The 142,327-nt window shown below is 38.4% G+C and overlaps 10 protein-coding genes and 1 pseudogene across 26 annotated transcripts in view; 4 read left to right on the forward strand and 7 right to left on the reverse strand.

Moving 5' to 3' along the window:
• Positions 1–7,416: 7,416 nt before the first annotated feature.
• On the reverse strand, positions 7,417–34,080 carry LOC114473189 (metal transporter CNNM4-like). 3 transcript variants are annotated; one of them, XM_028462627.1, is made up of 9 exons: positions 33,542–34,080; positions 27,859–28,705; positions 19,831–19,974; positions 19,623–19,757; positions 19,239–19,408; positions 15,797–15,893; positions 14,250–14,339; positions 10,715–10,890; positions 7,417–8,544 (listed from the first exon to the last, which is right to left on the reverse strand). In XM_028462627.1, the coding sequence occupies exons 1-9, from the start codon at positions 34,073–34,075 to the stop codon at positions 8,092–8,094; spliced, it is 2,646 nt and encodes an 881-aa protein (XP_028318428.1). In that variant the 5' UTR covers positions 34,076–34,080; the 3' UTR covers positions 7,417–8,091. The 3 variants fall into 3 exon arrangements, with proteins under 3 accessions (XP_028318428.1, XP_028318430.1, XP_028318429.1); XM_028462628.1 differs by lacking the exon at positions 7,417–8,544 and adding an exon at positions 9,500–9,826; XM_028462629.1 differs by lacking the exons at positions 10,715–10,890; positions 14,250–14,339 and having other exon boundaries at positions 8,403–8,544.
• Positions 26,274–26,391, reverse strand: LOC114473877 (uncharacterized; annotated as a pseudogene).
• A 443-nt stretch (positions 34,081–34,523) lies between the features above and the next one.
• Positions 34,524–43,296, reverse strand: LOC114473192 (SEC14-like protein 2). 2 transcript variants are annotated; one of them, XM_028462633.1, is made up of 13 exons: positions 43,206–43,296; positions 42,517–42,592; positions 41,623–41,666; positions 40,446–40,508; positions 39,612–39,800; positions 38,834–38,929; positions 38,649–38,709; positions 37,178–37,261; positions 36,921–37,027; positions 35,863–36,002; positions 35,620–35,789; positions 35,384–35,526; positions 34,524–35,295 (listed from the first exon to the last, which is right to left on the reverse strand). In XM_028462633.1, exons 1-12 carry the CDS (start codon positions 43,257–43,259, stop codon positions 35,423–35,425), a joined length of 1,188 nt encoding a protein of 395 aa, XP_028318434.1. In that variant the 5' UTR covers positions 43,260–43,296; the 3' UTR covers positions 34,524–35,295; positions 35,384–35,422. The 2 variants fall into 2 exon arrangements, with proteins under 2 accessions (XP_028318434.1, XP_028318433.1); XM_028462632.1 differs by having other exon boundaries at positions 34,524–35,526.
• A 2,790-nt stretch (positions 43,297–46,086) lies between these two features.
• On the reverse strand, positions 46,087–49,996 carry ved (ventrally expressed dharma/bozozok antagonist). Its single transcript, XM_028463423.1, has 3 exons — positions 49,807–49,996; positions 48,373–48,617; positions 46,087–46,356 (listed from the first exon to the last, which is right to left on the reverse strand). The coding sequence occupies exons 1-3, from the start codon at positions 49,994–49,996 to the stop codon at positions 46,087–46,089; spliced, it is 705 nt and encodes a 234-aa protein (XP_028319224.1).
• Positions 49,997–50,583: 587 nt separating this feature from the next.
• On the reverse strand, positions 50,584–66,871 carry polm (polymerase (DNA directed), mu). Of its 4 annotated transcripts, XR_003675257.1 has the most exons (14): positions 66,485–66,869; positions 65,482–65,653; positions 64,447–64,554; positions 64,207–64,377; positions 63,209–63,280; positions 63,008–63,128; positions 62,766–62,898; positions 59,413–59,515; positions 58,397–58,630; positions 57,300–57,383; positions 57,134–57,229; positions 56,898–56,938; positions 50,959–51,022; positions 50,584–50,867 (listed from the first exon to the last, which is right to left on the reverse strand). XR_003675257.1 is itself a non-coding variant. In XM_028463200.1 (11 exons), exons 1-11 carry the CDS (start codon positions 66,679–66,681, stop codon positions 57,143–57,145), a joined length of 1,482 nt encoding a protein of 493 aa, XP_028319001.1. In that variant the 5' UTR covers positions 66,682–66,871; the 3' UTR covers positions 57,133–57,142. The 4 variants fall into 4 exon arrangements, 1 of the variants encoding a protein (XP_028319001.1); XR_003675256.1 differs by having other exon boundaries at positions 50,584–51,022; XR_003675258.1 differs by lacking the exons at positions 50,584–50,867; positions 50,959–51,022 and adding an exon at positions 51,761–52,027 and having other exon boundaries at positions 66,485–66,870.
• Positions 66,872–67,826: 955 nt separating this feature from the next.
• Positions 67,827–82,785, forward strand: gnsb (glucosamine (N-acetyl)-6-sulfatase (Sanfilippo disease IIID), b). Its single transcript, XM_028463555.1, has 13 exons — positions 67,827–68,153; positions 71,754–71,813; positions 73,201–73,404; positions 75,286–75,351; positions 75,432–75,530; positions 76,733–76,900; positions 77,945–78,027; positions 78,199–78,317; positions 79,245–79,348; positions 79,417–79,518; positions 79,598–79,708; positions 80,913–81,023; positions 82,037–82,785. The coding sequence occupies exons 1-13, from the start codon at positions 68,010–68,012 to the stop codon at positions 82,202–82,204; spliced, it is 1,539 nt and encodes a 512-aa protein (XP_028319356.1). The 5' UTR covers positions 67,827–68,009; the 3' UTR covers positions 82,205–82,785.
• A 926-nt stretch (positions 82,786–83,711) lies between these two features.
• mrps24 (mitochondrial ribosomal protein S24) lies at positions 83,712–86,010 on the reverse strand. The gene is made up of 4 exons (XM_028463080.1): positions 85,771–86,010; positions 85,612–85,686; positions 85,017–85,128; positions 83,712–84,055 (listed from the first exon to the last, which is right to left on the reverse strand). Exons 1-4 carry the CDS (start codon positions 85,804–85,806, stop codon positions 83,772–83,774), a joined length of 507 nt encoding a protein of 168 aa, XP_028318881.1. The 5' UTR covers positions 85,807–86,010; the 3' UTR covers positions 83,712–83,771.
• Positions 86,011–87,030: 1,020 nt separating this feature from the next.
• On the forward strand, positions 87,031–96,567 carry nudcd3 (NudC domain containing 3). The gene is made up of 6 exons (XM_028462891.1): positions 87,031–87,357; positions 88,444–88,688; positions 91,235–91,367; positions 93,304–93,447; positions 95,032–95,220; positions 96,254–96,567. The coding sequence occupies exons 1-6, from the start codon at positions 87,160–87,162 to the stop codon at positions 96,362–96,364; spliced, it is 1,020 nt and encodes a 339-aa protein (XP_028318692.1). The 5' UTR covers positions 87,031–87,159; the 3' UTR covers positions 96,365–96,567.
• A 2,463-nt stretch (positions 96,568–99,030) lies between these two features.
• camk2b2 (calcium/calmodulin-dependent protein kinase (CaM kinase) II beta 2) lies at positions 99,031–116,112 on the forward strand. 3 transcript variants are annotated; one of them, XM_028462232.1, is made up of 21 exons: positions 99,031–99,229; positions 100,406–100,500; positions 102,160–102,219; positions 102,376–102,430; positions 103,341–103,406; positions 105,123–105,195; positions 105,610–105,712; positions 106,020–106,103; positions 106,192–106,286; positions 106,352–106,474; positions 106,765–106,848; positions 106,932–106,974; positions 107,412–107,480; positions 108,852–108,889; positions 111,436–111,501; positions 111,705–111,749; positions 111,998–112,043; positions 113,490–113,565; positions 113,668–113,762; positions 115,211–115,447; positions 115,743–116,112. In XM_028462232.1, the coding sequence occupies exons 1-20, from the start codon at positions 99,168–99,170 to the stop codon at positions 115,444–115,446; spliced, it is 1,614 nt and encodes a 537-aa protein (XP_028318033.1). In that variant the 5' UTR covers positions 99,031–99,167; the 3' UTR covers position 115,447; positions 115,743–116,112. The 3 variants fall into 3 exon arrangements, with proteins under 3 accessions (XP_028318033.1, XP_028318034.1, XP_028318035.1); XM_028462233.1 differs by having other exon boundaries at positions 108,855–108,889; XM_028462234.1 differs by lacking the exons at positions 115,211–115,447; positions 115,743–116,112 and having other exon boundaries at positions 113,626–113,701.
• Positions 116,113–118,138: 2,026 nt separating this feature from the next.
• ogdhb (oxoglutarate dehydrogenase b) lies at positions 118,139–139,244 on the forward strand. 8 transcript variants are annotated; one of them, XM_028462216.1, is made up of 22 exons: positions 118,139–118,513; positions 118,640–118,672; positions 119,949–120,208; positions 124,835–125,017; positions 125,392–125,485; positions 128,318–128,433; positions 128,534–128,835; positions 128,909–128,999; positions 129,365–129,544; positions 129,629–129,757; positions 130,274–130,678; positions 130,778–130,880; positions 131,057–131,185; positions 131,270–131,420; positions 132,312–132,439; positions 132,524–132,702; positions 135,119–135,190; positions 135,271–135,396; positions 136,806–136,878; positions 136,957–137,120; positions 137,837–137,991; positions 138,599–139,244. In XM_028462216.1, the coding sequence occupies exons 3-22, from the start codon at positions 120,011–120,013 to the stop codon at positions 138,738–138,740; spliced, it is 3,120 nt and encodes a 1,039-aa protein (XP_028318017.1). In that variant the 5' UTR covers positions 118,139–118,513; positions 118,640–118,672; positions 119,949–120,010; the 3' UTR covers positions 138,741–139,244. The 8 variants fall into 8 exon arrangements, with proteins under 8 accessions (XP_028318017.1, XP_028318020.1, XP_028318015.1 ...); XM_028462219.1 differs by having other exon boundaries at positions 119,995–120,208; XM_028462220.1 differs by lacking the exon at positions 118,640–118,672 and having other exon boundaries at positions 118,140–118,513; positions 130,274–130,453; positions 130,526–130,678.
• pargl (poly (ADP-ribose) glycohydrolase, like) overlaps positions 139,151–142,327 on the reverse strand; it is a 23,637-nt gene continuing 20,460 nt past the window's right edge. For both annotated transcript variants that reach the window (XM_028462223.1, XM_028462222.1), the window contains exons 14-16: positions 141,237–141,336; positions 140,833–140,961; positions 139,151–139,584 (exon numbers count right to left, since the gene is read on the reverse strand). In XM_028462223.1, coding sequence (XP_028318024.1) covers positions 139,472–139,584; positions 140,833–140,961; positions 141,237–141,336 — 342 coding nt within the window. In that variant the 3' untranslated portion in view covers positions 139,151–139,471. The remainder of the gene's footprint in view (positions 139,585–140,832; positions 140,962–141,236; positions 141,337–142,327) is intronic.

A 142,327-nucleotide genomic window follows, 5' to 3' on the forward strand; every position in this document is an offset into this window, starting at 1 on the left:
CCATTTTACGAGTTCTGGAAATCTCAAAAACAATTACAACAAAAAACTTTCAATGTGGCCCTAAAATGTTGTCGTGGGAAGTTAGTTTCTGCTCAATATCCAAAGTCTCCTAAACCTCTACTGATTCGTCAAACTTGAGAAATTTGTAACATGATTATTTTCTAACTGGAAGTTTTTCAGCTGATGTTTCAACATTTCTGTCATTAGTAACACAAACAGAGAAGAGTCAGAGATTCAGACAGATGTTCAGTAGAGAAATAGATCTCAGGTTTATTAACCTCATAGATTTCTTTTTTTTTTATTCCTTACAGTCGTTATAAAACAGTATATATATGTATATATTTATATATATATACACCATAGCTTCAAGTGACATATTCCATTCTTTGCTTTGACCCTGTATTAGACAGAAAGCCTCCACACATCCTCTTTATGTTACAACTCTGCACCCACTGTACAAGGAAAACAGGAGCTTAGATCAGATTATTATGTGTTTAAGGTCCAAACGTACTCATATATTCACAGTATTTCTAAAAAACATGATGAATTTTCTGCACATGCAATGAAATCAAACCCTGAAGAACAAAACACACGAGTTCCATTTTCTTTATGGTTACACGTGCACAGCAGTCGTCCTGTGAATGATACACAGCGTGGAAAACTGGGGAATATTTAACAGGGCTGGAGTCTAATCATCACAGGACGTGAAAACAAACCTGCAGGAGCTGCGTTACGCTCCAGCGCTCCGACAACACATGGAAATGGGTTTATTTCCCTCTGAAGACAGGGAAAATACGGAGCCCCAGAAGGGACATTAATTCATCTTCTTTACTTAATGAGTTTCACCTTTGCATGAAGTTTCTGTACATATAATCAGTTATATGCGCATGCTTGAACATTTATCGTGAGCACAAAAACAAAAATAAAAACGTGGTTGTGTAAAAATATTTTAACATGTGCGTAAAACCTTTTAACGTTCACAGGCTAACAGTTTAATGCTAAAACAACGGTTTTACGTGCACAAAACTGCGCACCTGTAGGTTTCTGATGTGTGGAACTTTTTCTGCTAGAATGTAAAGTTTTATTCTGTGCGTATAAAAAGTAGAGGTGGGATTTGATTAAAAAAATTAATCTAATTAATTAAAGACTTTGTAAATTTCAAAATGGCAGAGAAAACGTGAGTTGTAGATATCTCAAATTCAGCAACTCCACAATATTTTTAGGGGCTTGCATTTTTTCTTTGTTTATATCACATGGATGTAGTCATTTTTAATTGCAAACAGTGGAAATAACTAAATTTTTCCACAAATCTTGCAATTTCTCACAAACAATTCCACTAAATTACACATAAATCTGTAACAAAAACAATATTTGTTTAAGTGAATTGAACTGATATTAAAAACTAGGGCACAATAATGTTTAAGGTGACCCACTTGAGGTCAAACTGATCCATATTTGGCCCCTGAACTAAAATGAGTTTGACACCTCTGAGTTAGAATATCTGTGGAATAAACAGAAAAACTGATGATGATTTTAGTCTGAAATAGTTTTTCTACATAACAGTTGATAAGTTGGGTCAGACAGTGCTATCTGTAGCAGCGCTTCTAGCCCCGCCCACATCCTCTACCACAGAGTGGTCGACTGTCACTACAATCATTTATCACTGACTTTGTTCATTTGTCACTCATTTATTTATTCATTTTGGCTCTGAACCCTGTCTGAGTGTCAGTGTGGTTTGGAGACACTGTCTGCTCCACTAGGACCGTTGTCCCTGCTAGCTGCTACATGTTAGCATTGAGGTGCCAGCTGCTACGTGTTAGTATTGAGCTATCTGCTACATGTTTAGCATTGGAGTGCTAGCTGCTACATGTTTAGCATTGAGGTGCTAGCTGAAGCTAGAAGTGCTCTGGTGATCGACAAACTCTTTCTTGCACAATTTGTGAGCAACCGGGCTGTTGTTTTCCATTAGTTTTTTGTTTTTTGTTTTTAATTAAAATTAACGCCCACGAAGCACAGCAACGACTTCTCTATTTCTCCTGTTTCTTGTATTGTGGTCTGTGCCTCAGTACTATGGCTACTGTACACCGGAAACTCGTGCAATGAGAAAAGTTCTGCGCTGTTTGGAATGCAGAAAAAAGTGATTAACTGCGTTATTTTTGTTCCTATATTTTTCCGTAAATAATTCATCCCAGTTAACGCGATAAAGTCTCAGCCCTAATAAAAGGTTTTACGCGCTCGCTAAAAACTCTTCGGTAGAACTCATTGAAAAAAAGAAACGATAATGTCTGTTCCAGGGCTCCGTAGAAAACACTGTTCAACAGAGAGAATACAAGCTTTGGTCATCGTGTCAGAATAAAATAAAAAAAATAGAAAAAGATCAAAGGAGCGAATGATCATCCAAGGTTTTCTCTGTGCAACTTTTATTGCTTTGTAACGCTTTGGAAAATAAAACCAGTTACTATTTACAGAAACACACACAGTGTTTGTGCTGCTGCTCACAGCTGGAAGCCCGTTTGGTTTGTTCTCACAGTAATCTCTGCTTTTCTTCACACAGGCACACTAACTAACTAACTAACTAACTAACTAACTAACTAACTGTTCCACACAAAACCAACCAGTGGCTTTACTGGAAACCAGTGCAACCCAATGCTACGTGAGGCCTGTAGAAACCAACAGGCAGCTCGAAATATTTCACAACACAAAGATAAGGCTGCGTTATTAATGCGGACGAGAGGATTTACAACGATGTTTCAGGGCCGTCCTCGGGTCAGTTTAAACAAACAAACAAACAAACAAACAAACAAACCCTTAAATGCACTGAATAAATAAATAAATAAATAAATAAATAAATACTTCAATAAATAAATTCTATTGGTCATAATTGCTGCTTTAAAGTGCTGCTCTATAAAACTCTCACATAAAAAAAACTAAATATCTAAAGTAAACTCGTTTGTTTGCTGATTTGAATCGTTTGCAACATTTAGGTAAAACTTCAAGTGATTCAAATGCAAAACAAATAAAAACAATCTTTCACTTAAACATGTTGTTTTTGTGGAATGTGGTGAATGTCTATGAAAGGCGCTATAGAAAATCCAATATTATTATTATTATTATTATTATTACTTTGTTCATGAGGAAAACAGAGAAGTCTGTTTTCACACAGTGTTTCACGTCCGTCCGTAATCGTCATCGTTGTTTATCCAACGCACAAACACTGCTTTGGATCGTTGACGCGACAAATTTAAAGTGAACTTCAGAGCTAAAAGTGTTTTCAGATCAGTGCTAACTCATAAAGCATATCTAGTAAATATGTCATCCATAAAATAACGTCCCTTTACACTCCTCCCTCTATAGGTAAGAAAAAGATAGCTAGCTTGTGGCTCCAGCATCGCGCTTCACTCGTCACCCACTAGGGGGCGAAAAGTGAGTCACATCGATCCGAGCGAATCTGAGTCACTCACTACAAATATTTGGTTCATTTCAGTCAATATATAATATTTTTATTGTTTTTTATATGATTGTGTATAATCCCTCAGCCCAGGTCCTGTTATCGAGTCCTTTTAGTCCTGAGTGTTCCTGGTTCTTAATCTTAACGTTGTTTCTAGGATTCTGACAGTGAATCCTTTAAAGCTGTGGTTCTCAACCTTTTCAGCCTATGACCCCCAAAATAAAGGTTCTAGAGAGCAGGGACCCCCACTGTAGCTGAAGGTGGTTGAACACAGACATGAACATTGAAGAACAGTCATGTGGAGACAGGACCATCTATAAGGGGGAATAAAGGGGAGAGATTTTTGGGGTCCATCCATAAAGTCAGTAAAATGATGGTCTATTGTTCTATGAATCTGTGATAACCACATTTATTTATTCATCTGAATAATATCCACTGTTATCCAGGAACGTTTATTATTATTATTATAGTCATCTTAAAGAAGGAAATCCTGGTTTTAATCACTAATAAAATAGTTCAAAGTGACCAAAAATGGTGAAAAAGGTGGTGAAATGTGATTTTAAAAACCACAAGAATTAGTTAAATTTGCCAATTTGAGTGGCCAAAAATGGAGAGACAAAGTGGCGAAAAGGGTTCAAAGTGTCAATATTGGAACAATTAGTTTAAACTGGAAACTAATGTGCATGACAAATTGTGAATGTGGTTAAATAAGCATGAAATATGATGAAAAGAGGTTAAAAGTGACAATAATGGGTCAACATATGTGACATTAGTGGAAAAGGTTTATAAGTGAACATGTCTCTGAAAAGTGGAAAAAATGTGCAAAAAAACATTGAAATTTAATGTAGAAGTGTCAGAAATGGGAGAAATGTAGCAAAAATCCATTAAAAGGAGCAAAAAGTGATGAAAATAAGTTAAAATATGGTGAGTTTGGTGTAGTTGCAGAAAAAATGGTAAAAAATAAGCAAAAATGGGCTCAAATTGTTCAAAAAATATCTTAGTTTCTTGAAGGCATCTGGCGATCACCCAGTGTCTCGCGACCCCAAATTTGGTCGTGACCCAAGGTTGAGAACCCCTGCTTTAAGCTACTTTAACGCTGACTATGCTGACTTGACGTCCTTTATGTAGGACGTCCAGGACTCAGAGGATCCATGAGTCCTGACTCGTATAAAGATTCGACTCTTTAACTAATGGTTCATTAACCCAGCAGCGTAACCAGTCCAATGGAAAACGACACAATCAAACTTAATATAGTTCACAGTCTTCTTGAGTGAAACAAACTGAGCGCGTGCAGTTAGAGTCCTCCTCCTCGTCAATCCTTAACCCAGGTTTTCACGTTCTCTCAAAGGTTAAACCAAGTCTTCTGAGCGCAGCAAACAAACACCAGAGTTTGGTTAAAAACGATCAAACCAAAGAGTCATTGATCAGCTCAGAAACCAAAAAACGTTCAACGCAGTAACTCATTAACGCACGTTTAAAGAATCATCCCCAAACGGTCGCCGTAGTAACAAAGGAATGAAAGCACAAAACGTAGGGAAATACATGGAGTAATGGAGTTTTATAATAACCATAGTATAAATGTAGTGATTTCATCACATCATGTAATTATAGATTTGATAATAATGAGGTAATATAATTAAACATAATTACGTAACATATAACATTACATAATTTGTGTTTAAGAGTTACAAAAATAAGGTGCTGTTTATGGTATTGTAATTTATTACTTTATGTAATTTAGAAGTAATATTAGAAGATAAATAATTAAAGTAGTAATGCAGTATTTTAATGTGTTGTAATACAGTATGTAATCCATTATGTAAAGTTTTGTAGTAGTAATGGTATTATTAGTGTAATGTAATGTAGTTTAAATAGTAATAACAGTGTAAGTAATGTAAGTAGCGATTATTGTAGCTAAGCTATTGCTATGCAACGTAGCATCGAGATCTCGTGATTCTAAAAAGTCACAAGATTATCAAGTAACATTTATTTTATTGTTTATTTAATTTCATATTTTAGATTTAGTTTGAAACTTGAAAAGCTCATACAGTTTAAATCCAAATAAATAAATAATAATAAATAAAATATTAAACACTTTTGAATAAATAATCTTAATTTTTAGGTTTTGTAAAATGTCGTCTTGTATCGCATCATGAAATCAGTGTATCGTCCCATCCCTAGTGATAATAATAATAATGTAACTAACCAGTAGTAATAAATTATTAGCTATGACAGGAATGTAATGATTTCATATGATGGAAGTGTAATGCAGCATTCGTAGTAATGTAATGAAAGTAGTACAGTAGTGATGTAATGGGTCATGTGATCCGTTATGTACGTACACGTTGGTTAATTATTAAACCATAGACATCGCAGACGTTCTAATGTGGGAAACGACGATGAATAATAGTGTGTTTAATAGCCATGTTTACACGTGTCACCGTCTAACATCTAAAAGCTTCTCAAAGAAGGCGGAGCTTCAACTTCAAAAGAAGGCGGAGCTTTGACTCCGAAAACAAAAAAAAAAAAAAAACTCAATGAAATAAAAAATAGGATGGAAGTTAAATACATATTGGATAAATATTAACTTCATGTTTTTTACTGTAATAAATATTGTTTATATTTAAACCACGTTAAATGTAATAAAGCATCTGTTTCTGCACGTTTTACACTCGGCTCACACCAAATAATGGCAATTATTTCCCTGTTTGTGCGTTTCAGATTTGTAAAATTGCTTAATGTAAATGTGAGTTAAAGTGCATGTTAGTTTTTCAATTAATCAAATTTATGTAAAATAACTTTTTAACAACAGAAAATATTTTTTAATACCAAAATATTGTACATTTAAAAAAAATCTACAGTAACTATTTTGCATTGATTCTGAATTAATGAATACACGGTTTAATAAAAATCTATTAAAATAATTTAAAGACATTTAAAATCAGAATTTAATTTGGGAAATGTGTTTGGGATTACAAATATTTTTTTATCCACTATATTAATTTCACAGTATTATTATTATTATAATATTGGACATCATTTTGTACATTAAATATGTAATAGGGGTGCGTTTGTATTTAGTGTAAATATGTTTATATAATAATACAGAAATGCAGAAATAGACGTGTCATTTCATTCGTGATTAAACAGTCAGTGGTCTGATCATCAACGCGTCAGATAAATAAATAAATAAATAAATAAATAAATAAATAAATAAAACCAAACTCTTAAAAACGACACACCTGCTGTGACGTGACATTAGACACTAAAGCCAAACTGTGAAAAAGTTTCACTCTTTGGAAAAATAATCCTCAAAAAGTCGAGAAAAAACAAAAAGGAAAAGTCTCAACATGTGGTACAGGACCCAAAAGTGGGACGCGCCATGTTTCCGCTGGGTCTCAAAGCAAGTGGATCTATTTATGCAACAACACGGCGTCTATAAAGCTTTAAAAATTATAACTGTTGGTGAGTTATTTCATTATTTATCTTCAAATAAGATCATCGGAAAGTAAAACCACCTCCACGTGTAACTCAGAACTAGTCCTGGGCAATATATCAAAATTTAAGATATATCGAGATTTCTTTTTTGGCGATATAGAAAATTACAATATCGGCAATAATGATATATTTTATTTTATAGCTTTTTTTGTCTTAAAATACTTGTTTTAGCAGTCGCTGCTTTCTCTACTTTTCAGAACAGCATGAAAATCACAGACGATCACTGAGTGCGTCTTAACCCAAACCTTCATCTAAACAAGCCACGCTACAGAACTCACTCACACGTGCTGTCCCTTACAGGAGAAAAAAGACTAAAGTGGCTCATATTGTGTATCTGTTTGTAATAAATGTGCTAGTGTGGAACAGCAAATTTAACCCAGAAGTGTTGTTATAATCAGACTTCACTAAGTAAAAAATATTGAAATTTATATCGTTTATCGCCATTTTAAGAAAAATATTGAGATATTCATCAATTTTTTTCTTCGTTTTCAAACGGGAAAAAATGGTTGATTCTGTCGTAGAAACAAAGACGATCATTTGTTGTTCCAAGTATTTAGAGTCAAATATATTAAAAGGATAATCTGAGTGTTTTTAAAGGTTGGAATGAATTAATGTGGAATGACGTGTTAATGGACTAGGCGGGAATGACACACGCACGCCGTGGACCAGCGTAGCTCTACTCACAGCGGGCACGTGCAGGAGCGCGTGCACGTGGGGTCAGATGGTGCTCTCGGTGTGTGCGTGGCTGATGGTGTGTGTGTGTGTGTGTGTGTGTGTGTGCGTGTGGTCAGATGGTGCTCTCGGTGTGTGTGTGTGTGTGTGTGTGTGCGCGTGTGGTCAGATGGTGCTCTCGGTGTGTGCGTGGCTGATGGTGTGCGTGTGTGTGTGCGTGGGGTCAGATGGTGCTCTCGGTGTGTGCGTGGCTGATGGTGTGTGTGTGTGTGTGTGTGTGTGTGCGCGTGTGGTCAGATGGTTCTCTCGGTGTGTGTGTGTGTGTGTGTGTGTGTGTGTGTGTGCGCGTGCGTGTGGTCAGATGGTGCTCTCGGTGTGTGCGTGGCTGATGGTGTGCGTGTGTGTGTGCGTGGGGTCAGATGGTGCTCTCGGTGTGTGCGTGGCTGATGGTGTGCGTGTGTGTGTGCGTGGGGTCAGATGGTGCTCTCGGTGTGTGCGTGGCTGATGGTGTGCGTGTGTGGCCGTGCTCCCACACAGTTGGGCTGCTCACTGAGCAAAGCGGCCGTCTCCCCAGGCCCGTTCTCAGGGCTGGAGGAGAGCAAGGAGGGTTTGGAGGTGCTGAGGGCGGCGCCCGGGGCGGTGCTGACCGTGGCCAGGGGGGCGTGGTTACCGGAGGGCGGGGTTGCCTGCGGGAGACACTGGCTGGGCCGGCGGCTGGAAGGCGTTTGACTGGGAGCGCTGCGGACGTTGGGGGGCAGCCGCTTCACGGGGGGTGTGGCCAAAGGCAGAGGGGTTCGAGTCCCCGGAGGTGTGATGGGCGGCAGCGGGGCGACGGTGTCGAGGCGGGCGTGGCTGCCGTCTGGAGACTGTGGCGAGGAGTCGAGTCTGGATGCCAGGAGACCGTTCTGGTACTGAGCTCTAGTGATCTGAAACACACGAACACAGCCAATCACAGCCAATCACAGCCAGTCACAGCCAATCACAGCCAATCACAGCCAATCACAGCCAATCACAGCCAGTCACAGCCAATCACAGCCAATCACAGCCAATCACAGCCTTTCACAGTGTCAGGGCAAAATTGTTAGTTATGTTTATTAACATATTTACTCATAGACCTTATTCTTTTTAAGGCTTTAAGTTGAGACTTTTCATTTCTGCTGTCTCATGTTTTCTGCTCTCTTCTCGAGGTCAGCTTCCCAAAACACATCTTATCCCTCAGACACAGAGGCATCACACACTCACATGCCTACACACACTCACATAGTCACATATACACACCCAATACACATCCATTCATACACACAAACACCATACACGCAGACACCTCCAACACTCACGACAATCAGGAGATACCAGAGAACTGGTTGTTTTGACCTAAAGAAGAAACTGTCTCTTTTCACTCTCTTCTTTCACCTCCTCTGTCATCTTTATCTCCTGGGGGGAGGAGGGAGGGGGACTGAGGGGGAATATACGTGATGAGTTAGAACTGTGGGCCACTCGATCATCGGACGTCCGCCCGGGCGGTCACTAATTTTGTCCATCTTTGTACTCTTTTTTATTTAGTTTTATAATAAACCATTTTTATAAAATCATCAATGCCTCGCCTGGACTCCATCACTCAACCAGAGCAATAAATCATGTCTCCAAATGAGGTCAACCGCAAATTTGCCGTGACAACAGCCTATCGCAGCCAATCACAGCCTATCACAGCAGGGCTGTGTATTTTTCTGTCATTTTGTGCATTTTTGGATAATTTGCATGTATTTTTGTTGGGGTTTTTTGTGTCTTTATTTCTGGTGTATTTATGTGTGGGTTTTTTAATTTTGTTTTATTTTCTTTTTGTGTATTTTTCTGTAATTTTGCATGTATTTTCACGTTAACTTAAAGACTTGTAATAAATGGTTAACATATAACATATTAGTGAACTCCTCATCCTGCCACAAACTGAAATAATTTATGAACAAATTTTCATTAAACTCTTTAGTTACAGTAAGTCCAGGTTGGCTTGGTTTTTGTGGTCGTTTTGTGTAGTTTTTTTAAAAATATTTTTGGAGCAATTGTTGCATATTTCTCAGTCATCTTTTTGTGTTAGTTAGTTAGTTAGTTAGTTAATTCATTTATTGTCCACAGTGTGGAGTTTTATCTTTGGTCTCATATAAAAACAACAAGCAGAACAGCATAACAACAACAACACTTACACACAGACATCTTCAGGGCAAAGAAGCAGGACAGCAGTGGCAGTATACAACACATCAACGGGACATGGTGTTCAGTACCCCAATTGCTTTAGGGATAAAGGAATTTTTTAAAATATTACGATTTGCCCTTGGCACTTTGTAACGTCTACCCGAGGGGAGAAGTTCAAACTCCCTATTGAGTGGATGGGACGGGTCGTTTTCTATTTTGACAGCTTTTTTCCTCAGCACTTCCTCGTACATACAACTTACTTGTTTCTGTTTTGTCCCTATGATTATTGAGGCAAGGTTTACTATTCTCTGCAGCTTGCTTCTTCCTTTTATGTTTAGGTTATGGAGTCACCTGTGTGTATTTTTGTTGTTTTTGGAGTCATGTCAGTGTGTTTTTATTGTCCTTTTTTGTATTTTTCTGACATTTTATATATTTTTGGATTCATATGCATGTTTTTTTGCTGTTTTTTAAAGGTTTTTTTGTGTGTTTTCTGTCCTTCTATGTGTATTTTTGTTTGGGTTGTTTGTGTGGTTGATTGGTTTTGTTTATTTTTCAATTCACTTTGCATTTTTGGCAAATTTGTGTTTGTTATTTTTTTTTGACAAATAATTGTCTTTTCTTTTTGTGTATTTTTCTGCAATTTTGTATGTATTCTGACATGTGATAAATGGTTAACATATTAACATATTAGTGTTAGTTTTCATTAAACTTGTTCATGAAAATATGGCAACTTTTTAGTTTACACCAGGTCGTCTTTGTGGTCCTTTTGTGTGTTTTAGTAGTCATTTGTTGTATTTGTTTTTGCAGGTCATATTCTACACGTTAGGATGAACATTAACCACTCACAGGTGATTTGTTTGTGACGTTCTGACTGTTGTCGTTTTGTTGTCACGTTTGTGTAAAAATCACCTTAACAAATTGTAGATCGGTCAGTGCGCGCACACAGAAGTCTGGGACGTACTGCAGCGGCGTTCCTGGGATCTGAGAGTTGCTCCCGCCCACTGAGCCGCTCTCCGGAGCGCGCTCAGTGCAGCTCAGCGACGCCGAGCGGTTCAGGTTGCCTCCGTGCGATGGAGATCTGAACTCTGGGGGGCGACACAGAGCGGCGTGAGGTCACAGAGGAAGAGGAGGTGGGGTCAAAGGTCAAAGGCACGCTCGGCAGAGGTGAAGGAGAAACAGGAACACAGTGAGATGGTGAGTGTCCAACTAGAAGAATGTAGTTAGAGAACAGAGGCGTTTCCATGGAGACAAACATGCCATGCGGTGAATAAAGAGCATCGTTTGATCATCCACTGGCTCTCATTGGTCCGTTATAGTGATGATTTAAAAACGGGAGGGGCTTTAGGTGATGATGGGAGGAGTCAATGAGGGAGAACATTCTGGGAACGGATGCTGCGTGAGTTCTCAGAGAATGAACAGAAAACCTCAGCCAATCACGGCGTCTCTCTGCTCGTTAGGTGTGTCCTCATTGGCTGTGGTCAAACACAGTGATGGACATTAAGTTTAAACCTCAGCACTAACCAGGGTTGGGGTCAATTATAATTTTGTAATTACGTAATTGATGATTAATTACAATGATGTATTTATATTTATAATTATAAAGACAATTTACTTTGTAATTGTAATTGGCATGGAAAATATATAAAACATCTACAATTTAATAAAATGCAAACCAGAGAAACTATGTTACAGTTCTACACATACGTAGTTAATAATTAATACAATGTGTTTCATATAACTACCTTTCACTTCTGTTGAGGATCATTTTATCATTAAAAACAATGTCGTATCAATATACTGACATTCTATCGTACGCAGCGCCCCTCATTGGCCAGTCTAGGTCATGTGACTAAGACTAAACGTCACCCTAAGACACTATATACGTGTAGTTCGGTAAACGTACCAATAGCACCAGGGGTCGTCTGTACGGCAACCGTACAAATAGACACTTTCTTTAATTTTCAACATGGAACACTTTATTTCTCCTAATTTATGTAGTTTCATTTTCATCTTCATATTTCACTAGCTACTAACACAACTTTTAACTAATCGCATAATGTAACGTTTGTAAAATATTATCATTTTATGAAAATCCATCATTGCGTTTTTAAAAACATATCATATTATACTGTATATAACATACCACAACCCATACACCATATCTGCAACACTTAAAAACATTTGTTTTAGTGAAAATAAACATTTAAAGATGGTAATTTAATACTAAACCATCATCATGTACAGCAGTATTTAACGCTGATAAGTACTAACTACATCTGTATTTATCTTTGTGATTTTGAATCCTGGAAAGTAAATCCAATTTTAGATGGAGCTCATTGGTGACTAGAGCTCCTTATGGCACCGCACATGGTCCATGCGGGCACCGTGTTGATGACGCCTGGTTTATACCATGTTATTGGTGATGTTTTTTCCTCGACTGGTTATTGTTTAGTTTTTAAAATTTAAATACTTTAGAAGTTTTTTTTGTACTCTTAACTTTTTGGTTTTCTTTCCTTTAAAAATTCTAATTTTTGGCAAAATCTGAAAGAATTTGTAGAATTTGAATTTATCTCCTGAGTTTTGACTTTGTTTTACTTTGAAACATGTTGAACATGTACAGGTCACTGGTTGTGAGTGAGTGTCAGACTCTCTGAGGACTCAGCAGATATCAGTGAAGAAAGAGTGAACCAGCCTGAACTCCAACTGTTTGTAAAGGAAAACATCTGGTTAAAAACAGGCTGCAGTGACAGGCTCAGACACTAGAGGGCACTGCTCCAGAGTCCCGTCCAGCAAGCGTTTCACACACACCGTAATGTAATGCTCGAAAAATTGATTCAGAAGTAGAAATTGTGAATTTAAAAAATAAAATGTGTGCAGGATTTAATTTTTTGTGCAGAAGAAAAATTGCTGCAAAAAAAGTGAGAAAAACTGAATTTGTAGGTAAGTTTAAGAATGTAAAACATTACGCAGCGGTAGAATTTCTAAATATAACATTAAATTAAAAGGATATTTTTAAAAAAACAGATATTTGTAAGTAGTAAAACATTTTTTTAAAAAGTGTAGAAAAATGGAATTTGTAAGCAAATTTAAAATTGGAAAAGGTTATGCAGAAATCTTGAATTTTAAAATATAACATTACATCAAAAAGGTATAAAAAAACCCAGATATTTGTAGGTAGTAAAATCTTTCAAAAAATTGTAGTAAAAGTAGAATTTTTAAAAAATTAAGCAGAAATTTAAAATTAAATCAAAAGGTTATTAACAAAAACAGATATTTGTAAGTAGTAAAGAAAAAAAAAGAATTAGAAAGGGTAAAAAAAAATGCGAAAAGTTATGTAACAGTAGAATTTCTAAATATAACATTAAATCAAAATTAGATTTAAAAAGCAGATTTTTGTAAGTAGTGAAAAAAACTAAAGTAAAACTTGTAAATACATGTTTTTAAGTTCATGAGTCGATTTGTTTTTATCACCAAATTGCAAAAAAAGTGCATGAGTAGAAATCTGTAAATTAAATTTTATTTTTTTTTAAATTCAAAAGTGTAAAATTTGACGATGTATTAAAGAATTGTATTTGCATGAATTTTAAAATAATAAAGTGTGTGTGTGTGTATAATAATAATAATAATGTGTGTGTATAATAATAATAATGCGTGTGTATAATAATAATAATAATAATAATGTGTGTGTGTGTAATAATAATAATAATAATGTGTGTGTGCATAATAATAATAATAATGTGTGTGTGTGTGTGTGTGTGTATAATAATAATAATGTGTGTGTCTGTATAATAACAATAATAATGTGTGTGTCTGTATAATAATAATAATAGTGTGTGTGTGTGTATTATAATAATAATAATGTGTGTGTGTGTGTGTATTATAATAATAATAATGTGTGTGTATAATAATAATAATAATAATATGTGTGTGTGTGTGTGTATAATAATAATAATAATGTGTGTGTGTGTGTATAATAATAATGATGTGTGTGTGTGTGTGTGTAATAATAATAATAATGTGTGTGTGTGTACAATAATAATAATGTGTGTGTGTGTATAATAATAATAATGTGTGTGTGTGTATAATAATAATAATAATGATGTGTGTGTGCATAATAATAATGATGTGTGTGTGTGTGTGTGTGTATAATAATAATTATGTGTGTGTGTGTGTGTGGGTATAATAATAATGACGTGTGTGTGTGTGTGTGTGTGTGTAATAATAATAGTGTGTGTGTGTGTGTGTGTGTGTGTGTGTGTGTGTGTGTGTGTGTGTGTGTGCTTGCTGGATCAGGAGACAGCAGAGGATGAAATAAAAGAAAATCAGTTCAAACAGAGGAAGAAGAGGAGGAAGAGGAAGAAGAGGAGGAAGAGGAAGAAGAGGAGGAAGAGGAAGGAGAGGAGGAAGAGGAAGGAGAGGCGGTGCCGGCCGTGCGAGTGTTTACCTGGGAAACGAGAGAACACAGAAAACCTCTTTAAGGAGAGGCGTCGAGGAGGGGGGGACTGCACTGAGGGGGACAGGGGGGGGGTGACGGCTGAGAGACAGAGAGACACAGCTTTATTCATTTAGCTTCACCTTCTATGCTTAGCTTAGCCACACGTTGGCGCCCTCTGGTGGTCGCTGTGTTAACGACAGCAGCAACGTAGAATGTGAAAATGAGGGGAAACTTCAAAGTAAAGCTCCTCCCGTCAGGGTTTTTTTTAGCTTATTACTACACGAGTCATTAACTAGTGCTGGAGCACTTTTTCTCATTGAACTATTGCAAAAACGTTGTTAGCAAAAACTAAAACATGTGACTCTTAAACAGCCTGTGATTGGTTAGTGATTGGTAAGTTTCTTATTAACTCATTAGTCGTTTATTAAATGCAACAAAAAGGCTTCAATACAGTATGCAGTAGGGCTGGGCAATATATCTAGATTTAAGATATATTGAGTTTTCTATTTTGGCGATATTGAAAATTACATATCACCTTTATCGATATATTTTATTTCATAGCAAATTTTGTATAAAAATGCTAATTTTAGGAGTCGCTGCTTTTGCTACTTCTCAGAACAGCATGACAAGCTCAGTTTTATTATGTATTATGAATTTTTTGACTTTGTTGTAAATTGCGCTATACAAATAAAGTTGAATTTAATTTAATTGAATTAGATGGATTTCTGAGTGCGTTCTAACACAAACCTTTCCCGAAACATCCACACTAAAGAACTCACTCACACGTGCTGTCTCTTAGAGGACCAGCCAAAAGAGTCACATGTTGCGCAGTTGTTTGTTAATAAATGTGTCTGTGTGGCATTTTGATTGAATTTAACCCAAATTGTCTTTCTGGACAGATTTTATTTTATTTAAAAATATCCAAAGAGTTTGGGTTCATATCACCCAGCCCTAGTTTAAAGTCAGAAAGCCCAGCATCTAAAAAACTATATTAAAGTGTCACAGTCATGCAGCTTCTGCTGTTAAAACTCAACCAACCCTGCAGAATACAACATAACATAAATAATAAAAAATATAAAATCAATTTGAATTTTTTTTTTCTAAAATCCAAAACAAAGTAGAAAATAAATAAATAAATGAAACCTGAATAAATGAAAGCTTAACATATTATTTAAAAAAAAAAAAGAAGACAATGAAGTTGTTGGAATGAAATAAAAATAAGACACATTTAAGTAAATAATAATAAACCCAGGATAAAACTTAAGAACATTATTGCCCCCTAGTGTTGGAGATAACAATAGATAAAGCTGGGCTGGAAAAATTAATTTCCTTCAAAATAAAAGCACAGGTTCTTCTTATTTACTGTCTCCAGTCAAAAACGACACTATTAGACTATAAAGTGCAACAAAAAAAGCATTTAAAAGTCAGTTAGAACTTACTTTTCTCAGCATTTAACAAAAACCAATAAGGTGATAAAGTCGTTGACCAGCAGCTGCTTAAATGTCCCATGTCCCCAGTGGGGGGGGGCGGTCCCTGTGCGGCACATGGTGACTCACCCAGTGACGGCACGCTCAGAGCCATGACACCGTAGAAGGAGAACGGCCCGGTTTCAAACCTCATGTTCTCATTTCCAGCCTCCACCTCCACCCGACCCTGAAACACAGACATCAGGAACCTTCAAAATAAAAGAGGAATCAAACATCAAGGAGACCGAGAGCCACAACCAAACAGAAGTGAGAAGAAACGTATTCATACACAGACAACACAGTGTAAAGGTTCCAGAGACCAAAACCATAGAAATAACAAATACTTGTTCTAATGGTCAGTGGTACTAAAAGCTTTCTGTTGCCCTCCTTTAAAGCAGGGGTTCTCAACACCGGGGTCAAGAGACACTGGGAGGGGGTCACCAGATGCCTTCAAGAAACTAAGAATATTAACAGAACAATTTGAGCCAATTTTTGCTTATTTTTACCCTTTTCTGCAACTACACCAAACTTGCCATATTTCAACCTTTTTTTCTTGCCGTATTTTTTCTCCTTTTAATGCGTTTTTGCTACATTATTCCCATTTCTGCCACTTCATCAAATTTCACTGTCTTTTCTGCACATTTCTTTCTACTTTCAAGACATGTTCAGCACTAATAAACCCTTTCCACCACTTTTCCATCTAATGTCACATATGTTGACCCATTAATGTTGCTTATTTTTGCCACTTTAATCACAATTTGTCATGCCCATTATGTACCAGTTGAAACTAATTGTTCCTACTTTTTTCTGCCACTTTCACGCCAATATTTTGACACTTTGAACCCTTTTTCACCACTTTTTCTCTCCGTTTTTAACCACTCTAATTTGCAACTTTTAACCAATTTCTGTGGTTTTTAAAATCCCATTTCACCAACTTTTACACCATTTTTGGTCACTTTTAACCCATTTTATTTCTGATTAAAACAATAATTTACATCTTAGTTTGAATATATACTATTGCCCAAATAATTATAAACTACCTGGCTAACAGTGTTTTAATGTATGCTTGATGATATTTTCGTAATTTAATAAAACTAGGTCAGTGCCCGTAGGAAGTATGTATAGCTATAGAAAAGTGGGAGGTTCAATAGCTTTTTCATGAATGGTTAATGAGGTTGTGTTTGAAGGTGGGACGTCAGGGACATTTAGGTTTGTTGTGAAACGTGTATTGTGATAACTATTGTGTTTTCATATATTTTAGCTTATAGCAAGGACACTGTAGGGAGTTGAACCCCATCTATTCTCATTCCAGTTTGTTGTTCTCACGGATCCGGATCCGGATCAGACTCGGTCTGGACTCGTTTAGTGTCATTAATCCACAACACTCAGTTTAGATGCACAACATCATGATGACATCATCACTGAGTCCATCAACTCTAGAGGTGGGGCATGGGGGTGGGGCTTCCAAACAAATCTGACATTGCACACCCTTGAACCAAGCAGCAGCCATGTTGAAAGTCTCAGATCAGTCTGATCCTGATCCACAGAGATATTTGAGGTACACACACACACACACACACACACACACACACACACACATACACACACACACACACACACACACACACACACACACACACACACACACACACACACACACACAGACAGAGATTTCTTGGTTGTATAGAGAGATGTGAGGAGCCGAAACAGCAGTAAAAAGTGCAGATCTCTACTTCTGAGAACAGCCGGCAAAAACAGACAGTCACCAGCTAACACGATCACCAGTTGGTCCAAAACATTTTTACAGTTTACTGCAGCATCACACGTGTGTGTGTGTGTGTGTGTGTGTGTGTGTGTGTGTGTCACTCGGCTCCTGTGACAGGTAAAGAAACACTTTGACCTTTTATAAATTTTACATCCTGCATTAAGTAATGCGCTCTGCTTCAGGAGACACCTGAGGGAGAACCTGCAACCCCTTCACCTCACCGTGAAGAACGACTGAATCACTCTCTGACCTTCAGAGATGTCCAATCAGAGTGAAGAAGAGAGCAGACATGGGCAGTGCTAGCCCTCAAAAACAAATGCACAAAATGACTCACAAAAAACAAAACTACAACAAAAACACATGAAGGACACAAAATAATTCAAAAAGACACTAAATGACAACCAAAACCACAAACATGACTCCAGACAAAGGAATACACAAAAATTACTGAAAACAAATGCACAAAAGGAAATGGTAAATACACAAATACTGAATAAGCAAAATGACCCAAAAAAATACCAAATATCAAGAAAAAAATGAAGGGAAAATTACTCAAAATGACTTCCAAAACATACAAAACTACAACAAAAATACATAAAATAATTCAAAAAGACACAAAAAGACAACCAAAATGTAAAAAAGGACAACCAAAACAACAAATATGACTCCAGACAAAAAAAACACAAAAATTACTGAAAATAAATGCACAAAAGGAAATGGAAAGTACACAAGAATACGCTAAATGGCCAAAAAATATGGCACAATATGATTCCAAAAACACACAAAATGACATGATGGGAGTGGTCATTATTCTAAATGCTGACCTACTACACACCTCTGTGATGTGAGAAGAGGAAAACTGAGAGCGGCGCTCCAGTTTCAGCCTGAGCTCAGTTCATCCACACCTCAGGTGTCGGACGCACACACACACACACAAACACACACACACACACGCACACACGCACGCACACGCACGCACAAGTCTTAAGCTCCGTGTGTCAGCACTTCCTGTAGATCAGGAAGCTGCCACAGCCACAGAAACTTCCAGCGTCTCCAACACTAACTCTGACTTTTTACACTCGTACAGTTTGTTTGAGTCTTTATCAGGTTATACATAGACTGCTTTGTCTCTTCAGTTTGTCTGTTTTTGTAGTAATTATCTGTGTTCTGTGGAGCGCGCAACTGCAGTTAAATATTTAAGCTTGAGTTCAAACAAGAGTTCAAGCTAGTTTGAGCTAGAGTTTAAATGACAAGAGTTAAGGCTAGTTTAAGCTAGAGTTCAAACTAGAACTGGAGTTCAGGCTAGTTTAAGACAGAGTTCAAAGTAGATTTTGAGCTAGTTTGAGCTAAAGTTATGGCTGGTTGTGTGTATGTTGTGTGTTTGTGTATGTGCGTGCTCGTGTGTGTGCGTACGTTGTGTGTGTGTGTGCATACTAAGTGTGTATGTGTGTGCATACATTGTGTGTGTGTGTGTGTGTGTGAATAATATGTGTGTGTGCGTTGTGTGCTCGTGTGTGAGCGTACGCTGTGTGTGCTTACATTGTGTGTGTGTGTGTGCTCGCGTGTGTGCGTACGTACATTGTGTGTGCGCTCGTGTGTGTGCATTGCATTGTTTGTGTGTGTGTGTGTGTGTGTGTGTGTGTGTGTGTGTGTGCGTACGCTGTGTGTGTGTGCGCGCGCGTGTGTGCATTGTGTATGCGCGCGTGTGTGCGTGCATTGTGTGTGAGCCCGTATGTTGTGCATGTGCATGCGTGCGTGTGTGTGTACCTGCAGGATGAGGATAAAGAAGTCCACTGGTTTCCCTCTCAGATACAGGAAGTGATGTGGTGAACGTTTGTCGTTGTCGTTAAACTTCAGCTCCTGGACCACATCTGGATGTCTGAGGATCCTCAGCAGGACTTTCTCTGTGATCTGGCATGGACTGAAGAGGTTGACCTCTGAAGGGGCGGAGACACGAGGGGTCAGGGGTCAGAGGTCAGCGCTTCTCAAGCTCACTCACACCAAAGACTACAAAGACTTAAAGGGTTTGGGAAAGTTTCAGGAAAGATCATCATCAGTGAAAGTAACTGTAATGATTTGTTCCTCTGCAGATTTTGTCGACTGAAGTAGTTTAAGTTTATAAAGTAGAATGAATGTAAGGATAATTCCCACCTGTGGCCAGGAAGCGATGAGCGGCGAGCATGAGCTGAGGAGAGATCTTTACTTTACTGTCACTGTCTTGTTTGAAGGCTGAGAAGTCCCTCTTATTCTTGTTGGGATCCACTTTCTTCCTGTTCCTGTTATCAGCTGTTAGAGAAAGACATAGTGCTCATATAATAACATAGATCTGTAAACACATAGATCATGTCCTCTGACTAACTGTAAAGATCCGACTCATCCAGGATCTCTGACTTGATGATCTCCTCAATGACGTCCTCTAAAGTGACCAATCCCAGCACCTCGTAAAACGGGTCACCCTCGCCCTCGTTGTTCACCTTCTGAACGATGGCCAGGTGGGATTTACCTGTACACAGAGGACACGCCCCTCAGTTAGCCACCTGAACACACACTTAGCTTGTTTCTTTTCATGGGCTCAGTTAAACCCGACTCACTCATCAATAACACCCCAATAATTCAGATTTATTCTTATATCATTAGGATGCAGGAGGCACAACTAAGATATCAAAATGTGTCAAAAATTCAGCCAAGGGGTGTTTGTACGTTTGTGATTTCTAACTTTTATCAAATTTTTTTTGTACAAAAATGTTCCATTCATTTTTATTGTGAATTTCAACATCAAAGATTTAACGACTTCAACTTTGAACTTCAGCTGTTCAACCATTCAACTTTTAAAATAATCAGCTGTCTGATGAATAAAGCTAGGCTAATGCTAATGCTAGGCTAATGCTAATGCTAGGCAAATGCTAATGCTAGGTTAATGCGAGCTAATGCTGGGTTAATGCTAGGCTAATGCTAAGTTAATGTTAATGCTATGCTATTTCTAATTTTAATGCTAGACAAATGCTAATGATAGGCTAATGCTAGTATTAAGCTAATGCTATTGCTAGGTAAATGCTAGGTTACTGCTAATGTTAAGTTAATGCTCGGCTCGTGCTATTGCCAGGTAAATGTTAGGTTTGCCAGGTAAATGTTAGGTTAATGCTAATGTCAGCTAGTGTGCATGCTAGGTTGCTGCTAATTCTAGGCAAATGCTAGGCTAATGCTAATGTCAGCTAGTGTGCATGCTAGGTTGCTGCTAATTCTAGGCAAATGCTAGGCTAATGCTAATGTCAGCTAGTGTGCATGCTAGGTTGCTGCTAATTCTAGGCTAATGCTAATAATAGGCTAATGCTAATAATAGGCTAATGCTAGATAATGCTAATATTATGCTAATGCTTGGCAAATGTTAACACTAGGCAATCGCTATTACTAGGTAAAGTTTATGGTTGCTGCTAATGCTAGTTTACTGCTAGGCTAATGCTAAAACTAGCAAATGCTAATGCTAACAAATGCTAATGCTAGAATAATTCCAAAGCTAGTTAATGCTAATGCTAGGCTAATGCTAATGCCGTGTTCAATGATGCGGGCAGGCACCTGCATCCATTTGTCTTCATTACTATAGATTATATTTATTATTTACATCTATTATCAAATCTCAGTTCGTTTAAAAATCACATGTTGTTGGTCGGTGATGAGTTGATCGTTTAATAACAGGCGGTTCACTGAGAAATAGTGCTCCAGGACTAATTAATGACTCATTTCTAATGGATGACGTATGTTTCAGTTGTCTGAAGCTAAACGGGAACATCTTCCTCCTGCTGCTGCTGCTTCCAGCTCGCCGTTTGATCAGTGGGAGGATTTAAACCGCCGCCGTCTTAAAATAGCTGAGAGCAGAATTAGAGCTTTGCACAGAGAGAAAGAGAGAGAGAAGAAGGCAGATGCACAGAGATCAGAGATCGACAGCAGGACGAGCATGCAAACGTAAATGTAACCCAGAAACTCACACTTTAATGACTAATAACATTAATAAATAATCAGCAAAGGTCTACTTTACTGTGATCATAGTTTTTTTTGTTTTAATCAAATCTCCTTCTGACACTGAATACAGCCTCACCCACATGTTTTAGGACAATATCACACATTAATACCATATTTTTTACTGTAAAACAAGTGAGCTAAATGTTAGCTTTAGCAAGTGTAGCAAACGGCTGGACGTCTACGCTGCTCTAACATTGTTGATAATAAAATATTTAAAAGTTAAACTTGGTCACACTGAGGTACAAATACAGATCTCTACCACAGAAAAAGATCACGTTCCATACAAAACACATTTAATGAGTCTTTAAAGTAGTGTATTTCAAACTTGGGGTTGTGAGCCCATGTTGGGTCGCCTGGAATTCAAATGGAGTCACCTAAAATTTCTAGTAATTGATAAAACAAAATTATACGTACATACAGTACATACATACATACATACATACATACATACATACATACATACATACATACATACATACATACATACATACATACATACATACATAAAATATCTGAGCTCCCAATCTTTTTTGAGTTGTGACCCCATTTTGATATCACAAATGTGTTTATTAAAGTGTGTTACAAATACAGAGTCGGCAGGATTAGTGCACAACAGTGACAAGATATTTTTATACTGCATTTTATTTAAACTAGATTTATATTTGAGAAAGTTTAAGTAGGGCCCAATAAAATCCATTTTATTTTTCCCCAAACTCCGTTTTTTCCACTTGAATTTTTTAAATTCCGTTTTTTTTAGAAATATTTATCATTTTTTAAAGAAAATATAACTCCTGTGAGGAAACAAAATAAATACTAATAAATAAAAAAAACAACTCATAATTAAACAAAAATGTATGTCAAAAATAAAGAAAGATACAATTAAAAGGTAGATATAAGTTGTAGTGACAGATTATTCTGACTGCTCCTTTTTAATTATTAAGTATGAGAACAGCATTAACATCACCTGATTTCCTCTCAGGGATCAATTGAAACTGATCAGGTTTATTGATTAAGTTTTGATCAACTTAATCTAATTTAAATGATCCTGTCTTCTGTAGCTCTGATGAGATGTTGTTAGAATGTAACGTTCTAATAACGTTGCTCCAACTGACTTTTATTTTGTAAACCAGAAGTTGCCACTGAAACAGTTGTACTTGAGGTAGCTAGCTGACTGTGAATGTGTAGCTACGAGGTACGGACAAAATGCTGGAATAAAAAGAACTAAAGGACGACACAGACTGCGTTATTCTTAGTCAGACATAACAGATCGAACACTGAGCAGGTGAAGATGATTAAAGCTGATCACGTTTTCACGGAGCACCGCTGCGCTACACGAAAAATGGGCGGAGCTTCACAGGCACAGCAAAGTTAAACAGGCACTTGTGGCTCTGTATTTAGGAGTCAGTCATGATTTACGTTGTTTTAGACGGTGTTTGTGGTGATGTAGGCGGAGTTTAATGCAGCCAGGACAGGAGGAGGGAGGGCGGTGCACCTAATAAGTGGTCCCCGGAAACATTTCCCCATTTAAAAAAAAACGTTCTTTGCCACACGATGACGGCGTTTCAAGCCGATTTTGTCCATTTCCGCATTTAACCGTTTTCATTGGTTGATTCCGTGATTCCGTTAATGCAGATTTTATAGGGCCCAATTTAAGTTTAGGATACAGTTATTTGATATTTATTGTGTGTGAAGTGTATTTGAAAAAAATAAATAAAATTCTAATTTAAAAAAAATATAAAATCTTCTAATCCATTTTTACCTACATTTGTTTTTTAACCCATCATTTTCCCTCTAGTGGTCAAAAGTTTTTATTACAGTTTTCCCATTTCGTCGAAAAAATACAATCCTCAATATAATGTACATAATATACAAATATTGTAAGTGCCATAAAACACAGTGATTGTACAAAATATATATGAATTCATTTTTTGTTCTTTTAAAAGCTGGAGTCATGTGACCATTGTCTTCCTTTCAAGGCTATGTTATTGAGATTTTTTTATTAAATAGTTTTCCGCTGCTTTGATTCTAACATATTACTGTTAGTTTCATGTCACAGGTGTTAGTTCTACCTCAGGTGTGTAGAATAAGTTTTCAGTGAAATGGTCCCAAACTTTTGAGACTTTAGGTTGGTTCTTCTTCTGTTGAGCAATTCTTCTTCACGATGTAAATGGTGAAGCGACACTGCACCCAGCAGTTCATGTTATGGTACTGCAGCAAGTATGAAGCAGAAAGCGGCCACCAGCCTGATTTCATCATGAATTTACAACATTAAACAACATGTCGACGCACATTTTTTTAATCAACATTAACAATTATGTCACTAATAATTAGCTGGGTTTCCATTACAGATTTTCGCAAAATAAAAGCGATATTTCTAAATGTCGACAAAGAATAATTGCGCTTTGAACGTGTTTTCATTGAACGCTGTTTTGGTCAGGAGCCTCGAAACTCCTGTGAAATCGCATCCCGCGAGACTTCGCCGCAGGAAGACGGACGCTCCAAACCTCCGTATAACACTCTGTATTACTTTGCTGTTTCACGCCTAATGTGGCAATAATCATTTTTAATTTTATTTAAGTATAACGCTAAGAAATGTCCCAGTCTCTTCATCTGTCCACATGAACCGCGTCATGTTTACTCGGAGAGAAGTGGTCATGTGACTAGATACGTCACGTCCTGTGACGTGTATTTATAGAACAAGTGTTTCCATATTGAAACATCTGAAATTCCTCCTCATGAAAGCGTAAAAACTTTTTAGCGTTATTTGAGTGTTTTTCCGAAATTCAGGTGTATCCATTACCAGTTTATATTGCGCTATTTAGATTTTGCACATTTCCGGGGTAATAGAAACACAGCTACTGTTGCATTATTGTATATTACACACATTGTGGTTAGCAAAAATCTCTAGAAGGTCTATATATTAAATTCTATTTTTTCTTTTGCCTCCCCTGGCAACAATCTCAAACTCTGACTATGGCTGTGTGTGTGTGTGTTGTAAATCAGATTCCTGCCGTTAATCCACGCCGTGAACATAACAGAGAACTTTCCATCCTATCATCCACCACACGGCGCCGAGTTAGAGCTGATTAGTCTGTAGGACAAAAGCCTCACACGGATTACAGCGGTCAGAGAGGAGGCCAATCATCGCACGCACGCACGCACGCACGCACGCACGCACGCACGCACGCACGCACGCACGCACGCACGCACGCACGCACGCACGCACGCACGCACGCACGCACGCACGCACGCACGCACGCACGCACGCACGCACGCACGCACGCACGCACGCACGCACGCACGCACGCACGCACGCACACACACACACACACACACACACACACACACACACACACACACACACACACACACACACACACACACACACACACACACACACACACACACACACACACACACACACACACACACACACACACACACACACACACACACACACACACACACACACACACACACACACACACACACACACACACACACACACACACACACACACACACACAAGCTGATTAGATAATTTGTTCAGGTCACACGAAGGTTTGTGCAAATGTTTGTTTATGCAATTTACAGATTAATGATTGGATTAATAATCAGATTAATAATCAAAATGATCAGATGGTGACATTAAGGGAAACCATTGAAAATACTGAGTGATTCACTTACACTGATGACCATCCATTCAACATGCATTCAACATGGATCCAACATGCATCCAACATCATGCATCCAACATGCATCCATCCAACATGCAGCCATCATTCATCCATCCAACAGACATCCATAGGACCATCATCCAACCATCATCCATCCATTCGTTCAAATGTTAAATAAGGTTTGTGTATTGATGCCAGTGAGATTGATTTGTTTGTTTTCATGGTAATTACTTATTGATGCAGACACGCACACACACACACACACACACAGTATGTTACTTTGAGTTTAACAAAGTATTATTTATTTATAGGTTTTTTTCTGCTTATATCTAATGCATTTTTATTTGTTGTCATTTTTGGGGTGTATTTATTTTTAGTTAGTTAGTTAATTAGTTTTCCGGCAGGTTAGTTGGTGTGACCTTGTGTGACCTTGTGCAGTTTTTGACACTTTGTCATTAACTAGAAACCCTGTATGACTGTAATAGTGTTGATAACTAGTTGGTAAATTATTGATAAACATTGTATTTATGGTTGGTTAGATTTAGCATTACCAGTTAACCACCATGTGTGTAGTTAGTTGGTTTGTTAACTATTGTTGTCAAACAGTTAGTGAATCGGGTATTGAGAGCGTATCTTTAGAGTTGATTAACAGTTAGTTATTGACCTCAGGTAGTCAGAAAGTTATTGAACATGTTTAGTTTCTAACTTCTGACTTCTCTTTGGTTAATGATCATAAATTAGTAACAGATGATTTAGATAGTTAGATACAAACCTGGAATAGATACTTGGTAAAAAGAAGCTTTGGGTTAGTTAATATTTATTAATAGTAATAATGCATCAGTTTTATATAGCGCTTTATCATAGACACTCAAAGTCGCTTTACAGAATTAAGGCATTATTCTTTCACTCCCCACTTAGTGGTGGTAAACTACTATTGTAGCCACAGCTGCCGTGGGGCAGACTGAAGGAAGCGAGGCTGCCATAGTGCGCCATCGGCCCCTCTGACCACCACCAACACTCACTCACACACTACAGTCATACCAGGCAATGTAGGTGAAGTGCCTTGCCCAAGGACACAATGACAGATACCACTGGGGTGACTGCCACCCCACTGTGGCACCTGGAATTCTCAGTGGTCTCCCATCCAACTACTAACCAGGCCCAGACGTGCTTAGCTTCCGAGATCTAACGGGATCGGGCAATGACAGGCTGGTATGGCCACATTATTGACCTCAGGTAGTCAGTCAGTTGGTTAGTATGGGTGTAAGAAAAAATTGATTCGGCAATATATTGCGATATTATCGCATCGATCCAAAAAAAAAAAAAAAAATCATATTTTTTATCGAAAAAGAAAAAAAAAAAACATTTAATTGCGCAAACATCTGCATAGCACGTAAACGTCCGGTCACTAGGTGTCAGTGAACGCACCATCAGACCTTGTTAAACTAAGTCACTCCTCAATGCATTTTAGCTTGGAAGTTGAATGCATATGCTAATGTTACGTTAATTCTAGTGCTAGCTAATGCTAGGCTAATACTAATCTTAGCGAATACTAACTAGCGCTAATGCTAACTAATGCAAATTATAGTTTTATGCTAGGTTAACGCTAGCTAATGCTAACATATGCTAATGCTAGTTAATGCTAGTTAGTACTAATGCTAATGTTAATGCTGGACTAATGCCAATGCAGTGCTCAATGACGCGGGCCAGCACCTGCTTCCACACTTGCGCTTTCTTCAGGAAATGCAAATATCATAGTTTTATTTGTCTCCATTACTATAAACACTACATTTTGATTGTAAATTTCCATAAAACATACTGGGCACTTTTATAGATGTTAGGTTGTATCTCGATACAATAGTGATATCGGTCCGATATCAGCCAGGAAACGAATATCGGATTTTATCGGACTGCATCTCAAATCTCCGATATCAGTTTTTGTCCTCGCCCTCAGTTGTTCCCACCATATACGGACAGTTAAAAATAACTGAAGTGAACTTGAATTGTTGACTATTGTTCTCTGTTTGAGTAACATCACTTGATCAAATCCTTTCCAACATCCCACACTACAAAATAAGTAATAAAAGTATTTATGATTCATGCTGATATCGCATCGGATTGATATCGGTATCGACCAATACTCAAGGCTGCTATAGCGGTATTATATCGGAAGTGGAAAAGTTGGGACATCCCTAATAGATATGTGGTCACTTAAAAAAAAAAAAAAAAAAAAGAACTTAAAAACTACAGAATAAGAATTTAGGGAAGTAAAAGTAAAACTTTTTTGAAATATGTAATTTGACAGTTTGATAAACATACCACTTGTTTTTGATATTTGTGCTTGAATTACATTTAGTTACCATTTACTTGATCTGCAGTTTTAAAAGAAAAAAAATGAATAAATTGTATTTCATACCATTTCGTACTTGTAAAGGTGAAGTTTGTAATTATTGATATTGTGATGTATCGTGATATATATCGTATCGTTTAGCATCAGGATGTATCGTATCGTGGCGTTCAAATCGTGAATCGTATCGTCAGATTCATGGCAATGCACAGGCCTACTAGTGAGGGAGTGTGTTTGGTTCCTGTTTAGTTATCAAAGGACTAGTGAAAGCTCTCGTAGTGAACTAGTGACATCATGTGTAGTAACTACAGTAACTAGCGGAGCTGAGCTGTGGGGCGTTGCTCACCTTTCTTGAACTCCTCCAACATGGCGTCCAGCTTGGTGTCATGGAACACAAAGTGCACCGGATGGTTGTAAAACTTGGTGATGGTCTTCAGGGTGGTGCAGTCGTCTGGGTCTACGAAGGCCAAGTCCTTGACGTACAGGATGTCCACGATGTTGGAGCGCTCATCATCGTAGACTGGGATGCGCGTGTAGCCGCTCTCCATGATCTCAGACATGGTGTTGAAGTCCAGGACGGCGTCGGCCTGGATCATGAAGCAGTTTCCCAGCTGAGTCATCACGTCCTCCACCGTCTTGGTGCGCAGCTCCAGCGCCCCCTGGATCATGTTCAGCTCCTCTTTGACCAGGTCGTTGTACGGCTCCGTCACCTTCAGCATCCCCACCAGCTTCTCCCGGTTGTAGACGGTTCCGATCTCCTGGCCCAGCAGCACGTCCAGCAGCTTGCTGACGGGGAACGACACGGGGAAGGTGAGGAACATGAAGAACTTGGTGACCACGATGGTGTTGGCGCCCACAGCCAGCCCGTGGCGGGAGCAGAGGGCCTGCGGGACGATCTCCCCGAAGATGACGATGCCGATGGTGGAGGCCACCACAGCACCCAGGCCTGATCCGATCAGGTCGTCCAGCAGGATGGTTAGGGTGGTGTTGACCAGCACGTTGCCCAGCAACAGGGAACACAGCAGGTAGTTTCCCTTGCTGCGGATGGGCTCAATCTTCCGGGCGTACTTCTTCTCCTTGTCGGTACCGCAGCTCTGCACGATGCGTAGCTCCATGGGGTCCAGCGCCATCAGGCCCAGGTTCAGACCGCTGAACATGCCCGACAGAACCAGCAGGCACGAGATCAGGATCACCTGCACACACAAACCCATCAGGCTAGTTTAAGCTAGAGTTTAAACTACAACTAGAGTTCAAGTTCAATTTCAAGCAAAATTGAGCGAGAGGCTAAATTTCAAGCTACCTGGTGACAAGAGTTTAAAACCTGATGGAAAAGCATACAATCAGCCACACGGTGAATGTAGTTCCAGGGAGAAAACTACCCTGAAGCACAAAGTTCTGTGAGGTTTTGGTGGAAAAGCAGCAAGAGTTTCAAAGTAAAACAGGATGAATAACAAAAGCAGCTTCAATGTTTCAAGGACTTTAAATTCTATAACAGAGGAGAGATATTTAAGGGGGTATGTTACGAATCTAGATGACCTCTTATCGCACTAACTTTCAGGATTAAATCAGTGTATGCTGGACTACAAACCTCGCTAACGTTTTACAGAGCAAAATCACCATAGAAACTTATGCTGAGCGACTAGCCTGCTCGCAAGCAGCTTTTTCTCTGGCTAGGATCTTAGCGAGTGCTAAAGTCCCGCCTCCTGACCAATCAGATCTTTTAGAAAGCAAGCTCTTCCAATAAAAGGAGGACCATTGTGAACACGTCAATGTGTGGATCTAATCTGATGCCGACAGGAGAGAGAATATTTAGACATTGATCAATCCTTTCATTTACTGATGATATCCTTTAGGAAACATAGAGATTTATATCTGATGGACTGATAAAGTAAAATCAAGAAAATAAATCAGCTGATAAAGCCTGCTTGCACCGGGCGCTTTCACACCGATAAATTATATAATTCATGCATTAATTCATGTATTCTGTGGTGATGCAAAGAGCCTGTAGATAATATAAAATATAAATATATTCCACCTTATGATGTAGGCTGTACATGATATATGAACGTAGCATCAGAGACAGACAAGTTAAAAAGGATAAAGTGAAACTGATTCTCCATTTATAATCTCGCTAATTTAAATATTATTAACACTAGGGATGTAACGATTCACTCAACTCCCGATACGATTCGATTCACGATACTGGGTTCACAAAATGATTCTCTCATGGTTTATTTTACAAAATGGGAATGTAAACAAATATTCCTTTATTTTTTAGGGGGAAAAAAACTAGAAAATACTGTACTATTTTCCTTTTATATTTAATTGTCAAAAGAATCCCTTGATAAACTATTCAAAATGCAATTTAACTAAAAATAAATCTTGAATGAAATAAATAAAGGAATAATACAAATGAAGAAGAAGCCTATTAATTTAAATTCTGGTTCTATAGTAAACAATGCAAAACTACATAATAGTTCTTTTTCTTTTTAAAAGTGCAACTGAAAGTGTATTTTGTGCCTTAACAATTGGTCTTTAAAAAAAAAAAAAAAAAACCAGTCTGCACTGTATTTACGTCAGATATTTGTTTGGACCAGCAGAGGGCACTGGTGACCCAGTGGTCGGTTGGCATGCAGCTAATCTAACAGTGAAGAAGAGATGCTATGCTAGCAGACAGAGCTAATAGAAAAACGTGACTTTTACAGATATTCACGTAATATTACAGATATTCTTCCTGTGCTAAAGGGGTAAGGAATCATTTATGAACATATTTAAGAGTAGAAGGCGGCCAGAAAGAAAGTAGTAACAGATTCCGCCCGCCGCCTACACTTTTTGACGAGAAGGATAAATATATTAAAAAAAAAAGTAAAAAAAGTTGTTTAAAAAAAGTACTGCGATTCAATTTTCACAGCATCGATGTGAATCGTGATACCTATGAATCGATTTTTAACTGTCTTTCGATTAATCGTTACATCCCTAATTAACACTCATCAATTCCTGCATGAATTACTTTCTGCAGCATCAGTGTTGTTTTTTAACTGAATTGTGTATTTTAATTCTTCATATTTTTAAAAAATTATTCCTCATTTGTGACGTTCTACAGTTCCTTCGTGTGATTGGTTTGACACTGTAATATCCGCCCATGTCACTACAGCGTGCCGGGTAACCAGACTGAAATTAACACGCTTACCTCAGCTTGTTGTGATCAACCTTCGTAGGACAGCTTCTGTGTGACAGGTATTGTTTGGTTGGGTGAATCCCGCTAACGGAGATTAATCCAGGATATAATTATCTAGATTTGTAACATAGGCCCTAAGTGTCCAGATGTAAAGGTTTCATGCAAACATGACCACAAACACACACTTCATGTTCCCGGTTTCTTTGTTTTCGTCTAAAACGGGTTCTCAACTGGTCTCACCCTGGGACCCACATTTTTCCACGGTCATTAAATCAGGACCCACTTTTTTTTTCTTTTTTCAGAATTCAAGCAATTAAATTTAGTTTTTCAAAAAAAGCTGTTGAAAACATACACATATAAATAAAATATTTTTGAAAACATAAATCTATATTTTTTCCTTGCTACATGCATTTTACAGCATGCTTGTCAAAAGAAAAGTTTCTTTTAAAATAAAAGACAAGTCCAACATGAGAGACATTAAGTATTTGTTCATTTTTGACCAGCTGTCCACGACCCATCCAGTACAGGTCTGCGACCCACTTTTGGGTCCCGACCCACCAGTTGAGAATCAATGGTCTAAAACAATCTGTATTATAAATATCTATATTGTATTCAAGTATATTACATTGTGTTATGGATCACCTGCAGTGACATGAGCAGAGCTCTCTATTATTTGTTTACATTTATTTTCATGCATTTATTTAACTGTGTTATGTATATACTGTAGGTATACTGATGATGTATTTATGTAAATGTAAATTTATGCAACCCATGAAACATTCATCATAGATCTATGGATATTTCCGTTGTGTCCGTAGATGTTGCGAATCACCTGCAGCCTACCTATCTATAATAGATCTTCGTTATGAATCACCTGCAGCCTACCTATCTATAATAGATCTACGTTATGAATCACCTGCAGCCTACCTATCTATAATAGATCTGTTATGAATCACCTGCATCCTACCTATCTATAATAGATCTGTTATGAATCACCTGCAGCCTACCTGTCTATAATAGATCTATGTTATGAATCACCTGCAGCCTACCTATCTATAATAGATCTACGTTATGAATCACCTGCAGCCTACCTATCTATAATAGATCTACGTTATGAATCACCTGCAGCCTACCTATCTATAATAGATCTGTTATGAATCACCTGCAGCCTACCTATCTATAATAGATCTACGTTATGAATCACCTGCAGCCTACCTATCTATAATAGATCTGTTATGAATCATCTGCAGCCTACCTGTCTATAATAGATCTATGTTATGAATCACCTGCAGCCTACCTATCTATAATAGATCTGTTATGAATCCCTTGCAGCCTATCTATCTATAATAGGTCAAAGTAGATGTTGTGAATCACCTGCAGCCCATCTATTTATAATAGATCTATGTTAAGAATGCAGCCTATCTATCTATAACAGATCTATGTTATGAATCACCTGCAGCGTATCTATCTATAATAGATCAAAGTAGGTGTTAGGAATGCAGCTTATCTATCTATAATAGATCTATGTTATGAATGCAGCCTATCTATCTATAACAGATCTATGTTATGAATCACCTGCAGCCTATTTATCTATAATAGATCAAAGTAGATGTTATGAATGCAGCTTATCTATCTATAATAGATCTACGTTATGAATCACCTGCAGCCTATCTATAATTGTTCTTAGTTATGAATGCAGCCTATCTATCTATAACAGATCTATGTTATGAATCACCTGCAGCCTATCTATCTATAACAGATATATGTTATGAATGCAGCCTATTTACTTATAATAGATCAATGTAGACGTTGGGAATGCAGCTTATCTATCTATAATAGATCTACGTTATGAATCACCTGCAGCCTATCTATCTATAACTGATCTTAGTTATGAATGCAGCCTATCTATCTATATTAGATCTATGTTGTGAATCACCTGCAGCCTATCGATAACAGAATGCAGCCTATTTATCTATAATAGATCTATGTTATGAATGCAGCCTATCTATTAATAATATATCTATGTAGATGTTAAGCATGCAACCTATTGATCTATAGTAGATCTATGTTATGAATCATGTGCAGCCAATCTATTTATAATAGATCTATGTAATGTTGTGAATGCAGCCTATCTATCTACAATAGATCTATGTTGTGAATCACCTGCAGCCTGTCTATCTATAAAGGATCTATGTTATGAATGCAGCCTACCAATCTATAATAGATCTATGTTATGAATGCAGCCTGCAGCCTACCTATCTATAATAGATCTATGTTATGAATGCAGCCTGCCTATCAATACTGGATTTATGTTATGAATCATGTGCAGCCTATCTATTTAAAATAGATCTATGTAATGTTATGAATGCAGCCTATCTATCTACAATAGATCTATGTTGTGAATCACCTGCAGCCTGTCTATCTATACAGGATCTATGTTATGAATGCAGCCTACCAATCTATAATAGATCTATGTTATGAATGCAGCCTGCCTATCTATAATAGATCTATGTTATGAATCATGTGCAGCCTATCTATTTATAATAGATCTATGTAATGTGATGAATGCAGCCTATCTATCTACAATAGATCTATGTTGTGAATCACCTGCAGCCTGTCTATCTATAAAGGATCTATGTTATGAATGCAGCCTACCAATCTATAATAGATCTATGTTATGAATGCAGCCTGCAGCCTACCTATCTATAATAGATCTATGTTATGAATGCAGCCTGCCTATCAATACTGGATTTATGTTATGAATCATGTGCAGCCTATCTATTTATAATAGATCTATGTAATGTGATGAATGCAGCCTATCTATCTACAATAGATCTATGTTGTGAATCACCTGCAGCCACATGGGCAGCAGTGAGCCCTTTTCCTCGAGCACGAGCAGCCGTCCGTCGTTCCCATCAAGGCGCGTCCACCGGCCGTTGCCGTCCCACGTGCACGCGACATACTCCTTCCGAGGCTCGCTCTTGCGCAGCGGTTTGACGTGCACGAGCAGCAGCCCCGAGGTGCCGCGCACGCTGACGTTCATGACGCCGTCCACGCCGATGTCCTTGGTGAAGTCCGCGCAGTCCTCCTTCACGTCCTCGGTCAGCTCCGTGAAGCGGACCTGCGCCCCGGTGCCCGCGTGCAGCTGCAGTCCGTAGAAGCGCAGCCGCACCGAGCTCTGCTCCATCACCGTGATCACCCCGTCCTCACTCAGCCCGGTCGGCTTGTCGCTGCCCTCCAGCCGCATCCCCAGCACGCGGCTCCCCTCGGAGCTCCCGGACCCGCCGGAGGCTCCGGTGCCCGCCGCAGCGTCCGCCGGGCGGCCGCTGACCGCACACAGACAGAAGAGCACCGCGAGCTGCTGGCCGCTCCATTCTGTCGCCATGTTTGTGTGACCTGTAGCGTGACGTCATTACTCATGTCCGAGAGGACATGCGCCGAAACCCCGCCCCTCTGATTGACAGGTGGGGATGTAAACAAACACAGCCCCGCCCACTTTTTTACTGTAAACAAAACCAATTATTTACTGTATGTCTAAATAAATGTATATCTCAAAAAATATATCATGATCTTTGACATTAAATATTTTATGTTAACTGTTGTATTTTGTTAAGCATTTTATTCACCATTAATATCATTTTTGTTATTATTACTGTTTATTCTTATTGGAGGAGGCAACAGCCATCGTTGATTGACAGGTGGGGAGGTAAACAAACACGCCCCCTACAGCCCCGCCCACCTTTTACTGTAAAAAAAGATATTTGTATTCACAGTCAATCTAAACAAATAAATGAATACTAATAAAGCAATTATTATTAAATTTAAACAAAATGTTGATATAATAAGTGTTTTATCGACATTAAACATACACTTACATAAGTATTTCATTATATATATATATTTGATCAAACATGTATTAAAAAAAAATAAACATTGCATGTTAATAAAAAAATTAAATCATGTTTTTTATTATCACCTTATTAAATGTTGTGTATGTTTAGTTTTTATGTTTTGATTGTATTTTCTTTCGTGGTCCGTTTGTCTATTGCCAACAGCTGTTTAGTGTCTGTAGTTGTTTCTCTCTGCGTCTGTAGTTGTTTCTCTCTGCGTCTGTAGTTGTTTCTCTCTCCGTCTGTAGTTGTTCTGTAGTTGTTTCTCTCTCCGTCTGTAGTTGTTTCTCTCTCCGTCAGAAGTTTTTTCTCTGTTTGCCTGTAGTTGTTTCTCTCTCCGTCTGTAGTTGTTTCTCTCTCCGTCTGTAGTTGTTTCTCTCTGCGTCTGTAGTTGTTTCTCTCTCCGTCTGTAGTTGTTTCTCTCTCCGTCTGTAGTTGTTTCTCTCTGCGTCTGTAGTTGTTTCTCTCTCCGTCTGTAGTTGTTCTGTAGTTGTTTCTCTCTCCGTCTGTAGTTGTTCTGTAGTTGTTTCTCTCTCCGTCAGAAGTTTTTTCTCTGTTTGCCTGTAGTTGTTTCTCTCTCCGTCTGTAGTTGTTTCTCTCTCCGTCTGTAGTTGTTTCTCTCTGCGTCTGTAGTTGTTTCTCTCTCCGTCTGTAGTTGTTTCTCTCTCCGTCTGTAGTTGTTTCTCTCTGCGTCTGTAGTTGTTTCTCTCTCCGTCTGTAGTTGTTCTGTAGTTGTTTCTCTCTCCGTCTGTAGTTGTTCTGTAGTTGTTTCTCTCTCCTTCAGAAGTTTTTTCTCTGTTTGCCTGTAGTTGTTTCTCTCTCCGTCTGTAGTTTTTCCTCTCTCACAGACTTAGTCCGTCCGTGTCTGAAGGAGGAAGAACTTCAGCATTGTAGCTCAACTTCTTCGAATGAAGAAAACTGTAGCTGTTATCAAAACACAACACGTCTGTACGCGCGCACACACACACACACACACACAGTTGTTGTTTATGTTATTGTTGTTTACGTTTTTGTTGTTGATGTTGTTGTTGACACTCACACACTCCTGGCTCGGTGCAGGTGATGCTTCCATCTTCAGGTACCAGGTGAGCGTTGTAGCGCTCGTTTGGGAGAACCTGCAACATCTCCTCCAACTTCTGATCACCGGCTGCTTTGGTTCGTCTGAACACGCCGAAGCCAATGTCTGCGCCTTCGCTGGCAAACTGCCACCTGACACACACACACACACACACTCGGTGAGAACCTGTAAACCGCGCTTAGAGCTGAGCTGCTGCATCTGAACCTGAGGATGGCTCCAGCCACAGGGACGTCAAACTGTAGCTGAACCTGTGAACCACGGCTAACGGTGACGCTGTGCTCGTACTCAACCTTTACCGAGTCCCGGACGTAGTAGGAAGGAGGAACCTGACCACCGCAGTTTATCTGTACACAACAACAACAACAAAAAACAATGTCATTCCAGTGTGTATAAGTATATCCTGATATCTCTCCGTTAGCTTCACCTAATCGAACATTCTGTCAGAGAGCAGCTGTACTATGAAGCAGGATATCAACATGTTCACTAAGGCTGCATTCACACTGCAGGAAAAAGTGGCTCATATTCAATTTTTGGGGGGTCAAGACAAGTGACCAGATCTGATTTTTTACACTCAAATCTGACCCAAATCTGAATTTTTCAAATAAAATTTAGAACAATTTCATATGTAGTCCTGAATCAGATACAGATCAGATTTTTTTCAATGCAACCGCAGAGTGAACTGTCAAAGCTGATTTAACGCGTGTTTGATACGTTGATGTCACTTTATAGCAGCAGCTGAAGCAGTGAGCGCAGCGCTGCAGCTACAGCAAATTAAGTTTTAACTGTCTGTTTTTGGTCGGGCATGGATATGAATACCTAATGCATGTCGGTTTCAGTTTTGCTCCGTTGGGGTTAGGTCAAAGCTTGAAGGTTCGTATCATAAATGGTTTGTGTTTAAGAGCAAATCAGCACCACAAAAAGCCAAAACAAAATGTTTGTCTCTCTTTGTGAACGTAGCCTTAGACAGGTGATTTTAGACCAATCACAAACACGGAGAAATACTGGTGTAGAGCAACTTACGTCTCAAATGAGGGATAATTCTTTAAAAATATGAAGAATTAAAATCCAAAATTCAGACCAAAAACAACACCATTGCTGCAGAAAACACAGGCAGATAATTGATGACCGTTGGGGCCTGTACTACAAAGCTGGATTTCCTCTTATCGCGCAAACTTCCGGGATTTATTCTGTGTGTGCTGTACAGGCCCCTAATAACAGATAAACAACTAACAACAACAGTGTTAAATGTGTGCCGCACTCACTGCAGTCCGACATCGAGGATCTCCGTCCGGGTCGGTTCTGGTTCCTCCGTAGTAAACAGGAAGTTGATCCACGTCTATGAATGTGCGCAGCACTTCCTGCCAGTCGCCTGCAGATGTCAGAAGACGACATGCATGTCATCAGGCCCAGGCAACGGGAAACAACACAAACATGGAATGTCCGACAACAATCAAAAGGAAAACAAAAATACACAAAACCACTGAAACACACAAAACGACACCAAGAAACTGGTTCTTACTTCCTAAGATCTGGATCTTCTGTCGTGTCTCCTCACACATGAAGTGTTTGATCAGGTTGTACGCCATTGGAAATATCTTAGGAGCTAAGGAATGGAATAAACACATAAATAAACAACAAAACAAGAAAAACAGGGCTTATACTACAAAGCTGGATTTCCTCATATTGTGCTAATTTCCTGGATTTAAACGGTTGTGTCCTGTACTACAATGCTGGCTAATGTCTTACCAGGCTAAATCACCATGGTAACTTAGGAAGTGAATACTTAAATGAACATGTTTATATCCTGCTTCATAGTACAGCTGAGGTGTATTCCATAAAGGAGGGTTAACAAACTCTGAGTCTATCCATAAACTCTGGGTCAACATACCCAGCGATGGGAAACTCTGGGTATCAGATTCCATTACAGCTGGTATGAAGTGGGTCAATCAACCCTGAGTATGTAAACCTTGGGTTATTGACGTGCACGCACGCGATAAAAAGCCATCAATCAATGGATCAGAGATGACTCGAGCTGCCATGACAACCAAATGGAAGAGAGTGATTTATTCACCCTAATGGTGAAATAAGCCAGTGTTTGAGGAATATGAGCCTGTTCTAAAGGTGTGTTCAGTCTTCAGTGACTATAGTGTCTTGAATCACCCGTAATTAGTCACACTTTTTGGTCACTCTATCACTTTATCTCTTCAGTGACGTGACGAGCAGTGAATAATATGAATAAAATGTGTCTGAGGAGGCGTGTCAGCAGCATAGGATGTCTGCAATAGAGAGTCCTCCTGTTACACTGGATATAAAGACAGAGACTGCTGCTTGATATCGAATCAATTACAGTATATTGATTTTTAATGTAACATTGTCACCAGAGTCATCTCAAAATACTGAAGCAGGATGCGAACCCGCGACCTATCGCTTCCAAAACCAACGTCACAATTCACTGCACCATCATACCTTCAAATATGTGCGATTTACAGATTTAACAATATAAAACAACAATGGAGCCTTAAAAGTGGATTTATTTAAATTATCATCTCCTCCTTTATATTATCCACAGGTTTGTATTCAGGGAACTTTACTACAGATGTCAGTAGATGTTTTAATGCAGATCAACAACATTAGTAATGATGTGAACACGTCTGTGGTGTGTGATGTCACTAATGTGTTTCAGAGAAAAGTGTTAAGGTTCATTAAAGTGTTCAGAAACGGTGTTCAGGTGGGCGGAGCCAGGTAGAAACCCAGGGTTTCTTCGATAAAACCTGCCAGCGACCAGGTTTAGTCCACGGACAACGATGCCATGGTAACATACTCAGAGAAGAACATACCTCGCTTAGGAATGAGATACTCAGAGTTTGAATATAAACCGCTTTATGGAATACCCCTCTGCTCTCTGACAGAGAATGTTTAGTTAGGTGAAGCTAACGGAGAGATATCAGGATATACTGATCCAGCTTTGTAGTACAGGACCACAAAGTCACCTTTGATCACAAACAGTCGCTTCAATCCTTCAGGATAGTTGTCTTCAAACATGGTGAGGATCTACAGGGACAGACGAGAGGACACGTGTGGGACAGACAATGGACTGATGTGGTGAGACCTTAGACATGTTGGACATACTGTGTGTTGGACAGATGTGAGACATGTGGGACAGATGTGGACACACCTCTCCGTAGGCCTCGATGGCCGGCTTCCAGATGTGTTTCAGTCCCAGTCCTTCACAGTCATAGATCAGAGTGATGGATTCAATGTTTTCACCCAACTGTCCAACACGGAGACAGAAGGACAGGGTCGATGAGGGGACACCCACACATTATACTGTACACCCACACATCATTATACTGTACACCCACACATCATTATACTGTACACCCACACATCATTATACTGTACACCCACACATCATTATACTGTACACCCACACATCATTATACTGTACACCCACAGTGTGGGTGGAGTCAATTACATTTTTCAATTATAATTACGTCTTCAGTTATCCATGTTAATGTACAACTTGATTATGATTATGATGACCAGCATTTTTTCACATTAAAATTATTATTTTTCCACTGAAAGTCAATTATAATTAAGTTCTCAATTACTAAAGTTCAATTACAATTAGTCACAATTACTGATCCTTTAATAAATAACTCCATAAAATGTTAGCTTTCTGTTAGCATGTCCTATATCAGCTGTAAAATACAGTAAAAATATTAACTATCATCTGATTAGTTTCCTTGGTTACCTTGTTAGGTTTCCTAATCAATGAAAATATTGATATTAATATTATTAAAGTTGGCGTCTGATACCAATATGTTAATTTTTTTTATGGTAAAATGATCCTCAATAGAAGTGACAGGTAATATGAAACATATTTTAATAATTATTAGATTCGTATGTGAGTAAACCATATCCCCCGCCCACACACACACACACACACACACCTTCTCAGACTGACGCTGACACTCCGTCCTCAGCGTCTCACAGTCTCTGACTTTGGTCCTGATGAAGTCTTGTTTAGACGCTGACAGCAGCAAACCTTTAGGGTCTAAGGGACCGACCACATCGTACCACACTGGACTGCCCTCACGGTCGTAACCAAACATCCCCCCAGAGAAATACCTCTGTATCACCTGAGGAACAACAATCGATATCTATACCATCCACACTAATAATTGATGCAAAGCTGAATATAAACAAACAGAATAAATATGTTAAAAACGTACAAGCATTAGCTCAAAGCTAACATTAGTTAAACCAGTTTGGGTCGTGACCCCATTTTGATATCACAAATTTCTGGCGACCCCAGAGATTTTTTTTTTTTTTTTGCAATTAGTTTTTGATCATGTTTGTGATATTATGTAGTGACAAAATGTGCCAGCTCAGATATCTTTATATTGTTTTTTTATATATATAGTTGAGTAAAGGTTTAGAATACAGTTAGAGATTGTGTGGTTTTTAATTTGAAAAAAAATATGATTATTTTAAAAATTACAAAAACATACTTCTCGTTTTTATTATTTAATCGTTCAGTTAACTATTGAATTATTAAATTTTTATACTGTAGTTTTTGTTGTTGTTTTTTTTAAACTCTATTTATATTAAAGTGAAAAGATAGAATACAGTTATTTCACATAGTGTGTTGTGTTTTAATTTGACAAAGAATTATGATTCGTTTTTTTTTTTTTAGAAATTTCAGGCAACCTCATTGAATTCCGGAAGACCCCACATGGGGTCACGACCCCAAGGTTGAAAAACTTGTGATTTTAAACTCTGACCTCAGGAGGTTTCCAGTGTGTTAAGATGGTTTCCACCTTCATGTTCTTTCTGAACTCCACGTGCTGCACAAAACACACACACACACACACACACACGCACGCACACACACAGGCACACACACACACAGTTGTTGTTTATGTTTTTGTTGTTGTTTATGTTGTTGTTGTTTATGTTGTTGTTGACACTCACACACTAAACAAGGTTTTGTATTTATTTAATGTTTTTGCTGAAATGTAGAGAAAACATTTATTATTAAAGCTTTAGAAGCACATGAAACAAAATAGCTGTGTTAGCCTGTTAGCATGTTAGCATGTTAGCATGGGATGTAACGTTGGGCCACATGTTGGTCATAAAAAAACCAGTTTAAGCTGCTCTGATTATCTAACGGTTCTACATTGTGTTTGTTTGAAGGGCGAAGGCTGTGTTGTATGTCATGTGGTCGAGGGGTCGTCCTTAGATCGAGAGGTTGGGGGTTCAATCCCGACTAGTGCCTTGCATGGCAGCTCTGTCTCATTGGTGTGTGAATGTGAGCTAATATGTAAAGCACTTTGTGACCTGTGTGTGAAAGGTGTAATATAAATAAAACATTACTTACTTACTAACACTACACACTCAATAAGTATATACTGTCTAGTATATACTATAAATATGATTAGGTTGATGAGCGTTCCCACTGAAGTATACTTACAAGTTTCCCAAGATGCATTTAGAAGCTACAACGACAAAAACTTGAATCACACTGAGGTTAAATATCTCTGTTGATTCTCTACCTTTACTTTGAAAGTTCTGAAAACATTTGAAGTGAGAAAGTGACCAAGTAGAATATCAACATGTGCTCATTTCATCCGTAAAACCCACGTAGACCACTTCCTGTTAACTTCAAAACTAAAACATTGCTCACAAAAGCGTTAAAAAAAACTAATGGAAGGCAAGAAGGGATGCTTTTATTTTGAAAAGGGGATTTTTAGCTTGAAGCTGGTCCCAGGACCATTTTTTACGTTCCACTCACAATGCATCATGGGACGGTTGAGTATGACTAGTGTGCTCACCGATATTGACTTTAGTTTGGGTTGAATTTAAATGTTGTACAACATTCCGTGATTGAAACGGATAAAAGTGATGAATTGTGTTAAATTTCAGTCTAAAGTGGATGAAATCATTTTAATGTGAACTCACCTTCCTGATCATAAGTTCAGCTTTGTTCACGTTGAAGCCTCGAGCTGCAAAAAAATTACAAAAAAGGTCAAACTTCAGACGCGAGATTTAAATCAGCAAAAACATACACAATAATATACAATAAATAAATAAATAAATGAATAACGAGGGGATGTCAATAAACCAAAGATTGGGTAAAAGACAACATAAATACACACAAACACGCAGGTTAATAATTATAGTAATATTATATTAATAATAACATTATATATATATGTATATCTGCTGATGTAACAGATGTACGTGTCGGTCTGTTGACAGACTTTATGTTTAAAGAACACACACTGAGGTCAAAGGTCAAAGCCTCGACCTTTGGACGTTCATCAGTCGATGAACTCAAACACAATCGATACAGTCAACCCTCCGCCTCCCCGAGCGTCACCTAGCAACAACAAGCTCCGCCTTCACACAACAATCCAGACAACTGTCTGTCTTGTTCCAGTCCTTCATCACAGACGTATAAAGAATAAATCTGTTCCAATCCTTTGTCACAGATGTATAAAAAATAGATCTTTTCCTGTTCTTTCTCATAGACGTATAGGAATAGATCTGTTCCTGTCCTTTGTTATATATGTATAAAGATTAGGTCTGTTTCTGTTGTTTGTTACAGACATTTAAAGGATAGATCTGTTCCTGCCCTTTGTCAGACATATACAGAATAGACATGTTCCTGTCCTTGGTCATAGATGTATGAATAATACTGTAGATGCTTTCTTGTTAAAGTCTGTGCAGCCCTCTAAGAAATTTGGAGGGAAAATAGTTTTCTATCTTTGAGGTGTATTTTCCGTGTGTGTGCGTGTGTGTGTGTGTGTGTTGTATTTTTGTTATAACACATATAACTTGAGTGACACTAACCTCTGAGCCAGCGGAGCAGGAAGTGGTCGTGCTGAGCAGGAAGTTCAGAGAGAAGGTCATCGATTCTCTGCCGAAACTAAAACACACCAAACATCAGCAGCACAGACATATAACGTGTGTAGTTTGAGCCTCTGAGAGCAGAAAACTGTTCATAAAACATCATAAATATAGACATTACACTGAATATCAGGTGAGCAACAACGATTTACATTTTAAAACCTTTCAAAGAAAACCTGACCTGAAGCTTTACAACTTTAAATGCACACATTTTCAGTCTCTTTGTTCTCACACACACACACACACACGCACACGCACACACACACAGTCACAGCTACATACACGTGTTATAGAGCCTCACAGAACAAATCCAAATATTGACTTTTATCAAATATTAACTGATGTTTTTAATATTTAAAGCTGTCACTGACGTCGCTTTACTTCTGAGGAAATAAAGGGTTTATTTTTATTTATTAAAGGATAAATTACAGACTTTTAGACTAAAACAAACCACATGTTGCACAAAAAAGTGTGAAACAAACACATTTCTCAGTCACTCCATGCATTTCACAGCCTCTGACACACTTTAGGAGGGAATTTGTGCAGCTGCTGGAACACACACACACACACACACACACACACACACACACACACTTACACACGCACAAGTTGTTTTCTTTATGTGTGTTTACCTCAGTCAGAGTTTGGGCCTGTTTGGTGCTCAGATCTCCAACACATCCGCTCATCTCTGCACCAACTGCAGCTCTGACACACACACACACACACACCAACACACCTACACACACGCACTTAAACACACACGCACACACCAACACACCTACACACACGCACTTAAACACACACGCACACACCAACACACGCACTCACACACACCTACACACACACACGCACACACAGAGCTGGACTCTCACCTCCAGGCTTGCTCTGAAACACACCTGGTAAAACCTGAAAGTTGTTCTTCAACAGCTGCATTTAAATATACGCAAATGAATCTATTTTATTTGTTTATTTTAACACCAAAAACATGTTGCGACATCCAACATTTCATCCAATACAAATACCTTCATAATCCAATATTAATCCAATGACAATCTAATCCATTTCCAATTTAAATCCAATAATAATACAAAGTTAATCCAACACAATTCCACTAACAGTCCAATAATAATCAAATACAAATACAATATTAATCCAATAATAATTAATCCAATAATCATTTAAATTAATCCAAAAACATTCAAAAAATTACTAATAACTGTAAATTTTCAAAACAAACTAAAATTTCATTTTATTTATTTCATTTTATGTATTTATTTATTTGTATTAGGACATTAGGACATACAATGTTTTTGGTGTGTTTTTGAATCAAGTTGTAAATTCTTGTTTTTGTAAATGTGCTTTTTCCTCTGAGGAACTCTAAACCAGAAAACAGTACACATGTTTGGGTTAGCTTAGCATGTAGCAACTAATCCCACATGTTTAGGGTAGCTTAGCATGTAGTGACCAGTCTCACATGTTTTGGTTAGCTTAGCACGTAGTGACCAGTCCCACATGTTTAGTTTGCTTAGCAAATATCAACCAATCTCACATGTTTGGGTTAGTTTAGCATGTAGCGACCAGTCCCACATATTTGGGTTAGCTTAGCAAATATCGACTAATCTCACATGTTTGGGTTAGTTTAGCATGTAGCGACCAGTCCCACATATTTGGGTTAGCTTAGCACGTAGCAACCAGGCCCACATGTTTAGGTTAGCTTAGCACGTAGCGACCAGTCCCACATATTTAGGTTAGCTTAGCACGTAGCAACCAGTCCCACATATTTGGGTTAGCTTAGCACGTAGCAACCAGTCCCACATGGTTGGTTAGTTTAGCAAGTAGCGACTAGTTCGACAGGATAGGTTACTTTAGGGTGTAGCGACCAGTCCAATATAATTGGTTAGTTTAGCATGTAGCGACCAGTCCGTTTAGTTTAGCACGTAGCGACCAGTCCCACATGTTTGGTTAGCTTAGCATGTAGCAACACTGACTGTGAAGGGTCCAGAGTCAAAGGTTAAAGGGGCGGGGCTACATAGGATTGATTAAATTTTTTATTATTTATTGACGTATTAATCGCTGAGGACTGAAAGAAAGTGGGAGGGGCTTAAGTATAAATCATACCGATTTGGCTGAAGAAATTGTTGCTGGTTTGAGGACAATGTATGGATATAATTGAATGTGTTTTATTTTGAAAAGTAAAGAAGCGACAAAGATGTAACTAAAAACAACTGAATTAATTTATTAGCAGCAAGAATGCAGGATGAAAACACACTGTTTACAAATCTGAGCGTGGGAAAAACACTTCACTGTCAACAATCATCAGATAAAAGTAAAAAACAACCAAAACCTGTCACACATGCACGGAAAAGTAAATAAATAAAAGGCAGAACAAAAAATTGGAACTGCAGTACCAAAACATGCCAGTTGGAGGCACTAGAACAAAAAAAAAAGATCAAACTCTCGTAGATATTACAAAGTCACATTCAGTCCAGCTGAAAAGATAAACACATAAATGACATATTTAAATCACAAATAGGCACTTTTTCAATGTTTTTCAGAACTTTTCTTGTTATTGTTTGTTAAAATGGAAACATTGTTAAACGTTTCCAAAAAGTGAAAACAAATCACAAAAAATTCCTCCAAAAATCACGTTTTTTTTGGCTTCACAGTAAACCGTGACTGTTGTGACACTAACAGCCACCAGAGGGCGCCCCATGTGTTTCCAATGTTAAATAAGCTTTTCTCAACTGTTATAACAAAACAAAAAATAAATCACTCATTACAATTCAATTTGAGACTAAAAATCAGTAAAAAAAAAACCCATTTGTATTCTCACACTTAAAAATAAAAATAAAAAATAAAGCAGAAATATTTTAGAAAACCAACACAGGGAAAGATTAAAAAAGTTCAAACAATTGTTTAACAGATGATGATGATGAAGAGGAAAACAGTTCCTAAAAACTGCACCATAGGAATGGAAAACAAGCAGAAATTACAACGATATGTATTATGAGAATTATCAGCAGGTTTAAGATGGAACATTTACTCAAATTAATGAATTTCCTTTCACATTTTTCCAGAATTTAAACAGTGAACAAAAAACAAAGCAGAAATTATACAAAAAAACACGGGGAAACCTTTTTTTTTTTTTTTTTAAATAGTTTAAGTTCAAACTAAATATTTAGCAGGTGATGATAATGATGAAAACATCTCCTAAAAACTGCACCACAGGACCAGAAAACAGGCAGAAATAATTCAAACAATGAAACAACAGGTTAAACAAATTAATTCATTTCCTTTCACAATAAAAGCTTGATGAAAATCCACATTATTGCACAGCACCCTGAAGGATTCAAGCTTGGAGGCACAAACGGTGACGCGATTATTTACAGATTTTCAAAATAAAAGGCTGCCTTTTCTGCACTCAAAGCGTGTTGGAACCAGTTTAACCAGCAGGTGGCAGTAATTCACCAGTAGCTGGTTCAACAATCCAACATATCGTTTCCCAGTGAACGTTCAGTAGTACTGAGGGTAATAATGTGCGGATGCTGGTGGCATCACTGCTCCGTACTGGTAATATTGGGAGTACTGGTCCGTGTGCAGAGAGGGGAGAGTGGGGGCGAGCTGCAGAGTGTGAGCGTGCACGTACGGAGGAGGATGAGGTAGAGGAGGGAACGTGGGAACGTCGGCGTAACGCAGGAACGGAGACGCCTGACACACGTGAGCCAGAGCGTCCTGGACCGAACGCTTCATCTTCATCCTACGGTTCTGGAACCAGTTCCTGACCTGAGCCAGGAAACAATAAACAAACAAATCATCAATAAACCACTAAATAATCATCAAACAGTAGGAAAAATACACAATAAACAAACATCAATAAACAAATAAAAAAATACATATTTACTAAAAAACAAACAATCAATAAACAACATCTGATCAACCACAGCAGATGCTCCTAAAGCAGTGGTTCTCAACCCGTGGCCTGGGTTTGCTTATAGAGACGGCTACTCAGAGACCATCTTCCACGTTAAGACGTGATCTGTATCTATTTTTAGGCCGTGGCTATGGATACGTTAATCGTATCTATAGAATGCCACTCTATTCATACGCAACGCCCCTCATTGGCCAGTTTAGGTCACGTGATAGGTGCACCATGTGACTTAAAGTTCTGTTAGTTGTATTTTAGCTCATATTTATTTTTAGCTACCAAGCTAACCCTTTTATTTTAACTCTAACCCAGGAAATACCCTAAAATGTTTATTTTTGTCGTACATGTATTCTTAAAGGTGGAATTTGTCGTGTTAAATATGTTAAAATGAAAAAATACGTGTCAAAAGCGGGATTCAAACCCACGACAGCGAAAGGAAGAATCCTTGAGTCAGGCGCCTTAGACCACTCGTCCATCCTGACACAGGCACATTACGCTTATTTAGGAAAGGTCCGGTTAACGTCATCAGTCGTAGCTATAGTCCCAGGGGCTACGGCTACATTTAACGTATCTCTAGATATTTTCTTATTTTTAATGTATATGTCATTGCTGAGAAAGTCTATTCACACAGATGTAGAACCAAACGGCCTCAGTGCGTCCAGCAGGGCCCGGATAGCGTTGGATAGTCACTCTCCACTGAAATCCAGAACTCAGAAAGCGTTTTTAAATGAGAAGCTGTGTTACGGTACGGTCACTAGTGGATCCAGTGCGTCCTGCATGTCGCTGACAGGTGATGGTGGTGTGGTCCTCTCCTCCACCTTCTCCCCCACACCTGAAGTTAAGGGCATCTCACTCGGAGGCATAGAGAGGAGGGAGGTACGAGTAGAGCGGGACCGGTGTGCCACTGCCTTACACGCCCTATCTCAGTTCTGACCCCAACATTCTCACTCTTTGGTCATATGTTTAGATCTGAGCTAATGGGAGCTCAACAGCGCCCCCCTACTCCTAATGGAAAACAATGATAATTTGTGGTGATGGGAGGAAGTGCAACCAAAAATACTCCAGACTACTGGAACTGGAAATTTAAACTATTAATTTATAATTTCATGTCAAATAAAAAAATAAATATTTAACAAACCGTACAAAAGGTAGTAATAAATACATAAATAAAGATTTGTAAACTAAAGAAATAAATACAAAATAGGCTGAGAAAATAAGGAACAAAAGTGTGTGTGTGTCTACATCTGTGCCTGTGTGTGTATATTGTGTGTGTGTGTGTACATCTCGGTTTGTGTGTGTGTGTATATATATATCTGTGTGTGTGTAAATCTGTGTGTGTGTATATATCTGTCCACATCTGTGCCCGTGCGTGTATATTGTGTGTGTATATGTGTATATCTGTGTGTGTATATCTGTGTGTGTGTGTGTATATATATCTATGTGTGTGTATGTGTGCGTCTATGTATGTATATCTGTGTGTGTATATATCTATGTGTGTGTATGTGTGTGTCTATCTTTGTATGTATATCTGTGTGTGTGTATCCGTGTGTGTGTATGTCTATGTGTGTGTGTGTATCCGTGTGTGTGTATATCTGTGTGTGTGTATATCTATGTGTGTGTATGTGTGTGTCTATGTACGTATATCTGTGTGTATATATCTATGTGTGTGTATGTGTGTGTCTATGTATGTATATCTGTGTGTGTCTATCTATGTATGTATATCTGTGTGTGTATATCTCTGTGTGTGTGTGTATATCTACGTGTGTGTATCTACGTGTGTGTATGTGTATGTGTGTGTGTGTGTCTATCTGTGTGTGTGTGTATATCTATGTGTGTGTGTGTATGTGTGTATCTATCTGTGTGCGTGTCTTCACCTGTTTGTCAGACAGGTTGAGTTTCCTGCACAGCTCAGCTTTATCCTGCGTTCCCAGGTACGCGTTCTTCTTAAACGTTTCCTCCAAACAGGAGATCTGCTCCGCCGTGAAGGCCGTCCGTGACCTCCGACCCCCGGCCACCTGAGGGGACAGACGGGGGGACGGAGAGGACGGGGAGGTGGAGGGTCTCTCCTCACTGTCGTAGTCTGACGTGTCCTCAGCTGGACTGAAGCTGCTCTCAGTGCCTGGAACACAGAGAAGGAAAGAACTGGGTTTGTGTGTGTGTGTGTGTGTGTGTGTGTGTGTACACGTGTGTGTGTGTGTGTACCAGAGATAAATGTTATTTTAACCCTCTGATTGTCAGAATGATTCATGCAGTAAATTCCACTAACGTCCTTCCCCATCCATTTATTTATCTATTATTTATTTATTATTTACCAATTGATTCATTATCTATTCATTTATTTATTTATCTATTCACTTATTTTATATTCATATTTTTATTTATTTAACTGTTAATTGATTTATCATTTTTTTATTTCTCTATTTATTTACCCATTGATTTATTTATCGATTCATTTTTTTACTTTAGGTATTTTTTTTAATTATCCATTGATTTATAAATTGATTTATTTATCCATTGATTGATTGATTGATTTATTATTTTACCTTTACAGTTAAACAGGTTATTATTGGCTGTCCACTTATTATGAGATAGAAATAAACAAAATAAATAAATAAAATGAAACAAAGTTAAATAAAATAAGGGAATAAATCATTCACACTTTCAGGGTCACACACAATAATATTTGATTATGAAATGTAAATAATATTTTTTTTCAAAATATTTGAAACCAAACAAACGTGTTGTCACATTTTCTGTAAATCTAAAGTGTGTACGTGTGTGTGTGTTATTTAAGTGTGTACCTTGGTGTGTGTGTGTACGTGTGTGTTATTTAAGTGTGTACCTTGGTGTGTGTGTGTATGTGTGCGTGTTATTTAAGTGTGTAACTTGGTGTGTGTGTGTGTTATTTAGGTGTGTACCTTGGTGTGTGCGTGTACGTGTGTGTGTTATTTAGGCGTGTACCTTGGTGTGTGTGTGTGCGTGTGTGTGTTATTTAGGTGTGTACCTTGGTGTGTGCGTGTACGTGTGTGTGTTATTTAGGCGTGTACCTTGGTGTGTGTGTGTGCGTGTGTGTGTTATTTAGGTGTGTACCTTGGTGTGTGTGTGTACGTGTGCGTGTTATTTAAGTGTGTAACTTGGTGTGTGTGTGTGTTATTTAGGTGTGTACCTTAGTGTGTGTATATTAAGGTGTGTACCTTGGTGTGTGTGTGTGCGTGTGTGTGTTATTTAGGTGTGTACCTTGGTGTGTGTGTGTACATGTGTGTGTTATTTAGGTGTGTACCTTGGTGTGTGTATATTAAGGTGTGTACCTTGGTTGGGGGGCTCCTGCTGGTAGCTCTGGTTCCTGGTCCCATCTCGGTCCTGGTCACATGGTTCCTGGGGCTTCTGGGCCCAGTATGAAGCAGGGGGGCTGTGGGAGCTCATACTGGGAGTAGTGGAGGTAGTGATGGAGGTCTGACTGCTCTGAGCCAACCACTCCACGGAGAACACACTCCTCATGTCTGGGAGGAAACCTGTGAGAACCAACTGCTCCTCAGAGGGTCTCAGAGGGTCTGGGTCCTCCTCAGGAGAAGCTCCACCTCCTCAATCCTCCTGTTTCAGATGTTAGGAGGAGGTTTTTTGCTCTTTGGAAGATGTTTCTCCTCTGCTTTAAAAGTAGTTCTTCCTCCTAAATCAAACGAGTCCTGAGAACTTCTCAAGTTCTTTAGAGGACGCGCGTCCACTGTTGAAGTTCTAACAGAAGGTTTTTCAGGATTTTCCTCCTCTGCGAACTCAGATGAAGTTTCTTCTCCTGTTTCAGTCGTTGAAGAAGTTCTTTGTCTTCCTGAAACAAGTTTCCTGTCCTTTAAAAGTTGTTTTTCCTCCTAAATCCTCTGGTTTGAGGTTCTTAACGGTAAAAAATGAGGTTTCCCAGTTCTTTAGAAGACGTGTGTCCACTGTTGGAGAAGGTTTTTCAGGTTTTTTTCTCCACTATGAACTCGGAGATGATGAAATGAGGATTTCTGTCATTCAGAGCAAGTTTTTCTCTGTTTCTTGTCCTTTAAAAGTTGTTTTTCCTCCTAAATCCTTCAGTTTGATGTTCTTAACAGTAGAACATGATGTTTTCCAGGTCTTTAGAGGACGCGTTTCCACATGAATCCAGCTGAAACCAGGTTTTCCAGTCCTGTTCCTCCTCCTGTGTGAGTCCTTAGAGAAGCTTCTGTCCCGTTTAAAGGTTTTGTTTCTCCTCCTGTTGAAGATGTTAGAGACGTTGTGGGTCCTTTATAGGGGGTCCGTCCTCCTGATGCTCACATCAAAGCTATGTGTGGTCACTGCAGCAGTAATTAGGGCTGAATGAGGCTCCAGTGAGTCTGACACACACACCTCCTTCCTGCAGCAGATAATAGACTGTCTGCGCTGCTCATCAACACCCTGAGCACCGTGTGAGCCCTGAGCTCCTTTCTTAGGATAATGTCACTCACATGCACGCCGATCCGCAGCACTTTCATCTGCTTCACCACTTTTTTTTGCCTCATTTTTGGTCTCCTGTTGAATCCAAACACATTAATCAGCAAAAAGGATCCAAATAAGGAAAATAAAATACATTTTGAATATATTTATTTAAATATAAAGCAGTTTTAAGTGTGTAGAAACAGGCAGGATATATGATTGTAGTGAAAATATTTAAAATAATAATGTTAAATTAGACTAAAATAAAATAAAAAATGTATGGGAGGGAGAAAAATATTCAATAAACCAAAATAAACTAAAATTTATCAAAACAAAAAATTCACTTTTGTAATTTCAATTAAAGATATAAATATTTATAAACTTCTTTATTTTTCTATCCTTGTAAATCAAACACAAAAATCCACTTTTCAAATATGCATTTATTCAGACAATTTTTTTTACAGGAAATTTACTTTGAAATTTTTGAAAAGTAAATTTCCTGAAAAAAGTCTGTTTGAATAAATGAAACCTTAACATATGATCTAAAAAAAAGAAGCCAAAATGAACTTGCTGGAATTAATATTCTGTTTAAACAATATTTGAATTAAAAGTAACAAAATAAATGAATCACTCGGTAAAAAAAAAAAAAACATGTTTATTTAATAAGTAATAAAATTAGAAATAAAAAAATTTAAATGGTCTGAAAATAAAAAAATAAACGTTTTATTTTTATTGCGTAAAAATAAAAAAATAAAAACGACTGCGCAAAACATTTGAAAACTAAATTAATTTACATTTTACGTCTAATTTTAGAAAATATCTGAATCTTTCCAAACTTTTTTCTGTATTTTCTGACCCTATGTATGGTTTATTTTCTCATATTTTCCATCTAAACATGGTTAACTGTTAACTGTGAAAAACAAACAATAAAATAAAACAGAAATTAAAGTGTGTGTGAATAAAAAAATAGAAAGAAACATGTAACGTGTGTGAAACGGAAATGGGAAATCAGTGACAAGAGAATCAGCAGCTTTTCAAAATAAAGCTAGATGAACAGAATGTGTGTTTGAACGTCTCCTGCAGCCGATGCGTCTCACGACTCTGATAAAAAAACACAGAAACACGACGTGAAGCATGACTCAGCGCTAAGTGAGCACTAAGGGGATTAAAGGGGATCATATCAGATTAAACAGTGATCACACACACAATAATAGATATTTAATCAGAAATAAACACCAGGTTGCTAAACAACGACTAGCCATGCTGAGTATTATATTCTCATTATATTCCACACTTACCGAGACATATTATTATTATTATTATTATAATTAATCTAAAGGAAGCTGTGATGGATTGGAAATGAGTTTGACAAAAGACGTTAAACAACTAATCAGATGCAGAGGTCACTTTAAATGCTGAGAAAAGTAAGGGGCGGAGCTACTTCACACAGTCATTTCAGTTCTTTGTCTGTTAGCAGGATTACGTCAAAGGTGATTCACTGATCTTCACAAAATTTTAAACAATGATTGATTTTAGGAGATGGAAGATCCCTTTAAATGTTGGATCAAGTATTGATTCTGGATCAGTTTGAAAAATGGAAAAAAAATTGGTTGGAATTGGAGAAATTTTTGAAATTGTGCATTTCAAGATGATTTTTTTAAAAAAATAGATACATGGGGGTGTCCATGCATTGTGACCTACTGTACTGTTATTAAAGTGTGATTGATTATGATAGCATGATCAGCTTAATTGATCCAGATAACTGACAATATCTGGAAAAGAGGAGATTAGGATCTTGGTTTGACTCTGACTGCTTTTATTAATAACTTTAATAATAAAAAGTCATGGGAAAAGCTTTGGATCAATGATGTATGAGTATTTCAGTGCATATTACCTAAAATGTTCATCATCAGGCAAGGTTGGCATGAATATTATGATGTAAATGAAAATAGAAATACTTTGAAATCTTACACAGGACTATAATAGAAGTAAATTAGGGCAGGAAATAAACTTAAATAGATTTAAAGTAATTTTAAAGATTGTTTTTAAACAGCAGTCAAAGCCATACAGTCACACCACATGATATTTAGACACTTTGAATAATAGAAAAAATTACAGAAGTAATTTAGTAAGTAAAATTTAAAAAAATATATAAATACTGAATCAAAGTGAGTGCATAAGTTACTACATATTCAGTATCTTTTTATGCATTTAAACCTATTTTAACTAAAAAATAAACAGAAAGTAATTCTATTTATCACCAACATGTGCTTTAAATAGCTCAGATTTGTAGTTTTTGATGGGATTTCAATAAAAAAAAGCCTGTGTAGATCTCACAGATATTGTGTTTGAAGTACTGTGATGTCGTGGATCAGTGTGTGTGTGTGTGTGTGTGTGTGTGTGTGTGTGTGTGTGTGTGTGTGTGTGTGTGAGCTGAGACTAAAGGAGGATCACAGGTCTGTTAGTGAGGCACTAACGGCCCCGTTCACACCTCACACACGCTTTGTGTTGGTCACCTCCTGTAGTTTCACTCACACTGATCCACATGAACGACGCTGATCCACAGGATTAACTCACTGTTTAGAACCAATCAAATCAACACTTTCTAGAAACTATAGCGTTGCTTTGATAAATCTGAACTTTCACATTGTTTCTGGACATTTGTTAGAGTTTCCTTCTCCTTAAACTGACAACGTTAATTAGAAGTACACACACACACACACACACACACACACACACACACACACACACACACACACACACACACACACACACACACACACACACACACACACACACACACACACACACACACACACACACACACACACACACACACACACACACACCTTGTTAAGAATAAAATAGAAATGTGTCTACACAGAAGAAAAAAAGAAAAAGGAAGGAAAGAAAGAAAAAAATAAGAAGAGAAAGAGAAAATATGAAGGAGAAAGAAAAGGAGAAAGAGGAAAAAAGTTATGAAAAGAAATAAAGAAAAGAGAGGAGAAAATGAGGAAATAAAAAAGGAAAAAGAAGAAAGCAAAAACAAAAGAACGAAAAAAGAAAAGACAGAAAAAAGAAAGAGAAGAGTAAAAAAATGAAAAGAGAAGAGAGACAAAAGAAAAATAAGAAAATTAAAAAAATATAAAGAAGAAGAAAGAGGGAAAGAATGAAAAAAGAGAGAAAAGAAAGAAAAAGAAGAGAAGTAGAAAAGAAAGAAAAGAAGGAAAAAGATATAGAAAAGAATGAAAATGAAGAGAAGAGGAAAATAAAGAAGAAAGAAGAAAAAAGCAAAAAAGGAAGAAAAAAAGAAAAGAAAAAAGGGGAAAAATCTATATAGACAAACACACACACATCAATACTTGGAAGTCTGCGTGTGTGTGTGTGTGTGTGTGTGTGTGTTGCTCTTTGTCTCCAACAGAGAAGCAAACAGCCTCATTAGAGATCAAACACACCAGAAACTGCCTTTAACCACAGAGAGAACCTGTAAACTCTGCCTGCATAAAAACACATTGACTATTTAAAGTCATTATTGGAAACAAAAAATCTGGGAAATTGCCCTTTTCAGAGAAATTGTGACATAAAAAACCAACTCGTTTGAAAGATTATTTTTGTCTTTTTGTGGAAACGTTGGTCATAAATTTAAGATCACGTCTGACAGAGAGAGGCAGAGATGGAAAACTGGTGGATCCCAAACATTTTTAATGGATTTTCTGAGGTTTATTTGCCAGAATTTGCAGTTTTTCTAGAAATTGTGATGCATATAAAGTCAAACTGGTGTAAAAAGTCTGATATTTTAGCTAGAATTAGCAAACAATGGTCCATATTATACATAATCCCTCTTTAATCTGCAATAAATTCATACTTTTCCATCCACGCTGTGATTCACTCTCTAATAAAACCATTTATCTTCTAGGATTCTTCAGTTACATGATGTTTTTTAATTTGGAATTAGGTATTCCAAATTAAATAATTCTATCACAGACGCTGGCTCCAAATGATGCCAAATTTGCAAGATGGAAGCGCCCCTAAGCGCCGTATATTGGCTTCAAGAACGTTGAGTGAGAACAGCTACAGTGGAAAAAACAACCTAACCCAAACCTTTTCTTTTACCCTACAACAGAAAAGACCACATGAGAACTGTTTTCACTTTTATTTTGATTGTGGTTTTGAAGCAGCAGCTGGACAATAACACACAGTTTCAATTTGGTCCGCAGAGTAGAATAGAGAGAAGTCCGTACTTTGGTCAATCAAAGCCAGCGGTTAATGCTACAGCTGCTCTACCTCCACTATACAAGAACTTTATAATGATCCGTGCTTCATTAAATCTAAATGTCCACATGTTTATGCTTCCGTCCATCCACTCTTTTCATTATTTCCACGTCTTTTAATGCTCTCATTAAATAAATAGTCTCGATCCAGTCCGGACGGCCATCCTGGCCTATGTCGTCACCAGCGCGTCATCGCCGCAAGTCGCGCAAGAGCAGAATGACCAGAATTAACTTAAAGAGGAATTAAGTGTTTACAAGAAAGAGGAATTATTTAATTCAGAATTAAAGTCAGAATAAACCAGTCACCTAATTCGGATTTTAGTTTAATTCAGCATTAATTTAGCATTAGGAATAAAGTGTTTACAAGGTCAGTTTAAAGAGGATTTTACTTTTATTCTGAATCAAAGAGGAATAAAAGCCCCCATGTAAACATGGCCAATGTTGACATTTATAAAATCCACTGATCTCTGCTTTGCTCTGCAGAGCGTTACAGGCGAGGGGGGGGGGGGTTACATGACGTCTCTGAGAGTTGAATGTAAATGTTGCTACGTCTCCTCATGTGACGACGGGAGTCGCCCAGGCTGCGTCTCCATCAAAGCGGCCTTTGATGGGCGCTGATAGGCATCATTACAGACGGGGGTGAAGGGGGGGGGGGCAGATCAATGATGGCCAGGTGTCGTCACCGCCTTGATCTGCTGCAGGAATCCACGAGTCGGCCCCGCCTCCACAGAGCTGCCAATCACAACGAGCAGCAGACGGGTAGAACACGCAAACTGCACAAAAACAGCTGATCTGTGACGTCTCACAGAAACGTAGCGTCCATCAGAGACACAAACGTCTGACGCAGAAAAGACAAACGTCCAGGACGAGTGAGAGTGTGTGTGTGTGTGTGTGTGTAAGTGTGAGCTGCAACACTGCCTTTGATGTTCAAATGCTGTTTAGAGGTTAATGAGGCTGTTAGGAAGCACACACACAGACACACACACACTCACACACACACACACACACACTCTTTGTATAAACAAGAGAAATAAAATTAAAAAAACTCAAACACTAAATCTAGTCCTTGTTGAAAAACAAATGTACTTTAAGCTGATTTTTTTTTCATGTCAGCATTTTTATTGTATTTTTCTTACTATTTATTATCTTGTATTGTTTATTGTATTTATCATTTTCAGATTATTTATGATTTATTGTATTATTTTTTATTAACCACATTAATTACCGACCGATTATTTACTGTATTATTCATTATTTTTTTATTGGTTACTATTTTGGTAGCATTTTATTATTTTTGTAGTATTTATTATGTTTGTATTATTTACATTTTTGTAGTATTTATTATGATTGTATTATTTATTATTTTTGTAGTATTTATTATTTTTGTATCACTTATGTTTGTATTTATTTTTGTAGTATTTATAATTTTTGTATTTTTTTAATATTCATTATTATTATAATTTTTTAGCATTTATTAGTTTTGTATTATTTATTATTTTTTGCAGTGCTTACTGTATAATTTACTGTATCTAAAAATATATATTTCTGTATTATTTCTGCTTTGTATTATTATTTATTTATTTTGACACCATACATCAACATATTTCACAAAACTCTACAGTGATTGGTGACAAAAAAGGGCTGCTCCCCAAAAAAACAAATATTCAATGAACGGCCGTCTTTCAAAACGCACAACTTACCAATCGTCAATATCGAGAAGGTTCAAAAACAGGATTGTTTCCTGAAAATGGAAGATTGTTCATACTTTAATCCTTCCAGTGTTTACCTCCAACAACAGAAACATCTTTTAATTCCTTTAACAGCTTCATGTACAGAAAATTAACAAATACAATATAAACTGCATTATTGACATTTGTATTTTTCCTTAAATATTGTATTTTACATTTACAAAATGTGTTTTTGTTGACGTGCTAACCTCTGCTGCTCAGGCGTTTCTTTGTGATGGAGGAATGAAGCTCAGACCGAGGTGAGTGAAGATCTCCTCCTCTGACGACGCTCTCAGGTATCGCTTCTGAAACAGGAGAACGTGTATGATTAGAACAGTTCCACATGTTTATCTCCCTGAATAAAGTGTTTATTACCTGTGTTTTATCAAAAAGGGCGTGGCTACTCAGAGACATGGCCTTCTCATGCCCCGCCCACCGCCGCAGCTCCCGCTCAAAAAGCTGTAAACAAAAAACAGGTTCAAGTATCTATACCAGGGTTTTTCCAACACTGGGGTTGTGATCCCATGTGGGGTCGCCTGGAAATAAAATGGGGTCACCTAAAATATCTAGTAATAATGAAAAAAAAAAAAAAAAAATATTCATTAAAATTATATTCAGGTAATTTTTTACATTATTATTCTCATTCAAATTAAAACACCATCACACAACTTCCAACAACTGTATATATAGTTTCACTTCCTTAAATATAAATCTAGTTAAAAAAAAATACAGTAGAAAAATGAAATAGTTAATTAAAAATTGTAATTTGGTATTTTTTTTTAAAAAAATTTGATTTCTTTTTTAATTGCAGCAGTGTCCTTGAAACAGGGTTTTTCAACCTCGGGGTCGTGACCCCATGTGGGGTAGCCTGGAAATAATATGCGGTCATTTAAAGTGTCTAGTAATAATAAAAGGAAAAAATTCTACTATTTCATTTACAATTAAAAAAAAAGTGATTTAAGTGTTTTCAACCTTGGAGTCGTGACCCTATGTGAGGTCACCTAAAATGTCTAATAATAATAAAATAAAATTATATATATTTTCTAATTTAAAACAAATATTGATCTATTCTTTATTTATCTATTTTGCACAATTAACAATACATAATATCACATAAATACATATACAGCGCAGGAAGAGGAAGAAAGCTTAAAGAGCTTTTCAAATTAAAACACCACACGCAATCATAAACAACTGTATTTCTCTACTTTTACTTTCTTAAATATAAACATATGTACAACAAAATGCAGTATTAAAATGTCTGAGCTGTGCACATTGTGACTAATACTGAATATTCTGTATTTGTAAAACATTATAACAAACATGATTAAATTTTAGAGAGAAAAAAAAGTATCTAGGGTCACCAGAAATGTGTGATATAAAAATGGGGTCTTGACAAGAAACAGTTTTGGAACCACTGATCTATAGAGTATCAGTCTACTGTAGTATCTGGTCTCCACCTCCTGTCCTACCTTGGATCCCGTCCATCCCAGCAGGGCAAAGGCAAACTGGCTGATAGGAGTAACCACCAGATCCACCCTCACCGCCCTCCACTGGTGCCCAGCAGGGGGCGACGTCTGCCCACGGCTCAGCTTAAAGATGGCGAAGCACCTCTCAAAGCGGTCCATGTTGGACGAGGGACGTCCGGGACCGTCTCTGGACTCCAGGTAAGAGTTTCTGCTGGTTTTCTGATAGAGGAGGAGACCCTGGAAGAACATCAATACGTTCAAGAACATTGGAAACATCGAGTCGGATTTTCATCACAAAAAATACATTAAAACCTCAGGAGTGTAAAACATTAAAGTGTGTGTATTTAAAACGTTAGTGTGTGTATTTAAAACATTAAAGTGTGTGTATTTAAAACGTTAAAGTGTGTGTAATTAAAACGTTAAAGTGTGTGTAATTAAAACGTTAAAATGTGTGTAATTAAAACATTAAAGTGTGTGTAATTAAAACGTTAAAATGTGTGTATTTAAAACGTTAGTGTGTGTATTTAAAACGTTAGTGTGTGTATTTAAAACGTTAGTGTGTATTTAAAACATTAAAGTGTGTGTATTTAAAACATTAAAGTGTGTGTAATTAAAACATTAAAGTGTGTGTAATTAAAACGTTAAAATGTGTGTATTTAAAACGTTAGTGTGTGTATTTAAAACGTTAGTGTGTGTATTTAAAACGTTAGTGTGTGTATTTAAAACGTTAGTGTGTGTATTTAAAACATTAAAGTGCGTGTATTTAAAACATTGAAGTGCGTGTATTTAAAACATTAAAGTGCGTGTATTTAAAACATTAAAGTGCGTGTATTTAAAACATTAAAGTGTGTGTATTTAAAACGCAAAAATGCACGTATTTAAAACATTAAAGTGCGTCTATTATAAACATACAGGCTGTTATGTACTGCCCCCCGCTGGCCAGGGTGGGTATTTAAATGATGATGAGAGAAAAACATTTACTAGATTTATCTGCTGTCTATTCAAAAGGAATAAATCACCTGAGAGTCTAACCAGGAGACCACCTTGTCCATCAGTCCCTCCTCTCTTCCTTCCTCTGGGTGAGTTAACAGGAAGTCCACATCATGTCCCGTCATTTTACCCCTGTAGGAGCCACGGTGGAGACGCTTCCATTAAAGTAAAGCAGGAGACGCTGGTGGATGTGAGCGCGCACAGGCATGACAACATTTTTAAGGGAAAATGCAAAAGTTTTGTAGCGTTTTCTCTGTCCGTTTACACAGCAAAGACGTTTTAGGGCCTGAAAACTGAACTTTTTAAAGAGGCTTCCGTATGGAATCAGAACAGTATCATAATGAATGAACTCTTGTACGTTTTTTTACAAATGCACATGCTTTGTTTTGCAGTTGTATTTCCGATTCACAAATGCACACAATCTGTTTCGCAAATATTTATTTTATGCAAAGTTGTAATATAAATTCTGAAATGCACCCGCTCTACTTCACAAATATTATTTTGCGGCACACGTAATGTGCATTTACAAACTGATTCTCTGCTGTGAGAGAATGTGTGCGGTGAATTTTCAGACTGCCCCGACGTCACGGGTCAACAAACGTCACCATTGGCTGATAAAACTGATTGACAGATTCATCAGCCAATCAGGTGTGTTTGCTTTCAGCCAATCATATGGCTTGTTACATTTTCTCCACACTTTTAAACCAATTGCAGAGCTACGGATATATACGCATGCGCAGTGTTCAAACAAGAGTTCATTCATTATGATACTGTTCTGATTCCATACTTCCGTCTTCATGTAAACGGAAAACAGATGACGCATAAATGTTTCCCGAGGAGGTGAATGGAGGCACGGATACATGTTGTGTGGGTCACATACTGTTTGTAGAGAGCAGGGGCCTCATGTACAATAGGTACTTACGCCCTAAAACGTGCGTACGTCAAAACCCACGGCAAAATCCTGATGTTCAGAAACTGGAGTGAACGTGGAAATGTGCGATCTCAGGACACACTACCAAAATAATACATTAATTCGCACATGAGCCTCTGAGATGCTGTTGAGATGTATCATTTACACATTTTTAGTGAGTTACAATTTTTTTATTTTTTTAATCTGTCAAACGTGAGTCAGACACATGTTGGTCGCTACCTGTGAGAGCTCTGTGAGCTGATCTACTACAGGTGGTCAGACGTCCTCTGAGTAACAGACACGCGTCTGAACACTTTAAAACGCTTTCAGTAGGGATTTAACGATTAATCGTTCATATAGATTCTCTGAAAATTGAATTGCAGTACTTTTTTTAAACAGCAGAGGGCGCTATATATATATTTAACTTTCTCTTGTCCAGAAGAGTAGGCGGCGGGCGGAATCTCCTACACTCTCTTTCTGGCCGCCTTCTACTCTTAAACATGTTCATAAATGATTCCTTACCCCTTTAGCACCGAAATAATATCTATAATATTACATGAATATCTGTAAAAGTCACGTTTTTCTATTAGCTCTGTCTGCTAGCGCATAACATCTCTTTTTCCCGGCTAGAAAAACTGCATGCCAACTGACCACTGGGTTACCAGCGCCATCTGCTGGTCCAAACAAATATCTGACGTAAATACAGTGCAATGATTGTTTTTAAAGTCCAATTGTTAAGACACAAAATACATTTTTAGTTGCACTTTTAAAAAGAAAAAGAACTATTATGCAGTTTTGCATTGTTTACTATAGAACCAGAATTTAAATTAATAGGCTTCTTCTTCATTTGTATTATTCCATTCAAGATTTATTTTTAGTTAAATTGCATTGTTTTGAATAGTTTATCAAGGGATTTTTTGACAGTTTTTTTCCCCCCAAAAAAATAAAGGAATATTTTTCAGTCATCATTTGTCTACAGTCCCAATTTGTAAAATAAATCATGAGAGAATCGTATCGTGAACCCAGTATCGGGAATCATATCGGGAGTTGAGTGAATCGTTACATCCCTAGCTTTCAGTCCAGCCATCATTAGCAGCCACACACACGCACGCACTACAACACACTGATCCCCGCGACCGACCGGTGCGGTGTGTGTGCACGTGTCGCGGGTCGTATTGGGCGAAGGAGGAAGGCGGTGGGGTTGGCGATTGACATATACAGTAGGTAAACAGACTTCACTTTCATAGATCGTTTTAGAACCAAAGCGTTTTCCACGAGTCATATTTATCAGTTACACATTCACAGCCTGTTTGATGATCATATGACAGAGACACACATTAAGCCCGATGCTCGCGATCAGAAAGTCATATTTCGGGATTATTATTATTTATATATTATTATTAGTAGTCGTAGTATAGCATTTTACTTATCTTCCTTAATCTCCTATCCACTTCTTAACATCCACAGCCAAGCATTCAGCGAACTGTGTGTGCCTATTAATGTTTATATTAAATCTACTATCTTCACTGTTAAATCATCTCCGTCTTACATGTTGCTGTCGGTCTAAAAGCTTTTTAAATCTCTTCTTTTCTGTGTTATTGGTGGTAAGAGCTCAGATTTTTCTGATCAGCTGAAGAAAATCCCCAGTGCTGACCTTATTTCAATATAAATGTGGGCATGAACAGGGAGGGGACAGATGTGTGCTCACATCCGCGTTGATTTAGATGTTCAAATGAAAGGTGTGTGGATCCAGTCCTACGCACAGATTTAAATATCTATATGTTCACGAGCATACGCCTGTCTCTGGATTGGGACGTACGCTTTTTTCACACCATTTTATACACAAATCTTTGTACATGAGGCCCCTGGTCTCTGAGCTGTGTGTTACATGTGCACGCTGCGCACAGATTGGAATAGTGTCGGGCAGCGACTAGTTCAGACTTAAAGAGAGATCGGCTTTATTCTGGTTTGGGCCTGGTCAGGTCTAGCTTTGTGGGTCCGATTGAAGTTCTACTCATACTTGTTTTTGGAGGAAGTGTCTCTGCTCATCTGCTCATGTGCTTCTTCTTGCTTCTCTCGACGAGGACAGTCGCACTCTCTGTTTCTCCCTCCCTTCCTTTCTTATCTCTCTCCCTGCTGCTGCTTTGTCTGATCCCTTTTTCACCTAAATATGTGGGCGCCGCAAATGGCTGCTCTGGTGTGTTGATGTGTCTTCTTTCACTGCAACTACCAAGTCAAATTCCTTGTATTGTTCTAAACTGTACCTGGTCAATAAAGCTCTTCTGATTCTGATTTTTCTGATTTTAGTTCATTGTAAAACCAAGCCTCCATCTATTGGCCTGGCATGTATACTACATCGTTTTTGATATTTACAGAGATCGTTTTGAAAGCGTTGCCGTGTGAATGAGGAACTCTTTGGAAACAAAAACAAAAGCAAAACATTGTCATGTAAACCGTGGGCCTAAGACTGACCTCCTGAAGCCTCCAGTCAGCGTCACCTGAGCTCCAGGAAACAATGAGCTGACAGCTTCCTGTACGATCTCAGTGATGGAGTCAGCATCAGCCCTGGTGACAGGTTGGTTCAGATCCTCATAGTGATCCAGACCTGATGATACACAGACATCAGAGGAGCTGCTGTCAGTGAAGCTCAGAATAATGTCAATGATGGGGTTAAAATCATAAATAAATCATGTGATCACATGACGACCGCACACCTGCCTGCTGAGCTCTATTAAGCGTGGTCTGTGACTCTCTGAGCTGCTGCAGGTTGAAGATCCCGTCACGGATCCATCGGTCGGCCGTTTTCACTCCGACACCAAAGATTCCTGTTAAAACCTGAAACACAACAACACAAGCTGTGAAACAACAGTCCACAACATTAGACACACTCTGTGCATCAGCTGAATGACACAGACCTTCAGAGCGTTGAACCTCTGGCTGTGTTTGGTGGTCTCCACCTCAGAACACGATCCGTCCTTAAGAACGTCCTGCAGAGCAGAGACAAGGGTTAGGACAGTGTTTCTCAACCTTGGGTCGTGATCCCATGTGGGGTCACCTGAAATGTCTAGTATTTACTGGATAAAAACATATTGCTCATTTTATCAGACATAGGCAACAGGAGACTCGGTGGTCACATGTGGCCCATGGTCTAATTTTGTGTGTCCCCCAAAGTAAAAGAACAAAATTATTAAAAGAAACACAAACATAAATTACAAAAATAAAAGAAACATTTCCAAAATGACAACAAAAATACACTTAAATGACTCAAAAAACATAAACTTACATAAAAATACACAAAAGGACAAAAAACATACACAAAAATAACACATAAGAAATTTAAAATGTGAACAGAAACACAAAAAGTTGCACAAGACGACTAAATACAATAATAACAGAGAAATGTATGAATTGACAACAAAAACACAAAAAATATCTCAAAGAAACAAAAAAATCAATTACTGATTAAAGAAAAAAAACATTTAAATGTTTCTAAATTATTAAATTGATATTATGAAATTATATTATGTTATAAAACACGATACAATCTTAAACAACTGTATTCTATACTTTCACATTCTGAAATATAAATCTAGTTAAAATCAAATACAGGATAAAAATAATTGTAGAAAAAAATAAATGTCTTTGGGTGTAGCTATAAAGCCAAAAAGGGGTTAGGGTTGGACTGGTTATCATGTTATTTTATGCCTAGTTTCTGTTGGAAGACAATGGGAATGAAATGCAGAGCTGGAGACAACTTTTTACATCTTGGATTTATAGTATGTGCTCACTGAGCACAAACATGGCCTCCAGCAGCTTTAAAAGAATCTGTTTCTGACCAATCAGGATGAGCCCACATTAAACAAGTTCTCGTCTGTTCCTCCTGAAGCAGAAGCTCCGTCCCTCCATCACTGACCTTAATGACTCGTAATGAATGCTCTCCCAGACAGGGAAGCCCCTTCAGCTGAGACACACTGGTCACCTCCGCCGGCAGAGCCTTCAGGACGGCGGCGGCCCTCCTGAACGCCACGGCCCGGCCGTCGTCCTCGTTCAGCTCTGCGTTCTCAGCCAATAGAGTCAGAGCATCCTGTAGGAGATCAAATAGATCAGAGATCAGTGACGGCAGTGAGGAGGAGAGCGCTAGTGTGGGACGTACGGAGAGGGAGGGGTTGTGGTGATGGAGCTGAGTCCGTCTCTGACACGCGTAGTTGGGCACGGTGAAGGAACAAGTCTCCTCCTCCTTCTCCTCCTCCTCCATCTGACCCTGAGAGAAAAGAAGGTAATCAATCATCTCCTCCAAAGCAAAGAACACACAAGTTAGCAATGGTGTAAAAAACAAGAAGGTAGTCGTTTAGTGAATGACTTCCTGTTAACTACTTCCTGTTGTTGGTCAGCTGACACTCACTGAGCTTTATTTACAACATGCTTTATTAGTAGAGAGAAAAAGCACTTCACCTGTTGGTGTATAACTTCAACTGGTGACCGTTATAACTGGTGTCACTCAATGTTTACATTACAGTTTATTAAAAACAACAAACACCTCAGATAAAGCTTTTACAGTTTTTACTACATCTGAATCAGTCATGGGATAACATGATTACCAGTTGAACTATAACACCTACTGGTACAGTCTCAACATGTTAGAAACTAGTCACTGGATAATATGATTACCAATTGAACCATAACACCTACTGGTACAGTCGTGTCAGAAACTAGTCACTGGATAACATGATTACCAGTTGAACCATAACACCCACTGATAGTCTATCGACATGCCATTAACTAGTCACCGGATAACATGATTACCAGCTGAACCATAACACCCACTGATAGTCTATCGACATGCTATTAACTAGTCACCGGATAACATGATTACCAGTTGAACCATAACACCTACTGGCACGTCCTCTCGACATCAGAAACTAGTCACTGAATAATATGATTACCAGTTGAACCACAGAACCTTGATGTACAATCTCTTGATGTGCCAGAAACTAATCACTGGATAACATGATTACCAGTTGAACTACAACACCTACTCACTGGATAACATGATTACCAGTCCAACCGACAACAGCAGCTGGTTTGATTTGAGATGTTTTAGTTCTTTGATGACGGTGTGGATAGATCACGTCGTTCACTCAGCACACACACAAACTGGCCCGTGTGTGTGTGCGTGTGTGAGAGTCACCTGCAGTGTGTGTCTGTCCAGTATCTCCACTGGTCGTCCAGCTCTGAGACTCTCTGTGAACCAGTGAACGTGGAGCAGGTGCAGCGACGTGGGGACGGTGAGCTGAGTGTTGAGCCACGCTCTGACCTCGTCTGCTGAATTATTCTCACACAGCACGTGTGTGACGCTGGAGCTGTGGGCACGCGCGCGCGCGCACACACACACACACACACACACACACACACACACACACACACACACACACACACACACACACACACACACACACACACACACACACACACACACACACACACACACACACCTGTGTGACACTGCAGAGGGAGTGAACTCTGTGTGTGTGTGTGTGTGTGTTGTAAAGTGATTTTGAGCGTTGTGTATTTTTATGTGTTGATTTTTTAATTTGCGTTTCTGTGTGTGTTGATGTCTGTGCCTGTATTTGTGTGTGTCAATGTTTCTGTGTGTGCGTTTATGTTTGAGTTTGCTTTGGACCTATAGGTGTGTTCTCAATATGCATGTGTGTTTCTTTTTGTGTTTTATTTATCTATTTGATCTGAGGGTCACATGATGAATGTTCAATATTAAATCTAGATGTTAAATCAAATATCTTTTGAATTAGCATATTAGTTAAATATTTAGTTTCATCTGTGACATTTAGATTTACATTTACCATTTAGATGCAGATTTAACATTGCACATGTTTGCACAGGATCTGAACATTTTTGAAACGCTGTTCTTTTATTTTTTATATTCTGTAGATATTTTAAAATCTTTATACTGTTAGTTTACACTGTGGCTCAGAGAAGCGTTTTTTTCTCTCCATTTTTCTGTATGTCCAGCACATGTTGAAAAATTAACAATTAAAGATAACTGACTAGATATGACATTTAGATTTAAAATTTACATTTAACATTTAGATTTAACGTGTGTTAGTGTTGTTCTGTGTTTTTGAGCAGTATGTGTCCTTTTTTAAATTTGTGCTGCTGCTGCTGCGTGTGTGTACCTGAGCTGCGACTCCACTTTGAATCCGTTTTTCTTTCCCAGTTCAGACAGAAAAGTTCTTCTGCTGGATCCCATCTTCCTCTCCAGGAAAAACAAAACTATTTCAGGGAAACGACACGGAACTTCCGGTCCATCATTAGTCCCAGCAGTACTTCCAGTACTCGGGCTTGGGAGCTTCCTACGCTTTAAAGGCAGCATTTTTTTCAGTTCGAGCTTCTTCTACTGTTACAGGACGAAACTTTACAGTAAAATTGAGTCAAACTGAGCGGAAACGCATCATCTGCAGCTGCACCGACAACAGGAAACAGCAGCTGCTTCTTTTCTTCTTCGTGTTTCTGATGCGTTTGTAGTTCTTAAAAAGACTTCCGGTTGAATTAGCGCCTCCTCGTGCACAAAGGACTAAACACACAGTCAGAAAAAAAGGGAGAAGTTTAAAAAAAAAAAAAAAGTTATAAAAGACGACAAAAACAAAATAAAATGTAGGCATATTGTGTTTATATATTTCAAATTATTAAGCATAAATATTTAAACGGCCTTTCCCTATGTAAATTATTAAAAAAATAAATAACTGATTACTTCCTAATAATTGTAATAGGTAAGTGTCACATATCTTTTTTTTTTTTTTTTTTTTTCAAAATGTATAGTTGTGCAGTGATTATTTGGCTCAGTGCATTTTATTAGTACTACCAAGACTGATAAAATGCAGTAATAAATGTTTTAATTCCAAATGATAAATTACTTTATAATACAAACATTGTGATTAAAAGTGGATCAAAGCAAGAATAAACAAAATAACAACAATAATCATACCACTACTACTACTAATAATCATTATTATAATCATTATTATGATTTAGTTCTTTGAATTTGTGTGTGAACATTTAGATTTAACATTCAGGATTCAAGACTGACATTTAGATTTAACATTTAGAGTTAGATTTACCATTTAGATTAAATATCTAACATTTAGATTCAGCTATAATATCTAACATTTAGATTTAGATTTCATATCTAACATTTAGATTTCATTTTTACGAGAAAAAAAATCACAAATTTCATAAATATTGCTGTAAATCTGGTCAAAAGTAACATAAAAAAATGTACATACATTTTTTAACCGTGGTTTGTTGCTAAAAGTTGCAAAAAGTTGCTGTTTATTTTAGCATGCGCAACTTTACAGTTATAATAATAATAATAATTAATGATAATAATTTACCATTATTATTATTTAGTTCTTTGAATTAGTGTGTGTGTGTGTGTGTGTGTGTGTGTGTGTGTGTGTGTGTGTGTGTGTGTGTGTGTGTGTGTGAGTTGTGTAACTGCTGTTCTGTTCTCGCCCCTCCTCTGAACCTCTGATCATATGACCGCTAAAGCTCACACACACTCACGCGCACACACGTTACTTCCTCTACTCTGCACGCCCTCCTTGTCCAGTTCGGTTCCTCCGGCCCGGCCTCAAACACGCGTCCTTCCCCCGTGGAGCAGCGCCCGCAGCCGGCTACAGCTGAGCCTGAGCGGCATCCCCGATGGCGGTCCCGGTCCCGGGGCTCATTTCGGTCCTACTTCCGGTCTTTCTCCCGGCGCTGCTCACCTGCTGCGTCAGGTGTGACACACGGAGCAACGTCATCGTGGTGCTGACCGACGACCAGGACGTTCACCTGGGAGGAATGGTCAGTGGAACAGCCTGAGATCATCACCTGTGGCTTTAACACACCTGTGGGTTCACAGCAGCACAGTTTATGGTGCTTTTAGCTCCGAGCGGGGTCAGAGGTCACAATGAAAACACACACACACACTTAAATTAAACCGCTTTAACATTAGAGTTTAACTCAAACTGTGCACAACATACTCACATTTTTATATAAAAATATAATTAATCACAGAAGGGCCACAAACATGTGATTGTATCTGATCTGACGGTCACATGATAAATGTTAATTATTAAATCCAAACGTTACATTTAAATAAAAATGTAAAATCAAAATGCTAAATGTAAATGTTAAATCAAAATGTAAATGTTAAATCTAAATGTAAATGTTAAATCTAAATGTTAAATCCAAATGTAAATATTAAATCTAAATGCTAAATGTTAAATCTACATATTAATGTTAAATCTAGTTAAATGTTAAGCCAATGAGCTTTTATTTTGGTACTTCCGGTGAGTTTGCATATAAGCTAAATATTTAGTTTCACCTGTAACATCTAGATTTAACATTTAGATTTAGACATGACATTTAATATTTAGATTTAGATTTAACGATTAAATTTAACACTTATATTTAAATGTAACTTTTAGATTTAAAATCTAACATTTAGATTTAAAATCTAACAATGTTTAGATTTAACATTTAGATTCAATATCTAACATTGACATTATATTTTAATACGAAAAATATCAAATTACACAAATATTGCTGTAAATCTGGTCAAAAGTAACTCACATAAATTTCTTAAACTTAGTTTGTTGCTAAATGTTGGCAAAAGTTGCTGTTTATTTTAGCATGCACAACTTGACAATTGGCACAATAACATTCATGTCAGCATTAGAATAATGACCAATCTGAGCAATAACATAAAACAACAAACGGTGTGTGTGTATGTGCTTTTTTGTGTGTTATGAGCCATTTGTAGATTTTCTGTCATTTTGTTTTGTTTTTCACTTTATTCATGGTCATCTGTATGTCTTTTTTATTGTCCTTTTATGCATTTTGTGATCATTCTTTGAGATTTTTTTTTTTTGTCATTTTGTTGTGTATTTTGTTGTTTCATGTATTGTCAGTGTTGTTGTGTTTTTTCCTGTTTTTTTTTTTTATCTGTATCTAACATTTAGGTGACATTGTAATATGGGGAAGTGCTATTGTGTGGCTGAGGAGTGCTTTTCAGTGTCATATATTTTTCACTGTATTTTTGTGTATATTTGTATCTTGTTTTTTAGAGTAAATGTGTGTATTTGTGCATTTTTCTGTAATTTTGTATTATGTTTTTTTCGTCCTTTTGTGTATTTTTGCTGTTGTTTTATTTAGTTTTCCATCATTTTGTGTGTTTTTAAAGTGTTTTCCTCTTATTTTTTTTCGTGCATTTGGCCTATCAGTGGCACGTCTGTTATTGATCCCTGTTTTTCTCCCGTTCATGTGTTTGGATGTTCAGCTCCTTTAGCTGTTAGCACTAGCAGCATGAAATTGCTTTCCTCATCTGTCCCAAAGTGCATCTTCTGCTTCACGCCCATCATCAGTCTCCTTCCTGGTGCATGGACAGAACACACGTCTGATCACCATCGAGCTAATACATCTACATTTTGGTGAAATGTGACTTGTTTCCATTTTCTAGTTGCACAGTGTCTCATGGGACGATTCATGTGTGAAACGTAACCGCTCGTGTGTCACACGCTTGCACTTTATGGTGATGTTTCCACCTCGTGAAGCTGAAAGCACAGGAACTGAGTCAGACGTTGGACTTTGTGAGTCTGGTTCCTTCTCTAGGCACAAAGAGAGATTAAAAACTTTTAAACTGTACTCACCACTCAGTCTGTGGATTTAATTCAACACTTTTATTCAAACACAATATTCAAAGCAGAACAAAAATTAATGAAGAATTAAGTAAAATCAATTCTTAAAGGTCACGTCATGCTATTTTTCTCCATTTGTTCTAAGAACTCTAAAAACATCATATTTGAGGTTTATTTTCCCAAACTGGCCTGTTTTCCAGAGTTTTAGCCTCTGAAAAGTCACTTTCTGATCAACTCTACACAAACAGGCTGATTTGCATCCTACTTATGCATATTCATGAGTGGGCGTGTCTATAGACGGGACACTGACTTCCTCCTCCATACGGTGACGTAGGGCCAGAGGACAGCCCATCCTCCCCCCACCCATTCCGTAGCCGAGATCATGCTGCTTTATAAACACGAGTGTGGGGGCGGGGCCTTCGCCGGTACATACATATACTGTAGAAATTACATACATAGCACTGCGCGAAGGACGCTGACATGCTCACCTTCGTGGGCGTGTCTGTTTACATGTCAATCACAGCAGAGAGCTTCCTGGAGGCGTGGCTTCTCCAGCTCAGTGCTCTGTCAAATTCATCATCAAAGTGGGAACGCGTCATCAAATTGTAGCGAGGTGTTTGGGCTCACCCTGTAGTAAGAAAGGAGCAAATCACCCTCTAACTAATGATTGATGGAATCAATGAAAAACACTTTAATCATGTGTATGAATAATAGACCTTTATGATGTTTAAAGCACAGAAAAGTGAATTTAGCGTAACATGGGCCCTTTAAAGAAACTTCTTGCTAGCAGGGGCTGAAAAGGTGCAATTGTATTGGATCTGAGGATCACATGATCAACATTCATGTCAGCATTAGAATAACGACCCATCAGAGCATTAACACAGGCAACAAAAAAGCAATGTATTGTAAATGTCCCACTAACGTAGTATACACTACAAACTCAGTGAGTATATACTGTCTACTATATACTAATAGGATGATTAGGTTGATGAGCGTTCTCACTGAAGTATACTTCTAAGTTTCCCAAGATGCATTTGGAAGCTACAACGACAAAAACCTGAATCACACAAATACCTCTGTTGATTCTCCACCTTTACTTTGAAAGTTCTGAAAACATTTGAAGTGAGAAAGTGACCAAGTAGAATATCAACATGTGCTCATTTCATCCATAAAACTCACGGAAACACATTTCTGAGATTTTCAGAGACCCTCTATTGTGCTACGGACAAAACTTCCGGTTATCTTCAAAATAAGAGCCCTATTTACTAAAGCGTTAAAAACTAATAGAAGACAAGAAAAGATGCTTTTATTTTGAAAAGGGGATGTTTGATTTTTAGCTTGAAGTCTGTCCCAGCCCAGGACCATTTTACATTCCGTTTGCAATGCATCATGGGACGATTGAGTATGACTAGTAGTGTGCCCATTGTGCATACTTAAAAAATGTCCCCATATAGTATACATCCTGGTATTTTTCACACACTCAATATTTTCATACTATCTAATGTGAACGCACGACATACTCATTTCGGCATCACACTTAGTATGTGTAGTACCGTACGTTAGTATGACATTTACAACACGGCCTTTGTGTGTTTTTGTAGTTATTTGGTGGACTTTAGTCTATTGTGTATTTTTCTCTGGTTTTGAGTGTTTGTGTTTTTTGTCATTTTTAAAAAATTTCTGTCACTCTTTACGGCATATGAAGATTGTCATTGTGCAGGTAATGCTACTCTCACGTAACATTAAAACTGTTGCTTTTCTGCAGACGCCCATGAAGAAGACCAGGGCTCTGATTGGAGAGGGCGGAGCCACCTTTGTCAACTCTGTGAGTTCATTGGACGCTTTATTTTTTCCCTCCATTTGTGCTTCTGTTCGCCTGTACCCTCTGATTCACAGGGTTTAATGCTAATGCTAACGTTAATATCAAGTAAGTTGTTTATCCACCAATGGCAGCTTTCTATTGAAGACTAATGCTAATGCTTACTGTCCTTTTATCTGCAACAGGAATATAACTCTTCCTTTACTGTAGATTAATGCTAATGCTAATGCTGACTGCATGTAACCAGTCTATCTCGTGACCTGTTTAGAAACTAACGCTAACTGACAATGATCCGGCTTTTCATACCAATGCTTGTACAATAAAAACACACCAACAGGTCCACTTTTCCTAAATATTAATGCTAATGCTGACTGCATGTAACCAGTCTAACCAGTGATCTGTTTAGAAACTAACGCTAACTGACAATGATCCAGCTCTTCACAACAGTGTTTGTACATTAAAAACACACCAACAGGTCCACTTTTCCTAAATATTAATGCTAATGCTAACTCTTGATCAAAATGTTTACAGTCTCATTAAAATGTAATGCTGCTGCTAAGGGTCTATTCAGGAATCCACAAAGGAAGTCACTTTAAAAAAAAAAACAAAAAAAACATGTTTTCGTACATTATGAACTTTGATGTTTCCCAATGCTAAAGCTGAAGTGTGTGTTTCTAACTTCCTGCTCCGTGGAGTGGGGCCCCTCTCTCTGTCACCATCTCATTCTTCTTCCTGTTTTAGTTTCACCCCTTCCCCTTAAAGTCAGGAGTTAGAAATGCTTCCTTGTAATTTTACACACATTGGTACGTTATGGTTGTTGATGAACCTCTGTTTACCATGTAACCTATCCCAGCTTTTATTTAATTTAAATAATATTTAATTTTTTCAATTGTTTAATTTTAATTTTGTTTACTTATTTTAATTCTAAATATCTGTATGCTGTGTTAAATTTTTATTTTGTGTATTTTATTTATTTACTATGTTTTGTAAATGTTGTTTACGTACATATATCTATGGGTATATATTGTCAACATATATATGTGTACATGTATATGTTTCAAATCAATACTCAAAACCCATCTCTACCAATCTGCATATTGTTTATTGTATTATTCTATTTTTATTGTAAAGTGTCCTTGGATAGCCTGAAATTTGCTTTTCAATAAAATGAATTATTATTATTATTATTATTATATACACTTCTTTTTAATTTTATTGCTACCGTTATTGACTTTTTTGGTTTATCCTTCTTCATGTGTTTTTTAATGCACGTAATTAATTTACCAAACGTGTGTAATAAAAAGAGTTTTGAAAATAAAAAGAAATGCTCTTTTCTTACTGTGTAATAAATACAGTTTCCAGGTGTGAATTCTTCTTCTGTCCCTGCGTGCAGTTCACGGTGACGCCACTGTGCTGTCCGAGCCGCAGCAGCATCCTGAGCGGCCGCTACCCGCACAACCACGGGGTGAGAAACAACTCAGTGTCCGGGAACTGCTCCAGCGCTGGATGGCAGAAAGGACCGGAATCAGAGGCTCTGCCCGTTTACCTCAGCAAGCAGAAGTACCAGACATTCTTCGCTGGGAAATACCTCAACCAGGTCTCTCACACACACACACACACACACACACACACAACAGCACTTTAATTCTAACTGATCTTTGTCAATAGAACTGCTGGTTTTGGAGATTAATGCTAACAGTGAGCTGTGTTGTAAATGTCACACTAACGTACGACTCATACTAAGTCTGATGACAAAGTTAGTATATAGTGCGTTTACATTAGATAGTATGAAAAGATTTAGTACGCAAGAAATACCCAGATGTAGGGATGTAACGATTCACTCAACTCCCGATACGATTCGATTCACAATACTGGATTCACGATACGATTCTTTCACCTTTTTTTTTAACAAAATGACTGATGACTGAAAAATTAACTAAAAATAAATCTTGAATGAAATAAATAAAGGAATCATACAAATGAAGAAGAAGCCTATTAATTTAAATTCTTGTTCTATAGTAAACAATGCAAAACTGCATAATAGTTCTTTTTCTTTTTAAAAGTGCAACTGAAAATGTATTTTGTGCCTTAACAATTGGACTTTTAAAAAAAAGTAATTTCACTGTATTTACGTCAGATATTAGTTTGGACCAGCAGAGGGCGCTGGTAACCCAGTGGTCGGTTGGCATGCAGATATCTTGCAGTGAAGAAGAGATGCTATGCTAGCAGACAGAGCTAATAGAAAAAGTGACTTTTACAGATATTCACGTAATATTACAGATATTTTTGGTGGTAAAGGGGTAAAGAATCATTTATGAACATGTTTAAAAGTAGAAGGCGGCCAGAAAGAAAGTATTAGCAGATTCCGCACGCCGCCAACACTTCAAGATAAAAAAGTACTGCGATTCAATGTTCACAGTATTGATGTGAATCGTGATACCTATGAATCGATTTTTAACTGCCTTACGACTAATCGTTACATCCCTACCCAGATGTATACTACATGGGGAATTTTTTTAAGTATGTACAGTGGGAACACTAGTCATACTCAACTGTCCCATGATGCATTGTGAGCAGAATGTAAAATGGTCCTGGGACCAGCTTCAAGCTAAAAATCAAACATCCCCTTTTCAAAATAAAAGCATCACTTCTTGTCTTCTATGAGTTTTTTTTAACACTTTGTAATGAGGGCTCTTGTTTTGAAGTTAACAGGAAGTTTAGTCAGTAGCACAATGGAGGGTCTCTGAAAATCTCTGAAATGTGTTTCTGTGAGTTTTATGGATCAAATGAGCACATGTTGATATTTTTCTTGGTCACTTTCTCACTTCAAATGTTTTCAGGACTTTCTAAGTAAAGGTGGAGAATCAACAGAGATATTTAGCCTCAGTGTGGCTCAGGTTTTTAGAGTAAAGTACTTTAAAAAGTAGGATCAATTTGTTTAAACTGGAAAATAATGGGCATGACAAATTGTGTATGTGGCTTAATTGGCAAAAATAAGCATGAAATATGGTGAAAAGAGGTTAAAAGTAATAATAATGGGTCAACATATGTGACATTAGGTGGGAAAAGTGGTGGAAAGGGTTTATAAGTAATGAAAATTTCTTTAAAAATGTGCAGAAAAGGCACTGAAATTTGATGAAGTGGCAGAAATGGGAGTAATGTAGCAAAAATGCATTAAAAAATGCAAGAAAAAGTGATGAAAATAGGTTGAAATGTGGCAAGTTTGGTGTATTTGCAGAAAAAAAGGTAAAATAAGCAAAAATAGGCTCAAATTGTTCCAAAAAATATTCTTAGTTTCTTGAAGGCATCTGGCGACCCCTTCCCAATGTGTTATGACCCCAAATGGGGTCCTGACTCAAAGGTTGAGAATCACTGGTCTATAGTATGGAGTATGGCATTTTGATCACAGCCAATGATTTTCATCAGACTAAAAATGAATGCTAATGCTAACTGTTTCCTGTTTTGTGTTGGTCTTCAGTACGGATCCAAAGCCGGCGGCGGCGTGGGACACGTTCCTTTGGGCTGGGACCAGTGGCACGCCTTGGTGAGCGTTTTTCAAATGAAATGAATGTCTAGTGTTTTTGTTTTTTTAACTCTTGGACTCTCACTGCGCCCCGCCCCCAGGTTGGAAACTCTCAGTACTACAACTACACGCTGTCCGTCAACGGGAAGGAGGAGAAACACGGAGACGTCTACGAGAAGGACTACCTCCCTGACCTCATCGTGAGTTTAACATTTAACACTCCTACTGGTCGGTGTTATGTTCAGACTAGTGGCCATGTTATCTTGTGACTGGTTTTTCATTAAAAGGACATACGTTACAATAAGTGAAATTAATTAAGTGTTTTTTGTACTTTTAATTTGAAGGGGATTTGCTTCTAACAAAATATTTTAGTCTAGAGGAGAGGAAGTAATGATTTTATATTAAATTATGCGACGAGGAGTTTACCTGTTGGTGTATCAGTTCAACTGGTCATTATTATACCTGCTGACACACTACAAATAACATGATCACCACTAAAACCATAACACCACTTTTTAAAAATCAGATTTTTAGTCTTTGCTCTAAAAGAAAAAAAAAGTTTTGTTTGTACAATTTTAATTTCTGATGTATCTTTCTTTTGTTCCTTATTATTTATGTCATTTATGATTTCCACTTCAAAGAAAAACACAAACAAACCCTGCGAGTATAAAGGTACATTTGTGTCTTTATTATTCAACCAAAAAACCTTTTCAATCAAAAATAAATATTTTCAGTCAAAGAAAGAACATACTAAAAAAAAACTATTTAAAAGAAAAATAATTGTATTTGAACACTTTTTTCTTTGATTTTTTTTAAATTTTTTTTATTTAAAAGGTTTTAGTTTTTTGTTTTTTGATTGAATAATGAAGACACAAATCTACCTCCATATGCGAGTAATCTGTAAAACATATACTGTATATATATTTTTAATTATGATGCTTTAATTTTCTTTCTAAAATATTTTAAATTGCTTTATTTCTATTATTATACCTGCTGACACACTACAAATACAATGATCACCAGTAAAACCATAACACCACCTTTAAATACAAAAAAGTATTTGAAATCCAAATAATTGCATTTAAACACTTTTTTTTTTTTTTTATTGAAAGTGTTTTTTTCATTGAATCATAAAGATAGAAATCTACCTCTATATGTGAGTTATCTGTACAAATTATTATTATTATTATTATTATTATTATTATTATTATAAGTGAAGTTGCTTTAATTTTCTTTCTAAAAAATTCAAAACTGCTTTGTTTCTCTTTGGCAGAAATAAACCAAAAAAAGTGTGATTGATTTTTTTAATTTCTGTCCAACCACATTGTCCTGTGTGTTGTTTTTGTGTTACTTTGTGTGTTTGTGTGTAACCCTCCTGTGTGTGTTTGTGTACCCCTCCCAGAGGAATCGCTCCCTTCAGTTCCTGGACAACCGCAGCCCTCAGCATCCTTTCTTCCTGATGTTGTCTCTTCCTGCTCCACATTCTCCGTGGACGGCGGCGCCGCAGTATCAGAAAGAGTTCAGTGACGTTAAAGCGCCTCGAGACGGAAGCTTCGACAAACCTGGGAAGGTACGATTTCTGTCATTAATGCCTCGTGTTAAACGAGCTGTACGGGCAAAATGATCACGTCACATGTGGCCTTCGGCCTGACTTTTTGCGGCCCCCCAAAACAATCATGTAATTTATGAAGTTGGAAGTTCTATGAAGAACGACATAATACACAAAACTCCAGAAACACAGAAAACGACAGCAAAATTGTCAAGAAAGAAAAGTACAAAACGTAACAAAAAAACCACAAAAAATCCCAAAAAATGAGTCATAAAACACACAAAATGACAACAGACACACTAAACAACCACTTAAACACATACATTAACTACACAAACAACAACATCTACAAAAACACACAAAAAGATGACAAAAATTTGCCATATTGACGAGAAAATCTACAAAATGAATTGAAGAACACACGAAACGTAAAGACAACTCTTTGTTCATTCCTGTATTAATGCTCAGATTTGTCGTTATTCTAAATGCTAATATGAATGTTGATAAACTGGATCAAACAATCACATTTTTGTGGCCCCCCCTGAGATAGAAGTTGCCCATCTCTACAGTGTAATGTCGCCCCCTATGGTGTGTTCCAACCAGCGTAGGAGGCTTTTTGTTGTTTTTTTCCTTGTTTAATCGATACCGTCTTAATAATTGTTGCACACTTGGACACAAAAGGGACTTCCTCTCTTTTTAATCTGCATCATCGATGAACACAGTCGCACCGTCTATTTAATACAGGTGATTTACTCAGATGCTCCAGTCTTCACCTGAGGACCCCTGCAACCACTTAGCTGTCCCCGATGTTGCCTGTGTGCATCCTCCGCTTGGTAACCGCAATCATCATCCAATATAAACAGTGTGCTTCATAATTTAAACATAAACAATCGACTAAATAAAACAATAGAAGAATATAAAGTTATGGACTTGGGGGGGCCCCGTGTCAATAACAGTCCCACATAATACCTGATTTAAATTTGAAAAGCGAGTCTTCATATCAGTCTTATGAATAAAATTCTGTGATGACTGGTGGACGTGATGGTGACTTGTTGTGTGTTGCAGGACAAACACTGGCTGCTGCGTCAGCCGACCAATCCCATGCCAAACAGCTCCGTCGGCTTCCTGGATGAGGCGTACAGGAAAAGGTCAGAGCGGTGTTACGCACAAATTTGTGACCCGTCACATTCTGTGACCACATTTCATCAGGAAAATCAGGACCAAACATCCACAACTAACTCATTGGTGAAATGTGGTCACAGAATGTGAGGGGGGACATGTGTTACCACAACACCATCACTGACGTGTCTGTCGTTCAGGTGGCGGACGCTGCTGTCTGTGGACGACCTGGTGGAGATGTTGGTGCAGAAGCTAAAGGACATAAAGGAGCTAAACAACACCTACATCTTCTACACGTCTGACAATGGCTACCACACAGGTGCTAACGCTAACATCACATCAGAGCACCCGCTGTCCACACGCTCATGTGACCAGTGAGGATCGGCTTTGTGTGGAAGTACAAACGTCTTTTATTGTGGAAGGAAGAGGCTTCTTGGTCTTTAGACTACAGGAATAGTGTTTTTGTTTTAACCAATAAGTGGACCTGATTCCATAGCCCCGCCCCTTTACACTTAGACCCTACTCAGGCAGCGTTGCTAATGTGCTAAGCTAAGCTAAAAATATAGAACTGGTCGCAACGTGCTAAGCTAACCCAAACATGTTGTACCGGTCACAACGTGCTAAGCTAACATAAACATGTGGGACCGGTCACAACGTGCTAAGCTAACATAAACATATGGGACCGGTCGCTACTTGCTAAGCTAACATAAACATGTGGGACCTGTCGCTACTTGCTAAGCTAAACCAAACATGTGGGACCGGTAGCTACATGCTAAACCAACCCAAACATGTGGGACCAGTCACTACATGCTAAGCAAACCAAACACGTGGGACCTGTAGCTACGTGCTAAGCTAACCCAAACATGTGGGACTGGTCGCTACAGTATGTACAAAGCTAACCAATTAGTGAGGCAGGTCGCTACGTGCAAAACTAACCTAACATGTGGAACCAATAGCTACATGCTAAGCTAACTTAACATGTGGAACTGATAGCTACATGCTAAGCTAACCAAACATATGCGACCGGGCCCAGTCGCTACGTGCTAAGCTAACCCAACTATGTGGGATTTGTAGCTACATGCTAAGCTAACCCAAACATGTGGGACCGGTCGGTACATGCTAAGCTAACCAACATGTGGGATCAACAGCTCTGGGATCAGTGATGAAGTGTTCAGAAGAAGTCGAAACTGACTGGGTGCGTGTGTGTGTGCGTGTGCGCGTGTGTGTGTGTGCGTGTGTGTGCCAGGTCAGTTTTCTCTGCCCATCGACAAACGTCAGCTCTATGAGTTTGACATCAGAGTCCCTCTGTTGGTACGAGGCCCGGGAATCAAAGCTAACATCACAGTGCAGGTCAGTCACACACACACACACACACACACACACTGTAACTGTAGCTAACCTAGTCGTTCTGTATTTAGGCTCCTGTGCTGAACATTGATCTGACTCCGACCATCCTGGACATCGCTGGGACAAACCTGTCGTCTGTAAACACTGACGGCTTCTCCTACCTGCCTCTGATGGTCGGTTCCACTGCTTACACACGCCTGTCTCTGTTCTCATGCTAACCTTCCTCGTCCTCCTCTTCATCCTCCTCCTCAGGCTCCGTCTCTCAGGAACGGTTCTGCTCGGAGCTTCTTCCTGGTGGAGTACTCCGGAGAGGGACAGTCCACTGAGGACCCATCCTGTCCTAAACTGGGACCAGGAGTGTCTGTGAGTCTCTGTCCTCTAGTTTTGTCTTGTCTCTTAGTTTATCTGTAGTTTTGTCTCTCATCTTGTACTTCGTCCTTTTATATAATGTCTTATTTCTAGTCTTTTATTTCTTCCATTATATGTCCCTTATATTGTGTCCTATCCTGTCTCTTATATCATCTTGTTTTGTCTTGTCTGGTCTCTTATTTCCTGTCCAGTTTCTCTAGTCTTGTCTCTCATCCTATGTCTTTTATAATGTTACATCTCTTGTATATCGTCTCTTTTTTTCTCCCATTATTGCTTTTTGTATCTTGTTTCTTATATGTTGTCTTTTTCCTTTATATCATGTCCTGTCTGTCATCTCTTGTCTATTCTTGTCTTTCTCTCCGATGTCTTTGTTTGTCTCTCGTGTCCAGGGTTGGGGTGAATTACATTTAAGTTTTCAATTATCCATGTTCAGTTACGATTACAGTGACCTGCATTTTTTCCAATTACAAATAAATTACAATTAGTTTCTATCCTTAGAAAGTCAATTACAATTACATTCTCAAATCCTAAAGTTCAATTACAGTTAATCACAATTACGGAGCCTGAAATAAATACCCTAATAAAAGTTAACCTTCCTCTTGTGTTAGCTTTCTGTTAGCATCTCTAATGCTAACGGGTCCTAAATCAGCTGTAGAATACACTAAAAACTATTATTTATAATCTAATTTATTTCCTATCTATTAATTACCTTGTTAGGCTTCCTAATCAATGAAAATATAGGTTTTAATATTTTGGGGGGGGTGTCTGAGCCTTTTTTGTGTCATTATACCCCTAGATTTCATTTTTTTTAAAATGGTAAAATGTGGGAAACCTTGATATGAAACATATTTTAATAATTATTACCTACATATGTGTAGAACTGTACATAGAATTGTAACATGGTTGCCCAGTTTTACATTAAATTATAATTCACCATTTTTTATAGAATTTTCATGGAAATTAAAATGACAAAGTCAATCATCTAAATTCAATTACAATTTCATTACAATTACGACAGCAACAGATTTTTTAAATTACAATTATGACGCCATAATAGGTATTAATTATCAATCACGCGATTACAATTATAATTGACCCCAACCCTGCTTGCGTCCTAACTTATCTCTAAGCTGGACCTTGTTTCAATAAGACTCTTGAACTAATCTGTGATGATGCGTTGATACTGTGATGTGTGCAGGAGTGTTTCCCTGACTGTGTGTGCGAGGACGCCTTCAACAACACGTACGCCTGCGTCCGCGCGCTGGAGGGACCCAACGACCTGCAGTACTGCGAGTTCGCAGACAGCGAGGTACGCACACCTGTGCTCATGCTGTTCAATTTGTACGACTGTAGAATTCAGCTCAAGCTAACGAAAGTCTGGGATGAAAAGTCGGACTCAAAGGTCCAGTATGATGCTGGGGGGGTACCAGACTTTTCCGCGGATACCTCGTTTAGCCCGAGCCGAGCACTTTTGGAAAATTAATGGGAGAGACTTCCAGGCCCCACTGGCAGGACTCTACCCAGGGACGAGGCACCCTGCCCAGCCAAAGGTGGTCCCATTGATGGGTCTCTGAGAGACGAGCACCAACTTCCAGGGCCTCTAGACTAGACGGCGTAATTCAGACTAGTCAAAAACCGAGCACATATTCTGACTCCGGGGAATAAAACCTGTCTGCTGATGCCACTTTTTGACCAAAATTAGTACTTTTTTTCGGCCAAAAAATTGTGCTTTTCAGCTCTAGCGGCTACAATACAGACTCTACCCGGGTATGATGCACATATTCGGCCTCGAGGGACCAGACATTTCCGCTGACACCACTTTTTGGGTAAAAGAAACAATTTTTTCTGCGCCAGAAATGATGCACTTTTGCTCCTGAGTTCCCATTTCAGACTGTATTTCCATTTGGCTTGGTTCACAACCAGCAAAGATAAAATCCAGCCACTGGGTCCTTAGAGGCTCTGACGAGGGCAGGAAAAATATATTTATCTGTTCAATGCGGCCCAAAACAGTGCAACTTTAGTGATGATGCCCTGCCTTCTCCATGTTTGTTTTACCTGTCGTAGTTTGAGAGGGAGGAGCTTACATTTTTATGTAGAGTAGGAGGAGCCAGGATTGTCAGGAGGAGGAGTTTCCCCATTATGACTCATAAGGGGAGGAAACATAACTTTTTCAACTTCGGTCCTCTGAATGAGGCTAAAAAATTTTATATTATTGTAGCAAAAGCATTATAAAGTGAATTTTTCATAATACTGCCCCTTTAACTAATCAGAACTCTGGGATTGAAAGATTAAGTTAATGTTTGAGTTTTCTGGCCGTTGCAGTCGTTTGTGGAGGTTTACAACATGACGTCGGACCCTCACCAGCTGGAGAACATTGTGAAGAAGGTGGACCCGGCCGTGCTGCAGGCCATGAATCAGCGACTCATCAAACTGCAGTCGTGTGTCGGGAGCAGCTGCAGGGAAGTGAAAGGAGCCAGACTCTTACTGTGAAAGGGCTTCACAGGAAACGTGAAGCTCTGACAATGTTTGATTTCTAATGTGAATTTTTCCTCAGCTTTTCTGGAGCAAAATCAGTTTACCGTGTAAGAATGCATTTTATTTACATTTTTTTATTTGAATTTTAATTTTTCTTTATTTTCTTTTGTGATTCATGTTTCTCACTTTTCTTTTTAATTTAATTTTGTTTTTTTTTCTGGAGTAAGCAGAGTTAGTTTGTAAATGATCATTTTCTGCTCTTCACATCTGATTTTCTTCATTTTATTTCTTTCTTTTTTTGGTGACAAAGTGTTAAAATTTACAGCTGTGCCAAACACGGCTTTAGTTTTCTTACTTTCTGTGTTTGTTTGAGATTTCAGACGATGGTTTTTGTGAACTCACGGTTAAACTCTGATGCCCATGTTTTTAACTGCTGCCAATCCATGAAGGGACGTTTTGTATTTGCACGATTGATGACTCAGCGCTTTAATCCCCCTGATGATGCACTGACGAGGCCTTCGGGCCTTTGAATCTTCACAAATCCAAACTGTGATGAAATAAATCCAAAGAAGTGTAATAAACCTGTTTGTGCTTTAGTTAATGATTCTTCTGAGCTTTATTTGGTTTTAACGCAAAGCTTTTCTTCATTTACGATCGTTTAACCTTTGCTTTCACGCCACGACTCAGCAAAAATCCTCCAGCCTTTTACCATCACATTGAGAGAAAAAAAGCTGACTTAGAGGACAAGGTCTAAATTTATGAGAAAAAACTCATAAAACTACAATAGAAAAGTCATTTTATATATTTTTTTCATCACTCTATTTTTATAGAATAAAGACATTTATTTTTAGTAGAATCACAATTGTATTCTCTTATTTAGTCTTGATTCAATGTGGCCCCTAAACTAGGGGTTCTCAACCTTGGGGTCGCCAGATGACTTCAAGAAACTAGGAATATTTTTTTTAACAATTTAAGCCCATTTTTGCTTATTTTAAAAGTTTTTTGCAACTACACCATAGAAGCAAAAACAAAGTTTTTCACTTTCTCGCTATGTTTTTGCTCCTTTTAATGCATTTTTGTTAAATTTCTGCCACTTCATCACATTTCAATGCCTTTTCTGCACATTTTTCATGTTCAGCACTTATAAATCCCTTCCACCACTTTTTCCACCTGATGTCACATGTTGAGCCATTATTATCATGTTTAACCTCTTTTTATCATATTTCATGTTTATTTTGTCAATTTAATCACAATTTATTATTAGCCATTTTTAACTGATTGTTCCAATATTGACACTTTGAACCCTTTTTACCCATTTGTTTTTTTTGCCTACTCTAATTTGCAACTTTTAACCAATTTTTCGTTCTGAAAAACACACCTGAAAATTTGAATAACGTGATAATTGTGTATATATGTGTGAATATTGTTGAGACAAATTTCTCCCCATAGATAAATAGCACCCAGCAACGCTGAGTGTGTGTGTGTGTGTGTGTGTGTGTGTGAGACAGAAGACGACGAGACGTGTCAGACTGGGTCTTTAATTAAAAACTGGCTGTTTTCCCAGTGAACATGTGTGAGTTCATCAGAGTTGTTTGTAGTAAACTTTGTGCGCCACCGTCTGCACCTCTAGTTTAACGGGACATTTGTAAAAGAACGACAGCAGCAACTCTGAGTATCCAATCAGGAAGTAGAACTTCCGCGGAGCAAGCTTCTGCAGCAGCAGCGCACACACGATGATGACGTTCCCGCGCCGCTTGATCACCACCTCGTTGGCAAGGCAACCGTGGAACGTACCGAACATGAACCTACGGATGAACACGTCCTCCACTGTGCGCTCAGCAGCGCCCCCCTCACCCTTCAGGTTACCTGTGGAACAGAACAACCCGTTAAACACCAGTGGTTTTTCTTTCTTTCTTCACATTTCTGGAGACTTTTTATTCTCTAAAATTAGTTATTTGTGTTGCAAATACAGAGTAATCAGGATCAGTGCACAAAGTAACTATAAGCGCACGCTCAGATCTTTTTATTCTGCATTTTATTTTAACAAGATTTATTTTTCAGAAAGTGAAAGTATAAAATACAGTTGTTTGAGATTGGGCGAAGTTTCGATTTGGAAAAAAAAAAATTATTTAAGCCCGTTGAGCTTTTTGCCTCTTCCTGCATCTATTTCTGTGATAATATGTATTTTTTTTTTTTTAATGTGAAAAAAATAGATAAATAAAAATAAACATTTCAAATTAAATTTAAAAAATGTGTAATAAAGTTTTTCATATATTTATATATTTATTAAATAAAATTGTAATTATCACAAAATAAAATGTTAATTATTTTAGATATAATATTAATATTATTTAATATTATAATACTTTTCAATAGAAAAAAAATAATTATTTAGGTTCTTTGAGCTTCCTGCATCTATTTCTGTGATATTATGTATTAGGGTTTTTTCATGGGCAAAATAGATAAATAAAATGTAGAACATTTTAAGGTAAATTTTCATTTTTTAAAACACAATTTAAAATTTTTCCGATAATTTTTTTACATTCAAAAATATAATTTAAAAAAATATTATTATACATTTCGGTGACTCCATTTCATTTACATGGGACCCCACATGGGGTCACGACCCCAAGGTTGAAAAACCCTGAGTTACACTGTGGTTTTCTATCTCTGATGAGACCATGGAAATAAACTGTTTTCACTTCTGCTCAGAAATACCTTCACATTTCCCCACATGTGATCAATAATCTAATAACTGTAGATTAGTTTGATTAGTGGACGGGAACCAGCCACACTGGGATATCCATCAGTGCTTAGTGGTTCTTACTGGTGTGCTGAGACAACCAGCCTTTACGATGAGCGATCTGATGAGGAGGAAGAGCCCGTTCGTACGTCACGGCTTTGTTTCCTTTACCGAGTCGTACGCGCGCCGCGTGATTCTGGAAAACAGCAAAGTCAGAGGTCAAAGGTCACATCACATCGCGTACTTGCAAACATTAGAGATCCTCAAATATTAGCAGATTTTCAAAAGCTTCCAATAATAATGCTGCAATTTTACATTTAATACATTTTATGAATATTAAATACTTTTAAGTTGTTTTTTAAATACTGTAAAAATGGGTTTCACTTTTTTACCTTTACAGAAATTAATCAAATATTTTGAGAGCAACAGCAGATTGTTTGAAACTATTTTTGTTTGTAAGTCCTTCAAGATGATACAAAAAAACAACAATAATGTCCAATCTTAAAGAGTCCTAATAAAGCTGGATTTTAAATGAGAGCCAGACACCAAAGTCTTCCCAAAAATGAGTTTGTATACATGTATTGATATAAAAATGGTGTAAATTTCATCAGGTACTATTGTTTTGTTCAATATTAACATCCATCCATCCATCCATCCATCCATGCTGGATGCTGTTTACCTTGCAGCACGCTGCTGTGACGTGAACATTTCTATTTCCGGTGCTGAAAACGGAACTTAATCGACTTGCAGCGTTCTGAGAAATGAAAACACACGTGGGTGTAGCATTAAACACTGTTAAATATTCACCAGTTATCACCAGTACACGGTGTGTCCTCACCAGTGCCGTCCCAGTACGAGCCAAGGACGAAGCCATGTTTGTTCCTTCAGCTCCGCTCGGTTGTGGTTCAGCGGCTCAATGCTCGGCCCACGGCCCAGTGAGAGGCTCTGGTCCCGGTGTGAGCGGCTCTGGCTCCCGGGTAGAAGCTGTGGTAAGCACCGCACACTAAACCCCACAGAGGACAACAACCCGAGCAGCGTTTTACAGCGGAACCAGGACGTCTTCCACCGGACTATAAGAGAGGACGGACTCACCGGAAACACTTCAAAATAAAGTGCGATGAACCATAGAACATCTAATTTCATACTGTACGTTTTTGTCATGTAAATATTGAAACTACAGAACATTTATTCTAAAACTTTGTAGGACGATGTGAATTACTGGCTTTTCCCCAGGATTCCCAGTCTCCAGGACTTTTCCAGTAAAGACATAATGTTTAGATTTCTCAGCAACGAAAAACAAACACAAAATATCTTAAACGTAATCAATATTGAGCTTTTTTTTTTAATCCACAAATGCATATTTTTAATAAACAAACCGCCTTTCCTTACTTTTCACAAATAACTGTCCTTTTTTTTCCTCTTCAATAAGCTTCATAGAGTCTTAACATGTGGTTAAAGGTCAAAATACCATCAATGATCTGATATTAATGGAAACCTCCTAGTCTTTGTGTGTGTTGTTTTTTAATGTATCTTATTATTCATGGTTATTATTTAACTCATCTGTTGTTTTTTTCTCTTTCCAGTTCCTGTACATCTCACAATATATATATATATATATATATATTTATAAATAATTATAATAAAGGAAAAAAATCATACATGTACTGTACATGAACTAATTTAGTTTGTCTGTCTGGTTGTTTATTTGTTTCCTTGTGTTAGGACTCTAAAGCCTGCAGCCATGTGAGAGAAAGATGTTTGGTTTGTGAAATGCTGAGTTTATGTTTTTATTGCAGATCCTAAAGTGGGAAAATGCTTTGATCTTCCTTACAATGATACTGTACTTTTTATTGTTCTTTATGTAGCTGTAAATTTGTTTCATGCAGTTTTTTTTTATTGTATTGTCCATGAAACTGTGTAATTTTGTCTGGACACACTTGCACAATAAATTATATTATTTTTTTAGAATATGCAACTTTTCTAATTCTTAATCAATGAAACTGGAGTTTAAATTTTATTTTATTTTAATTTTTAAAAAGAAAACCAGTTTTTCCAGAAGCTTCAGCGCCTTTATTTTGAAAGCAGAAGTCCGGAAGTTGTTCCCAGTTGCACCGGATACAAACAAACAAGTGAGACGGTGAGATCGTTGTTCCTGTGGGTTTTCTCCTTATTACCGAGTTTAGCGGCTCTCTGACGGAGTCCCGGTGTTCGGTGTTCGGTGTCGGTGATGGCGTCCCCTCCGGAAATGACGGAGATGTACGACAACGCTCTGCTGGGCATCCTACAGCACGTGGGGAACGTACAGGACTTCCTGCGGATCTACTTCGGATTCTTGTACCGAAAGACGGACTTTTACCGACTGTTGACCTCCCCCAACGACCGCCTGGGGTTCCCCCCCGGAGTGGCCGAGAAGATGGTGATGAAGGTACCCACTGGGCCGTTGTCATGGCAACATCATCTCACCTCTGTAAAACGTCCCATAATGGTTAAAAACACGATCACTGATTGACTTTATTTCGAACCTTATTGATCTATAACTGCATGTATAGATTATAAATAGATTCATTAGAATATTAATTAAATATATGTATAAAGGGGAGAGATTTTTGGGGTCCATCCATAAAGTCAGTAAAATGATGGTCCATTGTTCTATGAATCTGTGATAACCACATTTATTTATTCAACTGAATATTATCCACTGTTATCCAGGAGCGTTTATTATAATTATAATCATCTTAAAGATGGAAATCCTTGTTTTAATCAATAATAAAATGGGTTCAAAGTGACCAAAAATGCTGGAAACGGTGGTGAAATGGGATTTTAAAAACCACAGAAATTGTTTTAAAGTTGCAAATTAGAGTGGATAGAAACAGACAGAAAAAGTGGTAAAAAGGGTTTAAAGTGTCAATATTGGAACAATTAGTTTAAACTGGCAAATGTGACTTTTGTCCTTTTATGTGGGTTTTCTGGTTGTTTTTTGAGTTTTTAGATATTTCTGATGTTTTTGAAGTAATTTTTTATATTTACTTTTCAATGTCGTGAATTTCTGTTTCCTTTTTGTGTTTTTTCGAATCACAATGTGTGTTTTTGTAATATTTTTTATTTTTTTTTCTGTCTCTGTGCAATTTTGTGTGTCTTTTGTGTATGTTGTTGTTTTTGTAGTCATTTTGTGTTTAAGTGGTTGTTTAGTGTGTCTTCGTTGACTACTGCACATTTTGTGCATTTTCCTGTTGTTTTCTGTGTTTCTGGAGTTTCATGCGTTATGTTGGGCTTCATATGACTTCCAGCTGAATTACAATTTTCTTTTATGGGCTGCACAATATGAGAACCAGGGCCGCGTTTGGCCCCCGCGCCGCCAGTTACCTATGTCTGGCCTACAGTAATTACTTAATAAATATGGGCAGTGATATCTCACTAGATGTCTGTAAAACAGTGTAACACTTATGTTATAAATGAATGGATGACATCTTGTCCTAGTGTCAGTGACTAAAGTCTGATGTGTTTCCTCCAGACGTTCAGGATGTTTGAGCAGCTCTCCGACCACGACAGAGAGCGAGCGCTGAGTGAGCTGCAGAGGAAGCAGGAGAACGTTGACGTCCCTCTGCCTGTGGAGGAGCTGGAGGTCAGTAGCTGTGAGACGGAGACGGAGCCCAGGACGGAGGAGGAAGGAGGAGGAGCAGAGGCTGAAAAGACTGAAGCAGCTGCAGAAGTTCACAGAGACCACACGGCTGTACCACACACAGCTACGGCTCAGAGGTGAGAAAAGGAATACTGTACTACCATTAGAGGCAGAAATATGGAGTAAATATTTATAAAGTTTCCCCTCGGGAATAAAAACAGTGAGCTGTCAGTCTGACACTAAACTCCCATAGTCACTGCTTTATGAGGCTGCAATGATTAGTCGACATAAACGATAATGTCCACTACAAAAATGTAGTGGATTTTATACCATTGACTCGTCATTAAATCTTGCAAATTAATGATCAAATTAAAACTCTAGTTCATTTACTACAGTCATGGTACGTTCACACCAAATGGGTTTTGGGCGTCAAAATTGTGCCTCACGCACGTTGTTGGACGCTTGTGCTCATTGAATACAGACGTTTGACACCAGTGTCGAAGATGCTCGGGACGCGTGTCGAGGGGAGGGGCTTCTCTGTTGCCGGTGGTGTTTATACAATTGATGATATTGTGGCGATCAGTTATGTTCATAATTCACCCAGTGACTGTGAAGTGGTGGAACATTGTTGTGATGAGAAGGTGGTGTTTCTGGTTGGATGTATTTGGTGTGTGCACTGTGATGTCAGAGGACTATAGAGAAGTGTGTGTGAATGGAGAATAACGTTTAGAGTTCCTTGCTGAACACGCCCCCTCCGACCACCGTTCATCAGCTCTACGTTATCCAGAGAGTGGCTTGGCTTTATTTACGCATCAGCGCTGTTTCTGGATTCACCAGAGCTGCGCTCGTACGAGAGTCGCTTTCAGCGCTACTCCCGTCTTTCCCGTGCGCAGTTTGACGACCTGCTGACCCACATCGGCGCTCTCATCTCCTACCAGGACCCCAACCACAGGCGCTCTATTCCAGCAGAAGAGCCCATCCATCTGTCTCTGTTTAGTGTTTTTTTTTTTCTTCATTATTCTGAATGCGTCACTGTTGGGGAAAACTCCTGATTGGTCGACACGCCGCGATATGCCCCAAAATTTCAACAATCCCAACTCTAGCGTTGGATGCGCCAGTTAAAAGTGTCCGCCGACGCTTTTGACGCCTTCGACGCGTTTGGTGTGAACGCGCCCTCACTCATCAGTGAGTTACTAACGTACCTGCTTTGAAATATAATTTTTGTTGTCTCCTGCTGCTGATATTGATTATTCTGAACAGTGTTTTTGGACAACTTGGAAGGAATCTCTCAAACTAGATGTTATTATTTTATTTTATGGATTTGATTTAAGTAAAAGGAACTCTGTGATTGGTTTAAACCTCATTACCTCCACAACCTGCAGGTGGGTTAGCTCCAGCTTTTTAAAGTTACTTATTTAAACTCTTTGTTAACTGATATATACGGAGGATGAAAAAATTGGGAGGAAATTGAAACGCGAACGTCGCGATGTCCCTCCCTAAACAGCTCCACTTCCTCCCCTTGCCTCTGCCAACCTACCAGAAGCCACGCCTCTACTTTTGTGCACGCGCATAGCGGAACATAACAACAATGTTTAACACACCAACACACCTGTAGTATTATTTTTCACTAATAAAACACTTATGGTAATTTTATTAAAACATGTTTATTACCTGTCCATGAGAAATGTCGCCAAATCAGGTTCTGTTCGGAATCACAGTACAACAGGGACACGTTCACAGGTGGAAACATAAGCAGGCGTTAAAAAAGCAGTTCAAAACATGTGCTTCAAAATAGGGCTGGGCGATATATCGAATATACTCGATATATCGCAGCTTGTAGTCTGTGCGGTGTTGAAAATGATCATACCGTTAAACTCGCGGACTTTTTTTTTTTTTTTTTGATTATTTATTTTTTATTTTTATTTTTTTTTTATTTATTTTTTTTTTTTTTAAATATCTTAGTGGCATTATGCACAAAAGGTGCACTTAAATTTAGTGTTGTTTTGAAATGTCATCTTAATGACAACATGCACAAAAGGGCACTATTTGTTTTAAAATATTGTAGTGGCATTATGTACAAAAAGTGCACTTTAATTTTGTGTTTTGAAATGCCATGTGAGTTGCATCCTGCACTAATGTCTTGTTTTGAAATGTCTCTGTGACAATTTTGCACAGAACGTGCACTTTCTGTTGACAATTTTATGTTTGAGCCACTCACTGTTTAATAAATACAGTTATGTCAACTTTGACTTAGTTGTGATATCCCCTTTTTTGCATGAAAGTTTAAAATTGGCATATATTAATGCAGTATGATCAAGAATGTTTTAATGTAGACATATAGAATCATCATACTGGTGTGATTTTGTGCATCAAAGTGTTAATTCAAGGGTAATGCAAAATATCGAGATATATATCGTGTATCGTGACATGGCGTAAAAATATCGCGGTATTTATAAAAGGCCATATCGCCCAGCCCTACTTCAAAACAGAAAAATAATCGTGACTCATCGACTAATCGAACAAATAATCAATAGATTACTTGACTACAAAAATAATCGTTAGTTGCAGCGCTAATGCTTTATTTCCCACCATTAGTTTTAAAAGGTGATGTTTCGACTGTGAGTGGTCAGAGAGAGTCTGTGCTAATGCTAATGCTAACCTGTGACCCATGTGGCGTTTGCAGCAGTCAGGACGTTTTCCAGTCCGAACCCGACAGCTACAACGGAGCTGTGAGAGAAAACTACAGCTGGTCACAGGACTTCAGCGACGTGGAGGTTCGAGTCTTCGTCCCAAAGACGGTGCTCAAGGGTCGACAGGTAGGAGAGGGTGGAGCTCATCAGGAGGGAGATCGTCATAACTCATACTCATTTAGTCAAAGTGTAGACTAATGTCAGTCTATGTTTAGTCTAGGTTCAGACTAGTTTCAGTCTACCTTTAGTCTAATGTCAGTCTAGTTTTAGACGAGGTTTAGTCTAATGTCAGTCTAGGTTTAATATAGATTCAGACTAGTTTCAGTCTACGTTTAGTCTAGTTTTAATCTTGGTTTAGTCTAGTTTTAGTCAAGGTTTGATATAGCTTAAGTCTAGCTTTAGTCTTGTGTCAGTCTAGGTTTAGTCTAGGTTTATTCTTGGTTTAGTATAGTTTCAGTCTAGGTTTAGTCTAGTTTCAGTCTAGGTTTAGTCTAGTTTCAGTCTAGGTTCAGTCTAGTTTTAGTCTAATGTCAGTCTAGGTTTAGTATAGTTTAAGACTAGGTTTAGTCACGTTTTAGTCTAGGTTCATTCTAGGTTTAGTCTTGTTTTAGTCTAATATCAGTCTATTTTTTGTCTAGTTTCAGTCTAGGTGTAGTCTAGTTTAGTCAAATTTAGTCAGTCTAGGTTTATTCTAGGTTTAGTCTAGTGTAGAAGCTGCGTTGCCAGGTTGGGTGTCTAGTCTCTGAAGGAGAGGGTTTAGGACGGGGGTGTCCAACTCATTTCAGTTCAGGGGCCAAATACGGACAAGTCTGACCTCAAGTGGGCCACAGAGGTTGGGAATTCCAATGGTAATTGCGTAATTGGCAATTAATTGCAATTATATAATTGTAAATGTAATTTTTAAAAATCTTTTGCTGTTGTAATTGTAATTGAATTTAGATGATTGACTTTGTAATTTTGATTCCCATGAAAATTCTATAAAAATCGTCAACTATAATTTAACGCAAAAAAATTATTACAATATGTTTCATATCAAGCTTCACCACATTTTGCCATTTAAAAATAAAATTAAATCTAAGGGTATATTTGTCAAAAACGGCTCAGACGCCCACTCCAAAAATATTAAAACCTGTATTTTCATTGATTATGAAGCCTAACAAGATAATCAATAGATTTGTTTTCAGTGTATTTTACAGCTGATTTAGTACCGTAATCATAAGAGATGCTAACAGAAAGCTAACTTTTATCAGACTCAGTAATTGTGAGTTCGATAATTGGAAAAAATTCTGGTCTCTGTAATCGTAATTGAAAACGTAATTGTAACTGAAAAATGTAATTGAGAGTATGTAAGTATATGTAGAGTATACTGTATAAGGCACCGACAATATCTAAACAACTGAAGAGTAAAAATGACTTCCATTGTGTTCTACAAGCGTGGGAAAACTGAACTTTCAACTGAAGTTTCAACAAATTTGTGACAAATTCAATGAAACTTGAATAATTGTAAAGTTCTACTTCCAAATAAATCTGTTGAAATGTTGTGTTTTTTAAAGTGTATTATTTTTTGCATGGATGCCTATATTTATGTTTGGATATGATACAGTTATTTAAAATTACTCCCAATTTCTGGTTAATTTCCATAAATAATTCCCGTGAAAAGTGCCTGAGCTTAAGTTCCTGTGGAAACTTGCCAGATATTTTACACCACTTTGAAACCCTACTGAGATATCCATGCGTGTGTGTGCGTGTGTGTGTGTGTGTGACGCTTTGAGAAAATGAGGAGGAAACAGATGTTTCACACACCTCTGAGGGTTTTTTGACACAAAACACCTGCGGGAAAATGCAACTGTGACTAGTGTACTAACACTGAGGTGTGTGTGTGTGTGTGTGTGTGTGTGTGTGTGTGTGTGTGTGTGTGTGTGTGTGTGTGTGTGTGTGTGTGTGTGTGTGTGTGTGTGTGTGTGTGTGTGTGTGTGTGTGTGTGTGTGTGTGTGTGTGTGTGTGTGTGTGTGTGTGTGTGTGTGTGTGTGTGTGTGTGTGTGTGTGTGTGTGTGTGTGTCAGGTGAGCGTCAGCCTGCAGAGCAGCAGTGTGTGTGTGCGTGTGAGCGATGGAGCGGAGCAGAAAACTCTGATGGAGGGAGAGTTCACACACAAGATCAATACTGAGAACTCACTGTGGAGTCTGGAGCCTGGAAACTGTGTAGTGGTGAGTACACACACACACACACACACACATTGATTCTTTCACTGAAGGATCAAACATTTACATGCACTTTAGTCCTGATAAAAAAAAGACAAATTACTAAATAAATTCAAAGCATTTTTAAATCATGCCCCGCCCCATCTCAAACTTTCTCAGCCTCTGATTGGCTGAAAGTTGTTGTTTCTTTAGATGAACTGGGAGCATTTCTCTGTGTTTCTTCTGATGAACATTTGAATAGTTTTAGTTTGTGCTGATTGACTATAGTCTGTGTCTGTCTGAGGGACAGCACGTGTGAGTGAGTTCTGTAGAAGACGCAAAGCAGACTGTCCTGTTCTATATAGTGTATTAGTAAATTTAGTATTTTATTAAATCTGTGAAGGAGTCTAACTAAATCTGAACACTATACAGATGTCTTTATGGAAAGTTTGGGCAAATTTTCTTTATTTTCTTTATATATTTATTTAAGGAAAATTTGTTGAAAATGTGATTCATTTTAGTCGTAGTTTGAATCTTTCTGCCTTTGTTTGCATTGAGCGCAGTCTAGTTTTAGTCGAGTTCTAGTCTCAGTTCAGTTTTAGTCTAGATTTCATTTAGTCTCAGTCTAGTTTTAGTTGAGGTCTAGTCTCAGTTGAGTTTTAGTCTAGATTTCATTTAGTCTCAGTCTAGTTTTAGTTGAGGTCTAGTCTCAGTTGAGTTTTAGTCTAGATTTAATTTAGTCTCAGTCTAGTTTAGTTGAGGTCTAGTCTCAGTCTAGTTTTAGTCTAGTTCTAGTCTAGTCTCAGTTGAGTTTTAGTCTAGTCTCAGTTTAGCATCAGTCTAGTTTTAGTCTAGTTCTAGTCTAGTCTCAGTTTAGTGTCAGTCTAGTTTTAGTCTAGTTCTAGTCAAGTCTCAGTTGAGTTTTAGTTTAGGTTTAATTTAATCTCAGTCTAGTTTTAGTTGAGTTTTAGTTTAGGTTGAATCTTGTCTCAGTCTAGTTTTAGTCTTGTCTCAGTCTAGTTTTAGTCTAGGCTCAGTCTAGTTTCAGTCTAGGCTCAGTCTAGTTTCAGTTTTGTCTCAATCTAGTCAAGTTTTAGTCTAGTCTCAGTTGAGTTTTAGTGTAGGCTCAGTAGTTTTAGTGTAGTACTAGTCTCAGTCTAGTTTTAGTGTAGTACTAGTCTCAGTCTAGTTTTAGTCTAGTTTCAGTCTAGTTTTAGTTTAATCTGTCTAGTTTTAGTCTAGGTTCAGTCTAGTTTCAGTTTAGTCTCAATCTATTCAAGTTTTAGTCTAGTCTCAGTTTAGTCTCAGTTGAGTTTTAGTGTAGGCTCAGTCTAGATTTAGTCTAGTTTTAGTGTAGTACTAGTCTCAGTCTAGTTTTAGTCTAGGTTTAGTCAAGTTTAGGTCTAATTTTATTCTAGTTTCGGGCTAATTTTAGTCAAGTATATTTCAGGTTGGATTAAGCCCTGAGGACTCAGCTAATGCTGAACAGAATTAAAGACGGTCACAAATGCTGGTAGATCAGTGCTGAACGTAGATCTATGTGTGATAGATAACCCTCTGTAGAGTCTGTTTCTATAGCTCTATAACCCACTCTGACTCCTCCTCCTCCAGCTGTCTCTGAACAAGGCGTCTGAGGTTTGGTGGAACGCGGCGCTGAAAGGAGAGGCTGAGATCGACATCAACAAGATCCACAAAGAGCGTTCTATGGCCACGGTGGACGAGGAGGAGCACGCTGTACTGGACCGACTCACCTTCGACTACCACCAGAAACTACAGGGAAAGCCCCAGAGCCACGAGATGGTACGACAATAAATACACCACAGAATAACAACACATACTGTACATCTACCAAAGGATATAAAACAGTAACAAAGATATCATACAAACACAAAACAACATGCAGAAATGTACAAAATGAGACCAAAAGTCAGAAAACAACAAAAATGACTCACAAAACAATAAAAAGATTCAAAACAACAAGAGTCACAAAACAAAACTAAAAAAGACAAAACAATGAGGACTTGTAAAACAACAAAAAAGACTCACAAAACAACAACATAAAGACTCAAAACAACAAAAGATTCAAAACAACAAAAGGGTCACAAAACAAAACAAGACTAAAAACAATAAAAAAGATTTGCAAAACAACAAAAATGACTCTGGTTTGTAATGGTTCTACCGGTTTGTAATGGTTCTACCGGTTTGTAATGGTTCTACCGGTTTGTAATGGTTCATACCAGTTTGTAATGGTTCTACCGGTTTGTAATGGTTCATACCGGTTTGTAATGGTTCACACCGGTTTGTAATGGTTCATACCGGTTTGTAATGGTTCACACCGGTTTGTAATGGTTCATACCGGTTTGTAATGGTTCACACCGGTTTGTAATGGTTCACACCGGTTTGTAATGGTTCGTACCGGTTTGTAATGGTTCACACCGGTTTGTAATGGTTCATACCGGTTTGTAATGGTTCTACCGGTTTGTAATGGTTCTACCGGTTTGTAATGGTTCTACCGGTTTGTAATGGTTCACACCGGTTTGTAATGGTTCACACCGGTTTGTAATGGTTCACACCGGTTTGTAATGGTTCACACCGGTTTGTAATGGTTCACACCGGTTTTTAATGGTTCACACCGGTTTTTAATGGTTCACACCAGTTTGCAATGGTTCACACCGGTTTGTAATGGTTCACACCGGTTTGTAATGGTTCACACCGGTTTGTAATGGTTCACAGCGGTTTGTAATGGTTCACACCGGTCTTTAATGGTTCACACCGGTTTTTAATGGTTCATACCGGTTTGTAATGGTTCGTACCGGTCTCTGTCTGTCCACAGAAAGTCCACGACATGCTGAAGAAAGGCTGGGACGCTGAAGGTTCTCCGTTTAAAGGACAGACGTTCGACCCGTCCATGTTCGACGTCCCTCCCAGTGCCGTCCAGTTCTGACCCAAAGCTTTAACTGATGCTCTTTATTTTATTAATACCTGCTCTGGTGGATTAGCGTCACACGCCTGTGACGGGAGCTAGCTAATGTGGTGCTAGCTTCCTCCTCCACGCGGTGATTCTCAGGAGGAACTTCTGCTCACAGATGGCCACCAAAACATGACTTTAGGCTTTAAAAAGGATTAAAGATGAACTTTGAGTGGAAACTCCTTTGCTTTTTGCTTTTTTCTGTTCACTGATCAACCATGACAGTTTAATCCTGGAATTCATTAAAAAGTTTTTTAATCCTTGATTTATCTGCTTTTATTTAAAAAAATAACTGAAAATGTTTCAACATATTTAAGGTGACCATACGTCCGGATTTACGTGGTCATGTCCTCTTTCCACGTCTTTTTTATCTGTCTGTCTGTCTGTCTGTCTGTCTGCGTGCGTGTGTTCCTCAAATATCTCTGTGGATCAGGATCAGACTGACCTGAGAGTTTCAACATGGCTGCTGCTTGGTGCAACGTCAAATTTGTTTGGACTCTAGTGATACCGTTAATAAATAATTTCATAAATACTTTACAAATTCCATGTGCATCTAAACTGACTGTTGTGGATTAATGACACTAAATGAGTCCGGACTGAGTCTGTTCCGCTGTAAGATAAAATATATGAAAACACAATAGTTATCACTCGAAACATTTCACAACAAACCTAAATGTCCCTGACGTCCCACCTTCAAACACAACCTCATTAACCATTCATGAAAAAGATGCTGAACCTCCCACTTTTCTATAGCTATACATACTTCCTACGGGCACTGACCTAGTTTTATTAAATTGTCCAGGTTTCCCAGGTACCAACTGTACAAATAGACACTTAATTAATTTGTTTCAATTCAACTTTATTTGTATAGCGCAAATTACAACAAAGTCACCTTAATCCGCTTATCAAAATATAAAATTCATAATAAGAGAGAAAAAACCCAACAAAATCCAGATGAACAAGCATCAGTGGAAGAAACAACTCCCTTTGAACAGGAATAAATCTCCATTAGAACCAGGTTCAGAGGTGGCAGCCATCTGCGTGGACTGGTTGGGGTTAGTGGACAGAAGGACCAACAGAACAGGATAGAGAGATAGAACATCAGAGTGTTCCAGACTAGTTGAGCCGTGAACCACAGATCAGGAAATGACATCATCAGCTTCACGACACCTGAAACAGAGCAGAGAGAGAAGAACGAGGAGAAGACACTGACTGCAGAAAAACATGATACATTATTATAAAGTCAGCCTTGGCCTTGGGCCTCACTCCCAGTGACCTAGTCAGCACTTATTATAATGATGACAAATCTCTTCCTGTTTATTGGTAAACTAACAGCGACTCTAAGGTCTGTAAATGTGACCGTTCACAGACGAGCCCATGTCTGCTCTAGTGGTTAGATTATGTTATGATTCAGTCCTAAAAGACAGTAACTCTGCTAATATTTGCTCTATCGGAGAAATCCAAGCAGTTTCTGAAAGCTAATGAGTTGCTCCTTAAGCCACTATATATGGTGTCATTATGGTAATACTGTATGTGACGGAATCATTAAACGTCACACACGAGGAAAAAAGAAAGAGAAGCAAAGTCTGAGAAAGAGATTAAAAAAGTTCTATTAAAGGGTATATTTAATGATTAAATACGGTTCTGTAAGCCTGATTGAGAGGTTTTAAGGTTTATATGAGATTTTTCAAGGATGGATTGTATAATGAAGGTGATTGATGCGTCACCCCTGATCTCAGATTGTTTTTAATTAAACAGATGGTATGTAATGGCTAAAGTTAGCTTAAATGAGCAAAACGTTGCAAACATTAGTGACAAAAGAGGCAAAATGTAGGAAAAAAGGAAACAAGTGTTTTTTATTGGGGAAAAAGGCAGCTTATTTGGATGAAAAGTGGCTAAAAAAAAGATCAAAGAATCTACAAAAATTGGATAAAAGTGTCAAGAAGAACTTGCAAAAATGAGGAAAAAGGGATATTTATTGGTAAAAGGAAGCTAAAATCAAAGAGAAAAACAAAAAATGTCAAATTATTTGAAATAGGGGCAAAATGGGACAAAGGAAGTTGCAAAATGGCCAAAGAAAAAGGTAAAAAGGGGTTAAAAAGTTTTCCCTTTTTAAGGTTTTCTGGGGGAATAATAAATGAAATTAAAGAACCACATGTTGATTATCACTGACTTAATAACAGCTTTATCATGGTTTTAGTAAATGAATGTAACAAACTACATGGTTGCCCCACCCTTAAACACCATTGCTGCTCCACCCCTTTTCAATCCAAAAAACGTTTTTAATCAAAGAAAAGAGATGCTCAAATGTAAAAATAATAATAGCATCTGAACACTTGTTGTTTTTTATTTCAAATGTATTTTTTATTATTGAATAATAAAGACACAAATCTACCTTTATAGTCACCCTAACATTTAAACAGAGGTAATGAATGTGTTTTAATAATGTAATTAAAGACAGATCAGCACTAATCGATTTGATTAGAAACTAAATGATATGATGACGTCATTGATCAGGAGATTAAAGGTAAACAACTGCATGTTAATGAGCCTTCGTGCACGTTTTGCTTCTAATTTAAGGCATTGCAAAAATAATAAGGCAGTGGTCCGCGGTGAGCGCGCGCGTGCGTGTGAGTGAAGTGTGTGTGCGCACTGGTGGGCGGGGCTAGCATCCGGAGGTTTCCCTCGTGCTGCAGCAGCTTCCAAAGGAATCCCGGGACTCAGACCCGCACACACACGCGCATATCCAGCCCTGTCCGATAAAGAAGAAGAAAGCATCATGGCGAGCACCACGTGCACGCGCTTCACGGATGAATATCAGCTTTACGAAGAGCTCGGCAAGTAAGTCCTTCATCATCATCATCATCATCATCATCACGACCATGTGTGTCAGTGCTGTGTTGTACCAGGAGGGGGCGTTGTGGGCGGGGCTGTGTCAGGTATCAGTGCTGTGTTGTACCAGCAGGGGGCGTTGTGGGCGGGGCTGTGTCAGGTATCAGTGCTGTGTTGTACCAGCAGGGGGCGTTGTGGGCGGGGCTGTGTCAGGTATCAGTGCTGTGTTGTACCAGCAGGGGGCGTTGTGGGCGGGGCTGTGTCAGGTATCAATGCTGTGGAACCTCAGAGGCTGTGATTGGTTGACAGGGAGAGCCGGTGTGAACCTCAAGCCCCCAGGGGCCAAATCCAGCCCTTTAGAGCAAAGGTTCTCAACTGGTCTCACCCTGGGAGTCGGGACCCACATTTTTCCACGGTCATTAAATCTCGACCCACTTTTTTTTTAGAATTCAACCAACCAAATTTCGTTTTAAAACACAAAACTATGTATTTTCCCGTGTAACATGTATTTTACAGCATGCCTGTCAAAAGACAAGTTTCTTTCAAAATAAAAGACATGTCCAACATGAGAGACATTAGGTACGGTTATTAATTTATTTTTGACCAGCTGTCCGTAACCCACCAGTTGAGAATTGCGTTAGACCATCCAATTCAGCTCTCATGAGAAAGTTAAAAAAGACAGAAAAACAAAACAAAACCATGAATTATTGTGTAAATTACCAAATAACTGTAGATCTGAAAATGAAACTCCACAGTATTTGGAGGATGGCAATTTTTCTAATGCTTTTATAACAAGCTGCAGTCATTTTAAACCTCAAATTGTTTAAAGGACTACATTTTCCTGAAATTACTTCTCATAATTTCCCGAAATTAAATGAAAATTTAAATTAAATTTGTCACAAAATCACATAAATTTAAAAGACAGAATCCTGCAGGGACTGCCATCTGTCATTAATTGCTTGGATATTGTCGCCCTTCACATACTTTATGTCATCAAAGTGCAAACTTGGGGAAGTTGTTGTTGAACTTGCTCGTTTTCCAGCCTAAAATCTGTGGCCCACTTAAGATCAAACTACTTTATATTTGGCCCCTGAACTAAAATGAGTTTGACACCCCTGCTCTGAACCAATCACAGCCCTTCATCAATTAAAAGTCGTGTTAAAAAGCGTCTCCGTGTGTTTCCAGGGGAGCGTTTTCCATTGTTCGTCGTTGTGCTAAACTGAGCTCGGGTCATGAATTTGCAGCCAAGATCATCAACACCAAGAAGCTGTCGGCCCGAGGTGAGGAGATTATTATTATTATTATTATTATTATTATTACTGTTATTATTATTATTATTATTATTATTATTATTATTATTATTAATGCTAGTGCTCATCATGTTTGGTGTGTTTATGGTTTTTCTGTTGGTGTGACACTAAATACAGCCTCAGCCACGTGTTTTGGGACAATATTACATTTTCACCATATTTTTCACTGTCAAACATGAGGTCTAATGTTAGCTTTAGCATGTGTAGCAATGTAAGTCTGATTATGGAAAGACGAGGAAACAGAAACAAAACTCTTAATGTGTAAACTCTGAAACAGAATTAGGGAAAATTTGAAGCGTAAATATAAATGATAGTAATAACTAGAAAAGCACTCAGAGAACGCAGACCTCCACCATACAGCTCAAGCTCAGCTAATGGTCACGGTAACATGGTAAACTCAGGATTACCATGACTACCTGTCAACATTGAGCTGTGTTAACATGACTACCTGTCAACATTGAGCTGTGTTACCATGACTACCTGTCAACATTGAGCTGTGTTACCTGACTACCTGTCAACATTGAGCTGCGTTACCTTGACTACCTGTCAACATTGAGCTGTGTTAACATGACTACCTGTCAACATTGAGCTGTGTTACCATGACTACCTGTCAACATTGAGCTGTGTTACCATGACTACCTGTCAACATTGAGCTGCGTTACCTTGACTACCTGTGGGGCCCTACACATGGTGGCTCTGTACCTTTGGTGTGTGAGTGTACCATATATTGTAAAGAGCTTAATTAAAGGGGATGGTTGGTTCCTGTGTGTCTGCGGGTGAAGGTTCCTCTCATGGTTCCTTCACCCTCTGTCTCTGAGGATGAGTATGTGCTTCACTTCTAGACGTGTGTGGCTGTGTGAAGCAGGATGTTCTTCCTCCTCTTCCTCCTCTTCCTCCTCCTCCTCCTCTTCCTCCTCTTACACCTGTTCCTCCTCTTCCTCCTCTTCCTCCTGTTCCTCCTGTTCCTCCTGTTCCTCCTCTTCCTCCTCTTCCTCCTCTTCCTCCTCCTCCTCCTCTTCCTCCTCCTCCTCCTCCTCCTCCTCCTCCTCTTCCTCCTGTTCCTCCTCTTCCTCCTCCTCCTCCTCCTCCTCCTCCTCCTCCTCTTCCTCCTCTTACACCTGTTCCTCCTCTTCCTCCTCTTCCTCCTCCTCTTCCTCCTCCTCCTCCTCTTCCTCCTCTTCCTCCTCTTCCTCCCGTTCCCTCGATGGAGCATCGTCTGCTGAAAGCTTCTATAAATAACTGTTTTCACTGTAATCAGATCCATCGTCAGACTGTAGATGTCACATAGAACTACAGCTCCTCTCTCTGCTTCCTGTTCATGTTGAAACATTTAGGAACACGTCTATACTTAATATGTCTGTAACAAAGGACAGGAACAGATCTATTCTTTACACGTCTGTAAGAAAAGAAAGGAGCATATCTTTTTTATACATCTGTAACATACGGGAATAGATCTATACTTTATATGTCTGCAACAAAGGACAGGAACGGATCTATCCTTTATAGATCTCTATAAAGTGAAGTGGAGCTGCTATGGTGATGTGAAGTGATTTATTGACTCCGATGAACATCTGTCCGTGTGATAAACATCTGTGTTGAAATGTCTTTCTGATCACCTTGGAAACGTAGATCACCAGAAGCTAGAGAGGGAGGCCAGGATCTGCAGACTGCTCAAACACTCCAACATTGGTGAGTTCTACTATCATCAACTCTATGATCAGATCCATAAATAATTGTGTTTTTGACACGTTGTGTTTTAAAAGATTTGACTTCAGAGACAAACTTTCATCATTTTTCCTTTGTGTCTTTATCAAGAAATATGTATTTATTTCTTTCTTTTTACAGTTCGTCTCCATGACAGCATCTCAGAGGAAGGTTTCCACTATCTGCTCTTTGACCTGTGAGTTCCTTTGTTTCCTCCTCTTCTTCCTGTTTTACATCTATTTCCTCTCCTTTGTTTCCTCCTCTTCTTCCTGTTCCACATGTTTCCTCTCCTGTTTTCTTCTTTACTTCCTGTTTCATTGCTGTTTTTCCTCTTCTCTGGTTCCTCTTTTGCTTCCTGTTACAGAGCCATTTTTCCTCTTCTCTGTTTCCTCCTCTTCTTCCTGTTTTACATCTATTTCCTCTCCTTTGTTTCCTCCTCTTCTTCCTGTTCCACATGTTTCCTCTCCTGTTTTCTTCTTTGCTTCCTGTTTCATTGCTGTTCTTCCTCTTCTCTGTTTCCTCCTTTGCTTCTTGTTACGGAGCCGTTTTTCCTCTTCTCTGTTTCCTTCTCTGCTTCCTGTTTTACATGTGTTTCCTCTTCTTCTTCCTGTTTCCCCTTTTGTTTCATGTTGCCTTATTGTTTTCTCTCCACTGTTTCCTCCTGTCTTTCCTGTTTCCTTGCTGTTTTTCCTCTCGTCTGTTTCCTCCACTTCTTTCCCCTTTCTCCCCTTCTTCCGACATCTTCCTCCCTTCGTTCAATTCCCACTTCCTTCCTTCCTTCCTCCTCTGTTTCCTCTAATCCTCCTCGATGCCTTTCCTTCTGCCTTCAGCTCTTTTTCCCCCCATCCCTCTTTTCTGAGGCATCCCCCGTTACATAACACACGCACACACACACACACACACACACAACTTAACTCCTCTGCACTGGAGCCAGTTTCCATGGCAACTCCTTCAGAGTGAATCCTGTAGCCGGGGGTTTCCCCTAATGAGGACATCCCCCTCCTGCTTCTGTTGTGTGTGTGTGTGTGTGTGTGTGTGTGTGTGTGTGTGTGTGTGTGTGTGTGTGTGTGTGTGTGTGTGTGTGTGTAACCTCTGCTGTCTCTCAGAGTAACTGGAGGTGAGCTGTTTGAGGACATCGTAGCGAGAGAGTACTACAGTGAAGCAGATGCCAGGTGAACTCCTCCTCTTCCTCCTTTCCTTCTTCATCCCTCCATCGTGCACAGCCACACTCAACGTGCACATTTTTGTAGCTTTGCATCCATTAGTGCGCGTGTGAAACTCAAGGCCTGGGGGCCAAATCTGGCCCTTTAGATCACTGGTTCTCAACCTTTTCAGCCCTCATCCCCTAAAATAAAGGTCCCAGAGAGCAGGGACCCCCACTGTAGCTGAACACAGTGGTTGAACACAGACATGAACATTGAAGAACAGTCATGTGGAGACAGGACCATCTATAAGGGGGAATAAAGGGGAGAGATTTTTGGGGTCCATCCATAAAGTCAGTAAAATGATGGTCCATTGTTCTATGAATCTGTGATAACCACATTTATTTATTCATCTGAATAATAATCACTGTTATCCAGCAACGTTTATTATTATTATTATAGTCATCTTAAAGATGGAAATCCTGGTTTTAATCAGAAATAACATGGGTTCAAAGTGACCAAAAATGCTGGAAAACAGAAATTGGTTAAAAATTGTAAATTAGAGTGGATAAAAACAGACAGAAAAAGTGGTAAAAAGGGTTCAAATATTCAATATTGGAACAATTAGTTTAATCTTACAAATAATGCGAATTAAAAATTGGCAAAAAAATAAGCATGAAATATGGTAAAAAGAGGTTAAAAGTGACAATAATGGATCAACATATGTGACATTAGGTGGAAAAGTGGTGGAAAGGGTTTATGAGTGATGAAAATGTCTGGAAAGTGGAAAAGATTTACAGAAAAGGCATTAAAGTGTGATGCAGAAATAGGAGTAATGTAGCGAAATTGCATTAAAAGGGGCAAAAATATGGCAAGACAAATGATGAAAATAGGTTAAAATATGAAAAGTTTGCTATAGTTGCAGAAAAAGGCTCAAATTGATCAAATAATATTCTTAGTTTCTTAAAGTCATCTGGCGACCCCCTCCCAGTGTCTCGCAACCCCAAATGGGGTCCTCACCCCAAGGTTGAGAACTCCTGCTGTTGAGGGCGGGGCCAGTGAATGTGTGGAAACAGAGCAGTACCTTAGGAGCAGTAATGCTGCGTTCAAGGCCACTCAAAACTCAGGATTTTCCGCCTTCTTCAAAAAGTCAAGGATTGGAATTTTTAACTGGGAAATGCCGATTTCCAAGTTGTATTGAACGCATCAGCAGTCGTACTGTTATAGACCATACATAGTGCAAATTGCAAATCTGGTCGTAATCCTTTAAACAGGAGCCGGTTTGAGTCCGCGGACCGTATGTTTGACATCACAGGATCTTCATCGGTGATTCCATTCTCAGGTGGAGGAAAGTCTCTGTTCTCTCACACAGATGGAGACGCTGCATTAAAATGCCCAGGCACACACCCACACTGTAGTCTGCAGGAGGAAGGACTTAACTCAATCTGACTGTGTGGGCGAGAGAGAGAGAGAGAGAGAGATAGTGTGAACACAATGAAGATAAAGAGACAGTAAACATTGTTACTCTGCTGCTTCTGCTCCATCAGCATCCATCAATCTCACCCACACACACTGTGCGTGTGTGTGTGTGTGTCTGTGTGTGCGTCTGTGTGCGTCTGTGTGTGTGTGTGTGCGTGTGTCTGTGTGTGTGTGTGTGTGTGTGTGCGGTGTGTGTGTGTGTGTCTGTCCGTGTGTGTGTGTGTGTGTGTGTGTGACTAACCTGCTCCCCCTACTGTTTTCCTGCAGTAACTGCATCCAACAAATCCTGGAGGCTGTTCTTCACTGTCATCAGATGGGAGTGGTTCACAGGGACCTGAAGGTGTGTGTGTGTGTGTGTTTAAACACACCTTAAGGTCAGCCATGTCCACTAGACAGGATGTATAGCAGATCTTTTTTGTATATTCTTGGAGAGTAGGTGGAGCTGTATTACTGTACTACATTTCAGTTTCCTATGTGATGTAGTTCCTGAGATATTAGAAGATGAAAATGGAAGAAAAATAAGGACCAACGAAAATCGACACATACCCCCCTCATTAGATTGGCCATTTGTCTAAAAGTATTAATCAGATCAAACTAATCATTTACAGTGAGGCTGTTAAATTATTAAGGAACAATTGGTAAAAAAAAATTGAGACCAAAGTGTGTGAATGTTCTGGAAATGTGTTGAAATGACTTCCATTGTACAATAATAGACAGACAACATTTAAAACGTTTGACTTTGATTTTCCCGCAGCCTGAAAACCTGCTGCTGGCAAGTAAATGTAAGAACGCTGCAGTGAAACTGGCTGACTTTGGGCTCGCCATTGAGGTTCAGGGAGAGCAGCAGGCCTGGTTTGGTGAGACACACACACACCATGGTCCCCACAAAGCCTAACTCTGTATTTGTGTGAAGGCTCTGCGGGGACGCCTGTGTTGGAACACACAGACACACACACACACCATGGTCCCCACAAAGCCTAACTCTGTATTTGTGTACGGGTACGCTTGTGATGACACACACACACAGACACACACCTAGGTCCCCATAAAGTCTAACTGTATTTGTGTGACGGCTCTGTCGAGACACCTGTGGTGAGACACACTCACATACACACAGACACACACCAAGGTCCCCACAAAGTCCAACTCTGTGTTTCTGTGAAGGCTTTGCGGGGACGCCTGGATATTTGTCCCCAGAGGTGCTGAGGAAGGAGGCGTACGGTAAACCCGTGGACATCTGGGCGTGCGGTGAGATCTCTGCTCTGTTCCCTTTCATTTTTGCTGTGTGTGTGTGTGTGTGTGTGTGTTGGCCAATCAGCAGCTGTGCTTGTTGTAGGCGTGATCCTCTACATCCTCCTGGTTGGTTACCCTCCGTTCTGGGACGAGGACCAGCACAAGCTGTACCAGCAGATCAAAGCAGGAGCGTACGACGTGAGCGTGAACCTCCTTCACCTTTTAAACTTCTTATCCTGAGCTGCTTCTAACACCAGGTTCAGTTTCCCTCCCCAGAGTGGGACACGGTCACCCCCGAGGCCAAAAACCTCATCAACCAGATGTTGACCATCAACCCGACCAAGAGAATCAGCGCCCAGGAGGCCCTCAAACACCCATGGGTCTGCGTAAGTGCCTCCTACATCCAAAACACCTAAAATGGCTTTGAAAAGGCACTAAATGATTCCAAGTAAACAAAGAGATACACAATAATACTCAAAACACATAAAATGACAACAAAAAATACGTAAAACCACAACATAAATACATAAAGTGACTCCAAAAACAAAAAAAATGACAGAAAAAGATACAAAAGGAATGCAAAAACACACAAAACGGCTACAAAATTGCACTCAAAGCAACAAAATGTTGCTTTAATTGTGATGAAAGTGAATAAAAACTCTCTCTGTCTCCATAGCAACGATCCACCGTGGCCTCCATGATGCATCGACAGGAAACCGTGGAGTGTCTGAAGAAGTTCAACGCTCGGAGGAAACTTAAGGTCTGATTGGTTCTTGTTGTTCACGTGACAGACTGTATTTTATTAAGTCATGTGACCTCAGGCTCCGCCCTCTTCACTCTCAGGGAGCCATTCTGACCACCATGCTGGTGTCCAGGAACTTCTCTGGTGAGTCTGAGGAGGCGTCGCCGCTCATTCATCATTTAAAGAGACTCAGAAAAAAGACTACGTGGATACTTAGTTACTTAAATACTCAGATACTTTGATACTTGATAGATACAAATATACTTAAATACTTATTTACTCAATACTTAGATCTTTAGATACTTTTTTGCTTCAATACCCGATTGATACTTGGATACCTGAGTACTTAGAGACTTAAATGAAGCCTTAGCTACTTGGATACTCAGATACTGTAGATACTGTACCTGAATCGATACTCAGACACTTAAATGAGTACTTAGATACTCAGATACTTAAATACTTAGAGGAAGACTAAGATGTTTAGAATCATAGACGTATAAAGACATAGATACTGGATTTATCTAAATAGTAACTGTAATGCTGTGTGTGTGTGTGTGTGTGTGTGTGTGTGTGTGTGTCAGTGGGTCGACAGACGACAGCTCCATCCTCTGTCGGTGCAGTGGGAGGAGCCTGTGTCGGCGTAGAACAAGGTAACGTGTGTAATGTTTGTAAAGCTGTTAATTCACTCATATTAAACACAAAACAGTCACACCGTATTTACAGTATAAATGTACATATACTGTATGTATTAGAGCTGGGATCTGATTTGATCATGTTTGCTAACTCAATATATATTGTGATTGTGCTAAATTGTGTTTTGATAGTATTGATTTTTCTCCTTCTCCACAAACCAAGATTCAATCATAGTCATAGTTCTACAAAACAATAACAATAAGAAATCGCGACATATCGTGAATCAATATTTTTTCCCATCCTTGCTATCTCTGACTCCCTCTACCCTTTATCACAGGGGGCGGGGCCACAGACATGATTATATCTGATCTGAGGGTCACATGATCAACATTCACGTTAGCATTAGAATAATGACCAATCAGAGCATTAACACTGGAAATAATAGATGCTTTTTGTGTATTTGTTGTCATTTCTGTATATTTTTTTCTCATTTTTGTTTGTTGTTATTTTGTGGGTTTTTTTTAATACATTTTCTGATTCTTTTTCTTATCGATTTGTGTGTTTGTAGTCATTTTTTCATATTTTGTTCCTGTCATTTAGCACGTTTTTCCTGTCATTTTGTAAGTTATTTTATCTTTTTTTTGTCATAATCTGTGTCCTTTGGAGTCATTTTGTGTATTTATTGCGTTTACCATGGGGGTCGCACAAAACTAGACTGAGAGCCACCTGTGCCGTGTCTGCATCAGAGCATCTCTCTCTCTGTTTTATGTTGTCATAATGTGTCTTTGTTAGTAATGTAGTTTTTATTTATGCTGTTTTCTTTATTTTTCTGTTATTTTGTTTTCAAGTCTTTTTTTGTGTAGTTTTGTAAATTTTTCTGTTAATAGTTTTATTGTAATTTTGAATAGTTTTTCCTCTTTATGTTCATGTTTGTTTTGTGTTTTTTTAGTCATTTTGTGGTTTTTGTTGTCGTTATTTTGAATATTATTCTATCATCCTATTCTTTGATGTTGGTAAACCTCCCTCCATCTTTGCATTGATGTGAACTCTGAACACATCCATTATGGCTCACCTGCTGCTCTGCTTGTAATCCTGCTGCTCCTGCAGTCAGCTGCGTGTGTGTGTGTGTGTGTGTGTGTGTGGATTAAACAGCATTACTTTCACTCTCTGCCTGGTGATTGGTCACAAGCTGCTGTTTGTGGGGCTGTGAGTGAGCGTCTTTTGAGTGGGAGGGCTCTCAGGCTCTCGGAGGGAAACCATGGGTGCTGCTGAGGTGTGCACGCTGGGACTCTGAAGTGACGTTTGCGTGCACGTGTGCAGCAGGTTCAGCTGAAGGGGTAGGATGTGCACTTTGCCCTCTGAAGGCGTTTCCTTCTGCCTCTCTGCAGCAGCCAAGAGTCTCCTCAACAAGAAGACCGAGGTCAAGGTGAGCCCACCGCCCAGCACTGTTTCACTTCATTTAATACAATTTGATTTTTGATCTAATTTAATTTCATATATTTTTATTTAATTTAATTTTATATATATATATTTTTTTCATGTAATGTCATTTAATTTAGTATATTTTTATGTAATTTAATTCAATATATTTTGATTTAATCTAAATGAATATATTTTGATTTATTTAAATTTAATATATTTCAAATTAATTTAATGATTTCATTTAATATTTTCATTTAAATAATTGATTAATTATATTTTATTTTTATTTCTTTATATTGTAATTTAATTGATCATATTTTGATTGAATTTAACCTGAGTCCATGTGTGCATTCCTGTTGTGTGTTTTATTTTTATTTAACATTGCACTGATATGGATTTATTTATTACTACTGATCTGATAATAAATAATTTTTAACTTTCGGCTGAAAACGGAAAAGAAATTGTCTCAAATTCTGATTTTTAAAAATCAACTCTGAAAACGTTGTTACATAAAATGAGACTTACTACAGACGTATAAAGAATGGATCTGTTCCTAAGTGTACAAATATTATTAACGAGTCACATCTTTGTACTGAATCAAGACAGAATCACTCAGGAATCAAACATTAATGGACCCAGGTCACGGACTCCTATGGAACAGTGGAACTGAAACGATCTGGGTCTTTTAACCCGATTCCCCAGAAACAGAATAGAATGAATCATTCAGGATTCCAACGACCCGGGTAAAAGAGAAGAAGATTCAAATGACTCAAATAAACCTGATTATTGACTCAGATGCATACATTTGAAACTTCAATGTTTTTTTATTAATTTGATAAAATATTGAATACATTTTTTATTGTGCTGAAAACATACTATATTCATGTTGCAAATATAGATTTTTAAAAATGTCATTTTTCATGATTTAAACTCAAATGATTACACCTTTTTACTGATCGAAACAATAACTTATTTATTTTAAATTAATTTAATTTAATTTAGTATAGGGTTCAATTTAGTTACAACAAATAGTTAAAACAGTGTCAAAATGTTTTTGTTAATTAATTCTTTATTAATATCAATTCAAGTTTTGGTGTGGAAATGATTTATTTTGTTCTTGATATTAAATGTTACAGTTTTAAATAGATATTAAAATGTTTATGACCGTTTATTGAAAAAAGTCTACTTATATTAAAACTGGTCATTCTTTGATAAAATAACATTTTTGATTCCATGTGATTATAAAAAAAAATTGAATCAATCTGTTGCTCTCCCCTCCTCCCTAATCTCAGATTATTTACCCCCGGATGATTAATCCCTCATTACATAATCACACAGTGTCACATGACCACACACATCCAAACACGTCACATTGCGTGGAAATTTAGCCTAAAAAGTGTGTTTTGGGTTTTTTTTTAAACACTCGGATTAGAAATGGAAAGCTTTGATCCTTTGAAGGAGTTGGAGGTGACTTTTATCTGTCCTTAATCCCCCCCAGAGAGAATCCTAATCCTTCCATTAAAAGCTCTATGAGCTGCTGAATGAATGATGGCACCTGTCACTCATCCCATCATACCTGTGGCCGACGTCACAAATTCAACCACTCCCTTAAAACATCAGCCACAGATTCTGATATTGCTTCTTTATTTTATTCTGTCCTACATTTATTTAAAAGCGTCTCAGAGATGAAGACGGGGAGGAAGAGGACGCTTTGTGGCCCCTGGTGTTTTATTGGGGCCAATGAAACGCACACATGTGACCTCTGTGTGTCAGTGACACACATGATGTCAGAGCAGCGTGTTGTTCATGGAGGCGGGACTTCCTGTGGACTTTATTATTGTTTTCATTCTCACTTTGTGAGGGACACCGGCTTTTATTTTGAAAGTCCGTAGGTTAACGCTGTGTGTAGGTCAGTGCTGCGTGTGTGTAGGTCAGTGCTGTGTGTGTGTAGGTCAGTGCTGTGTGTGTGTGTAGGTCAGTGCTGTGTGTGTGTAGGTCAGTGCTGTGTGTGTGTAGGTCAGTGCTGTGTGTGTGTGTAGGTCAGTGCTGTGTGTGTGTAGGTCAGTGCTGCGTGTGTGTAGGTCAGTGCTGTGTGTGTGTGTAGGTCAGTGCTGTGTGTGTGTAGGTCAGTGCTGTGTGTGTGTAGGTCAGTGCTGTGTGTGTAGGTCAGTGCTGCGTGTGTGTAGGTCAGTGCTGTGTGTGTAGGTCAGTGCTGTGTGTGTGTGTGTAGGTCAGTGCTGTGTGTGTGTAGGTCAGTGCTGTGTGTGTGTAGGTCAGTGCTGTGTGTGTGTGTGTAGGTCAGTGCTGTGTGTGTGTGTAGGTCAGTGCTGTGTGTGTGCTCACACTCCCCATTAGTGCATCTCTTCCTTCTGTGTCTCTCTGTGTGTGTGTGCATGTGTGTGAGCGTGTGTGTGCATGTGTGTGAGTGTGTGTGTGCATGTGTGTGTGTGTGCATGTGTGTGAGTGTGTGTGAACACAGGAACAGGAACGTGTGGATGATTTGAGGAAGTGACACATGTTGTTCTCACACTTTGTGTTTTTCCTGCACAGCCTCAGACTAACAGCAGAAACAGCACAGTCAGCATTCCCAAAGGACACAGCCCGTCTGCTGCACTGGTACTGTGTGTGTGTGTGTGTGTGTGTGTGTGTGTGTGTGTGTGTGTGTGTGTGTGCGTGTGCGTGTGCGTGTGCGTGTGCGTGTGCGTGTGCGTGTGCGTGTGCGTGCGTGTGCGTGTGCGTGTGCGCGTGCGCGTGTGCGTGTGTGTGTGTGACCTCATCACCGTCAAAGCCCTTCCTGCTCTCTCCCTGTCCTCCTCCAGGAACCTCAGACCACAGTGATCCATGTCCCAGTAGACGGGCCTAAGGTACGGTCCGTCTGTGCGTCTGTGCAATAACAAGGCTGTTAAACGTCAGTCAGCCTTTACTTTTCTCAGCATCTACCGGTGAATCCTGGAGTGTTTCTAACTGCTCTATGATTCAGTCGTATGGAAAGTTTGAGCATGTGCAAATTGGGCGAATTGGGAGCACGTGTTTAGTCTGGAGCGTTTTTCCACTGCAGCGTTAACGACTCCTGCATGTTTGTGTTCATCCGTTGTCTCTCCTCTCTCTGCAGGAGTCGTCTGACAGCAGCAGCACCATCGAGGATGACGATGCTAAAGGTAGGATGAAGCTCTGTCGAAACCAGCGTCTGTGCTTTTATTAAAAAAATCTAGTATTCATGACTCTACTATAGAACAAGCAAAGAAACGTATTAAAGATAAAACTAATATGAAACAGAATTACTGATAAATCCCAAAATAACAAAAAATGTACCTAAAATATAAAGAATCCCAAAGCATCACGTTGAATATGTTAGTGAATTAATTTTCAGTTTATTTCTGTTGCTTAAAATCTAAATGAGTTTTTTCAGCATTCATAAAAAGTGTCAGGCTGTGTGTAAATGAGTATGTAATGGGTTCACAGATAGTATGAAAAGACTGAGTATGTGAGAAATTCAAGAATGTATACTATATGGGGACTTTTGCACGGTGGGCACACTTGTCATACTCAACCGTCCCATGATGCATTGCGAGCTGAATGTAAAATGGTCCTGGGACAGGTTCACATCTCTTAAAATCTCAGTACGTGACTGCTTGATGTGCCCGTACTGAGTTTTACTGATTTAAAAAAATAAAGTTACATTAGGTTAACTCTTTTTTTACAGCATTGTATATTATAATCATGTATTTTTGGAGACTTACTGTTCGTATCCCAGACATGGTGCTTGGCTTGTCGGTGTCTGGTGATGGCGTGCCCTTCACCATGAAGAAGATGAACTTGTCTATCATTCCTTTGTGGCGTTGGAACCTCTCCTGCCTCGTATATTGAGCAGTTGTACATTTTAGTACCATTCAGCACTCGTCAAATAACCTTAACTTTGAAATTACATTTTTTATCTCAGCGCGGCGGAAGTAGAAAAAAGCTCAGCGGAAGTAGCATAAATTCATTATCCGGTAATGCGCATGCTCATAAGCGATCTCAGCACAAAGTAAACGCAGACCGTGACACCGGCTTCAAGCTAAAAGTCAAATATTCCATTTTCAAAATAAAAGCATCTCTTTTTGTCTTCTATTAGTTTTTTCATGTTTTTGTAAATAGGGCTTTTATTTTGAAGTTAAAAGGTAGTTTAGTCAGTAGCACAATGGAGGGTCTCTGAAAATCTCTGAAATGTCAGAATGAAATGTGTTTACGTGAGTTTTATGGATCAAATGAGCACATGTTGATATTCGACTTCAAATGTTTTCAGAACTTTCAAAGTAAAGGTGGAGCATATTATAAAGATATTCAAGTTTTTGTCGTCATAGGTACCAAATGCATCTTGGGAAACTTGGAAGTATACTTCAGTGGGAACGCTCATCATCCCAATCATACTAATAGTCTATAGTAGACAATATATACTCACTGAGTGTGTAGTGTATAGTACGTTAGTGTGTGATTTTGAACACAATCTTAAATAAAGAATAATACAATATTCATTCTTAGCAGTCGGTGGCAACACATGGAAGCTGCACATGCTGTATTTAAAGCTACAGGTCTGATTTATTTTTTTTTATTTTTTTCTGCAGTTCGAAAACAAGAAATCATCAAAATCACTGAGCAGCTCATTGAAGCCGTCAACAACGGAGACTTCGAGGCGTACGCGTGAGTTTTCTGTGACGTTCTGCTTCGTTAAAGATGTCACATGTTGGTGTTTGTGCGCAGATACCTGTGAATAAACGTGATCAACAACGTCTGCTCCCACAGAAAGATCTGTGACCCCGCTCTGACCTCCTTTGAGCCTGAGGCTTTGGGGAACCTGGTGGAAGGGATGGACTTTCACAGGTTCTACTTCGACAACCGTAAGAGTCGCTTTCAGCCTGCACTCATTTTCTACTCCGTCAATCCATCCAGCAGGAATCATTTATTACATTAGTACTTTATGTCACACATGGGCCACATGCAGCCCCCAAGATGAACCACAAAATGACACAGAAATACACAAAATGACAACAAAACTTTCAAAAATCACTCAACAACGACAAAAACAAACCAAACGACTGTAAAAAACACACAAAGGTATCAGAAAACAGACAAATACACAGAATTACTACAAAACTACTTTAACCCGCCACACACACACACACACACACACACACACACACACACACACACACACACACACACACACACACACACACACACAGAGGGACTACTGCCAGATCAATTTAAATGCTGAGAAAAGTAAGGGTAAGTCTTTGAAGTTAAATTCAATCTATTTATATTGACTTATATCATGAAGTCAGTGTTTTTCTAGTGATTAATAAAAGTGTCTTTGTGGCATTTTTCTCCACTGACTTTGACTCTTTATTGTTTTTCTTGTAAAACTATTGAAAAAAATAAATAAATGGAGTTTATATCACCTATTGCCATTTTGAGGAAAAATATAGAGATATGAATATTGGTCAATATCATCCAGGCCTAATGTAACCAAAACAGTAACGTTTTATCTTGTAAAGGATATGATTGTTTAAACTGTGTGAAATGAGGCGTTCAAACACTGCTTAATGTAGGATTTTATTAATACGAGTGTGTTACCTCAATAACAAACATAAATCACTAGACTGATATGCTGCCTGTTATGTAGCAAGTGTTGCTAATGCTAAAGCTACACCACTTTAGTTAAACAAAGTAAAAAGACTAAAATAACATGTCAGCCTTTTTGTTTGATGTTAATTGTACTTGGAACCAGTTTGATGAATTGCTTCCATACAATTAAAAAAAATTGATAATGACCTTGTCCTATATGATCTTTTATTCATTTTTTCCATTTAGGGCGATGATTTTAAGTAGGTGATTTGGTTTGTTTTATTGGTAAATAACTTAATAAAATAATCTAAATGATTTGAATGAAAAAAATCGTGATAAAATCGTGATATGATATTTTTCCCATATCGCCCAACCCTATAATAACTTGATTCAAACCTAACACTAGAAAAAAAAATGGCTTAAAAATCAAAAAAATATTGATAATAAAATGGGGTCATGATCCAAAAAAGGTTGGAAACCACTGCAGTAGTTGTTTTTAGTTCATATTGTTACCTTATAATATATGATATACATGTTTGTTCATCTAATAAACTGTCACATTAACAAATATTGTTTAGTATTAAATTAAATAAATGTTAGACTAATAAACTATTTATTTATTAGTTTTAATATTATCACTTAGTGAATGTGTCAGGTTGTTCCAAAGGTTCACTGAAAAATATTGCTCTTGGACTAATTAATGTCTGTGTTTGTGCACCAGTCCTGTGTAAGAACAGCAAAGCCATCCACACCACCATCCTCAACCCCCACGTGCACGTGATCGGAGAGGACGCCGCCTGCATCGCCTACATCCGACTGACGCAGTTCATGGACGGCGTGGGCCGCCCTCGCTCCAGCCAATCAGAGGAGACCAGGGTGTGGCAGCGCAGGGACGGACGCTGGCAGAACGTCCACTTCCACTGCTCTGGAGCTGCAGCCACTCCACTGCAGGGCTGAGGTAACACCTGACTTTATATCATCATCATCATCATCATCATCATCATCATCATCATCACTAACCTCATCATGACCTGAGTGTGCAGGATGGATGATGATGGATGAATGGATAGATGGATAATGGATAATGGATAGATGGATAGATGGATAATGGATAGATGGATGGATGATGGATGATGGATGAATAGATGATAAGTGATGGATAAATGGATAGATAAATGGATGAGTAGATGAATGATGGTTGATGGATGATGGGTGATGGATGGATGCTCACAGCCCTCCTCTCTTTCCTACAGCTATATCTGTGTGGGATGTGGGTGGAGCTTCTACAGCTGAACGCTGTCTCCGTCCTGCTTCAGGCTCCGCCCATTCTGCTCCAGCCTTGCATGGCTCCGCCCCCTCTGCGCTGCATGCTGAGATGTTCTCCTTCGTGACTCCGCCCCCTGACGCTGCTCCACGCTGCATGACCTTTGAACTCTGATGATGTCGTGTCTTTGGATTACGTTTGTGTTTCAATGATGGAGAAAACGTTTTACAAACTCTGGGGCGCCGATTGTAAAGTTGTACATGCTAAAATAAAATAAAAAGCAATTTTTTGCAACATTTAGCAACAAACCACATTTAAAAAAACATGTGAATTTTTTTCATGTTACTTTTGACCAGGATAACAGCAGTATTTGTGAAATTTGTGATTTCTTTTTCTCGTAAAAATGTAATGTCAATGTTAAATCGAAATCAAAATGTTATATATCACATCTAAATCTAAATGGTAAATATAAATGTTGAATGTGAAATCTAACTAAATGTTAAATCTAAATGTCATGGGTCAAACTAAATATTTAGCTAATATGCAAATTCCCCAGAAGTGCCATCATAAAAGCTCATTCCAGTGAATTTTATTTAACATTTACATTTACCATTAAGATTTAGATTTATTTTGATTTAGATTTAACATTTAAGATTTATATTTAACAATTAGCATTTAGATTGAACATATATATTCAACAATTAGCATTTAGATTGAACATATATATTCAACATTTAGATTTACATTTAATAGTTAACATTTAGATTTAACATTGACATTTTTTACAAAAAAAATCACAAATTTTACAAATATTGCTGTAAATTTGGTAAAAAATAACATAAAAATTTCACATACATTTTTTAAATGTGGTTTTATTGCAAAAAGTTGCTGTTTATTTTAGCATGCTCAACTTTACAATTGGCGCCCCATATTCATACATTCAGAAATATATTAAAATATTCATATTTTTTTATTATAAACATCAAACCACCTCCTATATAATAACACAATCCTACGTTATTTAACCTTCATTTAATCTCAATAATGGGATTTTGTGACAAAGAATGACAGATTATGTTAAAATGATCAAATATTAGTGAAATAAATCAAAGATGATCATATTTAAACATATGAAACATATTAAAGTTGACTTTAATATGTTTAATATGACTTTCACTTTGCCGTCTTTAAAATACTAAATATCTTACTTTAAAAACTGAATAAATCTCTGTTTAAAATACCGTTTTATGTGATCAGGAATCACGTTTAAACTAAAGAACCTAAATTATTCTTATAAACAAAGATTGTTATTAAAAACGTTGATGCTTTTTAAAAGAAAAATGTTAAGTAAAAAAGTCAAATATGATCCAAGTCAAAGCACATAAATCTGAATTTTAGCTCCAAATTTAGAATTAATACAGTATTTACTTCTTAGAAGTTCCCTGTGTGTCCTGCAGGGGGCGCTAATGGTCAATATGGTGGAAGTGCAATAAATGTTCCCATTTTGTGTGCAGGTTTAATGACTTTGGAAATGACGTCACTGTTATCATCGATAATGATGAGTGTAAATAGAAGATTTTGGATCATTTGTATTGATTTGTAACAGATTTTAGGAAGGAAATATGGAGCATTATGTTCAGTTGTGAAGCTCTGTTGCTGTATACATGATACATGATGACGTATGTGGTGCTGTTCTGTCCTCTGATTGGTTCTTGTATCCATTACAGTGACTCCAATAATAACCTTAAACATGTAAATAATGTGATTCTCTGTGTGTGAACCATTAAACTGCTGAGTTTATCCATCACATTAGTCTTTGTTTAATTCTGCTCATCAAAAAAAAAATGAATATAAATAAAAAAATTTATTTAAGACAGAAATTCATGTAAAGCAGCATGTTCTATATGTTCCAAATGTGTACACATGAAAAATACATCTAAATGCAAATGTTAAATATAAATGTGAATGTTAAATGCAAATCTGCGTGGGGTGTGTGGAATGTGGGCGGGGCCTGGTGATGACCGGCGCTGACCTGCTCACTTTGTTAAATTTCTAAACATTTAGCTTCACACTTGGCGACCAATTTGACATTTAGATTTACAGTTAACATTTAGGTTTAGATTTAACATTTTTATTTTGATTTACATTAAACATTTTGATTTAACTTTTACATTTAGATCATTTTTAACAATGACATAAACATGCTGTTTTATATGAATTTGTCTCAAATGAAAGTTTTTACATTCGGCGTCCCACACACACGTGAGTGTGTGTATTTTTCCTCAACAGTTAGTGACTCTTCCTGATGAGACTAATCTCATGTTTGTTACTGTCTGTCACTGACCTTTGTCCTCCTGATTACACACACAAACAAACACACACACACACACACGCACACACACACAAACGATTTGAAATCATTTAAATAATCAAAATATTATTTCTCAGAAAGATTAACTAACTACAGCTAACTGAATAAATAAAATAAAATAAAATAAAATAAAATAAAATAAAATAAAATAAAATAAAATAAAATAAAATAAAATAAAATAAAAATAAAAATAAAATAAAATAAAATAAAATAAAATAAAATAAAATAGAATAGAATAAAATAAAATAAAATAAAATAAAATAAATTACGACGCCTTCTCCGGAGTAGTACTTCTTGTCCTGTGACGTCACGTCGGTGTGCACACGCACGCAGGTCACGCGCACAGCTGATTCCTCTGAAGGCAGAGCAGATCTACAGGTGTGCGACAGGTGAGCTCGTCTCTTTCTTTTCTCCAACTTTTGTCGCTTTTCTTTGGCAGTAAATGAAAAGTAACGAAGTGACGTCATGGTTAAATCTAACGTGTGACGGAAGGCCTTTCCGTGTGGAGGTTGCAGGTTCTCCGCCCTGAGGCTCGTGTTTGTTCTCCTGTGAGTCAAAGCGTTGATGTCACGGTTTAAAAACTCTGCTTTTATCTTTGTAATTTTCTGAATGAATGAATTGTTTAATAATTGAACTTGTTCTCTGAACTTTGTAAACTACAACTCAGCAACAAATCAAGATTTCCTTTCGAATAAAACAAAAAAACAACACTTTTTGTTCCTCTTCGGGTGGCTTCAAGTTCACTTTTTCTTTTTCACTTTGAGTTTCATTTGAATATAAAGTTCATTATAAATACAATTTTTTATTATTATTGTTTGAACATTATCTACTGCAGTATTGTTGCTGGGTCACAGCTATAACTAAACATGACTCAGCAACAATTCTTAGCATGTGACTTAAGTTTTTGAACCCCAAGTGACTCTTAGAGCATTAACCCTTTAGTAGACGACCCATTTTACAGTGAAAAATATGGTGGAAATGTGTAAAATTGTTTGTCATATTTACATTTCAGAACGTATGTTATTATGGGACGCCGAATGTAAACACATGGTAGCCATTCAGCTTACTTTCCTCACAGAAATTCATGTAAAACAGCATGTACTATGTCATTGTTAAAAATGGGTACACATGTAAAATACATATAAATGTAAATGTTAAATATAAATGTAAAAGTAAAAAAAAATAATCTAAATTTAAATCCAAATGTTAAATCTAAATTAGTGGTGTGGGCTTGGCCTCGTGATTGACAGGTGCTGAACTGCCCACTTTGCATAATTTCTAAACATTTACACTTGGCGACCGATTTACCATTTAGATTTACCATTTAGATTTACATTTTACATTAAACATTTAGATTGAATTTTACATTTAGGTTTGACATTTACATTTAATTTATTTTTGTTTTTTGTACACATTTTTAACAATGATATAAAACATGCTGATTTACATGAATTTCTGATTCAAATTAAACAAAAATTTGCAAAATTTTCAAAAAATGCCGACTATGAAAAAGTGACTGAGTTTTGACATTTTGGCACCCCGTATGTTGTATCGCCTCAAATTATGTCAGATTTTGTGTGAGAATTGACATTTTTTTGTCCCTGACCAGAAGTTTAGAGACAAATGTCATATAAATGTCTGACATTTTACCAAAACATGCATGTGAGGATATAATCAGTGTCAGATTGAAATGTCTCCTTGATTTGGTTTAAAAAAAAAAAAAAAATTAAAACAATTTAAAAAAAAAAAAAAGAAATGATAATGTAAATATTACCATTTCTGTTTCTAGAAGTTAATTCTGTATTTTTTTTTTTTATCTTGCAGGCTCTGGAGGAGGAAAACCTTGATCCTGTGTTTGTTTTTCCCGTAGAGGAAACGTTGGAGTCATGCACCGCTTCACAACCACGGTGTTGAAGCTCCGCCCCCTCGCGGCGGCGCAGAATTTACCGCCGACGAGGACGGTTCATCCGGCGCGGTGGCTCAACGCCTCAGTGGTGGCTGAACCTTTCCTGAATGGAACCAGCTCCAACTACGTGGAGGAGATGTACATGGCCTGGCTGGAGAACCCTAAGAACGTGCACAAGGTGAGCCCAGGATGAGTTAATGAATGACCACTGTCCTCATCACACAGAGCTGAGCGTTATCAACCGCATCATCAATCACTCAAATACAGATGAGATTTTCTGAAGCTGTCATCACGTGCAACACCAAGCTTCCTTAATTAATGCCACAAGGAAAACCAGTTTAGTATTACCAGTATTTTTCCTATTTATTTGTTTACCTAAATCAGGGGTTTTCAACCTTGGGGTTGTGAGACACCGTCAGGGGGTCACCAGATGCCTTTAAGAAACAAAGAATATTTTTTTGAAAAGCTCATCTCAAGAGGAGTATTTTATTTGACTAGACCAAAGCTGTACGACATACCAGTAAAAAGATTGGCAAGGGTCAAAGTTCATGATGTCACAAAAAAATATACTTTTTCCCTATAACTTGGCCACTGGTACCATTGAACAACATTTCCTTTCAATGTGTGACCTTGACCTTCATTCAAGGTCACATTTAAGGTCAAGAACTCCTCAGAAAAGTGAACAAAGTGAGACCTCAGTGCTCTCAGGACGACAAAGATCAGCCAAACAAAAAACATACTTTTTTCCCTATAACTTGGGATACAGTGCTCAAACTGGGACCCATCTGTTTTTTTGGCCACTCTAATTTGCAACTTTTAACCAATTTCCGTGGTTTTTAAAATCCCATTTCACCACCTTTTCCATCATTTTTTATTTCTGATTAAAACCAGGATTTCTATCTTTAAGATGACTATAATTATAATAATAAACGTTCCTGGATAACAGTGGATATTATTCAGATAAATAAATAAATGTGGTTATCACAGATTCATAGAACAATGGACCATCATTTTACTGACTTTATGGATGGACCCCAAAAATCTCTCCCCTTTATTCCCCCTTATAGATGGTCCTGTCTCCACATGACTGTTCTTCAATGTTCATGTCTGTGTTTAACCACCTTCAGCTACAGTGAGGGTCCCTGCTCTCTGGGACCTTTATTTTAGGGGTCTCGGGCTGAAAGATTAGGAACACTAATCTAAATGATATTTTATATAATTCCTCTTAATAGATCTCATTTATAATCTCACTTCATGTACATTTGTGTATTTTACTAATCTTCCTAATCTTAAAGCAACGCCGTGTAACTTTTGGCCACTAGGGACGCTAGACCTATTACATTAAACGCCACCTAGTGGCCACAAGCGCCACAGCACTGTTTCAAAAATCAACAGTCGGGTTCGCCTCCCTTGTCTTTTGATTGTGTATGCAGACAGTAGTTGACCTGTTGGTTTAAGAGAGATCATCGACTCACTATAGTGCAGATGGCTGCAGCAGAGGGCTGTACTACACTTCCTCAATTTATCAGGGCAAAATTAAAGCGGTTAACTTCTTGAATAAACTTACATTCTGAGTTAAGTCATCCTTTAGTAACTCTGTAAGTTCATCATTTAAACCGTAAAAGCGGAGCTGTCTATGATAAGTGCTGTAAACATATGACCGGAGAAAAAGGAAGAGAAGTGATCACACCTCTCTCTCTCCTCTACACACACACACACACACACACACACACACACACACACTTCCCTGGTCATCGCGTCAGTGGAGCAATAAAGTGATGGAGTGATGAAAAATGAGTATATCAGAGCCTGTGGTCACGTTACTGCCGTAAGATGAAACGTTCTCCAGGTCACATGACTTGGCCAAATACGGTCCTTATATGTTTGGTATTTCTAGAGGGAAGCCCCGCTCGGAGCATTGATACTGTCAAGTGCTGTATATTGGCCTCATATGGGTCAACTCTTTAGGTCACAAAGTCTGTGGTGTGGTTTTAACTTTAATTATTTTAAAAAAGGTCATTTTTACAAACATTTAATACAGTGGTTATAGTTTTATTTTGAATGTCATAGGTTTGATCCGATCACGCCGCTTGTTCGGTGCGCGCACACAAACTACAGCAATTTCACAAATCTGACTAATCACAGAACAGTTCTCACAGGCCAGAAGTGAAACGATGAGTAACGATCAGCGAATAAAAACGGCTCCTTGTGGTTGGCTTTTACTTTGAAAGGGCACATTATTCTGAAAAGGAGCAAGACGAGGAAGTCTAAAAGTTGATATTTATTGCTGTGGAAGTGAATAAATCGACTCCTTCAATCGGTGGTGGAAGTTATTGGGAGGATGTTGTCCCCTCGCTGCGAGGGAAACCTTATCTTTGACCTTTGGTATGGTGCACATTTGCAGTCAATAATAAAAGTGATAAAGGACGGTATGTACTTTCACACACAGACACTGTGTACTGAAGTGTGCGTGTGTGTGCTTTAGACACACAAACAGGGCACTGACAAAGTTAAGCTGTCCTCATTTGATTGGAAATTAGTTATTGTCATATATATATATTTAATAGACTTCCTCCTTTGTTTCCTAACTCTCTTTAGTCTATGCTAATGTACTTATGTTGGGAATGTGAATATCACAGCCTTTATTTAAACTCTTTAACCGTTTCATCTGCACACGTGATTTAGAGCCTCTGTTTTCTCTTGTTTAAGGAAAATGAACAGAATCAACGTCCTGAAAAAGAAATCTAGTCTCACCTGCACTTTTACTCCCTTTAAATGAGACGTTCAGAGAAAAAGAAAGGCTGTGTTGTAAATGTCATACTAACGTACTACTCATACTAACGTACGACTCATACTAACGTACGACTCATACTAACGTACGACTCATACTAACGTACTACTCACACTAACGTACGACTCATACTAACGTACTACTCATACTAACGTACGACTCATACTAACGTACTACTCATACTAACGTACGACTCATACTAACGTACTACTCATACTAACGTACTACTCATACTAACGTACGACTCATACTAACGTACGACTCATACTAACGTACGACTCATACTAACGTACTACTCATACTAACGTACGACTCATACTAACGTACTACTCATACTAACGTACTACTCATACTAACGTACGACTCACACTAACGTACGACTCACACTAACGTACGACTCACACTAACGTACGACTCACACTAACGTACGACTCACACTAACGTACTACTCACACTAACGTACGACTCACACTAACGTACGACTCATACTAACGTACTACTCATACTAACGTACGACTCATACTAACGTACTACTCATACTAACGTACTACTCATACTAAAGTACTACTCATACTAAGTTTGACGTCTAAATGAGTATAAATGAGTATGTAGTGCGTTCACATTAGGTAGTATAAAAAGACTGAGTATGTGATAGATACCAGGATGTATACTATATGAGGACATTTTTTAAGTATGCACGGTGGGCACACTCGTCATACTCATCCGTCCCATGATGCATTGTGAGTGGAACGTAAAAAATGGTCCTGGGACCAGCTTCAAGCTAAAAATCAAACATCCCCTTTTCAAAATAAGAGCATCTCTTCTTGTCTTCCATGAGTTTTTTTTAACGCTTTTGTAAACAGAGCTTTTGTTTTGAAGTTAACAGGAAGTGGTCTACGTGGGTTTTATGGATGAAATGAGCACATGTTGATATTCTACTTGGTCACTTTCTCACTTCAAATGTTTTCAGAACTTTCAAAGTAAAGGTGGAGAATCAACAGAGATATTGAACCTCAGTGTGATTCAAGTTTTTAACGCTGGAGGTTCCAAATGCATCTTAGGAAACTTGGAAGTATACTTCAGTGGGAATGCTCATCATCCTAATCATATTTATATTACATAGTAGACAGTATATACTTATTGAGCAGGGGGTTCTCAGCCAAAATAAAGGTTCCAGAGAGCGGGGACCCCCACTGTAGCTGAAAAATAGTAGCAAAAGCCTTAGCCCAACGAGTATATCCAAGCCTGTGGTCACCTGACTTCTGTAAAGTGATACGCATTCTCCAGGTCACATGACCTGGCCAAAGACGGTCCATCTCTCCAAACTTACAGTTGGTATTTCAAGAGGAAGAAAAAGAAAAAACCTCATATGGGTCAACTTTTTAGATCAAAAAGTCTGCGGTGTGCCTTTAAAGATGTAAATCCTTGTTTTAATCAGAAATAAAACGGGTTAAAAGTGACCAAAAATAGTGGAAAATGTGGTGAAATGGGATTTTTTAAAAACCACAGAAATTGGTTAAAAGTTGCAAGTTAGAGTGGACAAAAATGGAGAAAAAGTGGAAAAAAGTGTCAATATTGGAACAAAAAGTTGGAACAATGAGTTTAAACTGGCAAATAATGGGCAATGCAAATTGTGAATGTGATTAAATTGTCAAAAATAGGCATGAATTATGGTGAGAAGAGGTTAAAGCTGACAATAATGGGTCCACATATGTGACATTAGGTGGTGGAAAGGGTTTATAAGTGTGGAAATGTCTTGAAAGTGGAAAAAATGTGCAGAAAAGGCATTAAAATTTGATGGAGAATTGTCAGAAATGGGAGTAATGTAGCAAAAATGCAAAGGGCGGAGCTTGCAGAGCTGATGTGGCGGCGATGCTTCATTGTGATTCCATTCACTGGATATAGTTGATAAATGTTATGTTTGTGTTTTGGGTCCGTGTGCGTAGGACTGGGAACTTAGAACACTATAGAAAATCTGACATCATCAGACCATGGTACTAATCCATCTTTCAGTCCTGGGACGTGTTTTTCCGTAACGCCAACGCTGGAGTTCCTCCGGGCTCCGCCTATCAGAGTCCTCAGCCCCTGGGAGCGTACCCTCTGGTTTCCCCCGCCGTCCACTCAGTGCTTCAGCCCAACATGGAGAAGGTGGTGGAGGATCACCTGGCCGTGCACTCGCTGATCAGAGAGTATCAGGTGAGCCCACACAGCTGCTGTCAGCATCTGACAGACGGACGTGGACCCAACATGTGAAATAATAAACAGAACAATTGTTACAAACACTACATTTATGTTACATGAAGCCATTTTAAAAAACTAATCTTATTACATTGATACCATTACAGATTAATGTCTACAAATGTGACCTTTGAATCAGTCATCAGCACCTTAAAATATTCTTATTTAACAAAACATTTAGTTTAGTTCTGGACAGTTTGATTTGGACGTGTTTTATGTGAGGCTTTTATTTTATTTTATTTTTTTAATTATCACACAGAGGAATGTATTTTCATTCACCATTTCTATGTTGACACTATGTTGGTATCTTCACTTGTTTGTTAAATGTGCAGGTCAGAGGTCATCACGTCGCCAAGCTGGACCCGTTAGAGATCAGCTGTGTGGACTTCGATGACGCTCCGTGTACGGTGGGAGTTCAGAACGTAGGTGAGGGAAAACCTCCTCCTTCATATGTCTATGTTTGTTTCACTCACTCACTCACTCAATAACAATATTTTGCAGTCAAGTATTGCATCGGTTTATCAAGTAATCAGATGAAGTATAATATTTCCTAATTAAAGCTCAATCAGTTTCCTATTTGTTTCCTTTTTTTCTTAAGAAAAATTATCTATTTGTTACATTGTGTAAAGCAGGGTTGGGGTCAATTATAATTGTAATCGCATAATTGGTAATTAATTGCAATTATGATGTAATTGTATTTGAAAAAATATTTTGCTGTTGTAGTTTTAATTGAATTGTAATTGAGTTTAGATAATTTACTTTGTAATTTTTATGGAAATTATATGAAAACTGTCATCTACAATCTCTGTGTGTGTGTGTGTGTGTGTGTGTGTGTGTGTGTGTGTGTGTGTGTGCGTGTGTGCGTGTGTGCGTGTGTGCGTGTGTGCGTGTGTGCGTGGAAAAGTTCTCCCTGACGCTGTTTCTGTTGGACCTGAAACCTTTTTGGCTGCTTGCACATAGGTTGAGTGTGTGCATGCATGATTTTGGACTCATTTGGTGTTGCAAAAACGTTTATCTTATCTAAATAAAATTTAGCCCAGACGGCACATTCATGTTTACCCCAAAATAAAACCTACTCAGATTTTGACCTCAGTGTGAGGGGGCGCTAGCGCACCAATCTGTTTATTTACAACTTCTAATAATCAGTAGAAGAAGACCCTCCTCCATTCCACATAAGAAGGTCAATATTGCGGTGTCTGTTCCACCTGAAACTTTTATAACAGCTTCCACATGTTCCCATTGTGTGCATCCATTATTTTGGACTTATTTGGTGTTACAAAACATTTATTTTTTGTGGTATTTCCGGGTCCGTTTTTTTTTTTGTTTCTCTCAAGTCTGATGCATTAGGTGTGAGACACGCATTTCAACATCCTTGCGGCTAATGCGTGTGCGTGTGTGAGAGAGAACCCACGGAGGAGACGGAGAACATAAAACAAAAAACTAAACAATATTTATACAAAAAATACACAAAATGACAACAGAAATGCACAAAACTGAGTAAAAAATGAGTATCTATGTCCCATAGAATTAAACCAGGGAAAACGCACACGCTATTTTATTTTGCACCTGCAAATATACCCCTAACTATACTTATGCCCCCACTATATGAATACATACTGTACTTCCGACGGACACTGTACTAGTTTAATTAAATGTAAAACTGGGGAGCCATGTTACAGTTGTATGGCTCACACATATGTAGTTATTAATTATTAAAATATGTTTCATATCAAGTTTACCTGTTAGTTCTCTTAAAGATCTTTTACCATTTTTTGAAAAAAAAATCTAAATCTAGGGCAATACTGACAGACACCAAAACCTAAAATATTAATACCAATATTTTTATGATAAAGAAACCTAACAAAGGAAACAAGATGATAGATAATATTTTTAAGTGTATTTTACAGCTGATTTAAGACGTGTGTCCAAACTGACCCGTTATCATAGGAGATGCTAACAGAAAGCTAATGGGGTTATTTATTTCAGACTCCGTAATTGTGATTGAACTTTAGTAATTGAGAACGTAATTGCATTTGACTTTCAGGAAAAAATAATTGTAATTTAATTGTAATTGTAAAAAATGCCGGTCGCAGTAACACACGCACCTGTACTTGCACATGTGTGTTGTTGTTTTTATGATATCAGCTGATGATGATTGGTCAGAGCGTCCCTACAGCGTGGTGTGTTCAGGGTGAATCTGTTCTGATTAGCTTATGCTTTGTTTGTGTTTAAAGATCTCTGATGTAACACTGACATAGTATCTGTTTGGAGATAAGCTGCTCACTGAACTATAGTCTGTGTTTACTTAAAGTGACACACACATGCTCCGTACCTGTGGGACCAATACCAGCCTGACCATCACCAATGACCCAGTGCTGCTACATGCTAAGCGATTAGTCTCTGTATAGAGTTCCTTCCCAGTCTGTAATACGTGGAACACAAAGATTCATCTGAACATTTCTTTCTCCCTCGCCTGGAAAAATACACGTGTTTGGAAGGAATAGGAAACGGCCGCTGCACAGACTCTCATAGAAACACAAAAATTACAGAAAAGACTCAAACATCCACAAAATGACTAGAATGGTAGAAGATTTTACTTATTGATTACTTGAGAAGAATCCTTAACGGTAAAAACGTTTAGGAATATAAAACAGCCGCTGCACAGACTGTGGTCAGATGAGTACGTTGATGTTTGTACATTTAAGGCTGTGTTGTAAATGATTCACTAACGTACTACTCATACTAAGTTTAACGTCAAAATGAGTATGTAGTGCGTTCACATTAGATAGTATGGAGAGATTGAGTACATGAGAAATACCAGGATGTATACTATATGAGGACATTTTTGAAGTATAAACGGTAGGCACACTAGTCATACTCAACCGTCCCATGATGCATTGCGAGCGAAATGTAAAATGTTCCTGGGACCAGTGTCACGGACTGAGTTTACCTCGTACTGAGATCGATTATGAGCATATATACATGAAAATGGTTTTTTGCAAAAAAATAATAATTCAGTTTTGTTTAATTTTGTTTTCATAATCGATGTCAGTACGAGATAAACTCAGTCCGTGACACTGGTCCCAGGAACATTTGACATTTTTGCTCGCGATGCATCATTTACGTAAAAAGGCAACTTGTGCAATTCCAGCGACCACTACATTTACTGTTGAATGTGTTGAAATTCTAACAGGAATGGAGGGAATAGTAGTTTTTATTCAGTGTTCAGTTCCAGATGTGAACAGATGTTGTGTTTAGGTTACTATGGACTGGCCGAACGCGACCTGGACAAAGTTTTCAGACTTCCTAAAACCACCTTCATCGGTGGAGACGATAGCGCTCTCCCTCTCAGAGAGATCATCCGCCGCCTGGAGGTGAGAGAGTCACACACTGACTGTAGCTCTGATTGGTTATAGTGTGTAAACTATGACTCAGCAACAATCTCTCCTGTGATTGGCTCTATCCTTCCTGTAGATGGCGTACTGTCAGCACATCGGAGTGGAGTTCATGTTCATCAACGACCTGGAGCAGTGTCAGTGGATCAGACAGAAGTTTGAGACTCCTGGCGTCTTGCAGTTCGCCCACGAGGAGAAGCGCACGCTGCTGGCCAGGATGATCCGATCCACGCGCTTTGAGGAGTTCCTGCAGAGGAAATGGTCGTCAGAGAAACGCTTTGGCCTAGAAGGCTGCGAGTCGCTCATCCCCGCCCTAAAAACCATCATTGATAAGTCCAGTGAGAGCGGCGTGGAGAGTGTGATCCTGGGAATGCCACACAGGTTGGGAAGGACGTGTGAAGTTGTGTGTGTGTTTGTTCAATGACGTGTGACGGTCTTTGTGGATCCTCTGCAGGGGGAGACTCAACGTTCTCGCTAACGTGATCCGGAAAGAGCTGGAACAGATCTTCTGCCAGTTTGAGTCCAAGCTGGAGGCTGCAGACGAGGTGTGTGTGTGTGTGTGTGTGTGTGTGTGTGTGTGTGTGTGTGTGTGTGTGTGTGTGTGTGTGTGTGTGTGTGTGTGTGTGTGTGTGTGTGTGTGTGTGTGTGTGTGTGTGTGTGTGTGTGTGTGTGTGTGTCTGTGTGTGTGTGTGTCTGTGTGTGTGTGTGTGTGTGTGTGTGTGTCTGTCTGTGTGTCTGTGTGTCTGTGTGTCTGTGTGTCTGTGTCTGTGTCTGTGTCTGTGTCTGTGTCTGTGTCTGTGTCTGTGTCTGTGTCTGTGTCTGTGTCTGTGTCTGTGTCTGTGTCTGTGTCTGTGCACTGCCTGTTAGTCACTCGTGTGTGTGTGTGTGTGTGTGTGTGTGTGTCCTCCAGGGTTCTGGTGATGTAAAGTACCACCTAGGGATGTACCACCGTAGGATGAACCGTGTCAGTGATAAAGCCATCACTCTGTCTCTGATGGCCAACCCGTCCCACCTGGAGGCCGTGGACCCCGTGGTCCAGGGGAAAACCAAAGCTGAGCAGTTCTACCTGGGAGACACTGAGGGACAGAAGGTACGCAGCCACAGCCGCAGGAAACACTTTCCCTGATCTCTGATACAATCATGCGTTCTCTTCTCCCACGGCCTTGTCTTACAGGTGATGTCCATCCTGCTTCACGGTGACGCAGCGTTTGCGGGTCAGGGAATTGTGTACGAGACGTTCCACCTGGCTGACCTGCCGTCCTACACCACCCACGGGACCATACACGTGGTGGTCAACAACCAGGTGAGCCAGGCACGCTTTGACCCCGCCCAACACGCCGACCAGTAGGAAATTACTAAAAAATCACCAAGTCTTGTGCTTTTATTTTGAACGGGATCCATTAAATGTGTCACATTAAGTGTGTAGTGTGAAGTTAATTCTGTTTTTTTTGGGTGTTATTTTTATGTCATTTTGTGTAATTATTTTTCATGTTTCTGTATTATAATTTTGTTTTTGGAGTCATTTTGTATAGATTTCTCTTATTTCTATATGTCTTATGTCATTAAGTGCATTTTTGTTGTCCTCTTTGTGATGTTTTCTGTGTTTTTCTAGTCATTTTGTACATTTTACTCTCATTTTGTGTGTTTTCGGAGTCATTATGTATAGTTTTCTCTTTTTTATAAGTGTTTTGTGTATTTTTGTTGTCCTATTTGTGATGTTTTCAATGTGTTTGGTGTTTTTTTGTGTGTTTTTTGTTTATTTTATACATTTTACTCTCATTTTGTTTATTTTTGTGTTTCTTGTTTCTTCCCTGCACAGATCGGCTTCACCACGGACCCCAGGATGGCGCGCTCCTCTCCGTACCCGACCGACGTCGCTCGTGTCGTCAACGCTCCGATATTCCACGTGAACGCAGACGACCCCGAGGCCGTGATGTACGTGTGCAACGTGGCCGCAGAGTGGAGGAGCACGTTCCATAAAGATGTGGTGGTGGACCTGGTAAATTCCAGTGAAGAACACACAGAGGAAGCTGTGTGTGTGTGTATTATGTGTGTTGTTGTGTGTCTTCAGGTGTGCTACAGACGGAACGGACACAACGAGATTGATGAGCCTATGTTCACACAGCCTCTGATGTACAAGCAGATCAAGAAGCAGAAAGGAGTTCTGCAGAAGTTTGCAGAGAAGATGATCTCAGAGGGTGTGGTGACCAGGCAGAGATACGAGGTGACACACACGTTAAATACGTGCGTTAGATACATGCGTTAAATACGCCGCGTTACGTTAAACCTCAGCTGTGAGCTTCACAAAGCTTTGGTGTTCCAGGAGGAAATCAGTAAGTACGACCGGATCTGTGAGGAAGCCTACATACGCTCCAAAGACGAAAAGATCATGCACATCAAACACTGGCTGGACTCGCCCTGGCCCGGTAAGCTCCGCCCCTCGCTCAACTGTTGTTTTTATTTATTCTACAATCATCCACAATCAACAGAACAAGAACAAAAAGGCGCTTAAAAATAATTGTTTTATTTTTGTGTTTGTTGTCATTTTGGTTGTTTGTGTGTGTGTGTGTGTGTGTGTGTGTCTGTGTCTGTGTGTGTGTAGGTTTCTTCACTCTGGATGGTCAGCCCAGGTCTATGACGTGTCCTCCTACTGGTATCAGTGAAGATCTTCTGGTCCACATTGGAACCATCGCTGCATCCGTCCCTGAGCAGGACTTCACCATCCATGGAGGTTTAGCTCCGCCCCCTCTCTCTCTCGCTCCACCTCTTCTTCCCTCGCCCTTCCTCTATGACTGTTGTCCTGTTGTGGTCTCAGGTCTGACTCGGATCCTGCGAGGCAGAGCCACCATGGTGGACCAGCGTGTGTGTGACTGGGCTCTGGGGGAGTACATGGCCTTTGGTTCTCTGCTGAAGGACGGGGTCCACGTCAGGCTCAGTGGTCAGGATGTGGAGCGGGGGACGTTCAGGTGAGGTCACATGATGACATGATCCATTACAGCAGACATGGTCTAATTTTATGCTGCCCCCAAAGTAAACACACAAAATGCTCCAAAAACCCACAAAAACAAACAAACTGACAACAATAATACACAAAATGACTCCAAACATCACAAAACTACAACTAAAATACACAAAATGACACAAAAAATATACAAAATGACAAAAAATGACCCACAGAGCTAACAAACAAGTAAAACGACAACCAAAATACACAAATTGACCCAATATTATACAAATTTACAGAAAATTACAACAAAAGTACACAAAAAAACAAGGAAAACAACAAAAAAATTACTCTGCAAACCCACAGTACTAACAAACGACAACAAAAATACACAAACATGCTCCAAGAAACGCAGAATGACACAAAATACACAAAATCACAGAAAATGACAAGTATGCAAAAAGACAAGAAAAACACAAAAGATGACTCCACAGTACTAACAAATAATCAAAACGACAACAGAAATATGCAGTATGACTTCATAAAACATATGTTTTACATGAAAAATAAGGACAACACAAAAGGACACACAAAAGGACAACAGAAATGCACAAAATGCAATCATAACAAGCAGCACACAACAAACATACACAGAATGACAGAAAAACACACAAGATTACGATAAAAAACTCTTCTGTGTTAATGCTCAAACTGGTCATTATTCTAAATGCTGACATGAATGTTGATAATGTGGCCCTTCTGTTAAACACACACATTTTTGTGGCCCATCACTGCCTTAGAATGAGTCATCATTTGGTCCTGGAGCACTATTTCTCAATGAACTGTAATCGCTCTGTTTCTACGATTAAAACCAGCTGAGTTTCTGGTGTGACTTGGTGATTTTCCTCCTCAGCCATCGACATCACGTCCTCCACGACCAGAACGTGGACAAGAGGACCTGCATCCCCATGAACTACATCTGTCCGGACCAGGCTCCGTACACCGTGTGCAACAGCTCGCTGTCTGAGTACGGCGTCCTGGGTGAGAGCCAATCAATGATGGATTAAAGTGTAGCGATAGGAAAGCGTCCCGTGTGGCTCCGCCTACTGACTGTCTCATCCTCAGGGTTCGAGCTGGGCTTTGCCATGGCCAGCCCCAACGCTCTGGTTCTGTGGGAGGCCCAGTTTGGAGACTTCCACAACACGGCCCAGTGCATCATAGACCAGTTCATCAGCTCTGGTCAGACTAAGTGGGTCCGACAGAACGGCATCGTTTTGCTGCTGCCGCACGGCATGGAGGGAATGGTAGGAGGAGCTTATAGTGACCATTTAGTGAGCATTACAGCATAGAGGGAATGGTAGGAGGAGCTTATAGTGACCATTTAGTGAGCATTACAGCATGGAGGGAATGGTAGGAGGAGTTTATAGTGACCATTTAGTCAGCATTACAGCATGGAGGGAATGGTAGGAGGAGCTTATAGTGACCATTTAGTGAGCATTACAGCATGGAGGGAATGGTAGGAGGAGCTTATAGTGACCATTTAGTCAGCATGGAGAGAATGGTAGGAGGAGCTTATAGTAACTATTTAGTCAGCATGGAGAGAATGGTAGGAGGAGCTTATAGTGACCATTTAGTCTGCATGGAGAGAATGGTAGGAGGAGCTTTTAGTAACTATTTAGTCAGCATGGAGGGAATGGTAGGAGGAGCTTTTAGTGACCAATCACTGAGCATTACAGCATGGAGGGAATGGTAGGAGGAGCTTATAGTGACCAATCAGTGAGCATTACAGCATGGAGGGAATGGTAGGAGGAGCTTATAGTGACCATTTAGTCAGCATGGAGAGAATGGTAGGAGGAGCTTATAGTAACTATTTAGTCAGCATGGAGAGAATGGTAGGAGGAGCTTATAGTGACCATTTAGTCTGCATGGAGAGAATGGTAGGAGGAGCTTTTAGTAACTATTTAGTCAGCATGGAGAGAATGGTAGGAGGAGCTTTTAGTAACTATTTAGTCAGCATGGAGGGAATGGTAGGAGGAGCTTTTAGTGACCAATCACTGAGCATTACAGCATGGAGGGAATGGTAGGAGGAGCTTATAGTGACCAATCAGTGAGCATTACAGAATTGAAGGAATGGTAGGAGGAGCTTATAGTGACCAATCGGTGAGCATTACAGCGTGGAGAGAATGGTAGGAGGAGCTTATAGTGACAAATCAGTGAGCAGTAAACAGGAAGTAACAAAAACAAGGCAAATGTGTTTGTATAGTGCATTTCATACACAAGGCAACTCAATGTGCTTTACATCAGTGGTTCTCAACTGGTCTCACCCACTTTTTCCCACGGTCATTAAATCGTGACCCAGTTTTTTTAGAATTCAACCAACCAAATTAATTCTTTCTAAAATAACAGTTGAAAACACATGTATATAATCTTTTTTAAAACATAGATCTGTATATTATCCTGTGTAACATACATTTCGCAGCATACCTGTCAAAAGAAAAGTTTATTTCAAAATAAAAGACAAGAGATATTAGGTATTAATTTATTCTTGACCAGCTGTCCGCGACCCACCCAGTACAGGTCCGTGACCCACTTTTGGGTCCCGACCCACCAGTTGAGAATCACTGCTTTACATGATCAAAAAGTGCAACAGAAAACATTCAACAGCTTAAAATCAATAAGAAAATTAAAATCAGTAAAATCATCAACAAACACATTACATCATCAACATGACCAAAAACTTTGATTTAAAAATGTTCACATGTGATGCTGACTTCAGCTCTGCTGGCAGTTTGTTCCACTTCTTTGCAGCATAACAACTAAAAACAGCATCACCATGGTTACTGTGAGCTCTGGGCTCCACTATCTGACCTGTGTCCATAGATCTGAGAGACCTGCTGGGTTCATACCTGACTAACATCTCACTGATATATTCTGGACCACATTTATAACCAGCAGCAGAACTTTACAGTCTCCTCTGAGGCTGACTGGGAGCCAGTGTAAAGACTTTAAAACTGGACTAATGTGTTCTGAACCAGCTGTAGATGTTTGATGAAGACCATTACAATAGTCCAGTCTGCTGGAGATAAAAGCATGGACCAGTTTCTCCTGATCTTTCTGAGTCATTAAACCTTTCACTCTGGAGATGTTCTTTAGGTGGTAGAAGATGTTTTTGTGATAGATTTGATCTGATGCTGAATGTCAGATCTGACAAATGTGTCTATTGTGCTTTCGTTGTCCTATCTGTGATGTTTTCTGTGTTCTTGTCATTTTGAAAATGTTTCTTTTTGTTTTTTTTGTATAGTTTTTTGTTATTTGTAAATGTTATGTGGTTTTGTTGTCCTAGTTGTAATGTTTTGTGTTTTTCTTGTCATTTTGTTGTAGCTTTATGTCATTTTGTACATTTTATTTTAAAACATTTACATGTTTTATGTCGTGTTCTGTGCTTTTGTTGTCCTATTTGTAATGTTTTGTGTTTTTCTTGACTTTTTGTTGTTTTTTTGAATTATTTTGTGTTTGTTTTTGAGTAATTTTGTAAAATGTTATTTCATTTGTATGTGTTTTATGTCGTTTTTCTTGGTTTTTCTTGTTTTTTGTGATGTTTTCTTGGTTTTTCTTGTTTTTTGTACGTTTACTTCTACACAAACGGTCTAAAGCCAGTGTCTACTTTAAGGCTTTAAATGGACAAACACTGTTTTATGGAATGTGTTTTCTTCCTGTCAGGGTCCTGAACACTCGTCAGCTCGTCCTGAACGCTTCCTGCAGATGTGCAACGACGATCCTGATGTTTTGCCGGTAAAGTCACATGTTCTCCTGGGCTAACGGCCATGTTTAATGTACATCAGGTAATTTAAGAAAGTCTCTTTTTTTGTCAGATGCTGACGGAGGACTTTGCAGCGCAGCAGCTCTACGACTGTAACTGGATCGTAGTGAACTGCTCCAATCCTGCAAACTACTTCCACGTCCTGCGCCGACAAATCCTGCAGCCCTACAGGAAACCAGTGAGTCCACCACACCCATTAACTCATACTGATGTTATTATTATTATTATTGTTAGATTACATTACATTAAATTATACTTTATTTTATCCCACAATAAGGAAATGAACATGTTGCAGCAGCCAAACGCACAAAGAGCACGCACGAAAACAAAATACAAAAATGCAGAAGTAAAATTAAGGAGAAAAAATATATAAATGATATAAATTAAATAAATAACAGATATTGGCCAAGAAAATTGTACAGAAAATATATAAATAAGCAGTAAGTGAGATTTTCCAAATATTATTATTATTATATGATTTTTAGTTTAAACAGTAAAATAAGACAAATAACGTAAATATTAACTCACATATACTCAAGTCTTCTCTATAATATTACCATATACTTTTAATTATACTCCTTAATTTATTTAAAACATTATGTATATTTTCTAAAGTTAATATTTGTTTCTGTTTTCAAAATGTTGTTTCATAATTTAAAATTTGGATTTTTAAAATAAATAAATTAAAAAGTTCATGTTTTCATTTATTCAGACCACTTTTGTCAGGAAATTTACTTTGAAAAGTTGGCAGTCAAAACATGTCGGGAGATAAAAGTTAATTTCAAAGTCAATTTCATGAAAAAAGTTGTCTGAATAAATGAAAACATAAAATATTATTCATTTAATAAGATGTTATTTTTTAAATCGTTTTTATTTATATTTTGTCAAATGTATTTAACCTATGTATTTATTATTATATTTTAATTCTACTACTACATTGATGGTATTTTGCTGCCATCTGCTGGTCACTTCTGTCTGACACTAAAATATGTGGGAACAGCAGCTACTATCAGGCTGTGTCCGAATAGTCCCTTCTATCTCTTTTCCTATCCACTTTTCCATAAGCCCGTGGATGATGTCACAGGGTAAAGGAGAGGAGTTAGGAAATGGCCATCACGTTTGTTTTGACAATCAGACACACTTCCACTAGGTGACGTAATAATCTGACGGCCGCAAAGGTTACAAATTTCCGAAATGGACTAAAAGCACATTTCTAACACTTTCCACTGATAAAATCTCAAAAAACACACGGTTTGAAAGTAAATCAAAGGAAGAGAGGCTACCAGGTTACGAGGAAAACAAAAGTGAAACTCACACTAAAACTGGGTTTTCGATCATTAATAATAAGGAATTGTGGGTCAGCATTATCTTGTCTCCTTTGGTAAAGGATGTATCAGTGTTTCCTAGGCTAAAGGAGGTTATAAAGGAAGCATTGAGGCTCTTTTCCTTAGCTTGAAGAGAACTTGGACACTCTTTATCATGGCCGCCACTTAAACACTTCCGGGGGTGAAGGAAAAGTGGATAAGAAAGGAGATAGGAGAGGCTATTCAGACGCAGCCATAATAATCCCACTCTTTTCTTCTTCAGCTGATCGTTTTCACTCCTAAGTCTCTGCTGCGCCACCCGGAGGCCAAGTCCAGCTTTGACGACATGCTGCCTGGTGCGTGAGCGCAGATAACGGACTGGCGTTGACCTTTTGGTATCACGTTGGACTAATGAGCGTGTTTCCTTCCTGCAGGAACTAACTTCCTGCGTGTGATCCCTGACAACGGTCTGGCCGCTTCCAACGTCGACAACGTCAAGAGACTCATTTTCTGCAGCGGGAAGATTTACTACGAGCTGATCAGAGAGCGCAAGAACCGAGGGATGGACCAGGAGGTGGCAGTGGTCCGACTGGAGCAGGTAGCTCTCACTGTGGGGTCAAAGGGGCGGGGCTATTCTGGGCCTTCCTGTATTGCAGGAAGGTCAAACTAATTTTAGTTCAGCAGCTTGAACTCAAGTGGGCACCAGTTATTATGGGGGAAAATGAGTTATTTCAACATAATCTTTTTAATTTTTTTGTAAATTTTCAAAAATTCAAACCCTCGCTGAGGATAATAAACTCAACTTTTAACTTTTTCAAAAACAAAGAACCAAAGACAAAACAAAAAGGGGGTACATTAAAGGAAAATTAAAAAAACTCATCAAATAAGATGCATTAAGGCTCCCATATGAGTTAAGTATACAAAAATATATATATTAAAATAAAAATTAGTGCAACATTATTTTGCCTTATTTTTTACTTGTACATATATATGAAATACTAAATATGTAGAAAACTGACAATATCCAAGCAATAAGTGACATCAGTCCCCACAGGATCTTCACTTTACATGTCCTAGATTTTGTGACCATTTTCTATTAAATTAAGGGAAATATGTCATAATTTTAGGAAAATTAAAGGATTTTGTTTTTCAACTGTTTAACATTAATGACTGCAGTCATGCTATGTAAGAGCAGGAACACTGTGAGCACCTGCAAATATTGTTGAGTTTCATTTCCACAATGATTCATGTTTGTGGTGGATTTGCTGGTTGAACCATGAACGCTCTGTAACGTGAACCTTCCTGTTTCTCCAGCTCTCTCCGTTTCCCTTCGACCTGGTGAAGACCGAGTCTGATCGATACGCCAACGCTGACCTGGTCTGGTGTCAGGAGGAGCACAAGAACCAAGGTTACTACGACTACGTCAAGCCACGCATCAGGACCACCATCCAGCGCTCAAAACCTGTGTGGTAAGAAGCACTGCTATGCTGTTACATTAGTGCCACAGTTTGGAAAGTGAATCAAACAAACTAAATCAACGCTATGCTGTTACATTAGTGCCATAGTTTTTAAAGTGACTCTACTTTCATCCAACTAACTCGATGCTATGCTGTTATATTAGTGCCACAGTTTGGAAAGTGAATCAAACTAAATCAGTGCTACAATGTTACATTAGTGCCACAGTTTGGAAAGTGAATCTGGTTTCAATAAAAACAAACTAACACAATGATACGCAATTACATTAGTGCCAGTTTGTGAAGAGAATCTGGTTTCAATAAAAAAAAGTAACTCAATGCTATGCCGTTACATTAGTGCCACAGTTTGTAAAGTGAATCTGGTTTCAATAAAAACAAACACAATGCTACACTATTACATTAGTGCCACAGTTTGTAAATTGAATCAAACTAACTCAATGCTATGCTGTTACATTAGTGCCACAGTTCTGAGGAAAGTTTTTAGTTTTCTTTGGATACTTAAAAAAAAAAAAGAAAGCGTGTACTTGCACACACAGACATCTATATGTGTATGAGCTAATGGTTGATCCGTGTAGTAAACCGTCTGTGCTCTGCACTCCAGGTACGCGGGTCGAGAACCTGCCTCAGCTCCAGCCACAGGAAACAAACGCACTCACCTGTTGGAGCTGCAGCGCCTGTTGGACACGGCCTTCGACCTCAAGGCCTTTGACCTGGAAACAATGAAACCTCCTCATGGTTTTTAACCTTTTTATTGCTTCCTTTGATCCCAAACCCTCAAAGACTTACAACCAACAGTGTTACCACGGCAACCAGGGGAGCTCCACGTGACTTTACGAGCTTAGTTTTTTAAAGAGGACTTTTTATTTTTTATTTTAATCGGACAGAAAAAACCACCTGACATCTGTTCTAATTCCAAAATAACAAATGTTATGATTAGACAGATGCAGCATCCACACTTTGGTCCAATCACAGAGCAGCATCGATAAGCTCCGCCCTCGATGAAGGAAGAAGCAGGCTGAAGGAGGAGGTTGGGTGTGTTTAATGCTAATGAAATAAAGTGAGGAGACACAAAGACACAATAATGTCTTTATGCTGCTGAAGGTGGAACAGGATGAGGACTTTCAAAGTAAAATGCACAAAAATATCAGACGAGTTGGAAAGCAGCAATAGCTTTAATTTAAACTGTATTCACTGTAGAGGAAATGAAAATGTGTCATATTTAAATAAAATGATTTTCTAAACTCAGAGTTATCAGATTCAGAAGTTTTGTTCACAGGATAAATCAGTCATCTACACATACATCACAGGACTGATTTTAGTTATTACATAAATCTGATCTATTTTTCATTCTTTCTGCCTCTAAAAAAACTAAAACCTGATGTTTTAGTTGAGTTTGTCAGGTTTTGTATTAGGTTTTTATTAAGCCTTAGTATTATGAACGGATCTATAATCTATGATCTATGATCAGACGTCTTCACAGATGACTTTGTTTGGGTCGCAGTTTCCTCTTGATGAAGTCGAACAGGTCGACGTACAAACCTTTGTCTACGTTGGAGCAGAAGTCTTTCAGAAGGTTGTACAGTTTACCTGCAAAACAAAGTAACAAAAATAGATATATATATTTAAATAATACAAAACTGGAATAATCTCAGTAAAGACTGAATGTACATCTATGTTATGCATGGTATAAAACATACGGCGCAGGAGCCAAAACTAGGCCGCTGTTTATTTTTTAGAATCGAAGCAAACACACGTTCAACTGTTAAGTATATCTGCAATGCTCCATGTGTCCACTGGGGGTCGCCCTGTGTTAGTAGCAGAATTCAAAGCTAAAAGCGACCAGCAGAGCTCGGATTGACTGTTCAAAATATCATACTAGCATCAGGGTTGGGCAATTACGTTTTCAATTATCCATGTTCAATTACAATTCAATTAAGATTAAAGACCAGCATTTTTTCACAATTACAATTATTTTATCCTCAAAGTCAATTACAATTTACGATGTGAACTCTACACCACACTGGCTTCAAGCTAAAAATGAAACACCCCTTTTTCAAAATAAAAGCATCTCTTGTCTTCCATTAGTTTTTTTTTTTTTTTTAACTCTTTTGTAAATAGGGCTCTTGTTTTGAAGTTAACAGGAAGTTTATTCAGTAGCACAATGGAGGGTCTCTGAAAATGTGTGAATGAAATAAGTCGACGTTGAGTTTTATGGATGAAATGAGCACATGTTGATATTCTACTTGGTCACTTTCAAAGTAAAGGTGGAGAATCAACAGAGATATTTAGCCTCAGTGTGAACAAGGTTTTTGTAGTTGTAGGTTCCAAATGCATCATGGGAAACTTGGAAGTATCCTTCAGTGTGAACGCTCATATTCTAATCATATTAATAGTATATAGTAGACAGTATATACTCATTGAGTTTGTAGTGTGTAGTATGGAGTGTGACATTTCCAACAATACCCGGGGTTTGGATGCTGGGGTGATTAGCATCATGCTATGATTAGCATCATGTGAACGTAATAATAATAATAATAATGCATCAGTTTTATATAGTGCTTTATCACAGACACTCAAAGTCGCTTTACAGAATTAAGGCATTATTTTTTCACTCCACACTTAGTGGTGGTAAACTACTATTGTAGCCACAGCTGCCCTGGGGCAGACTGACGGAAGCGAGGCTGCCATAGTGCGCCATCGACCCCTCCGACCACCACCAACACTCACTCACACACTACATTCATACTAGGCAATGTAGGTGAAGTGCCTTGCCCAAGGGCACAATGACAGATACCACTGGGGTGACTGCCACCCCACGTAGTTGTGTGCACTCACCCACTGTAATACTGTCCTCCACCAGTAGGCTGTAAACCTGCTGCAGCTCTGTGGTCAGTCGTCGGTCGTCAAAGGTGAAAAAGGCCAAACCTCGTCCAGCTTTGGCTGCTGCCATCAGCTGAATCAAAGCTGCAGAAGTAGAAGCTCAGTCTGGGTGATCTAGATCTATGTTGCTGCACAACATCAAACAACAGGTAGACGCCATCACACAGCAGATGTGTGTTTTTCCAGATGAGGGGGAAGATGAATCTTTGTGTTCCACATGTTGCAGATACATGTACATGTTTTTCTTCCTGGGACTGGGAAGGACCTCCATGCAGAAACTAGTCCACATGTTTGGTTAGCTTAGCATGTAGCGACAAAGGCTGAACAGGGTCAAAGGGCATGGCTGTGTGTGTTTCTACCTTTAAGCTGAGGGTCTCCATTAAAAGCTCCACAGCCCCATTTTCCTGTGGCCACGTCAGGTTCCTCTAGACCAGGGTCACCTCTGAACCCACAGTACGCCTTCAGGAACACACACACACACACACACAGAAATAGTCAACAGTTTGGGGATTTTCATGTATTTCGGATCCTTTCCTATCCACTTGTCCTTTACCCCCGGAAGTGTTTAAGTGGCGGCCATGATAAGGAGCTTTCCAAATCTCTAAAAGCTAAGAAAAGAAGGCTCAGTGTTTCCTTTATAACCTCCTTTAGCCTAGGAAACACTGATGCACAGACACTCTGTGCTTCACATTGTGTTATTCAACATTAGGGATGTAACGATTCACTCAACTCCCAATATGATTCGATTCACGATATTGGGTTCACGATACGATTCTCTCACAATTTTTTCATTTACAAAATGGGACTGTAGACACATTTTTTTTAGAAAATACTGTATTATTTTCCTTATATTTTTCATTGTCAAAAGAATTCCTTGATAAACTATTCAAAACAATGCAATTTAACTAAAAATAAATCTTGAATTAAATAAATAAAGGAATAATACAAATGAAAATGAAGCCTATTAATTTAAATTCTGGTTCTATAATAAACAATGCAAAACTGCATAATTGTTCTTTTTCTTTTAAAAGTGCAACTGAAAATGTATTTTGTGCCTTAACAATTGGACTTTAAAAAAAAAAAAAAAACGTCATTGCACTGATTTACATCATATTTGTTTGGACCAGCAGAGGGCGCTGGTAACACAGTGGTCGGTTGGCATGCAGATATCTTGCAGTGAAGAAGAGAAGCTATGCTAGCAGACAGAGCTAATAGAAAAACGTGACTTTTACAGATATTCAAGTAATATTACAGATATTCTTTCGGTGCTAAAGGGGTAATGAATCATTTATTAACATATTAAAGAGTAGAAGGCGGCCAGAAAGAAAGTATTAGCAGACTCCGCCCGCCGCCTACACTTCCGGATAGCTGGTTAAAAAAAGTACTGCGATTCAATTGTCAGAAAATCGATATTAACCGTGATACCTATGAATCGATTTTTAACTGCCTT

This window comes from Gouania willdenowi, chromosome 12 (assembly GCF_900634775.1).
Source record: "Gouania willdenowi chromosome 12, fGouWil2.1, whole genome shotgun sequence".
In the NCBI taxonomy this organism is placed as follows: domain Eukaryota; kingdom Metazoa; phylum Chordata; class Actinopteri; order Blenniiformes; family Gobiesocidae; genus Gouania; species Gouania willdenowi.

Bases quoted from the DNA above. Each gene is read 5' to 3' on its own strand.
- LOC114473189 (XM_028462627.1), bottom strand. From the start codon at position 34,075: ATGGCGACAGAATGGAGCGGCCAGCAGCTCGCGGTGCTCTTCTGTCTG. The intron at 28,706-33,541 runs GTGATTCACAAC...TTGTGTGTGCAG, and splicing joins TGCTGCCCATGTGGCTGCAG to GTGATCCTGATCTCGTGCCT. The intron at 8,545-10,714 runs GTGATTTTTACA...CGTGTGTTTCAG, and splicing joins CCGATCTACAATTTGTTAAG to ATCACTAGAGCTCAGTACCA.
- LOC114473192 (XM_028462633.1), bottom strand. From the start codon at position 43,259: ATGAGCGGATGTGTTGGAGATCTGAGCACCAAACAGGCCCAAACTCTG. The intron at 38,930-39,611 runs GTGTGTGTGTGT...CGTGTTGGACAG, and splicing joins GTCAGCGTCAGTCTGAGAAG to TTGGGTGAAAACATTGAATC. The intron at 35,527-35,619 runs GTGAGTGTCAAC...GCGCGCGTACAG, and splicing joins CTGCACCGAGCCAGGAGTGT to ACGTGTTGTGTTTTGATAAC.
- ved (XM_028463423.1), bottom strand. From the start codon at position 49,996: ATGAGGAGTGTGTTCTCCGTGGAGTGGTTGGCTCAGAGCAGTCAGACC. The intron at 48,618-49,806 runs GTACACACCTTA...TCTGTGTTCCAG, and splicing joins GCAGGAGCCCCCCAACCAAG to GCACTGAGAGCAGCTTCAGT. The intron at 46,357-48,372 runs GTGAAGACACGC...TTCCTGGCTCAG, and splicing joins TCAACCTGTCTGACAAACAG to GTCAGGAACTGGTTCCAGAA.
- polm (XM_028463200.1), bottom strand. From the start codon at position 66,681: ATGCTGCCTTTAAAGCGTAGGAAGCTCCCAAGCCCGAGTACTGGAAGT. The intron at 63,281-64,206 runs GTCAGTGATGGA...TCTGCTCTGCAG, and splicing joins ATTCATTACGAGTCATTAAG to GACGTTCTTAAGGACGGATC. The intron at 57,230-57,299 runs GTAATAAACACT...CTCCTGTTTCAG, and splicing joins CCCTTTTTGATAAAACACAG to AAGCGATACCTGAGAGCGTC.
- gnsb (XM_028463555.1), top strand. From the start codon at position 68,010: ATGGCGGTCCCGGTCCCGGGGCTCATTTCGGTCCTACTTCCGGTCTTT. The intron at 73,405-75,285 runs GTCTCTCACACA...GTTGGTCTTCAG, and splicing joins CTGGGAAATACCTCAACCAG to TACGGATCCAAAGCCGGCGG. The intron at 75,352-75,431 runs GTGAGCGTTTTT...CCCCGCCCCCAG, and splicing joins GGGACCAGTGGCACGCCTTG to GTTGGAAACTCTCAGTACTA.
- mrps24 (XM_028463080.1), bottom strand. From the start codon at position 85,806: ATGGCTTCGTCCTTGGCTCGTACTGGGACGGCACTG. The intron at 85,129-85,611 runs GTAAACAGCATC...GCTGTTTTCCAG, and splicing joins TCACAGCAGCGTGCTGCAAG to AATCACGCGGCGCGCGTACG. The intron at 84,056-85,016 runs GTAAGAACCACT...TCTGTTCCACAG, and splicing joins CTGGTTGTCTCAGCACACCA to GTAACCTGAAGGGTGAGGGG.
- nudcd3 (XM_028462891.1), top strand. From the start codon at position 87,160: ATGGCGTCCCCTCCGGAAATGACGGAGATGTACGACAACGCTCTGCTG. The intron at 93,448-95,031 runs GTGAGTACACAC...CTCCTCCTCCAG, and splicing joins AGCCTGGAAACTGTGTAGTG to CTGTCTCTGAACAAGGCGTC. The intron at 95,221-96,253 runs GTACGACAATAA...GTCTGTCCACAG, and splicing joins AGCCCCAGAGCCACGAGATG to AAAGTCCACGACATGCTGAA.
- camk2b2 (XM_028462232.1), top strand. From the start codon at position 99,168: ATGGCGAGCACCACGTGCACGCGCTTCACGGATGAATATCAGCTTTAC. The intron at 106,975-107,411 runs GTGAGTCTGAGG...TGTGTGTGTCAG, and splicing joins GGTGTCCAGGAACTTCTCTG to TGGGTCGACAGACGACAGCT. The intron at 107,481-108,851 runs GTAACGTGTGTA...GCCTCTCTGCAG, and splicing joins CTGTGTCGGCGTAGAACAAG to CAGCCAAGAGTCTCCTCAAC.
- ogdhb (XM_028462216.1), top strand. From the start codon at position 120,011: ATGCACCGCTTCACAACCACGGTGTTGAAGCTCCGCCCCCTCGCGGCG. The intron at 135,397-136,805 runs GTGAGTCCACCA...TTTCTTCTTCAG, and splicing joins TGCAGCCCTACAGGAAACCA to CTGATCGTTTTCACTCCTAA. The intron at 137,121-137,836 runs GTAGCTCTCACT...CTGTTTCTCCAG, and splicing joins CAGTGGTCCGACTGGAGCAG to CTCTCTCCGTTTCCCTTCGA.